The sequence below is a fragment of the Dreissena polymorpha genome, chromosome 9 (genome assembly GCF_020536995.1).
Source record: "Dreissena polymorpha isolate Duluth1 chromosome 9, UMN_Dpol_1.0, whole genome shotgun sequence".
NCBI lineage: Eukaryota > Metazoa > Mollusca > Bivalvia > Myida > Dreissenidae > Dreissena > Dreissena polymorpha.
The window spans coordinates 20,237,015-20,381,193 of NC_068363.1; the positions used below are offsets into that span (position 1 = coordinate 20,237,015).

At 35.4% G+C, this 144,179-nt stretch overlaps 4 protein-coding genes across 5 annotated transcripts; 1 reads left to right on the forward strand and 3 right to left on the reverse strand.

Moving 5' to 3' along the window:
• Positions 1 to 10,074: 10,074 nt before the first annotated feature.
• Positions 10,075 to 72,063, forward strand: LOC127846649 (uncharacterized). Its single transcript, XM_052378085.1, has 88 exons — positions 10,075 to 10,213; positions 12,394 to 12,411; positions 13,107 to 13,667; positions 13,857 to 13,898; positions 14,245 to 14,460; positions 15,068 to 15,265; positions 15,785 to 15,934; positions 16,535 to 16,564; positions 17,062 to 17,199; positions 17,609 to 17,740; positions 18,280 to 18,306; positions 18,510 to 18,627; positions 18,836 to 18,978; positions 19,230 to 19,344; positions 19,870 to 20,009; positions 20,660 to 20,788; positions 21,299 to 21,328; positions 21,934 to 22,048; positions 22,409 to 22,647; positions 22,956 to 23,070; positions 24,438 to 24,706; positions 25,220 to 25,334; positions 26,009 to 26,199; positions 28,807 to 28,921; positions 29,462 to 29,646; positions 30,433 to 30,524; positions 31,410 to 31,632; positions 32,074 to 32,188; positions 32,646 to 32,884; positions 33,873 to 33,987; positions 34,455 to 34,684; positions 35,632 to 35,746; positions 36,273 to 36,520; positions 37,156 to 37,270; positions 37,558 to 37,793; positions 38,446 to 38,560; positions 38,956 to 39,206; positions 39,586 to 39,751; positions 40,292 to 40,419; positions 40,798 to 40,923; positions 41,356 to 41,470; positions 41,820 to 42,064; positions 42,393 to 42,507; positions 43,441 to 43,673; positions 44,087 to 44,201; positions 44,534 to 44,642; positions 44,981 to 45,170; positions 45,745 to 45,859; positions 46,313 to 46,584; positions 47,359 to 47,473; positions 48,422 to 48,543; positions 49,284 to 49,346; positions 49,642 to 49,749; positions 50,127 to 50,241; positions 50,623 to 50,789; positions 51,549 to 51,663; positions 52,069 to 52,259; positions 52,424 to 52,538; positions 52,981 to 53,249; positions 53,576 to 53,690; positions 54,281 to 54,573; positions 54,778 to 54,889; positions 55,445 to 55,653; positions 56,122 to 56,236; positions 56,677 to 56,945; positions 57,467 to 57,581; positions 58,163 to 58,482; positions 58,695 to 58,809; positions 60,285 to 60,511; positions 61,109 to 61,223; positions 62,366 to 62,459; positions 62,796 to 62,997; positions 64,045 to 64,159; positions 64,621 to 64,856; positions 65,141 to 65,255; positions 66,098 to 66,351; positions 66,659 to 66,793; positions 67,073 to 67,222; positions 67,327 to 67,377; positions 67,819 to 67,994; positions 68,116 to 68,273; positions 68,436 to 68,602; positions 69,200 to 69,247; positions 69,669 to 69,710; positions 70,006 to 70,123; positions 70,769 to 70,872; positions 71,085 to 71,202; positions 71,835 to 72,063. Exons 1-88 carry the CDS (start codon positions 10,153 to 10,155, stop codon positions 71,959 to 71,961), a joined length of 13,410 nt encoding a protein of 4,469 aa, XP_052234045.1. The 5' UTR covers positions 10,075 to 10,152; the 3' UTR covers positions 71,962 to 72,063.
• Positions 72,064 to 80,665: 8,602 nt separating this feature from the next.
• LOC127844881 (protein kinase C-binding protein NELL2-like) lies at positions 80,666 to 85,362 on the reverse strand. Of its 2 annotated transcripts, none has more exons than XM_052375416.1 (7): positions 85,197 to 85,362; positions 84,772 to 84,886; positions 83,475 to 83,743; positions 82,583 to 82,700; positions 81,852 to 81,955; positions 81,522 to 81,639; positions 80,666 to 80,891 (listed from the first exon to the last, which is right to left on the reverse strand). In XM_052375416.1, exons 3-7 carry the CDS (start codon positions 83,665 to 83,667, stop codon positions 80,765 to 80,767), a joined length of 660 nt encoding a protein of 219 aa, XP_052231376.1. In that variant the 5' UTR covers positions 83,668 to 83,743; positions 84,772 to 84,886; positions 85,197 to 85,362; the 3' UTR covers positions 80,666 to 80,764. The 2 variants fall into 2 exon arrangements, with proteins under 2 accessions (XP_052231376.1, XP_052231375.1); XM_052375415.1 differs by having other exon boundaries at positions 83,460 to 83,743.
• Positions 85,363 to 91,405: 6,043 nt separating this feature from the next.
• Positions 91,406 to 98,365, reverse strand: LOC127844982 (collagen alpha-1(XII) chain-like). Its single transcript, XM_052375582.1, has 12 exons — positions 97,810 to 98,365; positions 97,579 to 97,620; positions 97,019 to 97,234; positions 96,224 to 96,421; positions 95,555 to 95,704; positions 94,484 to 94,513; positions 93,340 to 93,477; positions 92,725 to 92,856; positions 92,407 to 92,433; positions 92,086 to 92,203; positions 91,733 to 91,875; positions 91,406 to 91,482 (listed from the first exon to the last, which is right to left on the reverse strand). Exons 1-9 carry the CDS (start codon positions 98,336 to 98,338, stop codon positions 92,411 to 92,413), a joined length of 1,458 nt encoding a protein of 485 aa, XP_052231542.1. The 5' UTR covers positions 98,339 to 98,365; the 3' UTR covers positions 91,406 to 91,482; positions 91,733 to 91,875; positions 92,086 to 92,203; positions 92,407 to 92,410.
• Positions 98,366 to 98,891: 526 nt separating this feature from the next.
• On the reverse strand, positions 98,892 to 106,724 carry LOC127845899 (neurogenic locus notch homolog protein 2-like). Its single transcript, XM_052377076.1, has 10 exons — positions 106,585 to 106,724; positions 103,191 to 103,241; positions 102,384 to 102,466; positions 102,171 to 102,242; positions 101,696 to 101,813; positions 100,666 to 100,713; positions 100,283 to 100,414; positions 99,736 to 99,867; positions 99,198 to 99,263; positions 98,892 to 98,914 (listed from the first exon to the last, which is right to left on the reverse strand). Exons 1-10 carry the CDS (start codon positions 106,643 to 106,645, stop codon positions 98,892 to 98,894), a joined length of 786 nt encoding a protein of 261 aa, XP_052233036.1. The 5' UTR covers positions 106,646 to 106,724.
• Between the last annotated feature and the right edge of the window lie 37,455 nt (positions 106,725 to 144,179).

The window sequence follows — 144,179 nt, forward strand, 5'->3', positions numbered from 1 at the left end:
AAACCAAGAAAGAACTTGACACAAATCAAAATCGACTGTTTTTCACCTTCTTTTTTTCGGCCGTTTTCTATTTAAATGTAACCTTTTTTCAGTGCAATTTGTCATTTTCCACGCAGAGTTGTCGTTCCTGTCTCTTACAAAACAGTTTGCTTTATGTGTTATTTTAAATTCAAAGCATTGTGCTAAAATGTGCCATTTACAATTCGCAATGAAATTTTTAAAGACCCGCGTCATGCGAAAAAGGGTCTGAAGCCATACGCGCCAATCATATATATATAGCCCACCCAGCCTGCGCATCTCTCAGTCTGGTCAGGAGTAGTCTGTCAATAATGCAGGACTGTAAACAGTCTAGGTCAGGGGATACATAATCAAACCATATGTTCAATTGATAGATTTTATAGCGGACATCAACGCCTCTGACCAGAATGCGCAAATGCACAGGTTGGTCTTGGGCTACGCTGGCCGAAACGCCATAAGACCCATTTTCGCATGGCGCGGCTATGAAAGTGTGATTTTAATGTGTCGAAAAAAACTGCGTGTTAATCAAATATTAACATCCGAAATATTTCGATGGTGTAGAAATTAACTCATAATAAGCAATGTGAGGACACATATGATGTGTACTCTCGTTGTATATTTTTGTATCTACTTACATGTATGTGTGATTATACTATTATAACACAAACAGAATCACCAATCAATTTTCATTTTAGTCAAACACCATACGTATTGCTCTGAAATCTAAACATGACCCGGCCGTTGTTTCACATTTTATGCAGAAGTTTCATTGATATGTACAGGGTGAAATATAGACTCCAACTTCGATTTGTGAATCGTAATACTTATTACAAGCTACAGTAAAAATTTGGTAACAACTAAAAACAAACCAGCAAATGTTGGTGTAAAATAATAAACGTGACAGCAATATAAGGTGCGTAAAAGATTGACCAGGGTGATCCCATGCAGGAAGTCATAATGGAACATGTTCATTCATAAAAACGGCCGACCAATCAAAACCTAGCCATCACTTATCAGCAAAGCCTTATCGTGCGAAATCACAGTTGTCTGCACTGAATTGGGTTCTTTTTGGGCGAAATGTTGCAAGAAGAAAATGTGCATTGAAACGATACATGTTATTGTGTGCCAGTTTGGTGGCAATTGCGTTGCGGTACAGTGCTTTTAGAACACGATAATTTTAAAAATGAAAATATATGACACAGAATTTTGACAAAATGTGTCGTTTGTTAAACATTATTATTATGTTTCGTTTCTACATCTGCACAATACTGTAAAGTTTCAGCAACGATGTAATAATACATCTTTAGATCTTTGGCTTCAGGTTATCGTCGTAATTATTTGAATAATGCAAGCTCTGACTTGTGCCTTAACGTTTTAACCCTTTACCATTTAGATATGTATGTTGATGCATTTGTAGTCCCATAGAAAGTTTAATTTAATTATATTCCTTTCTTACTATATTCAAATTTTTACGACTTCATTTCCAAGCCTTAGATACTGATGAGCAGCAAGCAGCATAAAGCCTGAACAGACTGCGAGTTACAAAAGTTGCAAAAGCCATTTTTACTTTGCTTCATATGGGGGAAAGGGCTTAAGCTAACGAAATATACTCCTTTATTAACAGCCAAATAAAGAAAAAGAAAATTGTTTTAAGTCGGCACAGGCTAATCAGGGACGACACTTTCCGCCTAAATTGACTTTGCTAAGAAAAAACTTTATTAAAACGAAAAAAGTCATAATAGCAGAAAGTGTCGTGCCTGATTAGCCTGTGCGGATTGCACGGGCTAATATGGGACGAAACTTTACGCACATGCATTATGCCCAGATTTCTCAGAACACGACTCATGTTATCTCGATATGATAAATTTTTGCTGATGTTCAATGTCCGCATATATCGATATATAAATTATGTTTTAATATCTATTCTGTTTGTATTGACGTATATTGAATACAGAACGAGTGCGTTATTTTTATTAGTAATAAATGTATTTTACATTTCATGACTTTCAATGCCGCTTACTGTATATGATAAGTGCGTGTGTGTGCCTTAGCTGAAGTAGGACTATTCTAGAAGGTCGTTCTATAAATTGTTTTTCTCCCAAATTTAAAAACCTTAATTCTTATTTAAATGTGTATTTTTGGTTGCGGACCTCAATTTGCTGTATTGTGCATGACATCACATAATTATAAAGCGAGTTTGCAAGTTCTTCAAAATCAATAAGAAGATCCACACCTGAAAACTTCTATTTTGAACACATGTCATCTTTCTGCTCAGATGTTTGCACCTCTATGCGAAATCTGCCCAAAATCTGCCTCGTCTACACCAGGAAGTGTCCGAAAATTAATTGTATCTCTCGTGTTTGCCTTTATTATCTAGGCGATCAGTTGCGCGATAAGTATAAGAAAGATTAGCATCAATTTGTACATATTGTTATAACATTTATACATGCGTCATCCGTGGGTGACGAGAAGGAAATCAAATAAAAACATCAACACTTAATGTCGTGGCGCCTTCGACGCTAGTTTTTATTCCTTCAACAGCCCGAGGCTGGGTTTGGTAAAAGATAAGAAAAAAAGTATCAATAAATTAGTCAATGCCCAGAAATATTTATTGGCCCTTAAGACAATAACAATGGCATAATTTTAAAAATACATTTTGAAATTTATGTATAGCCTTACACGTGTCATACATTTTGCTAATGTTTATTTTATTAAGTTTTATTGCTACATGAAATCCTTTTCATCTATAATTCCCTCAAATTTCCGGGGTTTAATAAAAAGCAAATGCGAATATTATAAAAGAAGTAAGAGTGATAATGATAATATAAAAAATATATAACTAAACAAATGGGAGTTTCACTTTTTTATATTTAATTTCAATTATCTCTGTACTAATGTATCTGTCGATATAGGTTTTGCAAAATGAAATCTGCCACTGTACGGAAATATGCATACTTTCATAGTATAGTATAACGATTAAAATATATTATTCTTCTACAAAACCTCCACCTTCCATTTAGATATTTGTATATTCTAATACGATCAACTAAATAATTATTAAACTGATTATTTATTTATATCGTTGTTAAAATGTCTTGAAACAAAATGTGCTTGCTACATGTGCGAGTATTTTCATGTGACATAACTCCTTTTTTTATTAATAAACGAAGTCATGCTATGATAAATGTGCCTTTGAACGTAAATGGATTGTAAATAATTGTGTAAGATGAATGCATGCAGCTATATTCTATACGTGAGACAGACATAGTGCACGCCCGCAGACTGACACAAAACGACCTTCTTTAGAGATTATCGCACAAACACATGCCAAGCGCAGATGCGCAAAATCCCTTTTCACACGTAATCGTCATTACCTGTTGTCTTTCCCCACCCTTGAAGTGTTTCCCGCGCTAACGCGGCGGGAGTTAAGTTGATTTGGACACATTCCGAGCTGATTCGCTACGATTAACAGCGGTCGTAAAATGGCGCGATTTGATTGGTCTATCGCATATTGCCCAAGGGTTAGGAATTGAACGGAGAAATATGATTGGCCCATCGTTCATCATAGTAATTTAATGTAGCATAATAAAACAAGACAGAAACAGATAACTATATATTTTAACAAAATAAGCAAATAATTCAGAAGGTATATTGAAACGGATAGAAATTATCTAACTTAAAGTTGTGTATAACTAAATACGTGACAATTGATATTTATACATAGTATTATTCTCTGGCTTCATCAATACAGTGCACATCTATACAAAGGTTGTCTATCGAAATTGTTGTTAAGTTGTTCTTCTGCAAGGAGCAGAAATAAATTCACAATGTCTGATAACCTGGAGAACTTGATCGAGAAAATCGTGGACGCCGAGAGGTGCTTCCGGCGTGCGTGCAGTCAAATAGTTGTGCTGAACCGACAGCTTGCGGACCTGCAGTCTCGCTACGACATGGCGATGAAGCAGCACGCGCGCGCCTTCCGGTACTCCCTGCGCGTACGCATTGCGGTTTTGGAAGGCGTCCGAAACATGTTCTACGAATTCGCCAGCATGAAAGCGGATCTGATAGTTGAACTGCGGAAGGAGATACAGCGAGAGCAGGAGCAGTGCGACCACGACGAGTCGCTCGATGATTCGTACTACGTATACGATGACGACGAGTACGATCTGTCGGATTCTGAACTTGAATACTCCGATTTCGATTTCTCGGACATAGACGACGACGCCGACGAAGGAGCGGAATACAACATGGACGCCAGCGAGACTGGCGCTTTGAACATGAGTGTGCTAGTTGTGAACGCTAATTACACAGAGAAACGGCCCGTATCAGCACTACCGGAAAGCGTCATGACCGGAAGTGCAATAACCGTCGAAGAGAAAGTGCCTAAAGAAACGGACCTGAATGGGACGGAAATAAGCATTGACAGCGGGTATCTTGACGATAGCTTGGCGGACGAAGAAGTTTTATGATGTGTGACCACCCTGCAAAATATGCTAGGAAGGAAAACCATAAATTCGTATGCCGCAAAATCAGCAACCTGGTTTTGTTTAAGGACAGTGCCAGCATTTTTCGGCAAGCGAGATTTTGTCCTACCTGAGGACATGTTGTGCGGCATTCATAAACTGAATTCGGCATGTGGTAAAGACGGATATATAAACGATTTGTCGAAGTGTTGTTTTTGTATTCAACTTTAGACAAACCAGATTTTGAACATAATTCGCTCAGTGTTCCCATGTGTTCTTGAGAACCAGGATGATTTTGGAAATGACGTCATCAGACTCCAGTCTATAGCGTTCTTTCAACAAATTACAATTCATGGCTGTTCATAATTGCCATAGGAATTGGTGGCTTGCTAATAAAAACGGTACACGGCGAAATTGTAACGCCTAATCATATATTACGTCGTGTGCACTAAGAGATGGATTGTTAATTGCTTTACAGCATACCGTGACCAATTACTAGTATTACGTTTGTATTAACCGAAACACGGCGAAATTCTTTGTTGTTCTCTCTTCTGTTTTTATTTATATATTTATTGACATTCTCAGTGTTATCTGTTTATCTCAGCTGATCTCTTGCTTTGTTACATGTTTGTAAATAAATGTCAAAGTAATTGCAAACACAATCTTATCTCTCCATCTAATCTGCCCCCGTCGCACTGTGCAGTCTCATCTGTCAATGTCAAGGACAACCAGTGGTCAAGATATCAATGTCCACCAGTTGTCAATGCATGGTGTTCGGTTGTTATCACAGCGGCCAGTTTGAATTAATTTTCATATTTTGACGTACCAAAATTGTCACTTTAGTCGTTGTGACTGTCAATGATTATATAGCTAGGACATAGTTTTAGATATTTTGTATGCACTTGTCCAAGTTAGCAAAGTTATTTCAACAAAGGTTACATATGCACGAAATTCAAATGGTTGCAATTTCTTTCTTATAACGCAGCACACCGAAATTGTCTTGTTTTGTGTTTATGTTTTTATAACTTCCGATTACAAATGACACATCTTTATAAAAAAAATCAGAACAAGCATTTGTTTATTTCAAAAACCAAAAACGAGGGAAAACTTAATAAGTTCGTGCAGACATTCGCGCTGCTGAGGTGCGTTATTGAAACACCACATTTCATCATCGCTAGTAACTCGTATTTGTGTGTCTTGAATTTACTCTAACTTTCCTTCGAGTGTACTTTTCGAGACTAATCACCGTGTATCGTGACCAATTTCTATTTGGATCTTAACTTTTCGAGATGATAATGATAAGAAACATGTATAAAATTTACATGTTCTTCTCGAATGACGATATCTGCTGAGGACGGGCCGGGACACAGGTCTTTATATAAAAATGTGTGAAATAACAAATAAACTTTCCCTCTTAAATTTTTGCGAATTTTAAAACAACGTACTATTTCACAGATTGACAGCATACATTTTTTCACACACAAATAGATTCAAAAGCCGAATATGTATATTTAAACAATCGCAATAACACTAATGACAATGGCCATCAATTAAAAATAACTGTTAAAATTGTTTTAATAAATGTACATCGAAATATGTAAACTAATAAAGCGCTTTCAAAGCTTTGAAACATACGCGTATAACTAACATACCAATTGAGGCGCGTCATTCAAAAATGGATCTTATGCCATTAGCAGTCTGGGTAGCTCCAAACCAGCCAGCGCATGCGCGCAGCCTGGTCAGAAGCTACCTTGCCCGCTTATGATACCCACGGACTCTAGATGAGATCAATATACGCTCCGTGTGATACCACAAAAACTTGCATGACCGCATAGCGAATAGCGGACCCGGAAAATTTAATTTAGGCACTCAAAATTATTGTCTAAATAGCCCATGGACTGCGCGCTAGAGTTTGTTCTCAATAGTCCCCACACACAATCCATGCTTAAGAAATTCGACAGATTCTTTCCAATGAAAACAGTTTGTATTCATTTTTAATTGATATTACACTTATATTCGGTTATTTACTTAACAAATATATAATTCATGTGCGAACATCTCATAATCATGCTTGTTTTCATCATGAATCATGCCTGTAATACCAACTGAAATGGAATGTGTTCATCTAAAGGACATATGCTAGGAACGTAAGTTAACCAATGGTGCAATATAAGTTTAGATCTAATATTATTAATAAATTGAAGATGTATGGGTTCTAACCGAAGTTAGTTGTTGTTAACCCATTCATGTCTAGCGTCCTGAAAAAAGGGACATTGCAAACAGCGTAGACCCAGATGAGACGCCGCATAATGCGGCGTCTCATCTGGGTCTGCGCTGTTTGCTTTAATGAATTTCTTTATGAAATATTCTAAATATAGAAATAAATATACTTGACACCCCTACTTTTGGAAATAAATTGATCCAATTTACAAGGATGGGAGAGTCCACTGGGCATAAATGGGTTAAGTGAAAGTAAAGCTGAATGCCAACGTTACTCTGTTTATCATAAAAGTTTTCATAATATTGTATAATGCACGCGAGTCTTACTACATGTATATCCGTGTCGGATAAAATAGAAAAATAATACATGCCTCGATCAGAAGATTTATTCAGTATAAGACAGGTCAACCCATGTCAATGCAGTGATTTCGTGTCACGAAATAATGAAGCCTTGTGACATATTTAGATTTTAATTTTCGTGTCCAGTAACATACGTGAAAAATCTGCGTATCATGGCGGCAACTTTACAAGACGAACTAGCCATTGGCGGCCTTTTAATAAATGCTTGACGCTTAGAATAATATAGAAGTTTTAAATTTCTAACGGTTAAACGGAATTCCTCTGCATACACACTATGTATGGTATCTAACAGTAAACCGTTGAAGACTTTTCGTATTAAATTCATTACGCATGTCTCGATTTTCAAGAATAACAAATTATGTGTGTCGGTCCGTAACAAAAACACCTGTAACGGCGGCGACATCAGTATTATACTTAATTAGGTTCATATATCTGTGTCATTCTTTGCGCGTGTATGTGCATTTGTGTATATTGATAAGTCTTTCAATCATTTTGTGATATTACAATTAATATCTTTAAAAACCGTATTTTTCAGCCGTGCACAAGGGTATTATAATAGTATATTTCAATGAAATGCAACCTATTATATAACGATATATCTTGATCGTAAATCTATATCTTGATTGTCCATTGTTTATTTGATACCAGCCATAGTCGCGGAGCAGGGCACGCGCCTGGACGTATGGGTTCTACCATTACAAGTATTGACAACGACCTTGAAGAAGTTGTACTTTGCTGTAAACATATTTTATTTAAAAAGCATGACATTATTACACATTTATACATTGGCCCATACATACATAACGGAAAAAAGGGTTAGACCTAAGGTTCCACAAAATTATCGAGGGTCTTTCTCTTGGCATATATTTAGCATATTATTGTGGCGACAGACATTCATACAATAAAATGATGTCCTTAACAAAATATATAGTCATAAGCGAACACAAAACGCAATAAAAGAGGTTCTGCGATATTATAATTGGGATTTTTTCTAGACCAAGACGCTCTTTAAAACTGACATATCGTGTTATCTAACGAATGTGAATGGCTTTGAACGAAGATGCTCTTGTCTAAAATGCGCAAACGTTAAATGGAACATATGATATGTTTGCTTTAGAACATCATCGAGACCCAAATTTATAACAAAAATTATATACAACGCATTCGCAGAAATAGCAGAAAATACGAAATAAAGGGACTCGTTAAAGGATATCCGTATTTTAAAACAAAAGCCATTATACATGTATTTGCTTAAAATATGTAATAAAAGAAACATAACAACAAGAACATAACAAAATGAGTTAAATAAAAATATATTCATTCCCTGTATTCGAACCCGGGATGTAAAATCTAGCCGGTACATTTGGCCTTTTCAGGCTTTATATTTCCAATTATTCTTAAACAACGTTAAAGCGTTTTATTATTTTACCGATTCTGATTCACGAATATTCATTAATCAGCCAATATTCTTTAAAATTTCTAATCAGGAGTGTTTATTCGCTTTCTTGAATATCATGTATACACTATTTTTTGAATGTTTGACCTAAAATTAAATTTTACAAAACTGTGAACAGGTTCATTCAAAGTATTCAGCTCGCAGATTGGCAGCAAAATGATAGCAGTGGCGTTTACATGTGTATTCTTCATTATCTTTGCGTTTGATTTTATAACAGCTTATATAAGTACCGTGTCAACAAAACAGTTCAACTATACAGCAGTTTACTGCATTTCATAACAGCTTATATAAGTACCATGTCAACAAAACAGCTCAACTATACATCAGTTTGCATTGCAAAAATATAAGTAAATAGTATATTAATCGCTTAATCCTTTCGGGAATGTATTATTGTCATTATTATTCCCGTTATGTCATAACGGGAATATGTGAGATCATTTATAATTACATGAGGCTATAAAACGTCTCTGACCCTTTAAGTAGGTCAACTAGCAGAATCTTGATGCAACGAATTGTATAAAGTCTTCAAAACATTACTGTTTTAATCCGATCATCTAGCTGTTTCTTTTCTATATAGCCATTTATACAAATAATATTCACGCCCCACAGAAACCGTAATGTATATAAAAAAAGAATCAAAATAATTTTATCCGTGATTTTAATCTTCATTTAATTAAGGTTTTTTATGCCCCCGAAGGAGGGCACATAGTGATCGCACTGTCCGCCTGTCCGCCCGTCTGTCCGTCACACTTTGCGTTTAGGTTTGGAAAAATGCTTATAACTTCTATGTCGCTTCAGATGTAACATTCATATTTGGTATGCATGTGTAAATGGAGAAGGCCTTTCCGTACGCACACAAATGTTGACGCCTTTGACCTTGACCTTGACCTTAGGGTCCGCGTTTAGGTTTCGAAAAATGCTCATTACTTCTATCAAAGCCTTTATCGGGGGGAGGGGGATATGCCATCCTATGGAGACAGCTCTTGTTTTTATGTATTTTGCTTTATCTTGTTTCTTGCATCCAACATCAAAAGCCATGCAGTTTCAACCTGTGAATACCGTTACTGTTATAAAACCATACAATAAAATAGTCATATTGCTCAGTATGAAACTGAATACATAATACCGGTACGCAGATGGGCGATATTTCAAGACTGTTTGGTCAGAATTGAAACCTCCTCGAATCAGCAGCCTTGTTTGAGCCAAATCTAAGGATTTTTAAGATATAGTATAAAGATAATAAATACCGGGGGTATTTCAGGGAAGAGGTGTTATAACTCATTACAATATCCCGTTTACAATGTTACCAGGTAGTCCATATTCAAAAGATAGTTACATATTTACGAAATGACATGAGATCTCATACAGAATTAGAAAAGTAATAACATCATGTTAACACATACATTTACATGTTTATATGTATACCCAAGATGTTTGAAGAGCCTATCTCTGACTTCACTCCTCTATGGGCATGTTAAGCACGTATCTGAGTGCGGGTCATTGTGGGATTGTCTTGAGCTAAAAACGCGCCTAATCAGTGTCCCTAAATGACCGGCTCGTGACGACTGTCGCCGGGACGTATAAAACCTGTCTGCGACCACTGCAACTGCATTTCGATTTTCGACGACAAGGAAAATGAAGCTACTCTTGGTAGCTTTCCTTGCCACTCTTGCCGTTCTGGCAAGGGCTAAGTCAGGTAGGCCGTGTTATTTCAATAATAATGTGAGTGCGGGAACTTATAATTACCGGTAGTACATCAGTTTAATGTTTTGGATAACCGTACAAGGCGTTCTTTTATTTAGGCTGTAATGAATGTAAGTAGACTCTAACTTATTTTCATACTTCCAAAGGCGCATTCAGACAGTTATTTAAAATCAAACGACGACTTGCTTATACAAACTTATGCTCGCAAACATATTTACAGTAGGCATGGAATCAATTAGTTGAAGTTAATTTGATACCACGTGTCAGGCAATACAGTTTCATACTACTATTTCTACATATTGCACATTATAACTCCGGAATAAATTTATTTAAAACTATGCCATATATTTAAATGCTTAATAATAACTTGATATACCGGTAAATGGTTGAAAAGTGGATTTGCTATTTGCATGTGCCAAAACAATTGTGACGAAACAATTGTGATCGGACTTCGAAATAATATTTTGTTTTATTATTGCTTAAACATTTACACCTATGCGTACGGTTGTTTACAGAAGGTAGAAATGATTATATTTTTGCAAATTTATTAAAATAATTTATAACAATTTATTATTTAAAAATGTGGATGGTATCTGGGTAACGATAAATGCGATTCTACGAAATATGTATTTAAATAAACGTTTCATTAAATTTTATATAGTATTTTCCTTAATTGTTTTAATTACGTCAGTTTTAAATAAATATTATGAATATGAATGGCGCCTTGGTCTGAATTGTTAAGTTCCGGTTGCTTTTGATAAGGCTTTAGACGTGGGAATAATGTTAACATTGCAAAACAAGAGCATGTGACTTCGCCAACTGCGGGTCTTCTCTGAGGGGTTATCTTCGTGTCTGTCAATTTGCGTTGCTTATCTCGCCTCGTTTGTCATGATTATGACCTCAGGGTCGTGCCTTAGAAGATGTATGCGGTGTCCTGAATCTGTCCTGGCTTAAATTGGAACTCAAATCGAAACCGATGTCGTAAGGGGCTGCAATGATTTTTTTGTCGTCTCGTCTGAAGACTATTTTGTTATCACGGCGTTGTTCCGCACTGCTCCGACAGACTTTGAACTAAATAAATAGCGTGACGTAACTACGTGCAGGTTAATTACTTACGGCCGGTTTGGGACTTGAACGCAAGACACCCTAGATAATAGCCCATCAATCTACCAACTAAAAATGTTGATAGTCCATAAAAAAGCAGACATGTTAAAGAATTTAATTGTTATCAATCTATTTGAAAGGATGAAATTATAACATTTCACGTTGGAAATTGAAATTAGTTTGTCGGAAAACTTACTCAGTTCACATGAACGGGCTTGTACATACTGGTCAATTGTACATTCAACGTAATGGTGTTTTGCAGCATATATTTTAATTGGTGGAAAATAACCCTGCACATTCTTCAAATTAAAGATATTTCACAAAAATTTTCGCGTATTTTCTGTTTAGGTCATAATACATCAAATAGTTCCCTATATAATTCAATGTAAAAGCGACAACTTTGAGCGAAAATAAATGCAACATTTTGCACATAGAGACCCCCATAACCATATTTTTTCTTAAAGGCCATTCTAAGCGGAATCGATTTATGCAATAAAAAAGGTATGTCATGTACAATGCAAGAAAGAACTTGACACAAATCAAAATCGACTGTTTTTGCAACTTTTTTTTCGGCCGTTTCTTAGTGGAATGTAACCTTTTCTACTGCAATGGTTTACTATAGTCTTCAAGTGTGTCATATTTCAGGGATTCAGTAGTGAACACCTATTCATGCCCTACCATTATCTCCGCAAGATAACACCTGAATAATGGTAAAAAGTGTAAAACAGGCCTTCCTGTCAACTATGATATTTTTTTAGAGAGTACAGCATGAAGCGATCATTTAGTGTATTGTAACCTTTACACTATTGTTGATATTATACATTAAGTTTCCCTTTGAAGGCTTTGCAAAGTTACAGACTTTCATATCAGCAGGTTAGTTTAAACATGTTATTTTATATTACTTTGATTCTGATTTAACAATCGACTTTATAGACAAAAATTATTGGGTTCCAGAGGAATTAAATAACTGATTGCGTCTTGTGCTAGTTATGCGGTTACAAAATAAAGTATAGAGTGACAGTAAGCCGATCATAGCTTTTAATTATTAAATTATATTTTTAATTGTAGATAAGAGACAAAGCGGCGGTAAGTGAACAATATTTTTTTGCAGACATTGCGAACATTTGGAAATTTTCAACATTTTTAATAATGTTATCAGTGTGATTGTTTAAGCGTGATAAAACCATTTTACTGGTTGGTTTGAATACAAAATGTTAAAGTAATAATTACGGTAAAAGTAATAATAATAATTCATGTAGAAATAATGGTGTTGATGATCATGATATGACCTGTGTATTACAAAAATGGGTCTTATGACATAATATTATGTGGTCAGTGTAGCTCCGGACCAGATTGCGCAATTGCTCAGTACATGTATGCCAAGAGCTATCATGTCCGCAATGAAGCCATGGAACCTTGTAGGATTTATAGGGGATATGGTAGCTCCTAACCTTTCCCAATCTATATATGGAATAAGACCCATTTTCACATGATGCATGTCATATAGTAATGTTGAATCATTATGATAACAACAAACTGATGAGGATATTAATAATAACATTTTATAATTACAATTATTTATAATTTATTATTATAATGATAATAACACTTACAGTTAAGTTATACTTTTACTACTAATAATTATAATGGCATTGAATTATTATTATTGGGAACATGATGATGATGATGGGTATCTGTAAACAAAGGGATAGTAGATCAACAGTGATGAAGATACATGTTATTTATTGTAACCATACATAAATCTTATTATTTGTTTCCAGGAACAACATGTGTACCACAAGACATTGTGTATATGGTAGATTCCTCTAGTTATGTGGGCGTTGCAAATTTTCGGTATCAACTTGACTTTATAAAGAACAACATAAGATACTATAATCTGAGCCCACAGTGCACGCACATCAGTGTGGTGACATACAGCTCTGGTGTGTATAACCAGTTCTACTTGAACCAGTATCACACCTTACAAGAACTCAACCGCGCCATTGATGGGATCCAGTACCAAGCTGGAGGCAGCAACACTGCCGATGCCATCAACTGGGTCTACCAGAATTCCTTCACTGCAGCCCATGGTGGCCGCACAGGTGTCCCCCACTACGCAATCTGGGTTGGAGGAAGCACCAGTGCTAACCCCTCTCAGACTGTTGCAGCTGCTGAAACAGCGAGGAATAATGGCATGAGTATTTTTGCTGTTGGCGTTGGCAACGGATACAATTCCGGAGAGTTGAGAGGAATGACGAATAGCGACAAGAACATGTTCACATCCCAGAACTTCAACGCCCTCAGCACTCTTGCTGAACCTTTGGCTATAAGAGTCAATGGAGGTTTGTGTCCCCGTTTTCATTTTGAATACTTTTGTTTGAAGACATTTATAGTCAGGACATTTTATTAATTTGTGTTGTTATTTTAGCATTAAATCTTTTCACCTTTTACATCAAATGTAAATGGGCATTAATTATGCACTCCAATTCAATTTAGTGGTTACTATAATGAATGTATTTCACTGATTTCAGCTGTTACACCTTCAACCAATCAAGGGATGGGTGCACCCAACTGTAAGTCTCAAATTCATGATATACATTCATAGTCCTAGCATTTTTGTAATCAATTATCAGCATTGAAATCCCTGTCAAATAGAAGGACATAAAATGTATCTTTAGAAGTTTGCTGTATCCTTTCAATACAGTCATGTGGTAAGTTAAATTCTTGAAAAATACTTTGCAGGTGCCTAAATTTTCTAGCACTCACAATTTAATATGGTATATTAATAAGGTATATGAAAAAAGAATACTTAAGTTATTTGTTGTTTGTCTTAAATCTGTTCAACTTTAGGCAATTACAATTCTATGGTAATAACTTCATTATCTGTATCTTGAAATAATTTATTATTTTTTATTGCAGCATGTCTTCAAAGGGCTGATATTGCTTTCCTGATCGACGGTTCTGGCAGTATTGGTTCAGCCAACTTTCTTAAGCTAGAGAACTTTGTGAAAGGAATTGTGGGAAAACTTGACGTTGCCCCGGACAAGACACACGTTGGAGTTGTACAGTTCAGCAACTACCCGAAACAAGAGTTCCCCTTGAATATGTACACCTCCAGACAGGATGTTATGACAGGTTTTTACAGTCTTTTTTCACCTTTTAGGAATATGGCCTGTCTCCCTTGTTTTGTGATAAAACCAGGGTTTTATTGCATTTTTGTGGAAAAAAATGTGCATATAGCAATAGAAAAAGAAATCCTTTGGTAAAATAAGCTCTTTGTGAAAACCAAAAGTATAGAATTTTTTTTTGTTGATACCTTTTTACAGCTTGTTATAAAGAATTAAAAAAAAGGTTGTTAAGCCCATATAAGATGATAAAACATTTTAAGTACTATTAGATTTTTTTCTTTTGCATTGCAATTTTATTGTGAGATAGCTAAAATTAAAAATTTAAAAATATTAAAAAATATAATTTAACTCTTTCCGTAAAAAGAGGGACACAATTTATAATGTTTTTAAAAAGGTGTTAATATGCCTGGTTTGTTAAAAAAGCATATCAATGCTATAGAATTGCAGTTTTAGGTTAATTTGTTCCAGTGTTTGACATTCGTTTTGATTTTGTTGCTAGCCTTAAAAAACTCCCTTCCAAATCCAAAAATTTTCATTGCTCTGCCCAAATTTACAAGAACTTGTGCTTGGTTTTGGCTACTGGAAAATTATTTTTGTTCTATTTTCCTTTCTAGGAATAGACTCCATGCACTACATGGGTGGTGGCACCAACACGGCTGACGGACTCAAGTACCTGCGCGAGCACACGTTCACAAGCACTTCTGGAGCGAGACCTAATGTACCTAGAATTGCCATCGTCATCACTGATGGACAAAGCGCGAACCCATCGGCAACTGCTGCAGAGGCCGACAAGGCTAGACAAGATCATATTGGTATGATTTATTTAGATTTCATTGTACATGCTTGATTATTCTGATTCCCAAGTCACATATCAAGCCCATTATTGTTTTAAATACAGACAATTCAGTTAACCATTTTCCACTCAGTGGCAAAGTGAAAATTGCTAAGTCCAAACAGCATAAAAGGAGAACAGCCTGTGAGTAACTCGCAGTCTTTTCAGGTTTTATGCTGTTTGCTGCTCATCAGTATCTAAGAGTTGGAAATCAAACCTTTGAAACTTTAATCTAGTAAGAAAGGTCTTGAATTAAAGTTAACTTTCTAAAGGACTGCTAATGCGTAAAAATATGTTTCTAAGTGGGAAAGGCTTTTATTGTGCATAGGGTGACACAATTATATGGTTTAGGTTACATTGTTAGCGCTTTGTTACGCTTGTCTATTTACAAACGCTGACCTGTTTTTAATAACTTGTAGTTTTTTCCATAATTTATAAATATGCTTAAGTGTAAGTGAAACTTGTGATTAATCTGGTATCTGACCAATGATATTTGTAGGACTCCTTGCTGTGGGTGTTGGAAATGGTGTCAGTGTAAATGAGCTAAATGCCATTGCGGACAACCCGGATAGTGCAAACACGTTCACTGTCAACAGCTATGACCAACTGGACAGCATCGCTGCTCAGATCATTCAGCGAGCATGCACAGGTACAATGAGGATTTTCATAAGATAATGTAAGGTGGTGAGAATGAACAGGTACATTGAGGATTTTCATAAGATAATGTAAGGTTGCGAGCATGAACAGGTACATTGAGGATTTTCATAAGATAATGTAAGGTGGTGAGAATGAACAGGTACATTGAGGATTTTCATAAGATAATGTAAGGTGGTGAGAATGAACAGGTACATTGAGGATTTTCATAAAATAATGTAAGATTGCGAGCATGAACAGGTACATTGAGGATTTTCATAAGATAATGTAAGGTTGCGAGCATGAACAGGTACATTGAGGATTTTCATAAGATAATGTAAGGTTGCGAGCATGAACAGGTACATTGAGGATTTTCATAAGATAATGTAAGGTGATATAAATTGTATCATGTACAGCTCAGAATTCACTGAAAAGTTTTGGATAAAAAGCAATGACATGTTGAATAACGTACACACTTGGGTATATTAATTTTGCAATAAAATTGTTAGTAAGAGACGAAAAGATGCCTGATTCCTCAAGTGAAGTCATAATTGTGATTTCTAGTACTGGTTTGATCTTAGTCTGTAAATTCATTGTTGTTTCTTTTTGTTTATAGTGCAAGCAACAGCACCTCCCCCTACTTCAGGTAAAAACAAAAATATAAACCTTAAAATTTCAAATTTCAATGAATACATTCAAATAAATATGGAAATGAATTGAATGCTCTTTATCCCGACCTTGAAAACACTGATCTGTCAGTTGTTGGTAATATCCAATGAACAATAAACACAGCACCTGCCTAATTTAAAAATAATTTGGCCGTGCTCTGTTGAAATGGTGTTTAATGCATGTGAGTAAAGTGTTGTCCCAGATTAGCCTGTGCATTCCACACAGGCTTATCAGGGATGACACTTCGCTTTTATGTTGTTTTTTTGTTTACAGAAAGTCTGTTCTAAGCAAAAAATTCAGGTTATGTGGAAAGTGTCGTCATGATTAGTCTGGGAAGACACTAAACGCACATGAATTAAACTAACTTTTCACAGAGCACGGCTCACTATTGAAATAGTGTCTTTGTAATATGTTTTGTTCAAAATAACTTTATGTGTATTTGATTGCTTTCTAACTTAATTGCACGCAATGTAGCCTCCAGTGTGACTCACCCTCCGGAACCGTGCCAAAACAAATTAGCAGACTGTGCAAAGTACGACAAGTCTGTGTGCTCCGGTACATACTTTGGTTGGGCAAGGGACAACTGCCCTCGATACTGCGGATTCTGTGTCCGTAAGTCATTTTATGCTCTTATGCTCTGCCATGTATGGCAATGTCATAAACTTTGTCCCTGTCTTGCTGTGCCATTTCAGTATGAATGTTTTAATAATGGAGTTGTTATATCACTTAAAACTGTCAACCATGAGAGAAAAGTATAGAACATCTTAAGGCTAAGTATGTTTAAATAATAATTGTGAATCGCATACTCTCTGTCAATTTTTCAGTTTTTAATCTATATATTGAGCCCAATCTGTTTTTTTTTCTATATTAAGCTGTCTACAATGAGCCCTGCTGTTTTGTTCTATATTTAGCTCTCTTCACAGAACCCTCACACATTAAGTCAATTGATTGAAACCCCTCTGGTTTTGTTCTATATTAATCCCTTTTCACGGAACCCTCACTGACTTTGTTCTATATTAAGCACTGTACACGGAACCCCCACCGCCATGTGTTGATAGTCTCTCCAACTGCCACGAGTTTCCGCCAAGCTCCTGTGTGGGCAACTTTACGGCGTGGGCTAAAGATAACTGCCGCAAATACTGTGGATACTGCGGTAGGTTTTCACAGATTTCAGACACAGAAGCACTGAAAAAAATTGAAATACCAAATATACCAAACTATATGAAACATTCCACGAACATGCAAAAAAATAATAGATTAACTTTGTAATGGTTTGCCAATAGGTGAAATATGTGAATTAGATTAAGCACACAACTCTAATTTATTGTAAATGCATGTGTTAGTTTTTGTCTGTGCTTAACCCTTTCAGTGTGGGAACCGAATTTTAAAGGCCTTTGCAAACAGTTTGGATCCAGATGAGACGCCACAGAACGTGGTGTCTCATCTGGATCCAAACTGTTTGCTATTCTGATAATATTCTTTGAAAAAAAATCGAAGAAAATGCTAATTTTAGAAATTCAGCAGACGACATTTTAGCAGACGACGAATTTCCCAGCATGCAAAGGGTTAAAGCAATATCATATGTATGGTGTTTGTTTTTGTCTATGCTTAAAGCAATATCATATGTATGGTGTGTGTTTTTGTTTGTGTTTAAAGCAATATCATATGTATGGTGTGTTTTTTGTTTTACAGATGCATCATCACAGTCTGTTGGATTCTGTAAGTGAATGTTTCTTCTTGATTGTTATCATTAGTCCAATTAATTAACACTTCATATATAAAACACAGCAAATTAAAAAAACTTTAAGTGAAAGTATGAACAAAAGGCCATGAAAACAAAACGCTGCAATGGCAACCTGACGGTCCATTGAGAAAGAAGATTGCTTTTAATCACAGGACAATGTATGTTCTTATCTTCCAAGATGGCAAGTGTTACTACAAGAACCAGGTCTACAAACAGGGCGAAACGTGGGATGATGGCTGTGACTACCAGTGCACATGCACAGACGGAGCCACTGGCAAATACCAGTGTTATAACAAGTATGTATCATATCACAACGAAATATGGCTGGGACTTTTTAATTTGAGCATTAGTAACTTTATACCAAGTTTTATTAAAAGTAATATTTCATCATTCTATGTTAAGTTGTATTTACTTTTTTTACAACAGACATGGTGTTATTCATGAAGTATTCATTATGTTGAAATTTTTTGTTGGTCGTTTACTTTTAATTGTGATTGTCAACAGGTGCCCCGTGTATTATGAGCTTCCCTCTCAGTGCACATTGGTGAAGGACGAGTCCAACTGCTGTCTGCAGCCCGTCTGCGACTTCAATCCCAAGATCAATTCCTTCGAGACAGTGAACCCAGGAAAAACTGTAGATGGAATTTGTAGGTTTCTCATTTGATTCGGTACATTTTAGTTCTGTTGTTCATAGATGAAGCTTAAAATATTCTTTTTTGAGACACTGAGCCCAGCTAAAGCTGTAGATTGAATTGGTATGTTTTCTTTTTTCAGTTTTTTTCTTGGAGAATTTTGAAAATTAATGGTGTTTTATTGTTGTTAATAAGTTTCACTACTACAAGTTTACTTATACACAAATTAGCGTTGGTATATCTACATTTCTGTGTGTCTGTTCCAGCTGTATGCAATTACCAGGGTACCAACTATTACCAGGGTCAGACGTGGAATGATGGCTGCCAGTACACATGTCAGTGTGTTGATGGAACCACAGGCTTATATAAATGCCAGACACTGTATGTAACATATGCTACTTGATTGTAGTCTTTCTGTCAAGCCAGTGTTTTAATATTGAGGAGTTTCAGTCATTTTGCTCACTTTAGCCAAACATAAGTCTTTTGGCCAAGAAAGTGTCGATTTAACGTTTTTGGACATTGCTAATGTGCCTCATTTGGGTTAAACATAATATTTAGCCTATTGAGATGTTGATACAATAGGAATATGAAGTAAACAAAACCTGTGATTAAGGTACTTGCTGTTGTTTTTTATCAGTTATATATATAAAGAATGTTTGTACATTGAACATTATCAGTTACCGGTATTACATGTTCAACAACCACTAATGAGGACAATGATTTGTTTTACCATACATTTAACACAAAGCTGAATACTTGGATTTGTATGACGCCCAAAAAAAATCCACAACATGTTGATGGCACAACCATTGAAGTTCATTGGTAATGAATGTAAAAATAGTCTTTCTTTTTGCCAGTAAATAGAAAAGATATCTTGGTCATGCTTATGTGGCGATATGTTTTCAGTTGCCCAACCTATCAAAACGTGCCCAGCTACTGCCACCTGGTTCAGAAGCCAGGAGAATGCTGCAGTAAACCAGTCTGTGAGTTTAAGACCCAGACTGGTAGCTTCAATGGAGTGGGATCCATCAGTGGACAGGGAACAAGTACGTTCTGGAACAGTAAAGTTTCAAATACCTTTCTGAAAACAAAGAAAGGAGCACATCCAAAGTACTTTGTGATAGATTAAGGCACATTTTGATGTATAAATCTATTTAACAGACGCCCTGTTATGGCTCTACCCTTGAAACGAATGTGAAAGTGTATATTTAGTATAAGCATAAAACATTAAATGCAGTCAAACTGACATTACCCTTAGAGGCATTTTGATGCATTTGATGTCCCAAAAAAATTAAATAAAATTAAAGACATTTCTTACTAGATTCAAGTTTGAAAGGCTTCATTTCCAAAACTTAAATACTGATGAGCAGCAAACAGCACAAAACATGAACAGACTGTGAGTTACTCACAGGCTGTTCTGGTTTTATGCTGGTTGCATGTTCACTTTGCTTTTGAGAAGGAAAGGGTTAAATAAAGGCAGGTTTAAGTTAACACTTTCAGTGCTGGTACCGAATCTTGAAGGCCTTTGCAAACCGTTTGGATCCAGATCATCAGGATCCAAACTGTTTGCTATTCTGATAGTATTCTTTGAAAAAAATCGAAGAAAATGCTAATTTTACAAATTCAGCAGACAACATTTTAGCAGACAACATATTACCCAGCATGCAAAGGGTTAATGCGTGAAATTGTGTTGCAGGCATATCACCTACAGCTCCCCCAGCCTGTGTGGATGCGCTGCCAGACTGTAACAGATATGGCCAGAATGCTTGCGTGAACTTCTTACCATGGGCACGTGACAACTGCCGAAAATACTGCAACCTGTGTGGTGTGTAGCCCACCTGTTCTTTAATATTGAAGCATTATTTTTGTATTATATACATTTGAAACAGCTTCAATCTCAATAATTTGCTGAATATTTCTAACATTAATATAGATAATCAAAAATGAGGTTAAATTGAGTAATTTGTTCTTTCTTTCACCAAAACTAAAAGATAATTGTTTAAGATGTTTCTTTAACATTTATAGCACAGTTGAAACCAAATGAGCCTTGTTCTGAATAAAAACTGGGCTTAATGCATGTGCGTTAAGTGTCATCCCAGATTAGGCTTTGGAGTCCGCACAGGCTAATCAGGGACGACACTTTCCGCCTTAACTTGATTTTTTTCGGTAAGGAGGGACTTCCTTGAAACTAAAAATACCATTAAAGCGGAAAGTGTCGTCCCTGATTAGCCTGTGCGGACTGCACAGGCTAATCTGGGACGACACTTTACGCACATTCATTTAACCCCTCTTTCACAGAACACGGTCCAAATGTATTTCCGCATTTGTGTTTCAGTGGGAAATGCACCTCAGCCTCAACCTACAGGTAGGGCAGCTTTTTTTTAGATGAGCCGCGTCGTGCGAAAATCGACCTTAAGCATTATCCAAACTGGAGTTCAGATTTGCCTCTGCATCAGTATTGTCTGTTTCAGATTCATATTGTCTGCTCATGAGATTAGGAAACTTCTCTGTTAAACTACTATTTACACTGAAAGAGAAAAAAGCACCATTTTAAAATGAATTGATATTGTTGGTGGTGTTGGCACCGTAGTTTTTAAAAGATACTTGAGTACTGGATTTTCCCAGCAAACACACTCGAGAGTGCCATAATATGCGTTACTCTGTTAAAGCCAGCCATTTGACAGAAATAGGTTTCAACTTAATAAAGTAAGGTATCAATGTACCATTAAACTTTAAAAAAAAATGTTTATGAAAAAAAAGGTCTGTATTAGATAAAAGTGAAATGAAGTCTGTTTTGGGTTAATTTTCTATTAACCTTTATGACCAGATTAAAATGCATGCTTTCAACATCTTTCTTATAAATAAATATTACAATAGTTAAGCTTTTCGTAGTTGAAATAAACTTAAGACTTGTTATACATGTATAATATCCTTTAATATCATACTCGGCACAAACAATTCCCGTTGTAGATGTCTGCATGTACAATGGTCAGGCCTTCCATCAGGGTGACTCGTGGCAAATTGCCTGTGACACTCTCTGCACTTGTGAGAATGCAGTTTATGGTTACTACAGATGCGTCAGCTCGTAAGTTAAATTATTTTGACTTTCACCAATCCCTGCCTTTGCCATTTATCAACAAATGAGAATGCTAATAATTTTTTAACTTTGATTTTCATTGGTTAAATTTTTAAAATTACAACAAAGAATGGGCTTAAAATGATCGTTATTATGGGGCGTAATGATTGAATAAACATAAAGGTATATTTCTCTAACATTTTCAAGTTTAAGATGTACATTTAAAATTGATACTTATTTACATTGCTGTGCATATTAGTGCTGATGTTTGGATAAATATCCTTTTATTTTTTAATCTATATAGTTTCAGTACCCTTAATAAAATACTTCATCAACAGCATCGATGAACTTATTTATTCCAATCTCCAGGTGCCCTCAATACACAAACATTCCAAGCACCTGTCAGATCGTTAAGAAGGCCGGTGACTGCTGCTCCAAGGTGGAATGCCAGCCTGGAACCGGTACCTTCCTTTCCTCTACAGGGAACCTGCAGACCATCGGTGGCGGTGGAATGATCGAGGTGCCAGGGCAGCTTACCCCAACCTTGCCCTCCGGCGGAACCCCACCCCCAGGCACAGGTGGAACCAGTTATGTGGCCCCCTCGCTGAGTAAGTGATTAAGTTTTACTTAAAATATGTTGATCTTGAAATCTGCTTGGGGACATGAGGCTTTGTACATAAAGTTTCTTAGTTTACCAAATTGTTAAATTAAATTGTTAAAATAAACTACTTTTTGTCAAGCATTATTCCTATATAGGAGACACTGTAGTAATGTTAAATGAAGATGTTTACTTATTGAGACATAGAAAACTGCAACCATAAGGCTTGGAAATAAACAAACAATTAAAGACTAAAAACACGGAAATATAAAATAATGTCACACTGAACATTCAAATGATGCATGGTTTGTCATGCAGGGGGCTGCCTGTACAAGGGCGACATCTACATCCAGGGTCAGACATGGGAGGACGGCTGTGAGTACTCGTGTACTTGTGACAATGCTGACAGGGGACTTTACACTTGCAAACAGAGGTAGACATATTTCACTACAATTATATGTGATATTTACCTTTTTTTAGGTCTTTGTCTTTGCAAACTTTAAGTCTTGACCTAAATATTTACTCGCATGCAGAGTTTTTGTTTGTTTGTCTAGATTGGCAGCCCGATTATTTAATGGTTATTAATAATTAATCATATAGCTTTCCATTCAATCTTTATCTTTTGAAAGTCTATGAAATTGTTGGTAAAAATGGGACCAGAAGTCTATGAAATTGTTGGTAAATATGGGACCAGAAGTCTATGAAATTGTTGGTAAATATGGGACCAGAAGTCTATGCAATTGTTGGTAAATATGGGACCAGAAGTCTATGAAATTGTTGGTAAATATGGGACCAGAAGTCTATGCAATTGTTGGTAAATATGGGACCAGAAGTCTATGAAATTGTTGGTAAATATGGGACCAGAAGTCTATGAAATTGTTGGTAAATATGGGACCAGAAGTCTATGAAATTGTTGGTAAATATGGGACCAGAAGTCTATGCAATTGTTGGTAAATATGGGACCAGAAGTCTATGAAATTGTTGGTAAATATGGGACCAGAAGTCTATGCAATTGTTGGTAAATATGGGACCAGAAGTCTATAATATTGTTGGTAAATATGGGACCAGAAGTCTATGAAATTGTTGGTAAATATGGGACCAGAAGTCTATGAAATTGTTGGTAAATATGGGACCAAAAGTCTATGAAATTGTTGGTAAATATGGGACCAGAAGTCTATGAAATTGTTGGTAAATATGGGACCAGAAGTCTATGACATTGTTGGTAAATATGGGACCAGATTTCATTCATAGTAAACTTTTTGAATTAAAAATAAAGAATGCTCTTCCCTGCAAGAAAAATACTTCATTATTTGTAAATACTCATATATTCCATTGTTGAAAAAAGTATATTTCATTAACAAATTGTTAGATATGAAGAATCCTTGGAGGAAATAAATACCAAGATGGACATTTTTACAACACCTCAGTTTTGTATTTAATTCAACTTTAATTTTTATTCTGAATCTCTTATTTTTAAGTCCAAGAAATGTTTGTTAATTTTATTGGATCCCTTATATTAGCTTTGTTCTACAAAAACATAGCTAAATGCATTTGTGTAAAGTGTTGTCCCATATTAGCCTGTGAAGTCTGCACTGGCTAATCAGGAACAACACTTTGGACATAAACTCGATTTTTCTTCAGTAGAAACTTTCTTTGAACAAAAATTCCTAAAATGTGTAAAGTGTCATCCCTGATGAGCCTGTGCCGACTGGGCAGGCCATTATGAGATGACATTTTACATACATGCATCTAGCCAAGTGTTACAAGAACCCAACACATATAATGCCCCCAATCTTGCAGATGCCCAGAATTCACCAACATTCCAAGTGAGTGTCATCTGGAGACAGACCCTAGTGACCCCTGCTGCCAGATCCCTAAATGTCAGTTCACTGGGACCCCTATTCCCGTGATCCCTTCATACAAGCCGAGCATCACTGGCCACAATGTGGTGGAGCCCCCGAAACCCAACGAGCTGTATCACGGTTCTGTGACCCCTAATATTATAAGTTTCACTATTGCTGGTGGAGTGACTGCCCCTACAGCACAGACAGGTGTTACTGGTGGCATTGGTAAGCTACTTTTTGATATGTTGTATTCATCTATAGTATATGTAGCTGTGTCCGAATTCATGTGATTTTTCAAATCAAAATTTAATAATACAAAAACAGGCAATTATCACGAAACTTTGTCTTCACATTAATCTGTTGTTGTTACTGCACACAAAATCATTGACTTTTCTTAAAGCTTTGTATTTCTTTTTTGTTTTGATGGATGTATTCTAATGAATTTTAAAAAGAATTTTTTTATTGACAACTTATGGAAACTTAGCTCTACTGACATACTCATACATTTTTAAACATGGATGCTGTTTCAAAAGAAGGTTAATTCAATTGCGAGATATTTTTTATTTATTCAAATGAATGACAGAGATAAAAGAAAGACTTAAAGATGCCAGTAATTAAATGATTCTAAATTGTAGCATCTTGATGATATAAAAATTTATGTCAAACAGGCCCATGATCATTATTTTTAGTAAAGTTATGTAATTTGTTTGTTTGTTATTACGTCATGTTTGTTTTCAGGATATTGCGAGTACAAAGGTCAGCGTTATCAACAGGCGCAGCAGTGGGAAGATGGCTGCCTGTACAACTGTGTCTGTGAGGATGCCACCATTGGCTTCTACAGATGCAGGGACAAGTGCGTTGTTTGGGCATATGAAAATAAGCCTTGTTCTGGGAAAACTGGGCTAAATGCATGTGCATAAAATGTTGTCTTAGATTAGCCTGTGCAGTCCTCACAGGCTAATCAGAGACAACACTTTCTGCTTGAATAGTATTTTAGTTTGAGGGGATGTCTCTTCTGGACAACAATCCAGTGTAAGTGGAAAGTATTTTCCCTGATAAGCCTGTGTAGACTTCACAGGCTAAACTGGGACAACACTTTACGCACACACTTTAAGCCCAGATTTCCCAGAACAGGACTCATATACCGGCACATCTGTTTTATTTGGCAGATTTCATACATGTATTTAAGCTTTCTTTGTTTGTCTGGAGTGCTATAGGCAGACAGGTGCAACCTGGTATTTCATTAAGCGTATACCTCAAAAGTAGAACCTAGAATTCAAACATATTTAACCGTAAACAAAGAGCATAACAGTTGATGTGTTTGTTTTTAAATAATTGTCAGCATTTGATTGGGCGTTTCAACGTCAGAAGTCTTACTATTCTTGAAAAGAAATAAATCTAAACTGTCTGTTTAAAAACAAAAAATGTCTCAACCCAGTCTCGATCCAATATTTCAACACATTAATTCTTAAAAGAAACATGAACATAGTTAAGGCATGAGTATGTTATACCTAAAACTCCCTCCAGGTGTGCCAAGTTCCCGCCACTTCCATCCCCGTGCATCATGATCCAGGACCCAAACAACGTGTGCTGTCAGGTCCCCCAGTGCAATTTCACAGGTCAGGTGACCTCGATAACGAACGCGCCCACAAATCCATCCTTCACCAATCCACCTGCCACAACAAGGGCACCTGTTCCTTTCACAACTAAGGCTCCAAGTAATTATATTCTTATTATTATGAAATTACATTTTGAAGGTGAATGTTTTGTAATTCAGTGTATATTGTCATCAGAGATTTACACCATGTCTGTGAAACGTCTTGTTCAGTTTGCAGTAAATGCCTGGAGATTGTTTCCCTAAACGCTCATAAGTTAGTATTTTGCATAATAAAATCGCAATAATATTTTGATTAGTTATGAGTCGTACGTGGCTTACAAGGGCTAAATAAAATGGTATCCAATGTAAAAGCAGTTTAGGTCTTCATTGAGTGCTTTCAAGAATGCAAGAAATTGTTTTTTGTCCTGATAGCCATGTACTTTGTTAGTTAATTGTGCACAGTTTTATGTTTTATGTTTTATATTCAACCAATATTGAGAAATCAAATAACAATAATAAGACAGGACGCTTCAAGCAGTATCGCAACATAACACACAATTATAGTTGATACAATCAACTTTCATTATTAACCCACACGAACAATGGCAGATGCAAAAACTTAAGAGGGCCTGGTATGACAATTGACATGATGCCTTATCAGTGATCGCTCCGCCCACTTAATCACGTGGCTCAGCGGGAAGAAAACCTAGACAAGCTAACACCAAAATGGCTTCTTTGCCTATAGACTGCATATAGATTTACGCGATATTCCGGATGATTTTATGGACTTGTTTAACACCATAATACACTTGTAAAGGGGTTGATGCCATTTAATTATTCTGCAAATGCAAAAAATAAACGATTAAAGAGAACATCAGCTATTTATAAAGAGTAAATCGGTACATTAAACACGCTCTCAAACGCTTGCGTGCTTACTGAAATCGAACCTGTTATTACGTGTAATGGTGGTTTTTGCAATAAATTAACACTTCACCAGTATTTACCCGTGTTATTAACAAAATTGTTACCGAAACATGTGACCCCCTACCCGTGTATTTGACACGAAATAACGCTTTATAACTGGGAATTCGGTGAAGTTTTACGCGCTTTCTGACGCCGGGTGGGTACCTCAATCCAACATGTTATTGCGTATAAAAGTGATATTAATCATATTAAACATTGCTTATGGGACATTTATCAATCACTATAATTTAAAGCGCAAAAACAACACAGTAAGTTTGGACATTGTCGGATATAAAATTAGCGTTGTACGAAATGGAATACGGTCAGGCTATTATAAATTAATAAGGCTACCAATATCAGACGCTCGCGCAGGTACCTACTTCCCCGAAGTAACTGCATTTATTGGTTAACTAATATCAGTAATAATAACTTTTTTACAATAGCATTTATCGATACGTCTTTATTAAAATAATAACAAAATGGTTTTCACTTGTTTCTGACGCACACAGAAACGCGATTTTTAACGGGGATTTCGTAAAGTTACACGAATTGGGTACCAAAATTCTCAATTATTTTACATGCACACGTGACATAATACATACTTAATAATGCTTAGTTATTGCTTATATTACATTTCAAGTTTGTGAAATAAATTAATGTTCTATAAAGGGGATCTCGGTAATTCTTGAAGCTTCCACTCGCTCTTGTCAAGACCGCATTGCCGCGTTGGAAATGGTATAAATTTAATTCATCTAACTTATCTTTCTGGATACCAAATGTCAGAGTTGCATTAACCCTTTTTACAACGTTTTGCCATATTTCATTTCCGTTTTTTAATCCGAACAAAATAAACGAAACTCGTTTAAAAAATGAGATCTAGGCATTCGAGCTCCTATTGTGGATTAAAAGCAATTATTGGGTACACCACATGAGTGCAAATGTGTAGATACCGTTAATAAGATAATATCACATGTCACCTTCAAATAACATGTATGATGTCAATTAAGTGCATTTCTATCAGAGTAATAAAACACAGCATGAGTTAGGCTTCATGCTGGGTTTTATTTCTCTTTAAGTAATGCAGATGAACCTCGCTTCTGACCTAGTAACTGATAAAACTATTTAAAAAAAAGTTAAATATTATGTGATAATCAGATTGATAACATAAACTATTTAAATCTGCTAGTATATCCGATTAAAATATATTATAACTGTCTTTGACAGTCTTGACGTTCAGTTGTTCGTGGTGACGACCGCATGTATTTATACATCTCTTACACTTCTCAAGATGTCTTTTCGGCTTTGGAAACGATATAAATTAAATGTCACCAACTAATGTTTCAGGATATCGATTGTCCGAGTTACATAATCCCCATTGACACCGTTTAACCATTTTTAATCGTTTTTTTTAAAGAGGAAAACAAAAGAAACTCGTTGGAATAAAAGTGAACCTAAACATGTAGCTTGTCTAGAAAATGGCAGACAGGTCGTTGCTAACGAGTGCGCCCGATTAATCGATCGCTGATTGGTGGATCAATTCTAGTAGGCGGAGCGATCATAGATAAGGCGTCATGTCAATTGATTGCAACATAGATAGACAGTTTAAGCAATTTGGGACCAGGAAAATAGTTCCAAACAGAAAATACTTAAAACTGACGTTGTTTCAATAGCTGTGTTCAATGTTAACTCAGTATCCGAGGTTAATAATATATCATATGTAAGAGTACTCTAGTTAAGTTACTGCAAGTCGGTATTTCATTTTCAGAGGTGTGCACATACAAGGGTCAACAGTACAGCCAGGGACAGCAGTGGTTTGACGGTTGTGACTACAAGTGTGCCTGTGTCAATGCTGAGTTTGACTATTCACAATGCAGCCCAAGGTATGTGCAGTAAACAATTCATGGAGAACAAAATGTTATTTGGGATCAGCTTGCAACACTATATTATATATGAGCTGCGCTCTGTTTAAAATGGTTTTAATGCATGTGCATAAAGTGGCGTCCCAGGCTTATCAGGGAGGACACTTTCCACCTAAACTTAATTTTTGCTAAGAAGAGACTTTCTTGAAACGAAAAATATCATAAAAGCTGAAAGTGGTGTCCCTGATTAGACTGTGTGGACTGCACAGGCTAATCTGGGAAGACACTTTACACACATGCATTAAGCCCCTTTTTCACAGAGCAAGGCCCATATAGTTAATGTCAGACTTCGAATCATCTATTTTTATTTCAAAATTGTTATGCATATTTTTACAGTAGCTGTTATGCAAGACACTGCATTATAACAATTCATATAAAGCGAAACTGTCTACATTTTATGTGTTAACAAAATTTTGCTCTACAAAAGAATCTGTTTCCATGTTAGCATGAGTAATTTAACAGTATGCTAATAATAAATTCTGTAAATTTATTTTTATTCAGATGCCCACAGTTTTTCAACGTTCCTGCCGGTTGTACTGAGGTTCCCGACCCCAATGACCCTGGATGTTGCAAGGTCCCACAATGCATTCCTACCCCTCCCCCCGGCGGTACCATCAACCCAAATAACATCAACACCATTGCGCCTGGATCCTTTGTTGTGCAGGCAAACTCCACCACTTATGTCGGTATGAAATCACTCCTTTATTTGGTGTATATCTACAGAATGCTTATTACAATACAAACCAATTGCCCGCATTTATTTAAATGAGAAATATATTTAGGGAGCTAAAAACATCAAGGACCTCATTTGAATCGCATATATCTACACATAGATGAAGCTCAATCGACATAAATTTTATTAATGATTGACAATAATTTTCGTGGCTTAATTTAAACACTTTGATGTTATGACTTATCTCCATACAAATAATGAGGTATGTTCAGTGATATTTGTCATATTCACACTGTGTCATAGGTTAAGAATGTAGCTGTATTGCATTTGAGCCTTGCTCTGTGAAAAGGGGGTTTAATACATGTGCGTAAAGTGTCGTCCCAGATTAGCCTGTGCTGTTTGCCCAGGCTTATCAGGGACGACACTTTCCGCTTTTATGATATATTTTGTTTAAAGAGGGCCCTTTTTAACAAAAATCTAGTTTAGACGGAAAGTGTCATCCCTGATTAGCCTGTGGAGACTGCACTGGCTAATATGGGCCGACACTTTACGCACTTGCATGAAACCCAGTTCAAAGAGCACGGCCCATTTGTAATCACTTTGATACATCCTTTCCATGTGTAAGTCATTGTCTTGCTAATTGTGTAAACCTGGCAACAAAGTAAAAAGTATTGCAGTTAAAATTTTATAAGGCTTCTAAATTGTATCAAATTGCAGGTTTGCTGTTTGGAATAAAAATGTTTCATTAAATTTACTTTTGTGTTAATGTATTATGATGAGCTATTGTATGCTTTGACAGGTTATTGCGACTACAAGGGGCAACACTACCAGGGCGGTGCTAGATGGGACGATGGCTGTGCTTTCACATGCGTGTGTGAGGATGCAGCCACTGTGAGTGAATAACTGTAGAATCACGTGAGCCACGCTCTGTGAAAATGGGGCTTAATGCATGTGCATAAAGTGTTGTCAGGACAGGCATGACAGGGATGACTCTTTTTGCTTTTATGTTATTTTTCTTTTAAAGTTTTTTCTTAGCAAAAATCAAGTTAAGGCGGAATGCGTTGTCCCTGATTAGCCTGAACAGACAGCAGAATTAACCTGTGTGGACTGCACAGGCAAATCTGGGATCACACTTTACGCACACGCATTGAACCCCTTTTCACAGAGCATGGCTCATTTATATTCATTGACATGAAATTTTGCAATAAAAAAAGACTTTTTTGTTAAATTCTTAGATCAGTCAGCTCATAAAATACTAAGTACTCATTCAATGAAAGATAACTTTTCATGAGCAATAATTATTTAATAATATATGTTATAATATATGAGTAATTCAATCAATTTAGACTAAAAAATAATTCTCGCCCAGTAACATATTTCAAGAGGGAATTAATGATGCATAAAGTAATAATGATTTCTGACAAAGAAGATAGAAGTAGGAAACAGTTCTGTGAGATAAAAAGTATTTTTGTTGAGAGCTGTCCTTAATATATATTTTCACTGTATTAACTTTTTCCCACTCATAATTGATTAAAGGAATGGCAATTGCAACCAGTATAAAACCAGAACAGCCTGTGAGTAACTGGTAGCCTTTTTAGGTTTTATGCTGTTTGCTGCTCATAAGTATCTTAGGGTTGAAAATAAAGCCTCTAAAACTTGACTCCAGTGAGGAAGAAAGATCTTTAATTTATTTAATTTGATTTTCTAAGGGACTACAAACATTTCAAAATACGTATCTAAGTGGTGAAGTGTTAAACATGTTTTTATCTGATGAAGGGCCGCTACTCCTGCACTGACAAGTGCCCCAGTTATGGTGCCCTGCCCCCACAGTGTACCATGGTTGCCGACTTCACAAACCCTTGCTGCCAGAAACCGGACTGCAATTTTGTTGGATCCTTCACAGACATCACTGGCACCTTGACGCCATCTCCGGCTCCTGGTGGCCCCACTATGGCCCCTAATCCAAACCAACCACAACCCACAAATGCACCTGCTCCAGGTTTGTCATGCTGTTTGACTTATGGAATGGAATCATTATTAGTTTGTGGTTATGTTTATCCAGCCTGATTACACCAGATTACAGGGTCGATTCAAAGGAACCATTTCGTACTTTCATTAACCCCATCGCATTAAACAAATTTCCAGATAAGTAGGGATTTATCCTAAACACATTGGAAATGTACTTGAAAGTTGTAAATTAGGAAAATTTGCTTTGTGTTTATGTATTTACACCATCCTTACAACAAATTTGACAAATGTATCACTCAATATAATTGCATAATTGCACAGCCTTATAAGGTAGTCACATTTTTTATTTTATGGTAGTTTTCTTTTTAAGAAATGCTCTATTTAGCGACTATCCAGTTTAGGCTGTAAATGTTGTGTGTGTTGACTGCACAGGCTAATCTGGGACAGAACTTTACGGTTATGCATTTTTTAGGCTACTGCGTTTACAAGAGTGCTTCCTACAGTCAAGGTCAGCGCTGGAACGATGGCTGTCAGTACAGATGTCGGTGTGACGATGCAAGCAAGGGACTCTATGTCTGCGATGACAGGTACAGCTTGCACTTTTTTGTTTTATGGGCCGGAAGCCATAAAGCAATATAATTAAAGGGAATTGCTTAAATTGATAAATTTCTTAAAGTTTCTGACCTCTTTGTGTGAGGTTTGTTTGAATTAAAATGATTGTAACAAGCGAATATAGCTGAAAAGATTACCGTAATGTTCTCTCCCTTTGTTAGCATAGCTCGTTGTAATTTACATACAGATTTTTTAGGGAAAATTTCACTAAGCTAGAACTGCAGTTTCATCTCCTTAAGGAAATTTGTCAATGCTGGGCAAGGAATGGGTTATCTCATGATTTGAATGTTTATAATGCTTGTGTTTTTTCAACAACCTTTAACAAATATATTTCTTTATTTCTTTCATGCATTTTCTATTAAAAACATGTACTTAGTAAGAATGATGAGCGCATTCCTGTAAACGAAAAGCTCTTCAATCTTTCCATTTCAGATGCCCAAGCTACCCTAACGTACCATCTCAGTGTCACATGATCACAGACCCCAACGATGCCTGCTGTCTGATGCCCACTTGTGACTTCACGCCAAACATCGGAGGCATTACTGGCTCGGGTCCTACTCCGGCCCCTAATATGATTCCTACCAAGGTCCCTGGCGTGATCACAGGACAGGCCAACACCCCGGCCCCTACCCCCGGACTCAACGGAGTGACCCAAGCCCCTAAGCCACTAAGTGAGTTCTGGGCCTATATTCACAAACACAGTCTTAGACTTAAGAATAAATAATAGACTAAGAACCATGAAAAATGATTCCAGCGTTTGAATGTAAGCAGACTTCCACTTGTGATATGTCATTTACAAAATGTTCTACAGAAAGAATGATGCAGAAAGAGGTGGTTAGTACCAAGTCGGACCGAAAATTAAAACTATTGATTAACATCCAAATTTACAGAATATCCTTTATTCCTAGATTTTATCCTACGACTTGGATACGTTTTTTGACGCATTTGTAGTCCCTTAGAAAGTTTTATTCAATTTAAGACCTTTCTTACTAGATTCAAGTTTTAAAGGCTTCATTTCCAACCCTTAGATACTGATGAGCAGTAATCAGCATTAAACCTGAACAGTCTGAGAGTTACTCGCTGGCTGTACTGGTTTTATTCTGTTTGCGCATAGAAGTTTTCACTTTGCTTCTAAGTTTGAAAGGGTTAAGTGTTATAATTGTTTGGTGAATATAATGAACATTATACTTAGATTGGCTTCAAAAGGCTTCTTTTCAAAAAGTTGTTGATAGTTGTTACTGAATGCTTAAAAATTTAAATATGTTGACATTATCAAACCTGTATTGGTTTAACTTTTAATCATTTTATTGAAAGCTGTTTCATTATTTTCCATTTTCTTCATACCATTCTGAATTCTGATTGTATGTTTGCTAAGAAGAACACTTAAATTAATAGTTTGTTTGATATCATAATTTGCTTGAAGCCTATGTCTGTATAAATTAAAATTAATTCGATTTCAACATTTTTTTAGAGTAAAGATTATTTTTATTAACCCACATTTGCTGTAACAAACATTTTCATGTAAAAACTTATTTCAAAATATTCTATAGGAAATTTTATTGGAAATCATGACTAAGCACTTTAAAAAAACACATCTTTGTTCATAAGATCTTTCTTATGATGGTTATGACAACAAGCCCCTGTGTGGTCATCTTGCAGATTACTGTGAGTACAAGGGATCCCAGTACCCCCAGGGTGCCACCTGGGATGATGCCTGCGACTACACATGCACGTGTGTTGATGCCACCATGGGAAAATACCAGTGCAACGAGAAGTATGAAACATTTTATTTACAAATGTTTTTGTTGTTTGGCTCTTTTTTGTTTTTGATTTTGTACATATTTATATTTACAAAAATTTATATATTTTTTAACAATTATAATACATGACTGTTTTACAAAAGCGTTATAAGTCTACCCGCTCATATGTCGTGGGGTTATATAATGGTTTGAACATTGCCCATTGTGTTTATGGTCTCTTTACAAGTTGGGTCAACATTTCATGTCAATTTCACTTATTACCAAAGTGTTAGGAGTCTACCCGCTCATAAGTCGTGGGGGGGGGGGTATATAATGGTATGAACATTGGCAATTTTGTTTATGGTCACTTTACAAGTTGGGTCGAAATTTTATGTCAACAGGAAATTTTAAATCTGTGAACATCTCTTATTCATTGTCAGATTCTAAATTAACAGTTTTTTTTCATTCAAATGTATCATATTTTATTTGAATATCTTCCCAGGTGTCCCAAATATGGCAGCATACCGGCTCAGTGCCACATGGTGAAGGATGCCGCCAGTCCTTGCTGCTTCAAGCCTGTCTGTGACTTTGTGGGCATAACAACTGAGATCACTGGTCAGCTAACAACGCCCGCTCCAAACCCATCAAACACGCAGGCACCAAACCCTTTCAACACCCCAGCACCAAACCCCAACCCGAACGTTAATCCAACTCCAGCCCCTCTGCCCAAAGGTTTGTTTTTCTAATGCTGCAATGATTTAAGAAATGTTTTGTGTGTGACAATTATAAAATTGTGTGTCATTACTATAGAAACAAATTGAAAAGAATCATGCTTCACAAAATTGTGGTTATTTTTAAACGTTGTCTGTTTTTTAACTCTTTCAGTGCTGGAACCGAATTTTGAAGGCCTTTGCAAACAGTTTGGATCCAGATGAGACGCCACAGAATGTGGCGTCACATCAGGATCCAAACTGTTTGCTATTCTGATAGTATTCTATGAAAATTAATCGAAGAAAATGCTAATTTTAGGAATTCAACGGACAACATTTTAGCGGACGAATAATTTCCCAACATGCAAAGGGTTAAATTATTTATCCCTTTTGTGCACATAACTCAACCATGGTCTAGTGTGACCAGCAAGATGTTATTTTAAAAGACAGAATAATTGAACTGTATTACTGTATAACTACTTTATGTTTCATGTTTTACAATATATAAGGTATACAACTTGAATCAGACCATAACATATCTAATAAACGGGACAATAGTTGAAAATATGGCTGATTCAGTGTAATCAAACACTTTAGATAATTGAATATTCTGACATGACAATCTGGCTGTTAAACCCTTTCCCACTTAGAGATGAAAATGGCTATGTTTAAAGAGCATAAAACCAGAACAGCCTGCGAGTTACTCGCAGTCTGTTCAGGTTTTATGCTGTTTAATTGCTGCACATCAGTATCTAATGTTTGGAGATGAAGCCTTAAAAACTTGAATCTAGTAAGAAAAGTCTAAAATTAATATAACTTTTTAAAGGACTTCATATGCATGAACATACATATCTAAGTGGTAAAGGGTTAAGCGAAATCAAATGCATTGTTATATAAGCAGATTAAGAGATGGCTCTTTTGCATTTCAATCATAGTTCTTCTGACTGACGACAGCTGTGTATATTTCAGAGGTTTGTGTGTACAGGACAGATCAGTACACCCAGGGACAGCAGTGGTACGATGGCTGCAACTTCAAGTGTACTTGTGAGAACGCCAAGACTGGTACATACAGATGTAACGAAAGGTGCAAGATTTATTTTATGAAGAAAAATAATGTGTTGTTATTTTATTTCTTATGATTTTTTAAATATTCATGATTTAGCTGAAGAAAATACGGAAAATTTGTCAGTTAAGTTGAATAATTGTAGTTTGTACACACGAACATCATAAAATCATGTCTACTGCCATTCCCCCTCTACCTCTGATTCAAGAATGCCGGAAGTGTGTTATTGGTATAAGTATTTGTATGAAGTACTGGTTAAATAGCTTTTGCAAGAAAAGTTTGAATGTGCTGAGTTCTGTGTTATGTCTGAAAAACTGTTTAAAATGGTGAAAAAATCAACACAAACAAACACTGATTTTCTGTTATTATTTGAAGAAATTGGATAGACTTGTAAAATTTCTTTAATATCTAGTTGTTTTAAATCTCTACAGTGTTCAATTGAGAAACCAGCCCTTAGACCATATTTTATTGATGTTAACTTGTTTGTTAACTCTTGAAAGATGTGAATCGTTAAAAAGTTGATTAATTTCAAATTTCGGGTCTGCAGATGCGCCAGCTACCAGGTTCCCTCAGGCTGCTCCCTGGTGGCCGATCCTGCTGACCCACTCTGCTGCAAGGTCCCATACTGTGCCCCACGGGCAAACTCCACACAGCCTATACCCACAGCCCCACCCGGTGTGGTCACGGGAGGCAGTGTAACCAAGGCACCAACACCCATGCCCACCCCTGCCCCGATTCCCGGGCAGGTACCCAACCCGGACGCCACACCCGCACCAACACCCGCACCAGGACCTGGTAATGTGATGACTCTGACGTTTTGAGATTATTAGATTTTCCCAAAATTTCTTTCTTGATGCCATTTACATTTTTTAATCCACATTTTAATATCGTTTATTCACAATCTGCAATTGGATGTTAATATAATTTCAATTATAAAATTTAGTTCCTTTCACGATGTACAAATCTTTGCACAAAGTAACAAGTTTAAATGAATAGCGTTTTGAAAAAAACTGGGCATAATGCATGTGTGTAAAGTGTTGTCCCAGATTAGCCTTTGCAGTCTGCACAGGCTAATCAGGAATGACACTTTCCGCTTTTATGACATTCTTCCTTTAAATGAAGTCTCTTCTTAGCAAAAATCCAATTCAGGCGTAAAGTGTTGTCCCTGATTTAGCCTGTGCGGACTGCACAGGTTAATCTGGGACAACACTTTACGCATATGCAGTATGCCCAGTTTTCAAAGAACACGACTCAAATGTTAATTTTCTTTAATTTACAATTGCTTTTAACATAATCAAAATGAAACCATCATTATTTTTGTTATGGCATAGTTTACGAACAGCTTATACACTGTTTTCATTATGTAACTGGATATTGTTTTCATTATGTAACTGGACTAAATAATCACTCCAATGTTTTTGTTCATCCAGCTGTGTGTGTGTACAAGGGCAAGTCCTACAGCCAAGGTCAGCAGTGGCAAGATGGATGTGATTACAATTGTGAATGTGTTAACGCTATGACTGGCCAGTACAGATGTACCGAAATGTAAGCCTTAAGTAAATAATTTCTTGCTTAGGGAATGTGGATTGTATGGTCAATAGGGTTTTTGACACAATTTATTTTTTGAATGTATGTTTTCTAGTGTCAGTAAATATAAAATGATTGACTTATAAACCAATTACTATGAAATTATCATAAAAGCGGAAAGTGTGGCTGCTGATAAGCTGTGCAAACTGCATAGGCTAATCTGGGAAGACACTTTACGCACATGAATTAATCACTCTTTTCACAGAGTGAGACTCATTTTATTCCAATGCCCTTGTATTTTCCAGCTGTGCTAAATACCCCAGCCTTCCTACTCAGTGTAGACTGGTCCAGGACTTCAACCAGCCGTGTTGCCAGGTACCCCAGTGTAACTTCACACCCTCCACAGGGGAGATAACTGGCCAGCAGACAACTCAGGCCCCACACCTGGGCCCTACTCTGGCCCCTAGCCCAGGATACAACCCCACGCCTGCCCCAACATACAAACCCTCGATTGACCCAACCCCTGCTCCAACACCCAAGAGTATGTGACCCACTGGTGTGACAATTTGATTTAGAGTTTTGTCAAAAACAGTGCTACTTGTCATACATACCAAAAACCGATTTTCCAGTAATTTGAATATATAAAAATGTTATAATTGTACTCTATGACTAAGATTGGTGGTTATATTCTGATTGATTTCATAATGTACCTATTCATACTAATGTTCTTGCATAAAGTTTTATCAGTTATTACATTACTTTGACATACAATATATATAGGATATGGCACGAGTTGTCATATCATACCATATTTTATTAAACGAGTTTATGAATTTTGTTAGTAAGCGAGCCTTTGGCAAGCTTACTTACGAATTTCCTGGACGAGTTTAATAAAATATGGTATGATATGACAACGAGTGTCAGATCTTTTTATCACATGATTTAAAATGAGCAAATTAGATAAATATTTACGCAAACATAATGATAAGTCCCGAATGTTGTTTACATTTTGTGACCCCATTTCAGCAAATTAACAAAATGCGATTGGTCAATAAACGAAAACTACGCCAATGAAAACAGATAAAAATGTTGTATTACACATGTGTAATATAAAAAATATGTAATGGTTGTATTACATGGGAAACAGGGTATAGCATGTGATTAAAAGTGTTAGTTACTTGCCCCTGTTTCAGAGCTCTGCGAGTACAATGGCGTGAAATTCTCCCAGGGTCAGAGATGGGACGATGGCTGTGACCTCAAGTGTGTGTGTGAGAATGACATGACCGGCTACTACAGATGTGACCAGAGGTAAGATTATCAAGTGTTCAGACAACTTCATACTGCAGTAATCAGCTCAGGGCGCTTTTTAAGTGTGGGTTATGATTTACGTTGACTGCATTATATTAAGCATATTACAATGTATAATCAAAAATCACTATCATTGTCCATGTGAAAACAAAAATATATTTAGAGTTATAAATATTCCTGATAAGGCATAGGATTTTAGTTACAACACATATACTGTGAAAGTTATGTACCGGTACATACGAATGTATCCTACATTTAGCAAATGAAAATGTAGCTCAAGTTATGTTAAGATCAATACTTTTTGCAATGCTCAGTTGATAAAAAATGAAGTTTGTAAGTTCAGAAAACATTCATAGTAGATAAAACTTTGTTCATTTGACATTCACATTCCACAGGTGTGGTGTGTACCAGAATCTGCCCGTGGGCTGCACCCTCGGCACTGACCCCAACGACCCTTGCTGTAGAGTCCCGGTCTGCACAAACATGCCCACCCCGGCCCCCAACCCCACACCTGCGCCAAATCCGAACCCCACAGGACCCGTGCCAACACCCGGTATCGGCCAGACGTTTGCACCGACCTTCCCGCCCAACCAGCCAACTCCTGCACCACCAGTCACATTGGCTCCAGCGATCATCAACGGTCAAGGTCAGTGACTTTTTTTTTCAGTATAAACTTTTGGCATGTTAACCCTAAAAGTAATTTCAAAACATTTAAAGTCTATCATTTCCAACCCTAAGTTACTGGTGAGCAGTAAAAGCAAAAAACCCTAAGCAGACTGCAAGTCACACGCTGGCTGTTCTGTTTTTTACGCTGGTTGCATAAAGCCTTTTTGTTTCAGGAAAGGGTTGAAAAAAGTACACATATTTTCTTTAAAAAAAATATAATAGATTTATATTTTTTCAAACCTTTTCATATTTGTTGATATTTATAAAAGTAGTTTCAAGCATACAATTTTTCTTATTCAATGGTTCAAGAAGTCTCATATAGTGCGACACTGATGTTCATGGCATTTGCTTGTATTCAGGCGTGACGCCAGCACCACCTCTTGGTGTAACGACTATAGTACCGCCTACACCGATGTGTGTCTACAACGGCAAGTCCTACATGCAAGGTCAGACATGGCAAGATGGCTGCCAATACAACTGTGAGTGTGTCGATGCCATGACTGGACAGTACAAGTGCACCCAGAGGTAAATGAACAGATATTGGTATATTGGTTTTGAATAAGCATAGCATGTCCTAGTCACAATGGAACTCAATTTTACTTGATGGAAATTGAATTTAGTGACATCTATATCAACATTGAAAAGTATTTTATGTGGCACTGAAAATTAATGTTATATCACTTGGCAATAATATGGATTGCAATTAATATGCAAAAAAGGGGTGTTTGTAGATTAAAAAAATATTTTCAATGGCAGTTTAAACTGATTTTCTTTGTGAACCCAAGCTCTAAAATTGTCTGTCTGCTGAAATTGAAAATCAATGCAAGACAGTTTTGTGAACAATGGACCTGGAACTTTTTGAAGGCTATTGACTGTTAATGAAGAAGTAGTCGTTTTTATGCATTGATATATTTTTAAGAAATTTATATAGTAATTATAGTAGTTTCGATATTTATGTTACAAACACTATCTCAATATTTAGCAGCACAATAAATGTGTATATTTGGTACAATCTCATTTCTTGTTAAGAATACCTCTCATGTTAATTTTGTTGCCGTTTTTCAGGTGCCCCATGTACGCCCAGGTACCGTCTAACTGCAGACTGGTTACATCCCAGTCCGATCCGTGCTGCAAGGAACCAGTCTGCTCTCAGCCCACACCATCTCCCGCCATTACACCAGCACCCCAACCAAGTAACTAGCATGAAAATGTGCTCAATAAGTGAATGTGTAATTATTAAAATTTATTTAAATTGCCACAATGTTTTCAGTTTTGTTAGCAAAATTAGGCGCCCGCAAAATTACAAATGGGAACACAAATTATATTCCAACAAGTCTGTTCTTTTATTTAAATACTACATGAAATGTTTTAAAACTATGAAGATTGTTTTGCCATAGTGTTGAAAATGTTCAGTTAAGTGTGTGTTGACACAAATAATGTTCCTGTGATCATGTGACAATTTTGAAAGAAAGTTTTATTCCAGTCTTAAGAAGCATTCTTATGAAGGTGAAAGTTCATGATGAGTATTTCAAGACATGATGTTTAAGATTTTCCATTTTCTGCTTTGTTAGATCCACAGAACACTCAGGCCCCCAATGTCGGCCCAACTCTTGCACCCAATCCCAACCAGACACCAGCCCCTACACCAGGCCCAGTACCCAATCCAAACCCAGGCTACCCAACACCGGCACCAACACGTAAGTCAGTCGTATTGTAAAAAATGTGCTGTCCTGAGCTGATGTATGTTATTTTTTACTTTCATTAAATGGCTGTATTCATTTTTTTGTGATTTTATTTTTGTTATTATTTTATAGATTTATAAAGTTTTTATTGGATTTGCCTCCTTGTAATTGCAAGGGTCAATCTAATTATTGTTAGCAAAATGCTGCCCACAGTATGCAAGTAGTATTGACTTTTTTGATCTTATGGTCTTAATGTTGATTTTAATAATGTCTTCTCTCATAAAGCCACTGGAGTGTCATCTTTTTCGACATTTAAAGTTACAAGTATCATGTTGTTGTTTTTATGCTGTCTTTCAGCAAATAAACCCTAACAGTCAAAGATATTTCTTTTGATTATTCATAACTGAGAACAAATTAATTGCTATAATATATCTTCTGCTTGCCCAGCGGTTTGCATCATGAGTGGAAAGTCCTACACTCAGGGTCAACAATGGAATGAGGGATGCGATAAGGTCTGCGTCTGTGACAATGCTATGACTGGGCACTACATCTGCAACGATAGGTGGGTACCCTTACATGGAATTTGAAAACATTTATTCAGTGTTAATGAGGTCTCTATAAGTTTGTGTATTCTTTTCTATTTTGCTTTAAAAAAAAATTAGGAATTAATTACAGTCAGTTATTTAGTATTAATAACCAGACTCATTGTTTTTTGAGAAGTTCAGGAAGCATATGGAATAGAAATATTCAGCTGGTTCAAAACAATTTAAATTATAGCATTCTTAAGAAGGTAGGCAGCCTTTGTCCCAGACGTGACCACAGGCGAAGATTAAATGAGATGATTCTTCATGAGGACTTTGTCTTAACAGCCTCACAGACAATGTAGATCTACAATTTATTTACTCTTTTAGATGCAAGATGTTCCCGAACGTTCCTCCAGAGTGCAGGATGGTTCCTGACCCCAACGACCCCATTTGCTGTCAGGTCCCACAATGCATCAGTGTTCCACCAACACCCGGACCATCAGGTGTGCCTCCAACGATGTACACCAACTTCCCATCGGCTGTCGTCACAGGAACGGGTACTCCACCCACCATGGGACCCACTTTGGCTCCCCAGCCAGGGCAGACAACTGTGATTCCAACTCCTGCTCCAAGTAAGAGTTGTCTCCCTTGATTTAAAAAAAAATACTTTGTTAAAGACTAGATAGAAATAACATCCACAAAACTTCAACTTAAAAAAACTATTTTTACTGATTGTTTGCTATTTGTTATTTTGTTTAAAAAATATATAATCGTAATCATGAACACATTCTTGAAATTATATGTTTAATTTTGTTTGGCTTCCTCAAGATAAGAACATTCATCATGTCTGTATTGGAACAAATGCTCAACTATTGTGGATGTTTTTGAACATTCAGCTTTGAACCCTGTAAGCATCATATTACTATATAACTTACATGTTGTGTACACGATGTTCTGTAGAGGTGTGTGTGTACAAGAGCCAGCAGTACTTCCAAGGTCAGAGGTGGCAGGATGGATGTGACTTCAACTGTGTTTGCGACGATGGAATGACCGGCAAATACACATGCACTGCCAGGTAAAAAAGGTTCCCTGTTATGGGGACACTATTATTGTGGCTAATTAAGAAATAATTTTTGATATTGTTAATTATAGTTTACTATTGTTAATTTGCCAATAAAAAATTATGTGGAGTTATGATTTGTTTGAATTAAACTATTAGGGAAAATGGCTTAATAGCCTCCCACTAGACTGAGAAAGAGTAGATAACTGACTGATAAACAATAATACATATGATGCCAATACATTGAAGATTATATGACCTGACAAGAGTTTTTGCAAATTGTAATGGGAACTACATTTTAATATGCTAAAGTTTTGGACCTCTTTTAGTATTGTTTACTAAATAGTTAAACTATGATCATTTTCCAATTTTTCTATAGCAAATTCTGCGATTATTATGTTACTCCAATATAAAAAAGAACATGACGTATAAATCCTTTTTCAAGGCAACATGATAAGTGTTCAATGTATAGCAAAATATTCTTCATCTAATGACATGAACATCAATTATATGATTTAAATTCAAAACACGTCTGTACAATTTCAAGTGCTTGGAGCATTGTGGCAAAATTTAAATAACATTTAATAATGTACATACTTAAATGAGACTAAAGGCTGTTATAAAATTAAATAAATTATCATTATCAGCCTTGCGCTGGAAAAAAAGGTTTAATGCATGTGCTTAAAGTGTTTTCCCAGATTAGCCTGTGCAGTATGCACAGGCTAATCAGCGGCAACACTTTCTGCCAGAACTGGAATTTTCCTAAAAAGAGACTTATGTTAAACACAAAATACAATAAAAGTGGTAAGTGTCATTCCTGATAAGCCTGTGCATACTGCACAGGCTAATCTGGTACAACACTTTAGGCACATGCATTAAACCCCCTTTTCTCAGAGCAAGGCTTCATTTTATGTAGAGGATGTAAACCATAAAATGGTTCCTTTATAGATGTGGATCCTTCCCTAACCTTCCACGTCAGTGCCAGCTGCAGAGGAACCCTAATGACTACTGCTGCTACGTGCCAGTCTGCGATTGGTCACAGCCGACCCCTAACCCGTATCAGACACCTAACCCAATGACCACAGTGGCCCCACATGTGGGCCCTACCCAGGCCCCTATTCCAGGCCAGCCGACCACACAGGCCCCTACTCCTGGACCTCAACCTCAGCCGCAACCAAGATGTGAGTTCGCTACAATTGTTGTAATGTTTTGATATTAACAAACACGGAATGACGCCATGTTATCTCCAAAAACAAAGAAATGCACAAATTAAGTCTATATTTTTTAGCTAGATGGTATCATTCACGAATTTATTGCAATTGGTTTAAAATTCAATATTTCGTTTTAAATTTCAGCCAATAGATTTTTGGAAATATCACAATATATTCATATTCATATACATGCTATCAAGTTTAGACATTGGAGTTGCCCAAGTAAAATCACATCTCTGATTTCAGAAAACTATCAGAGCTTTTGTGTTGTAATTTGTGATGTATTTATTGTCAGTAACCATATGGACCAACAATCATTTCTTTTGGAAGTTACCATTGAAACTATGGAACAAACATTATTTCCTTACATTGTAATGTTTCAGCTTTCTGCGTGTACAATGGTGTGACCTTCGGTCAAGGTCAGGTGATCGATGATGGCTGTAGCCAGCGATGCCGATGTGATGACGCCTCCATGAACTATTACAACTGTTATGACAGGTTACACTCTACTATTATGTTTTAATTGTGTAATTTAAATGAAATCTTTACAGATAGTTAGACACTTTTATAGATATTCTTCATCATTAGATGAAAGCAAATTTAAATTTATTTACATGAAATAATTTATAAGAGAGTTAAAAAAATCAGACCCTTATTTGACTTTTAAAGCAAACTGTGTATCATACATAAGTAGCAACAGGGAAAAAGTATTACTGAGAATATGTCATGTTCAAATGCATATTTTCATGCATTGGAGATATTGTAGATTGTTACACGACAAGTAAGCAGCATTTAAAGATTAGGTTGTATGCTAAAACTGTGTTTTTCAGGTGCACAAACTACCCAAGTGTTCCTGCAGGCTGTATCATGGTAACAGATCCTAATGACGCCTGTTGTCAGATCCCACAATGCAACCTTGCTCCAACTCCAGCACCAAATGTACGAGGCATTCCTGATTCATCCACCCTCTCTATTTATTTTCTTTATTTAAGATCTCCATGCTTTTGTTAAACATATAGTGACCTCAATCATGTTGTTTCTATAGTGCTGTTTTTGTATGTATTGCAGTTAAATTGTTTTAACTTAAATTGTATTCATTATATACTCATACTCTTCTTTGAATAACTTTTGATGGTTAAATTTACAAGGTATTTATATTATATATACATGTTATTCTATTATAACAGTTTTACTATCAACCATTAAAACAGAATAAAATGATTGTGTACATGAGTACAAGGGTAATATTCTGCATATGTTACTTCCACTTATTTCAGCAAACACCAGCACCTAACCCACTCAACACACCTGTTCCAAATCCAAATGGTCCAACTCCGGCTCCTGGTCAACCAAACCCTAACCCCACGCCTGCCCCTGTCCCCTACACAACCTTGGCCCCGATTCCGACGGCCGTGACAGGTGTTGTCATTAACAACCCAGATCCAACCAGACCCACCAGTCAGAAAGGTTTGTGCCAATGAGTCAGTTTTTCAGCATGCATCCTTTTATGAGTTCAAGCGAGGGAATATATAGAAAATACTTATTTGTTTCTATAGATCATCGGTTTTAATTTATAAATTATCTGAGAAATTAATTATTTCAAGCAATAATAACCAACAAATTTGGCTCTTACGGAATTAATGTGCAGAAATCCACTTTAATTCCAAAAATGCAAATGCATTAACATCAATATATCAGCGCTGCAAAGAAAAGATGGAATCTTCAGCACTGCAATAAACGTATTGAAGGCAAACACTTAATTTATCATTTCAGTATAAGACCTTAGAGCTAATGAGAAATGTATTGAAGTTTTTTGTTATGCCAAAATAATGCAAAATAATGCAATGGGATCACATTTAATACTGTGACAGACATTTTAATAAAATTGGTATAAGCTGAAAATGGCTTAATATGACATAATAACACATTGACATTGCCAGTTTTTATTCATGTGTATGCACTTATCAGTTCTCAATTTAACTTGACTATAAATGAATGTATGAATACACAAAATGAATACAAATATAAAACTTTGTGCCAGGTTTCTGTGTGTACTCTGGCGCCAGGTATACGACTGGCCAGACCTGGGATGATGGCTGCAACTTCCGCTGTGTGTGTCTTGATGACATGAGTGGCCAGTACAAGTGCACTGAAAGGTAGTAGTATGAACAGCAAAAACCTCCACCCCACCCCCCACAAACAAACTAAATAAGGAAAGAAAAAAGGAAAAACAAAACTACAACACACACAGTGAACTCTTTGTGATAGGAAGTATCCAAAATTCCATGGAAAATACATGAATGTTCAGGACATACTGGCTTATGTAATAAACTGATAAAACCTTGATGATTAATTTAGGTTTTATATCTGAAAGACTGTGTAGAAATGTAAATGATTGGCTGAAATTTGTAACATCTCAGTGCATTCACTGTTCACATGTTGAGTTTCATAAGATAATTTATTAACTTCAGTTTACAGTTTTTAATGAATTCATTATTTATTTAACTTCATTTTAAAGCAATGGTCATTCTACTTAATGGGTGTGAATTAATAGCAATGGAGACATGATGAAGGTAAAAGCAATAAGTAATGAAATCTTACCCTTCCAGATGCGCCCGCTACACCAACATTCCGACCTACTGCGTCCTGGTGAACGATCCCAATGACCAGTGCTGCAAGGTTCCCTACTGCACAAATGTGGTTCCCACACCTGCACCAGTTGTGACGCCTGCTCCAAACCCGCTCCAAACGCCGGCACCCTACACGGGAGTGCCCACATTTGCTCCACCACTTGGCACCACACAGGCGCCTAATCCAAACCCTAATCCAAACCCTAATCCAAACCCTGTTATGACCCCTGCTCCACAGCCTTTGCCTAAAGGTTTGTATTATTTCTTTATTTGTTTTTCACCATTATATGTGCTTTTTCACATCTTCCTAAGGTGTGCAGTGCTTTTTTAAAGATATGTTCAATGAGCATGAATTGTGTAAATGTTTGTAAATTTAGGTTTTTTAGTTAATGAAAATCATCCTTACTCTGTTTGTACTTTCTAAAATTGTTGAGAACCACAGTTTTGTGTACAGACAGTTAACTTACGAGAACGTTGTATTCCAAATAGATTCACACCCAAAGAGAAATTGCACAATTGAAAGTGCCCACAAACGGTTAGGGGTTGGGATAGGGGTAGGGTTGATTAGAGGTTGATTGATGTGTAATATCTATTTGTTATCTGTTTTTTGTGTCGTATCTATCTGGAAAACAAGTCACCTGTTAACTTACACATGAGCATAATCATCAAGCAGTCTGTTGTTATTTGTAGAATTATATGTAAACCTTTTTTATTATAACCAATTTATTTGATTATATCAGCATATTTGTACATAAAAAATGTATATCATATCAGCATATTTTGAAAAAAAGTGATATAAACTGGGCAAATGCAGCAGACATATTATTCAAAATTGTTACTACTCTAAAACTTGTTATAGAATTACAATAAATTAAGTTAAGTATTGTTTTAAATGTCCTTTTTTAACCTTTTGTTTATTACTTAGTTTGTTATTGCTTTTTTAACCTTTTGTTTATACCTAGTTTGTGATTGCTTTTTTAACCTTTTGTTTATTACTTAGTAATGTTTGTGATTGTCATTGGCAGATGTGTGTGTGATGAACGGCAAGGCATACACGCAGGGACAGACGTGGTACGATGGCTGCAAACAGACCTGCATGTGTGATGATGTTTCCACTGGCCACTACACGTGCAATCAGAGGTAGATACTTGGTTTTGATTCTCCTCCCTCAGAAGCTTCTTTATTTGAGCTGCGCTCTGTGATAAGGGAGTTTAATGCATGTGTGTAAATTATCATCCCAGATTAGCCTGTGCAGTTCACACAGGCTTATCAGGGATGACACTTTCCTCCTTAACTGAATTTTTGTGTAGTAGAGTCTTCATTGAAATGAAATATTCAAGTAAAGTGGAAAGTGTTGTCCATGATTAGCCTGTGGGGACTGCGCAGGCTAATCTGGGAGGACACATTACACACATTCATTAAACCCCATTTTCACAGAGCTTAGCGCATTATTATTTTTACAATATATAAACATGTTTTCAACTACAGTTACTTCTTTTAGTGTACTTTCTAGTGTTAATACTCTGATTTGGCATAAATTTACACAAGGTTTTAGAATACATGTATTAATAATTGATTTGCAAAAGAATTGATATTAAGAGACACGCTTTTTTATACATTAATTGTTGCTTTTCATGATGACTCTTGTAGATTGGTGTTTTAACTGTCTTTTAATGTTAAAATTTACCAAAAGAAAACAAATCTGGGGAGATTATGGTTATCCAAAATTGTGTTGTTATATTATGGGCATATTACAAAAGTCATTTGTAAAACTTAGAGGGGCTTTTGAATATTAGTTACTCAATAAGGTACCTGAACACATTGATAATTTTTATATGGTTAAGTTTCAAATAGAAAAATAAAGATTTTGTTACAGGATTTTTAACTTTTTGAGTAAACAATGTGTGAAAGTACTTTATATGACATCAACCACTTCTTTCAATCCTTTCAAAAACAAACAGATTGAGATATTACAATCAAGAATTGCAGTGACCTTTAGTGCAACATTTCAATTTCTCAATTCATTAACAAAATTGATTCCAGGTTGACTTACTGTTATATCAAGCCATTAAAAATGTTTAATTACAGGTGCGCCACTTACACGAATGTACAAGCAAACTGTGTGATGGTACCTGACTCTCAAGATCCAGTCTGCTGTCAGATCCCATATTGCACTCAGCCAAACAGCTCTGTACCCATTCCACAGACTGGTAATTGGCTTTGAGATTTATCAGGTTTTTTAACCATCGACAGGTTTGCCATACCAAATGCAGACACTGGTTTTCTTTGAGATTTTTCAGTTTTTAGTCCCCTACCGGTTTCACCTTAGGGGACTTATGGTTTTGTCTCCGTCCGTCCGTCACACTTTTCTGGATCCTGCGATAACTTTTAAAGTTCTTAATATTTTTTCATGAAACTTGGAACATGGATAGATGGCAATATGGACATTATGCACGTCATTTCATTTCGTTCCGACGTCAAAAATTCTGGTTGCTATGGCAACAAATAGACTAGAAATACTGCTGAAATGGTGGTTTTCTGGATCCTGCGAAAACTTTTAAAGTTCTTAATATTTTTTCATGAAACTTGAAACATGGAAAAATGGCAATATAGACATTATGCACGTCATTTCATTTTGTTCCTAAATAAAAAAAATTTGGTTGCTATGGCAACAAATATATATATAAAAAAATCTGGAATTTCTGACAATGGTGGATCCGGAAGGGGACTTATATTGCTTGACAATAGTCTTGTTTTTTCTATATATTTATGAGTGACCTTCACTGTTGATGCTTATGATGAATGTAGATTTGCAACAATTGCATAGACTGGGTCTACTTTTTTTATTTTTCCGCGTTACCTTTATAATGCATAAGAGTTTCCTTCACTGTCGTTTTTAATGATGATTTTAGATTTGCCTGCGATTATTGTGTTTTTCTGCCTATCTTAGGCACTGTCACTGGAGCCCCTGCGCCCACCCCTAGACCACCAACAACACCAGCACCTATGCCAGGTAGCCCAACATTTTTCGTCTGTCTTAGCATTTGTTTTAGAAAAAAAAATCAATTAAATGAGTTATTTTTGCTTTGCAGCATTATGTACTGTGAAGTTAGGCTAATATTTAACCATGTTTCCAGTTTCTCTAATATGACTTTACTAATAAAATATATCTGAATAAATTAAATTGATACTCCAAATTTCTATAACTGTTTTTTTTTATATCTATCTTTTTTTTTATGACTAATTATGATACCCATCTTATGTCACCACCTAGTACATTGCTCACTAGTTTGCCATGTATTACGCAGGCTTCCCCACACCTGCGCCAGGACAACCCACATTGGTACCACCGTTTGGAACGACAGTTGCGCCCAACCCCAATGTGAACCCTACCCCAGCCCCTAACCCTGTTCCACGTAAGGCACAAACTGTTGAGCCTCACTCTTGGAAAATGGGGCTTAATGCATTAAGCACCGTTTTCTTAAAGTGTGGCTCGATTTTAGTTTCCGATCACATGACCAAGGAAATAAGGGGTTTAAGGAAGAGATGTTTTCATCTATTTTATTGGAATGCTGGTGGATTTAAAGATTCTCCCATGAAATAAATACAAAAAATATCAAAATGATCATGGCCATTTTATCGATGTCAAAGTTATAACAATATTCATAAGTGACCATATTTTTGTAGACTTGCTAAAAATGATAAAAAATAAAACCTTACAAGTTAAAATGTGTTAAATGATCAAAATAAATCTGAATTTACAACTATTTTCCTACCTTGTTTTGGTTGACAGAGGTTTGTGTGTACAAGGGAAGCACGTACAGCCAGGGCCAGACTTGGAGAGACGGCTGCCTCTACGACTGCACCTGTGACGATGCAATGCACGGGAAATACACTTGCACTGACATGTATGTCTCTATTTGGTGTAGAAAAGTACATTTCCCTAAAATATTTAAGGTAATATTGGGGAATATTTTACATAATTAGTTAAGGTTGTCAAGATACTTAACATTTTGAAAAATTATAGATACTTTTTATAAGACTATTCAATGTGTTCATATAAAAAAGTCGCCCTTAAACTTAATTGATTTACTTATATATAAAATATACTAATATGATGAATTGGAATATAAACTAGCATCGTGTAAGTATGAGCAATTATATAACCATTCATTTCCTCAACTTTTTTTATCAAACGATTTTTCAAAATTAAATGACAAATTCACAACTGTTGTTAAAAAATGATCAAGTTTTACAACATAACACATTTTATGATGTTTCACTTTCAGTTGCCCGAAGTACCCACAGCTGCCAGTGTTCTGTAGGATGGTTCGTGACCCCATGAACCCCTGTTGCCAGAAGCCTGATTGCTCCACCCCTGCCCCGTCCCCTGTCAATACTGTAGCCCCAGTACCTGGCCAAGTAACCCCTGCACCAACACCCTCTCCCAGAATCAGTGAGTTCCTTGTCAGACACATTTTTAGTTTGAACCCGTTTATTTTACCTCAATTGCAGTGAACTCCCTTTTCATATAAAGACACTCTTGAGACCATTACCTGGGGAGAATAAATACTTGGGATCATTAAAAAGGTCTTGACAACACTCCTTAATTGGGGGTCAAACCCCCAACTTCCCGGTTTCAAGACTTTATTGATTTAGATAGTTCACCTGCCATAGTCTCCTGTCAACTTATTGCAGTTATTACTGTCCTGCTCTGTGTTATTATTTTAAATGGCTACTTCTTAATGAATGCAGTTTGTGCATGTTCAAGGATGTTCAGACATGTAATTCTGTTCATACATGTGTACATGTTTGCAGAGTTCAGCATGTACAAGGGCATTTAGCTTTATGACACAGTTTTGTTTATGTATGTGTACTGTTTTGCAGATTTCTGTGTGTAACAAGGACTTTTGCACTTTGGCAAATGAGATGTGTTCTGAGAAAATAGGGCTTAATGAATATGTGTTAAGTATTTCCCAGATTAGCCTGTGCAGGACAAACAAACTAATCAGGGAGACAACTTTGTGATTTTCTGGACTTTTATTTAATAGGAAGTCTCTTTGAAACAAAAATCAAGTTTAGGTCGAAAGTGTTTTCCTTTATTATACTGCAATGACTGCACTGGCTAATGTGCGACAACACTTAATGCATGAGCCCAGTTTTCTCAGAATGAGGCTTGAATAGTTCTGTTTATGCATGTGTACATGTGTTTCAGATTTCTGCGTGTACAAGGGTGTTCCCCTGCAGCAAGGACAGGTGTTCAAGGACGGCTGTGACAAGGTGTGCCGCTGTGAGGACACCATGAGCAACAGTGTTGTCTGCGATGACAGGTATATGGTTGTGATTGGCTGAATGGTTGATATGGTAATCTTAATATAGGCAATCAGTGCATGTGTTTGTTCATTCGTTTTTTTGTAGAGGGTGATGATGTAATTTTGAATTGCCGGCAATATGGCTTCATAAAAAATAAAAATAACAGAGGCTTTTCTCAATCCGTTAAATCTTAGGCCTATAGCAAAATCATTAACACTATACTGCCATTAAGCAATATCAATCAATATGGAATTTCTATTTATTTTCAGAAATTATGTATACAATATTATTGCAAATGCATGATTTATATGGAGTACATTTTATTTAAATATTAAATAAAAAATTATTTATAAATATGTTATTTCTATACCATATTAAATGATATTAATGCTATTAATGCAAATGCATGATATCCCGTACAGGTGCCCCACGTATCCAGCCCTGCAGCCTGGCTGCACCATGGTGACAGACCCTAATGACCAGTGCTGCCAGACTCCACAGTGCAGCCCCGTGAACCCAACCAACAACTCCACCGTGATCCCTGGCGTGCCTGGCGCAACCATCACTGGATCAACCCAACCAAACCCCAACACACCGCTGTCTGGAAAGAGAGGTGAGAAAGTATTCAAAATATTGTTTAACATTTTAGTGAGAAAAAAATACTGTAGTTATCACTCATGCATGCTTGCCAGTTTTCTTCCACTTCTATTCTTGTTGTTTGTATCGATCAGCTTTTTGGGCAATTTTTTGCATAATTCTGTTGTTTGTGTTTTTCAGATGTGTGCCTGTACCAAGGCAAAGCATACACCACGGGACAGACGTGGGACGATGGATGCACATACCACTGTGTCTGCGTTGATGGCATGACCGGCCAGTACAGATGTACTGAGAAGTATGGGTTGAAAATATCTTTTAAGTTAAAATGGTTGAAACTTATACATGTTTTAATGTTTGCTTTAACAGTATGATATTCTGTTGGTCAAAAGTCTGAAAATTGAATAACAGTAGGTTGCAGTTTACAGATAATCACAGCAAAAGCAATATTGCTTGAACAATAAAAACTCCTTCATTTAAAACAGTTGTAATAGTGTGTGATTTTGCGTGAAATATCTATTCAATTTTATATGCATGCTAAATTAACCATAGAGATGAAATTGAAAAAAAATGTGATTGTCAAAAGATATTCAAATAGGAAATAAAAAAGCGACATGTAAATCAGCAATAAGAATGAGGCAAAAGGCATCTGTTGCATTTTTGTGTGTTAGTTATGACATGTGAATCAGCAATAAACGCAAGGACAAAAGGCCAATATTGCAATTCATGTTTTTTTGCAGATGCCCACGTTACCCCAACGTTCCCCCATCATGTAGCATGATCCAGGACCCCATGGACCAGTGCTGCCAGAAGCCTTACTGCCAGAGTTATGTGGCCCCCACACCTGTACCAAACCCAACACCAGCACCAAACCCGAACCAAACACCTGCACCAAACCCGAATGTAAACCCAACACCTGCACCAAACCCCAACCCGGGAACCACATTGGCTCCATTACCAGGGCAACCAACACCTGCTCCAGTTCCAACACAGGCTCCAGTTCCTAGAAGTGAGATTCCAATTTGTGATTAAAACTTTTCTGACACTTACTGTTACAGAAAAATACTTTTTTGACAGATCAAGGATTAAGTGCGAAAGTCTTGTATCTGCTTTACATTTCTAAATGACACACAATTATTTTATGGCTAACACTTGAAATGTAGTCATTTTTGTGATGTAACACTTTACACTTTAATACAAAAATCTTTCCATGTACTTAAAATTAAAACTTGTATCATTTAATACTATCAGTATTTATTAAATCAAACGAAAAACAACAGAAACAGTGTATTGAACTCTGGTTGTCACATTTATGCTGTTTGTTCTACAATATAGCTGGGTGCATGTACAACGGCCAGATGTACCGACAGGACCAGGTCTGGTATGATGCCTGCAACAAGATCTGCAAGTGTGAGGACGAGTCTACTGGCTACTACAGATGTCAAGAACGGTAGCAGCACATAATTTGTTATAAAGTAGTCATTAATGTAATATTGAACTTACCTCCATATGTAATATTGAACTTACCTCCATATATTATCAAGTAGTCATTATGTGAATACAATATATCACATGCATTGCATTGTTTTCTATGTAATATAAATCTTATGAATATTTTATGCTAGACATGGGTAAATTAGTTTTTCAGTATTTTAATTGGCTGATTTTTGTTTGACTGACCAATCAAATAAAACTATTTTGCGGAATATCCTTGCATTGTTAAATGGCGTCATGCTTTTTAAACAATGTGCCGGTTTTATCAGGATATTTATGCAAACATACATTTTCTTTGCTGATTTAAAAGCATGTGCTTAAAGAGATCTGGAACTATTTGTAATTTCATAACATGATTAATTAATTTATTAAAAAGGCCGCCTAAGGCTTGCTTACTAACAATTCCTAAAGTTGTTAAACAAATCATGGTATGAACTTGCATCTTGTGACAGATCCTTAGCATTTGTTTATGAAATTACCAATTTTATCATTCAGTCATTAAGTGGTGCATAGTCTGAATACATGTACAGATTGTTATACCCCCAGATGTGCCAAGTACCCGACAGTTCCGGCTGGCTGCACATTGATCCCCGACCCCAAGGACCCCAGCTGCTGCAAGGTGGCTTCCTGCCCACTGGCCCCAACAGCCCAGCCGAACCCAACACCTGGTTTTGTTCAGCCGAACCCTAACACTCCCGCGCCACCCATGGTGACAGGTGTGGCCCCTGTACCGACCCCCAGCGGACCGAACCCCTTCCCACAACCAACACCAGGACCAGGCCAGACCTTGGCACCAAATCCAAATCCCAACGTTACACCGGCACCTCAACCAAGAACTGGTTTGTCTACTAAAATACTCAATGAACATCTATGTTAGAACAACAACTTAGGAATTTATGTTGAATTAAATGAATGTCTGTAATATTTACATGATTCACAATACAGCAATACTATGAATGTATTTTTGCAATTTATTTTATACATGTGTACATTTCTATTTCTTCTATTGTTGTTTAGAATAAATATACTATTTTAATTTTTAGGCTGCTACTTTAATGGCAAAGTTTATCAAAAGGGAGAGAAGTTTGATGATGGCTGTAACTACCACTGTGTATGCATGGATGATATGACTGGACAGTACAGCTGCACTAAACGGTATGTCCCTGTCCATTCTTTGGATGACTCTGAAAGACTTGCAGTTTACGTGTTGTTTGTTTTAAATAATGTGTCTGTTTATTGTTTTTGTAAATACATGCATAAAATATATATTATTTTCAATAAATTACAAACTCAATGTAAGCCTATTAAAAAAAAAAATTCTTTAAAATCACAAGACTACATAGTTGTGCGAATTTATGACTGAGAATCATGTTACTTTAATGACCACTGGGATATCATAGCGATGCGGGAATGGCTACAGAAACATTGTACATGCACTTCATCTAGAGTTGAAATTCATTGGTAGCTGCAAAATAATTTAAGTCTTAAATAATAATGCCAACAGCTAAATTGGGGGCAAATAAAGGGCTCAATTAGTTTTTAATAAATGATGTACATTTTTAAAGTTGCTTATAATAATTTTTAAACTGCAATTTTCTTTTGTGCCAATCAACTTTTTATAAAACTCAACTAAATTACGTGTTTATCCTGTTTATTAGCTGATAACCAAATACACACTGTGACATAATTTTTTACATTACTCCATTACAGTTGCGCAGACTGGCCCCAGCCCCTGCCGACCCAGTGTGTTCTGCTCCAGGACCCAGCTGACATCTGCTGCCAGAAGCCGTACTGCGACTTTCTGAACCCCACTCCATTCCCGAATGGCGTCCCCACGCCCGCACCCAACCCCAACCTGACCCCTGCACCAGGCCAGGTCACACCAGCACCCAACCCTAATCCAACAATGGCCCCACCAGGTTTGTGATGTTGTAATGCACAGTTAAGTATAAATACATTGGCAAGGGCCAGAAATGGCCTCACACTGTATAGTGTTTTCTATAAAACCTTCAACACACGGAAATACAAAAGCCATCAGGCAGTTTGTTTACTATATCTGTATTTATAGACTCAAGAAAAATATATGCCAGCCACAGTACATGTATAACATTGATTTGGCAAGTCCGAATATTTGATTAGCAAGAGTATTCACACAAATGTCCTATTCACAACTATTTCACCGTTAATGTGACATATATTGGTCTTATTTCTTGAAATAGTGCATAATATTTGCATTAATACTACTACTTGTATTTTATTTGATGTTTTAATTAAAAACATACAGTTTGGTTTACCACAGTACTCTGGAGCCTTATAAGCAATACTTGCATTTGATACAATTTTTACATAGCAAAGGTCACAGTTGACATGAATGTTTTTCTTGCCAGGCTACTGCGTGTACAAGGGTGTTTACTACACCCAGGGTCAGACCTGGGATGATGGCTGCGATAAGAAGTGTCGCTGTGAGGACGTACAGACTGGTTACTACTCCTGCAACCAGAGGTTTGTAGTCAAAGAATATTGTCAATAAACAAGTTAAATACATTTTGGTTTTCAAATGTAGAAATCTAATTGATTGCTTGTATAAAAGTCATGGTAGATCTTTTTTTAAATAACACAACGTTTAATGTGTCGTGCATGTACTTGCAAGAAGAGGGCCCGTATTGTCCAACCCACCAAGAGATTTAAGGATAAAAGATAGACATAGAGAGTTCAAAGTTTGACCATTAGTAGATTTCAGCAAAATGTTCAAAACGAAGAATACTGTAATTTGAGATGTTCAGTGCCAAATAAGGCTTGACATGACAGTACTTTTGGTATATATCAGTGTTAAAAATATTCTTATTTTTTGCTCTTAAGTTTAAGAATTTGTTGTTGAAATCAGGCCCGCGTACTTCAAATTTTGAAGGAATGGCTGGATCTTTAATGATTCAAATTTTCAGATGCCCAGCCTACAACAATCAGCCAGCTTCCTGTAGACTGGTTACCGACCCATCAGACAACTGCTGTTTGGTTCCTGACTGCAACACATTCACCACTCCAACACCAATGGTCCTCCAGCCGGGTACCTTCCCGCCAGTGTCTGGTGGAAACCAGCCCACTACCACACCACAGCCTATAATCATGATCCCCAGCCCACTCCCACCTGCCATCATTACAGGAACCAGCAGTAATAACCCTGGACAGCCGGGAACCAACACTGGTGGAACCAGTAAGGCTGGCATAATTATTTCTTTGCAGATATATTTGGCGTTTCTGTATTATAGTATTTCAGTTTGCAGAAATGTATAACCTTATATGATCTTATTATTATATTGGCACCAGTGCATCTGAAAATATAAAGTTGTGCTGTTTTTAGTTAAATTTTATTTTGTCTATATTTATCTTAAAGCCCTTTTGATTACATGATGTTTGGAACATTCAGAGTGAAGTAATCAATTTTAGCCCATTTATTCCTAGTGGACTCTCCCATCCTTCTAAATTGGATCAATTTATTTCCAAAATTAGGGATTTCTAGTATATTTATTTCTATATTTAGAATATTTCTTACAGAAATTTCTTTAAGCAAACAGCTTAGACCCTGATGAGACGCTGCATCAGGTCAAGACCTTTTTTCTAGACGCTAGATATAAATGGGTTAATTAAACAAAATCATTTTAAAATAAAAATAAAAACTTGCACACATGTATGGTAAGAAACTTGAAATGCTCTATGCGTTTTTTGGTGTTACAGATTATTGCGTGTACAAGAGCAGCATCTACACCCAGGGACAGAAGTGGGATGATGGCTGCTCCTACGAGTGTGAGTGCTTTGACCAGATGAGAGGCCAGTACAGATGCACTGAGAAGTGAGCACTTATGATTTTAAAAAGATAATAAGTTTTTGTTCCTCTCCTAATATATTTGGACGCTTTGAATGTGTTTGGGGACACACCTGAATTAATGTTTAAATTTGGTAGGTTAGTCATTTGTGCTAAATTAGTATATTTTGATGTGGTTATGCGTCGTCTAGGGTTTTTTCTTATTGCTCTAACACACGTTTAATGTATTGGTTATATTAAGATGTGATCTGATATTGAGATGTAAGTGGGGGAATTTTTTTTTAGTATATATATATACTAATTTCAGTTGTGTTTTAAAAAAGTGTATTTATTGTCATTTTGCAGAAGGAAATAACATGTCAATGTGTAAACATTTAATTTGTTTGTTTAAATGCAAAACTGGAAAGAGATTACTTAAAAAAATTATAACTTTCCTCTTTAAACTGTCACTTGTAAGCATTCTTTTCAGTTGTGTATTGGTTTGTTTTCAATAATAAAGTATTGTTGCAAAATTGGTCATCTAAAACTGTATCTTATTTGTCTCCATGTCAATACGATGCATAAAGTATTATGAAAAATAGTAGGATACCAGTATTTTGATTTTTTAGGTGTCCACGCTATGTGAATCTTCCTCCATACTGTACATACAAGCAGGACCCAGCAAAGCCATGTTGCAAGGTTGCAACATGTGACCTCTCTCAGATCCCTACCCCAGCCCCACCCACCCCAGCTCCCATCACAATTCAGCCTGGAACCAACCTACCATACACAGGAACCAATCCAATGACTGTTCAGCCTGGAACCAACCCACCATACACAGGATCCAATCCTCAAATAACTATACAACCTGGAACTAATCAGCCATACACAGGAACCAATCCAATGACTGTTCAGCCTGGAACCAACCCACCAAATACTGGAACCAGAGGTTCTGACTGAAATTAATATGAATATTATGTATTTATAAATATACTATTATATTGTCACACTAAAAATTCAAAATTAATACAAAATTCGGTACATTTTAACCGATAGAACAGCAATTAATAGATGAAATTTAAAGGACTTTTTTTCAAACTACGCCAAAGGCTCTATAAGTGAAACATTTCTCTTTGACCATTTTTTGCCAATGACTTTCAGTAAACTGTGTATACAAGGACATGACTCAGCACCCTATGGGCTCCACATGGCAAGACGGCTGTGAGACGTGTGTGTGTGAGGATCCGTCCATGAACTCATACAAGTGTAACAGCAGGTAAACCACCCTTTATTACTTTCATGTTGTTAACTGACCCATATGGAGTGTTTGTTTAAGATCAGATTGATTAGTTCTGTTATTATTTGTTAATTCTGTTGGGTCAACAGGCACATGATATAGCTTCAACTTCACATTATTTTAAATGCATGATTCAAATTCTGGACCCCAGATTCTGAACCACAAAATCTTAAACAAGACCTTAATTGATGTATACAAGGTATTTATCTAAAATAAGTCGCAGACAGGATGAAGACTATATACTGTTGCTAATAGATTTTAAAAATGCTTTTGACTCTTTTTAATGGGCATTTATTTATTGGACGCTATCATGGTTTAATTTTGGTCCTGGTATTATAAAATTGTTTCATGTATTGTACAAAAACGAAGTATAGGTGGTCTAGCAATTTGGGGTTTTATCAGATTTTTTTTCTTGTTCATCATGGTTGCAGACAAGGGATCTGCTGAGTTGCTATATTTTCATACTTTGCGCTGAAAACTTTTAAATTAGAAAAAAGTTTAAATCCTAAGATTAACGAAATCAAAATAAAAGACATAGAATACACACTATCTCAAGTCGCTTAAGGCACTTCTATTTTCCTCTATGAATAATGCCTTAGGTGTATTATCCCACATAACCTACAACTCAGGGTTAAAAGCAAATTTTGCCAAAACTTAAGTAGTCTAGATGGGTAAAAATAAGTATAGCGAAATAATTTTAGATGACTTTTTTTGTATGACATGGGAAACTAATTTAATATGGTTTCAATACGGCATTGAAAATAGAATCATAGGCAAAAAACTATTTTATTAAAAATTGGACATCCCTTTTCAGCCAACTGTACCTTCTGTCTAACTGAATGTGAAAATACTCGCCATATATTTTTTTGAATGTGAGCATGTTACCAAGCTTAGAACAGAATTGTTTCTGAATGTTATCATTTTTTCGAACTTCCGTTAAACTTTGACATGCAAGTGCAAATAAACTATTAAATGTGATATCTTTGTTGATCAAAATGTTTGTTATTGTGAAATAAACAATACTAGACTTACTCTTAAAGCAGCAAAATCGTATCTGCCGCTGCATAGCCATTTATTAAAGGAATTGAACAATTTTAATAATTTGTGCAAAAGTAAAGAATTGGAATTACTGTAACCTCTTTTCCAGTAGATGTGGATTGGATTTTATAGTATTGAATTTACTTTTATTTCTTTAAAAAGTACTGTTTTATTGTAATATAAAAGCTGTTGATGGTAAAATGTATAACATGTGTTTTAATATGAATTATAATATTAATATATTGCCTGTTAACTCTGTACAGTGTATTTTTATGAAAATAAAATATATTTAAAGAAAAAAGTAACGGGCCATTTTTAGGTTATACCTCTAATATTCACTGCCTTTATCCATGCATTACACAGTTTGACAGTCTTATTTGAAGGCATATTTACTGAGTGGCTCTGACCTCTTTCAGATGCCCGGTCTACTCTGACATTCCAACATCCTGCTACTTGGTCCAAGACCCGAAGAACGCCTGCTGCATGCAGCCAATGTGCTCTGGAACACTCAACCCCATAGTTTCCGGTAGTAACCAGCCTGGACCGTCTGGAACCAACCCGGTACCAATTGGCAGTCACACCTCATTCTCAGGATCCGGGCGCCCAGATTATTTGCCTGGACAAACAACCAGTGGTCTTAGATGTAGGTTTAGCAATCGTATTTCATAATTATTTTTGGTCTTATTGTTATTAGTGAGCTGATAGGCATTATTAATTTATGGTAATTAAATCATTTTGGAGTAAGCTATTCTGAAGTGTTTTTGTTCGTCATTTAATATTAAGTTAATGACTGTTATTGTGACTTTTTTCCTGACAAAGTTTCCCTGAAATATAATGGTGTAAAGGTAACTAAAATTTACATCTTAGACCAAGCACAAACCTTGTTGTAATTATATTGTCTTACTTTCTTTCAGTTTGGTGGTATCTTTTCCTTAAGTCTATAACAAGCCTAAAAAGCTGTTTTATTATGCCACCACTTTCAGAGGGGGGGGGGGGGGTCATATTAATTTGCCATTCTGCGTCAGTTTGCACGTCCATCCATCAGTATGTCAGATATTTGTGTTCAATATAATTTTAAAGTGTTGCAGCTTGAGTGATTGATGTTTACAAAAGTGTTAACTAGCAAGTGAGCTTGCGCAGCTGGGCATGTTTGTTCATTTTTCGAATTAAGTTTTGAGACAAAGGCGTAATTTTTTGCATAAGATTATAAAACTAACCTTTTGGTGTGACCTTGTTATAGCCATGTGCGTGTACAAAGGAACCGCCCACAATCAAGGCGAGTCCTGGGACGACGGCTGTGACTTCACGTGTACTTGCGCAGATGGCGTGAAAGGACTGTACACCTGCACTTCTAAGTGAGTCCACTGTCCCTTTGATTTATCCACCACTTCTACTGAGGATTGAGCCATGTCCTCTTGTAATTAATTCACTTGTATTTCAAAGTGAGTGTTTATACTGTTACTCATGCACGTGTGCACATGATTTGGGGCTTTTCAACAATTACTTTACAGAACAGCTTAAGGCCATTATTATTGTTTTAACCTGAAATCTTTGCGCATGGCAATTCTCGGTGTATGAATGATTTTTGGGGAAATAAACAGGTAAACTAATATTTCTGGAAAAAAACGACACACACTTTGCGTGTGTTGGACACAGGGTTTCCGCTGGCGTTTGCCAAATTCAATAACTGTTTCATTAATGACTTATCTAAAAGACCGTTAAGATTCAATTATGTAACAACTTGTTACTGTCGCGTTAACATTAAAGTTTGGAAGTACCGTGTGTTTGTGATAACACACTTAATTATGTTCTCTGAAAATTTATCAAAATATTAACATTTGTGTAAAATGTATACCTTGAATTGGTTTATTGCTTCACTTGTGGAAATGCCTGTTAAAATATGCATCAAATGCACAATTTCAAAGAGAATTACACCTGCTTGCCATCATCAGTCTCTTTGGTATATGGCCACAATTTTATCGTGGAGGAGACCACCTTAGGGAGCAATTAGAGTGGCTGTATAACAAAGCCAACAAACTTCCACAAAGAAATTATCGACTGATAGCGACACTGGGTTATTTACGCATGACTGATTGACAACTGTTCCCATCTTAAGTGAAAAGGGGCCATGTTTCGGGAAAATCGTCAAGTAGAATGGTATAATAAAAAAATCAATCTGAAGACTAATTTTGTCTTGAGTTTTTCAGTCCAATCAAATTCAAATCCAAGTCTTAAAGCACAAAGCTGAGTCTTAATTTCGAAGAAGATAGTGTCAATGGATCAGTATAAAACTATGTCTAAGGCTAACAGAAATATATTTTGGCTATATGACATAGTTTTGCTCTGAGCAATAGACCGATTTGTATTTGCAAGTAATACCATAAGGTAAAATAAAAGAACTAGCCTACTGACTCTGAGTTGTTTTCGCATCTAGTGTCTCAGAGGATTTTGCTAGTATCAACCATGAAATGGTATCAGCTGACCCTGTTTGTTTCAGATGCCCAACATACCCGACCAACCTCCCATCGTACTGCAAGATGACCTTGGTGCCCGGCATGTGCTGCAAGAGTCTCTCTTGCAACATCCCACAGGTACCAGCCCCCTGCTTCAGCTTGACTTGAAATGCAGAGGAGTAGAGGATATCAACAATTATTTTTACATTTTTTATGCCCTTACTTTATAAGGTATGGGGGGCATATACCGTAGATTCGACCTTGCCCTAACGTAATTCTTTCCTGCCTTCCCCTTTTTTGTGTCAAGAATTACTCGAAAAGTATTGATGCTTAAGGGATGTAACTTTGCATTAAAGCTATTAGTTGTATATACATAAATATTTACTGCAGGCTTTTAAATTTTGTATTCTTCATCATTCCATGATATATACACAGTTTTAAATTTCTATTAAATAATGTTATTGTTTGAAATAGGTTGGCATGTACCAACCGGTACCAGGTTTGGTCCCCACACCTGCCCCAACACCAGGCCCGGGACTGACTCCAACACCAGGAAGCGGCAACCCTCAGTCTGTTATCTACCCATCCGGTACCCAGCCTGTCATTGGTGGAACCAGTCAGTATCCAGGAAGTGGCTATGCTCTTCCACCTGGCGTCATTGCCAGCAGCATAAGAAGTGAGTCGGGACTTGTTTTCCAGAAATATCTGGAATATTGTGTTATTGGCATACTGGCAATTTGGTTTTGAGCTTACTTGCGTATTCAAACTGCTTGGTCACACGATCAAGTGGCCAGAGCAATCGCTTTCCAAGTGACATTGTTAAAAGGCCAATTAGATAGATGTTCTTGATGAAACAATTTGCCATTTAGCAAGTCAGTTATGTTTGTATAGGACACATTTGAATGTAAGTTGTTGTAAATTCAGAACTGATCTGTCTGTTGCATTTCTGCTTTATAATTTTTGAAGATGAGTATGATGTTTCTGAAATCATCCTTATATTACAGAATCAATAAAAACTGTGCTTGGTACTGGGTCGTATATATGTCATAATGTGTGTGTCTGTAGAAGCTCACATACATATACATTTATTTTCGGCTTGCTATCGATTCTTAAAGTGATATTATTGGCATCTAACTGTTTATATGTGTTTATCGCAACCGTGGTTTATTTTTGGTGTTTTCACTTCATATACATATATATTTTGTAAATGCAGCATCAACATACTAAAACAATATCCCGGAAAGAGAAAAATAATGCATTTGATTATCATCCGTGCGTTCGTTTGACAACTGATCATGCATGTATGATGTGAACCTAAATTTAGTTTAAGTGCAGACTTGTTCATACGACACAAAGACACAATTTTGTTTTACGGATCATTTCGGCTTACAGGACTGGGTGAGTCATGTAAGATATTGAATATAACATATATTTTTTATAAACAACTGGTAGCAAGATGAGTTGCAGATATTTGGTCAGTAACCACATTTTAACTAACTCTTTTGACCTGTTAATTCAGCTCAATTCAACGGTGAAAAATGTCCATAATATCACTTAAACAATTTAATTTCATAAAAATAATGGTTTATTTGATTCTCCTGAATAGTTTATAGAAATAGACATGCACGATAAACAGGCTTTGAAATTGCTGTTTGCATAAACGACAGAATGAAAAATATTTTAACAATATTCTCCGTGTTCAAGCATATGCCCTTGTTTTCAGACCAGTGCGTGTACAAGCAGAAGCTGTACAACCAGGGAGAGACATGGGACGATGGCTGCGACTATCGCTGCGAGTGCAAGGATGCCACCACCGGATACTACGAGTGCAAACCACAGTATGTGTTTTATTAACCAAATCAATAAAGCAGTAGCCACTCGTCAGTTTGGTGTTTTGAATATGTCTAATTCCGTTCAATATTGCTGTTGTAAATGGAAGTATTTTGTTGCATTTTTAAATGTATTTATTGTAATCGTTTGGACAAATTATGAGGGACCAGCAGAAATGTGGAGCAAACAGGTATGGTAAGAGACATATGCAACAAAGCACTGAGGTAAAGTCTATGATGTTTTATGGAATTATTTAAAATATCGAATCAACTCATAACAATACAACATAATCCGATAAGTGTAGTATTATGTTATACTGGAATAGATTGTATGTTTGCCATATAACATAACTTTGGATTATTATCAGATTATATTTTTACAGGTCTGAGAATATTGATCACACTTTGTTTAAACGAAATCCTGTTATTCGGTGCACAAATCACATGCATCATTTGTCATTTACTTGCAGGTGTGCCAGATACACGCTGCCTTCTGGCTGCTACACAGTCAAAGCCGCCGGGCAGTGCTGTGAGCAACCAGTCTGCCAAAAACCAGACGGAACAGATTTCAACCCGCTCACTAACCCGTCTCCACTCTATCCAGTATACGGATCTTACATGCCTGGAACCGGCGGTTTCCGTCCCGGATACAATCCAAGCACTGGAACTGTGACAGGAACCGGCGGTGGCATGACAGGCCAAAGCAGTGAGTTACAAACTTGTGTACTTCGTGTTTTTGGTAAATTAATTGATATTTCCTTGATTAAGAAATTGTCATATTGTCTTTGATGTCTTATATATTGTCATTTGTCTTTAAAAATATTCGGTTAACCTGAATGAGGCTGCTTTGATGTTTTATTTTTTTTTCTATAAAACAGTATAAGGATATCCAAATTATAATTGTATTGTACTTTGTCTTATTTCTTATTCTTTGCATACTTATTTTTGCTTCTACTCATTGCATCACGATTTCAATTGTGTCTTCTACAGCTTCGTGTGTGTACAAGGGCAGAATTTACAACCAAGGACAGAGGTGGGATGATGGATGCGAATACACTTGCCAGTGTACAGATGCTTCTCATGGAATGTACACATGCAACCCACAGTACGTGAACCTATTATTTGCTATTCATTTTTTCATCAAGTTTGGATTTGAGATGAAAGACAAGTAGGCTGAATCAGAAAGTTTATGATAAAAAAGTTTTTTTTGTTCAGGTTAATGTATTATTTCTTTGTATTTTTGATTTATGTATGTTTATTTATAACTCCATGCGAACCCAGTATTCTTGATATATTTGACTCGCTTGGCCAGCTGCAAAACGTGTGTGTTAGTTTTGATATGATGTTTGCAGGAACTCATTTTTGCTACTTATTCAAGAAGAACAGTGTTGTATGTTACATGTATGTTCACTTACTACTAGCAACCTCTTAGAAAAGCAAAGCGTGTCGATGGCAGGGTTTTGGTTAAAGTTGGAACACCAATACGATCTTGGTCATGAAATGTTGGATTTTTTATGCTCCCCGAAAATATGTAAATTTACTGTCTTAACTATCATCATTTTTATATTCACCAAATTTCCACTTTATTTATAGTCACTACATGGATGCAAACAGATATTACAATGCCTTTAAGAAATAAAACTAGCCCCGGCAATTGATTCCTATGTAAGAAATGTAGGCCTAAGCGCAGAAAATAAGATGTTGGCGTGTGACATCTATGAAATTCTTTTGAAAAAGTTTGAAAGGGTGTAAACAGAGACGTTAGAACAGTTAATTTCGTTTTTGTTCATTCCTATTTAGGTACTAAAATATGTTTTGGTTATTGATAATCCAACTTCACGGTCATTTTATACTGACATATAATTAAATATACAGCTCCAAATCCAAAAAACAGACTAACTTAAAAATGACAAAACAAACAAACAATTCTTTCTTTATTGAAATTAGGTGTCCGACCTACACTAACCTGCCTAGCAACTGCCAAATGGTCACCCTGCCTGGTCAGTGTTGCCAGGAGCCTCGCTGCAACGTGCCCTCTACTACGACCATCCCAACACCTCAAATCCACAACACCCCTGCCCCGATGCCAGGTGGCTGTGCTGACGCCATCCAAAACTGCGCTTCTTACGGTGTTACAAGCTGTAATGCTCCATATGTGGAATGGGCAAGACAGAACTGCAATGCTTACTGTGGTTTCTGCAGTAAGAATTTTTAATACTTGTTACTAATTACTTTTATATTATTTTTCTGTTCTTTTTTTATCTATGTTATGTGTTATATACTCTTTTGAAATTATGAATGCACGCTTGTTGTGTTTTAATATTGTGCAGTATATTAATTTATTAAAAAGATTGACCCAGTGTATGGGCACATGATCGTTTTTGTCTTTGCTGATTATAATTTGTACTGGGTATCGATTTTTTGGATTCATTTTCATTTCTAATACATTGGCATTTAAAGATTTTGCGAAATTTGTGTAATGAAAAATGTAAATGTCGTTGATTTCAGACACAACAACTAGCCAAACTCAGACGGATTGCATTGATAAACTAACCAACTGCGCCGCCTTTGATGCCTCTTCATGCACAGGAATTTATGAGCCATGGGCGCGCGACAACTGCAGGAAGACCTGCAATCTTTGCGGTAAGCATACCAGATATATTTCAATATATTTTGTATCTTTAAAACAAAAGAATCCATTCAAAATCATGGTGTTAAATTGTTATATGAATTTCTCTTTTACATGCAACTTGCTATTACATTAAATATAATTATAATCAACAATATGGTTCATGATACAAAACATAAGTTAATGTAACTAAATAAATTTGAATGCAATAGAACGTATACCTTTATATAGTATATATACCTTTTTAAGTCTCGTCAACAAAATTGTCTATGAGAATATTCCCCTTGTTGCAGTTACCACTTCTGCACCATTTGTGACTCAACCAACCAATCCATGCTTCGATAAACTCTCCACCTGCAGTCAATATGACCTAGCTCAGGCATGTACTGGCCAATACCGCACATGGGCCTTGGAAAATTGCCAGAAGACCTGCAACCTCTGCAGTAAGATTTTGATCTAAAATTGATCAATTTACTAGGCATAATCGAATGATTCAAACCGCCACCTTGTTTTGGAATGTATTTAACATGTTTCTTCTGTCATTTAGGTGCAACTGCTAACTTTGGAACAACAGTGAGTGGATCCTCACCTGACCGAAGTATGTAGAACTTCATACGTTTGTTATAATATCTATAAGACCTTGGTATTTTCTTTATTTTCGTTTTGTTGCATTTTATTAAGGGTGAAGGCTATATACATAATTGAGTTGTGCTCTGTGAAATAGGTGCTTAATGCATGTGCGTAAAGTGTTTTCCTATATTAGCCTGGGCAGTCCCCACTGGCTAATCAGGGATGCCACTATCCACTTTTATGATATATTTTGTTTCAAGAAAGTCTCTTCTTAGCAAAAATCAATTTTTGGCAGAAAGTGTCATCTCTGATAAGCCTGTGTGAACTGCACAGGCTAATTTGTGACGACGCTTTACGCACATGCATTAAACCCCCTTTTCACAGAGCATGGCTCATATATATGTGTTCATGATATTTGAATTGTTGCTGTCTCTCACACTAGATGAACGCGTTTGTTTTTGTTGTTTAGACTGGATGATCCTGATGAAGGGTGTGGCCGGCGTTCCAGGTGACCTCTATAACCTGTGGAGCACCAGTCGCACGGAGAACCAAAATGTTCCCGAGGCTATGTACCTGACAAGCACTTACCCAGGCCACTACAAACCCGATCTTTCTAACTACTGGAGCAGTCTTTGTATCGACAAGGTGGGCTACTCGGTCATCCTTCTATAATTTATTTTAAACCTCCATGTATTTTAGTTTTTTCCTTGAGTGCTTTTGAAGCCATGAGCTTTTACTAAAACTGTTTTATTTATTCCCTGTTCAGGTCAAAGTAGCAGTGTTTAATGGCGGAATAGAGCGTGCCAACATCATCTTTGATGCCACTGGCGCTGACAAGATGAGCTGGTTTGATCCAAGCAGAATCATCTCGTCTACCTGGACAGACATTAAATACGCTCCCAAGAACTTATTCAGCCTTCTCGGGTAGGTCTATTAAACATGATATCAAGTCTAAAGGCTGATATGTTAGGTGTTGAAAACTTAGAGATCTACCAACAATAGTTGTCTTCACATAATGTTTCTTATTGTTCCCCTTCACAATAGTATTAGCAAATAAAAAGTAACCCATTCTTGTTATTCGTCCAGGGACCCAAGCTCCGGTCATCAGTTCTTTGCCAACAGTCAGGGCACTGGTTGCAACAATCAGGGCTGGATCATGGTTTCTACACAGGGCAACTGTCCGTACGAATCTGGCACTCAGAAACCTGCTTTCTACTTTGCTCCTGGTCAGACATCCGTTAACTTTGGCCAGAGTAAGTATTTGAAACTACCTGGTTAAGTTTAATTAATTTACTTAGCCCATAGATGCAGCCATGAAGACGCCCCGGGACCTGTAAATAAACTTAGAAAATAGCATAATGGCAGTGTATAATGGTTTGTTTCTAATCCAAGAGAGCTTCATTCTACTATGTCGTTGAGCACACAACTTTGTCATTGAAAGAATATGACATTCCTGATTCCTATTACATTGCTGTTAATATTATCTATTGCAATGTTAATTTAAATAACAACCACAGTTGTTCGTCTTGCCATTAGCTGGATTTCTTATTGAGTAGGGGAAATCTACGCATTTACTGTTGCAGAAAAAATGAGTCAGCTACACGTTCGAACAGAAGGTGTCCATAAGCAAAATGTCTAAGATTATAACATGACAACATTGAACAACCATACAAATCCTAATGTTATCACGATGAAAATCATTTCCAAATATGTGTTTGATTGAGATCTTGTTAAAATGAAATGATTTAGTGTATGTTTTGTCTTTATATTGGCATAATTTTTTCACTTACTTCAAATTTATTTTCCAACCCACTATGGATATTGAAAACCACTGCTCACATTTCTTTTAGCCGCCCCAGCTTCAGGAGACGTGTTTGCCATTCTTGCTCATCCAAACTGTAAGTAACATTTAGTAATATTCCATATAAGGAGTATTCTGATTTTTCTGAGAATTGTTGATTGCATTTATATAATTCCTGGACACTTGCATAATTTTCCCAAATCGTTATATATATATATATATATATATATATATATATATATATATATATATATATATCTGGTTTGCTTTTGCAGGATTGATTGTCTGGTCAAATGATTGAATGCCCTCATCTTTTAGGTCTAACATGTCAGAATTCAGATATCATAATAAGCTCTGTAATTTTATAAGATTTTTGTTAAACTCTTAGTATATCAGTTTTACTGTAATGATTAAAAGGAATTCAACGATCTCTTGACTTGTTTTGAAAGTTGGAATATTTTCCAATATTCGTATATTACCCGGTATTCGATTTCTGACAGTAATATTTAACTTTTTAGGCGCTGGTCCAACTCAACCAGTACAAACAACCATAGGGACGTGTAAGTGTTTTGTTCAATCCTTATGTACGCCTCCTTGTCTGTGTGAATTTCCAACGCTTATTACAATTAAAATAGACAGGATTACATGGCAAAACTGACCCCATTTTAATCATACGGTTAAATAGAATAATATGCAAAAGTATGTAAGCATTACACAAAAAGTTCAAGTTATATAAGTTATTCAGTCACTAGTTAAAGCAAGAGATGAGATATTACTTGTTTTAATTTTTTTGTATACCTGTTTGGTCTTTAAATAAATACAGTTAATTTGTGACTGGTTCCAATATTTTTCCAGCCGAGTTCTGCATCTACAAAGGCCAAATCTACCAACAAGGTCAGCAATGGATGGACGGTTGCCAGTACAATTGTACCTGCGAGGATGCCAAGACTGGATTCTACAGATGCAATGACATGTAAGTGAAAACTTTACTTTCTGAACAAAATCATGTAGTTTCGTTAATTAATATGCATATATTTGAGCACATTAAATTGTTGTTTTAATGCTCTTTTTTGTTTAATAGAAAAATTGTTTATTTTTATTTTTAGTTAGCATTTTCATTTTTCCCATACTTTCTTTTATTCAATGCTTTAATGCTGCTTATATGGATTTATCAGTGCCTTTAAAACGATAATGCACTTTTTAAATAAAAAAAAATATGTTTCACTCTTTTAATGTGAAATGACTTTTTTTACGCCATAATGCTATTGGATCTGAAAATGTGTCCTGTTTGACTCTTTTAAATGTAAATACATGTAAATAAACTAATTGCAAAGTATTATATGATTGAAAATGTGTTTGTTTTTGGTTGATTTACGATTTTTTTACACTCGTGATAGTAGACATTAAATATTAATTTTTCTGATCATCTTGAATTTAAATCGATTACTAGTATCCAGATAAACTTACAAATATCCTCTATTTATTTTGATAAAGAGGTAATACTTAAGTAGAGGAGATAATATCCTGTTTATTGTACTGATATAAGTAGAATAAGTCGATATATTTACATGCTTTAACTTGATGGTCGATCACAGAATATGATACTTCAACATTTCAGGTGCCCGGTCTGGAACAATCTGCCGAACACCTGCACACTTCAGAAAGCAGCGGGAGAGTGCTGTTCTCAACCAGTCTGCCAGAATGGACAAGTTCTCAATCAGAGTAAGTAAATTGGTTCTGGTATTGTCTTTGTGTGAAGAAACTTTGTAGACAGGTATTTATATTTGTTCTTTAAAACTGCGGTATAGCACATCAAGGCATCTGCCAATAAATGACGGAATGGAAACGAACATCACGAATCCTAATTAAATATGTACGCATGTATGCAATAAAAATAATTCACCAAATTGGCATGAGATCATTTTTTATTTCAGCAAACACGTGTTTCTACGGAGGCAACTACTACAGAGAGGGCGAGCAGTGGCAAGATGGCTGCAAGTACAACTGCCAATGCAAGGACGGAAGACAGGGTTACTATGAATGCCAGACACTGTACGTAGAACAAAATCTGGTTTCTTTTATATCAATATAAAAGTTGGTTAGGTATAACACAAACTTTCCATGTGAACAAAATTATAATCTTTACTCTCATCAAAAGCAGTCTACGTTTTACAAGTGTAGCCATACAATATTCTTTCATTACTGTGTATTAACTAAAAACAATCATGTGACTGTTTGTTAAAGAAAGTCTTTAAACAGTATAAGATACTTGAAATGTATTTTATCCTTTGATTCATGTTCATAACCATATAACAAACCTATTACTGTATGTATGGCAAATTACTTTGATGTAGAATAAATATACACATTTTATCCTTGAATTCATACCATTGCATTATTAACAAAGGTACAAGAAAACATATTTATACTTAATTCATGATTATGAAAATATATGAGCTTTTTATAGTTACGGCTTCATTATTGATCTTATTAACTAACTAATAAATATTATCAAACTAAATACTTTGTTATTGGATTTGATATTTATAAATGTCCAGTAGTGACTGAAACATAATTTGTGTTTGTTGTTTTACTTTTAAGTTATTATTTGGTTATTTGATTTGCGAATTGCATTTTACAGCATGTCGCTGATTGATTAGTTTGGAATGATTGGTGTATTGCAGTTGTCTCAATTGGAACCTGCCCCCCTCCTGTCATCTTGATCCGGCCCCTTCAGGCAAATGCTGCGAGGTCCCCGTGTGCCCATCAAACATTCAGCTGCAGTACCCGCCTGGTTATGTCCAGCATTAACGTGCACATGACCATCGGACTTTTTATGTGATTTCATTCGTAATAATGTGTGATGCAATTACTGTTTCATATTGTACACAAATAAATTAATAGTATCAATTATTGTGTCGTTTGTTTGTTTGCATTAATGGGCACATCATTACAATAAGATATTAGAAGCACTCAACCAGTTCACTCAACAATACCAAGTAGTTACCTAAAAGATGAGGGCATTAAATCTTTTGACCACACACTAGAAGGACATAAATGGAAGTGGTTGTTTCCGTGTTTGAAATATCCGCCATGATATGCTTTTTGTTTGCTATATGAGTTTGTCACAATATTGGTGAAAGAAAAGTGCAGTTACTGTTAACCACTTATTTGAAAGGTATTGATGATGAGCAAAACGTCAGAAGTTAGACTGATTTTGATCATTTAATAAATTCTGTAATGCTGAGAGCACATGTTTTGGAAAGCTTAATAGTAAGTGTTTGAGGTAAAACGAATTTGATTGAATGGAAGCGTTTATATTTATTTCATTATCCGCGGGGAATGAGTGGAAAATAGCAGTGAATGATGTCTCCTCTTTATAATAAAATATATGCTTTGTGCATGTCTATCTGCCGGTCAATAGGTTGGTCCGTAGACCATTCGTTTCCGTCAGATAGCGCTTATACCAAAACTCGAATTGTAAAGATTGACAGGAAAGAAAGACGATTATCAATCTTGAAGTCAATCGGTAAACAGTATATGTATAAGGGGCTCGTTACATGAAACTGAATTTTAAGGAGAATACAGGTAATACGGTTAATATCAATGTATAACATCCTTTAAACGATACCATCTGGACATTCCCTAATGGTTGATTATGTTATGTAACTGGCGGCTGTAAAAGCTTCCAAGCATTTAATGCTGACTTACATGGTGTTTAACAAAGACCTGGCTCTTCCATATTTATAGCCGTATGCTGATTTGTATATCTTGCGGGTGTCTTCACCTAATAAAGGTAGGAGCGCAATTTTCTCGACAAATTATTCACCAATGAAAAGTAGAAAAAATAAATTCCTTTCTTGAATACGGTTGAAATAAACTTATAAATTACAGTTTGTGGATGTATGGATTTAGTCGACTAAATCATTTAGCCATGTGAAATGCGAAACAACTAGACAATGAACCCATTATTGGCCGACGCAATCCTTGATTTAAAGTACCTACTGACCAACAACGTAAGGCAATCAATAGAGGATATTTGTTAATTACAGTGTAAGATCGTTTGTTATTTCACGAGTGATCACATAAAATATAGTTTATAAAAAGTTTATGAACCTATTGCAATAAAATGACTATTATTTAACATTTCAAACAAAAAAGTAAAAATGCAGTTGTGATTAAAAATAAGATTTTAAACAGACAGACTGACATACAGACATACATCATACATCGTTTTCATACTAAAATATACAAATTATTTTCTGTCACGTGAATACGAATAACAACATAGTATTGTGTAACATAAAAGTTATATAAAAGATTACAAATACAAAAAAAATATATATGAAATATGGATATTATTATTTAGGATCGTATTTCTTATAACTAAAGGTTCTTTTATGTATTAACATACAGTTGAAATTACTAATCTATCACATGAAGTTAACAACTTGTGGAATTTGTACACAGATCGGTTAATATAAAATATACGGCTAATACATTTTTGTTTTAAATCAGTGTAATAGCGGCAAATACATATGAAATGGTATTCGTCTTCTAAATCAACGGAAGTACAACATGAACAATAACGTTCATTTCGTGGAATGTTATTCAATGCATATCTGCCAGTTTGAATTCTCGACGGATGTGCAGGGACTCTTAATCTAACAAACCAAACACGCAAACGTCTAGGAAGTAAGTCTTAATATTCTTCTTATAACCGAATCCATAATTTATTTTGTAACATGTTCTTAACATTTGTGACACAATTTTAATAACCTTTATCAAAATCGTTTAAAGCTTGTTTGCAAACAGTTTGCATGATAATAAATTCATTGTATAGAGTTTAAAGCCGAAACTTTATAATTTTAACATACCTGTTTACATACAACGGATATCTACGTAATTCTCCATAAACACCAACATTACATGTATTTGTTTTAACCTGAAGCAATCGTTTGCAAAATTTTAAATGTATGCGCTCAATGTCATCTTACTTTGTGAAAACCAATACTTCTGAAGCATTATTTATTATAGAACCAACACAGGAGTCAAACAACTGACATAATATATTTGATTTTATATAAAAGTCATGGCATTTTATCAATACTGTATTTAATGCTTTAAATACAACCAAATGTTCTTGGCTTAATTAAAAACTTCCAGTTTTATTCAACACCGTGCCTAAATAGTTATCAACAACTTCAATATCATTACCATTGTTTGACCATTTTTCATTTTCTTTTAATGCTCCTCTTTTCCGAAAACAACATTATTTTAGTTTTTGAAGTGTTAACATTAAGCCCCAAGCATTGCAGCATACATATAATTTATCTACATGTGATTGAACTTCAACAGGTGACTTGCATAAAATGGCCATGTCCTCAGCAAAAACTAATCAAATCAACATAATGCCATTTATACTTAAACCATAGTTATTGTTATCTTGTAGGTAAAGTTCAAGATCTTCAACAAATAAAGAAAACAAAATCGGCGACATTACCTCCCCTTGCCTCAATCCAACTGCATGACTAAAATAATCTGAATAAGATGAACATGATTTTACACGTGACTTAATGTGTTAATATTCGCATACATATCCTTGTCTATTCTAAGTAATTTACCCTGTATACCGGATTTGAATAATTTCAAACACAATGTATTGGGGTTTATAGTATCAAACTATTTTAACATATCGACGTATATAACATACAAACGTTTATTTTCAGTTACATAATTGTGTACAATCGACATCAATATATAAATGGTTTTAACTTTCACATTTGAGTAGTTAAAATGTGTAGATGATCTTTAGGAATAAATTTTAAGCTGCATTTGGCAGAAATATAGCCCTTTGACCATTTGTCCACTATTTGAAATATATTGGATTTCTCTGTGTTTAAATGCATACGTGTATGTGATCCAATTCTAGTTTTTCTTTTGATGTATATTGATTAAGATACTTTCCACAATTCATAGAGTCGTGTTTTTGTCGTTTTTAATAACGGCGGTTCCAGATTGGTTAATGGCTTAACTTTACAACTTTATTTTGAAGTAGTAGTGGCTTTTTATTTTCTGTGTTTCTTGCTGCTGTTTGCATAATGCATAAAGATCAGTATCATATAAATGTACGATTTGAATTGAGAATATTATATAAACAATGATATTTGACAATATGGCCTTTTACAATATATTTGTAAAATTATTTCCATATAGGCACAGTTACGGTACATTTTAGTTTAATATTTGTGTTTGCATTTATGTTCGCTGCAATGTCTGCTTAAACATCTTCATATACTTGTGAAATTGACTTTGTAATTTGCTATTTGATATTTGACAGTTTTTTAGCATTCTGTGCTATTCTTAAATTTTATGGGACGTGCTCACACTCACGATTCTGGCATTTATATTCACGAGCATGCATTCCGTATTATTAAAAACTTTTCTCATGAACAAAAGTACTTGAATTGTGAATTGTAGTGGAAAATTTTGCTTAAATAAATAACTTATAATTTATGTGTACGTTTCTGAAACATTATTTTTGATTGATTTCTTTGTGTTTTACTTGAAACAAATTATCTCACAATGGACCCAATAACTTTAACTACACTGCTTACATGAAAACTTTTATGGTGCCAAGTTGTCATTCAATTTTACATATATGGAATTTACAATTAAAAAACTTGATAAATACCACAACTTATCAAATGCGTTTCCAGTGTGTTTGGAATGTAAATGAAAATTGCGCTTAAACGAGAAAGAGTTTGTAGTGTGTTCTTCCGTATGTTTGTTTGTAACTTGAAGGGTCTTTATCTTTTTTGGAATGAATTTTAATTTGATTTACATGTGTAAAATGTCTACATATTGTTAATGGTAGAGTTGGTGATAGCTGTAAGCCAACTTTGAATTCATATAACGGTACTAGTGTTATTGCTTAATTATTGACAAACGAATAAAACTTTTCATCTATAGCATATTTAACCATGCACGATTTAAGCGTATTTAGTGATCATGCCCCGTTACAGTTTACCTTATTATGTATCCATTCAGCGACTCAGTTTCAGTCTTACACCGATGTCGAATATAAGTGGAATGATAAGTTATGTGGGCAATTTCGTTCGGGCATTATATGTATGCTACCTGTTTTTGACATTATTGTACAACATATTGATTACTCAAGTAGAATGTCAATTTATAAAGTGTTGGTTAGATTTACTGAAACTATTCGCAGTGTTATTTCCAAAATCATGTGTTTATTAAACAGATCCTAGTTTTCATGTAAATAGCTGTATAAAGAATGCAAAATGGTTTGATCACGAGTGCGATGATGCACACAATTTGTACCACGACGCTTTTCGTATTTTAACTCTAGTAAAACAGTTATAAACTGAGAACATTTATGTACGCGTTTAAAGTATTATAAGGACTTAATCCGCAAGAAGAAAGCATGTTGCAATAGGAAAAAAAAGCTTAAGATTGAAAATTTAAGAAAACACGAACCAAGAGACTGTTGGCAATTTTTCAAATCTATAAATAATTCTTTAACAAATGAAATATCCTTAGAAGAATTTGCAATGTATTTTTCAAAACCTCAGTAGCGATATGTGTGATGTTTGAAATAATGAAGCAGAAGAATTTTGTTCAAATAATGATTTTACTTTAAAAATTTCTACATTCCCAGAACTTGACTTTCCTTTATCTGTTGAAGAAGTTCGCAATGCAATTGAGCATTTAAAACGAAATAAATCATCGGGATGTGATTGTATATTGAATTAATATTTTCTTAAATCTAGTAATATTTTGTCTTCACATTTGTGCGATGTGTTTAACGGTATTTTTGTATCGGGCTTCTTTCCTAATAAATGGACAGCATGGGTTATAATCCCTTTGCATGAAAAGGTGCTGTTAATAATGTTACTGATTATAAAGGGATTACCTTAGTAAGTTGCTTTTCGAAACTATTTACCACGATTTTAAACAAGCGCATTGCATGTTTTTGCAATGAAAAAAATATTATTTCGGATGCGCAGTTCGGATTTAGGAAAGGTTATTCAACTAGTGATGCTTTTTATATATTGATGTCGATTGTACAAAATTATGTAAATGAAAATAAACGTCTGTATGTTATATACGTCGATATGTTAAAATGTTTTGATAGTATACAGCGCAATACATTATGTTTGCAATTATTTAAATCTGGTATAAAGGGTAAATTACTTAGAATAGTGAATGATATGTATGCGAATGTTACGTCACGTGTAAAATCATGTTCATTTTATTAAGATTATTTTAGTCATGCGGTTGGATTAAGGCAAGGAGAGGTAATGTCGCCGATTTTGTTTTCTTTATTTGTTGAAAATCTTTAACTTTTCCTGCAAGAAAACATTAACTATGGTTTGAGTATAAATGGCATTATGTTGATTTGATTAGTTTTTGCTGAGGACATGGCTATTTTAGACAAGTCACCTGCTGAAGTCTAATCACATGTAGATAAATTATATTTATTCTGCAATGCGTGGGGGCTTAATGGTACCGCTGCAAAAACTAAAATTATGTGTTTTTCTGGAAAAGGGGAGGATTAAAAGAAAATGCAAAACGGTCATGCAATGGTCATGATATTGAAGTTGTTGATAGCTTTAACTATTTAGGCACGGTGTTTAATTATACTGGAAGTTTTTAATTAAACCAAGAACAGTTGGTTGTATTTAAAGCATTAAATCCATTATTGATGCAATGTCATGACTTTGATATAAAATCCAATATATTATGTCAGGTGTTTGACTCCTTTGTTGGTTCTATATTAAATAATGCTTCAGAAGTATTGGTTTTTAAAAAGTCAGATGACATTGAACGCATTCATTAAAAATTTTGCAAACGATTGCTTCAAGTTAAAACAAATACATGTAATGTTGGTGTTTATGGAGAATTAGGTAGACATCCATTGTATTTAAACAGGTATGTTCAAATTATAAAGTTTTGGCTTAAAATTCTATACAATGAATATATTGTCATGCAAACTGTTTGCAAACAAGCTTTAAACGATTGTGATAAAGGTTATATAAATTGTGTCACAAATGTAAAGAACAAGTTTAATAAGTATGGATTCGGTTATGTATTTGAAATCCAAACGTTGTGCAAGAAAATCGTTGTGTTAGAGAGTTCCAATGTAGACTTGTGGATAATCTTAAACAAGAGAGGTATGGTAAAATGAATAGAAATTTGTACTAGATATCGTCGCTGTCGTTCTCAAACCTTGTAGCTACAGAATGCCAACTTTTCAGGAGTGAGAAAAAACCGTCACATTTTTTATTACGATTTTTTAGAAATTGAAATTCTATATAAAAAAACCAAACAAATGAAGCTGCAAAATACGGTATAAGCCGTAGACGCGTAAGTCATACTGTTAAGTCATACTAATATTCAGGAATGGTAGCTACGATCTTTTGTCACCACATTTTTGTCATTTTTATGAGGTACGACAGTTCGTCCTGATAGGAAACCTCGTAGCTGCAAATATAAAAACGTTTTTGTCAAATTTGTCCAAACGAAATGACGTACCTATGACTTTTCGCCGACTTAAAGCTACAGCATTTCGTCACTTGGCTTTTTCAAGGGCTCTGATTGGCGTAGAGCTACAAGTTTTAGCACAAAACACGCGCCAGACTTCATATATTCAGAAAAGACGAGGTTTGAGAACGACAGCGACGATATGTATAAAGTTTATAAATCTTCTTTGGAATACGAAGAATATTAAGACTTACTTCCTAGACGTTTGCGTTTATATTTTGTTAGATTAAGAGTCTCTGCACATCCTTCGAGAATCCAAACTGGCAGATATGCTTTGAACAACATTGCACTAAATGAACGTTATTGTTATGTTGTACTTCCGTTGATTTAGAAGACGAATACCATTTCATATGTATTTGCCGCTATTACACTGATTTAATAACAAAAATGTATTATAGCCGTTTATTTTATATTAACCCATCTGTGTACAAATTCCACAAGTTGTTAACTTCATGTGATAGATTAGTAATTTCAACTGTATGTTAATACATAAAAGAAGCTTTAGTTATAAGAAATACTAAATAATAATATTAAATATATTACATCACCCCTGGATGTTCTTCCGTATATTTTTTGTATTTGCAATTTTTTATATAACTTTTATGTTACATAGTGTTATGTTATTATTCGTATTCACGTGACAGAAAATAATTTGTATATTTTAGTATAAAAACGATGTACGATGTATGTCTGTCTGTCAGTCTGTCTGTTTCAAATCTTATTTTTAATCACAACTGCATTTTTACTTTTTTGTTTGAAATGTTAAATAATATTCATTTTGTTGCAGTAGATTTTTAAACTTTTTAGAGACTATATTTTCTATGATCTAAACTAACAAACGATCTTACACCGACATGAACAAATACCCTCTATTTATTGCCTTACGTTGTTGGTCAGTAGGTACTTTAAATCTAGGATTGCGTCGGCCAATAATGGGTTCATTGTCTAGTTGTTTCGCATTTCACATGGCTAAATAATTTAGTCGACTAAATCCATACATCCACAAACTGTAATTTATAAGTTTATTTCAACCGTATTCAAGAAATGAAATTATTTTTCTGCTTTTCATCGGTGAATAATTTGTCGTGATAATTGCTCTCCTTCATTGATTAGGCGTAGACACCCGCAAGATATACAAATCAGCATGTGGCTATGAATAGGGATTGGTCAGGTCTTTGATAAACACCATGTGAGTCAGTATTAAATGCTTGGACGCTTGTATAGCTGTCAGTTACATAACATAACCAACAATTAGGGAATGTCCCGATGGTATCGTTTAAGGGATGAAATTAAGTGGTATAAACCGTATTCTACTTTACTAAAAATTCAGTTTCATGTAACGAGCCCCTTATACATATACCGTTTACCGATTTACCTCAACATTGATAATCGTCTTTCTTACCTGCCAATCTTATCAATTTGATTGTTGGTATAAGCGTTCACTGACGGAAACGAATGGTCTACACACCAACCTACTGACCGGCAGTCGATCGGACATGCACAAAGCATATATTTTATTATTATGAAGATGAGATATCATTCACTGCTATTTTCCACTCATTCCCCGCGAACCATGAAATACACATTAATGCTTCCATTCAATCGAGTTCGTTTGACCTCAAAAGTTAAGCTTTACACAACGTTTGTTCTCGGCATCACAGAACATATGAAGTCATCAAAATCAGTCTAACTTCTGATATTGTACTCATCATCAATACCTTTCAAATAAATGGTTAATATTAACTGCAATTTTCTTTCACCAATGTTGTGACAAATGCAAACAATACGCAAACATAGCGGACATTTCAAGCAGGGAAACAACCACTTCCATTTATGTCCTTCTAGTGTGTGATAACTACTTGGTATTGTTGAGTGAACTGGTTGAGTGCTTCTATTATGTTATCGTAATGATGTGCTCATTAATGCAGACAAACAAACAACACAATAATTGATACTATTAATTTATTTGTGTACAATGTGAAACAGTAATTGCATCACACATTATTACAAATGAAATCACATCAAAAGTCCGATTGTCATGTGCACGTTAATGCTGGACAAATCCAGGAGGGTACTGCAGCTGAATGTTTGCTGGGCACACGGGAACCTGGCAGCATTTGCCTGAAGGGGGCGGGTCTAGATGACAGGAGGGGGGCAAGTTCCAAGTGAGACAACTGCAATACACGAATCAATTCAAACTAATCAATCAGAGACATGCTGTAAAATGCAATTCCCAAATCAAATAACCAAATAATAATTTGAAGGTAAAACAAAAAACGAAAATTATGCGTCAGTCGTTACTGGACATTTATAGATATCAGATCCAATAGCAAAGTATTTAGTTTGATAATATTTAGTAGTAAGTTAATAAGATCAATAATGAAGCAGTAACTATAAAAAGCTCATATATTTTCATAAACATGAATTTAGAAATTATGTTTTCTAATACGTTTGTTAATAATTCAATGGTATGAATTCAATGATATAATTTGTATATTTGTTCTACATCAAAGTAATTTGTCATACATACAATCATAAGTTTGTTATATGGTCATGAATATGAATCAAATGATAAAATACATTTCAAGTATCTTATACTGTTTAAAGACTTTCTTAAACAAACAGTCACGTGATTGTTTTTAGTTAATGCACAGGAATGAAAGAATATTGTATGTCTATACTTGTAAAACGTAGACTGCTTTTGATGAGTGTAAAGGTTATACTTTCGTTCACATGGAAAGTTTGTGTTATACCTAACCAACTTTTATATTGATATAAATGAAACCAGTGTTTGTTCTACATACAGTTTCTGGCATTCATAGTAACCCTGTCTTCCGTCCATGCATTGGCAGTTGTACTTGCAGCCATCTTGCCACTGCTCGCCCTCTCTGTAGAAGTTGCCTCCGTAGAAGCACGTGTTTGCTGAAATAAAACATGATCTCATGCTAATTCGGTGAATTATTTTTATTGCATACATTCATACATATTTAACTAGGATTCGTGATGTTCGTTCCCATTCCGTCATTTATTGGCAGATGCCTTGATGTGCTTTAGCGCAGTTTTAAAGAACAAACATAAATACCTGTTTACAAAGTTTCTTCACACAAAGACAATAACAGAACCAATTTACTTACTCTGATTGAGAACTTGTCCATTCTGGCAGACTGGTTGAGAACAGCACTCTCCCGCTGCTTTCTGAAGTGTGCAGGTGTTCGGCAGATTGTTCCAGACAGGGCACCTGAAATGTTGATGTATCACTTATGTGGTGACCAAGTTAAAGCATGTAAATATATCGACTTATTCTACTTATATCAGTACAATAAACAGGATATCATCTCCTCTACTAAAGTATTACCTCTTTATCAAAATAAATAGAGGATATTTGTTGGTTTAGCTGGATAATCGATTTAAATTCAAGAGTGATCAGAGAAATTAATATTTAATGTCTACTATCACGAGTGTAAAAGAAAATCGTAAATCAACCAAAAACCAACACATTTTCAATCATTTACTACTGTGTACATATTCTATTTACATTTAGAAGAGTTAAACTGGACACTTTTGCAGATCCAATGGCATCATGACGTAAAAAAAGTCATTTCACAGTAAAAGAGTAAAACTTATTTTTAACTGTTCGAAAAGGTGATTTATCGTTTTCAAAGCACTGATAAATCCATATAAGCAGCAATAAAGCATTGACTAAAAGATAGTATGGGAAAAATGAAAATGCTAACAAAATAAAAACAAACAACATTTTATATTAAACAAAAAAGGGCATTAAAACTACAATTTGATGTGCTCAAATACGTGCATATTAATTAACGAAACTACATGAGTTTGTTCAGAAAGTAAAGTTTTCACTTACATGTCATTGCATCTGTAGAATCCAGTCTTAGCATCCTCGCAGGTACAATTGTACTGGCAACCGTCAATCCAGTGCTGACCTTGCTGGTAGATTTGGCCTTTGTAGATGCAGAACTCGGCTGACAAAATAATGAACCATTCACAAAAAAACTGTATTATTTTAAAAAACGAGAATGTATACACAAATATTAAAAGTCAAATCTCATCTCTTGCTTAAACTAGTGACTGAATTACTTGTATTACTTGAACTATTCGTGTTTTGCTTGCATACTTTAACAAAGTATTTTATTTAATCCTGTCTTTTTTAATTGTAATAAGCGTTGGAAATTCACACAGACAAACAAGGCATATGCAAACAGACACAGTGATCTTTGTACTCAGAATATCCTGCAAACAAACATGACCGTGGCCTTGGTACTCGCATTATCCTACAAACATGCATGCCCACAGTGGTGATGATCATGGATATCACCAGAGGTATAATCGACTTGGGCTTATGGGGATTTATTTTACAAGAAAAAAATTAACGAACGTATTCATAAGCCTGACTTCAAGATATTGATTGTGGGCAAGTGAAGATGCTAGGATTTAGAATTACTAGCATCCTCAGTCGTTCTTTTATCTTTTGCCTTCATTTGTTATTATATGCAATAAATTGCAATTGTAATAACCTTCTTTTGAGATTTCACAAATCTAAGGAATTGTTTGATTGTCAGCAAAGCTTTGTTTAAATACGTTGTCAATATTGATAATACGGTATAAACTTCATTACAATACAAGGACTATACCAAGCTAGAAATACAAAGCTTTGAAATTTGAAACAATATTTTAGTCTGCTCTACTCTTTCTCTCTCTATGTATAATTATGAACTGCATACCAACAAACAGCCTACCATTTCCACCTGTTACACCTGTCTGTGCCGTAGTTGCAGTAACTCGACCAGGGACAGTCAAACTGATCACGTTAAGGGTCACAGAGCCGTGGTAAAGTTCGTTGGGCTTCGGGGGCTCCACCTTGCTTTGTCCGATGATGTTGGGTTTGTATGAAGGGATTACGGGGATAGGGGACCCGATGAACCGACACATAGGAATCTTGCAGCAAGGGTCATTATAGTCTGTCTCCAGGCGACACTCCTTGGGAATGTTGCTGAATTCTGGGCATCTGCAAGATAAGGGATATTATATAGGGTCACATAAAATAAACAATAATTTCTTGGACTTTCTTTCTTTACAAAACTGATATGTTGTAAAAAGGCCCCATCATTGTATTTAATACCTCCCATTATGCTGATAATAAAATATACTTTTTGTAAACAATGAAATATAAAAAATGACGTATTGGTCTTGCCTAAGTCAAAGAATTGGTTGATGAATACGTTTAAATTATGGTCCCATTGTCACCAACACATTCATAGACTTACAAACGATGATGCATAATTTGGAAAGAAGTATGATAAATAATAAATTACCCACAAAAAGGTGGTCAGCCAACCTAGACAAACAAATTAAATCTCTGCATATGAGTTGATTTCAAGTCAAAATTGTATTTTGCGAAATCAAAGACCTTAAAAACTGTAAATGAAAGGGTGTCAAATCGTAATTTAATACATTAAATGGGCCTTTTCACAGATTTTGGCATATTTTGAAGTTTGTCATTAAATGCTTTATATTGATAAATGTAAACATTGGATCTTAAAAGCTCCAGTAAAAAATCAAGAATAAAATTAAAAAAGGAAAAAAAGTAGCCGGTACCAGGGCTCGAACCAATGACCTCCGGAGTCCTGGAGTTAGTCTGAAGTAAAAACGCATTAGCCCTCTCGGCTATTCCGCCGGGTATACACAGAACAGGTATTTTATACCTTATATAAGCAATCTCCGTAGTTTCGTAAATTTAAACGACAACAACAGAACTCTCCAAATTATTCCAACGTTTCGCGTTGCAACGCTTTATAATTTTTAGGTTTTCAAATCGTCAAAAAATACATATAATGGCTATATTGGACTATGGTAAATGTTCAGTAATACTGTTTATTCACGAATATCATAACTAAAACGAAAATTTGCGAATCTGAAACAACTTTTTTCAATTTTGTCAATTTACCTAACCGTGAAAAGATCCCTTTAATTCTACATGGCTAAACATGTCACACACTGTGCTAAACTTGTCACATTGTAATGAAAAGTGTTTACCTTTGTCGGCAAGTGTATAGTCCATTGCCAGCATTGTCACAAGTACAAGAGTACTCACAGCCATCCACCCATGTCTGACCTTGGATTTAGTTGTTGCCCTTGAACAGACAGCCCCCTGTATGACATATAACTCATCACTTTGATGTTCAGCGCGACATAATTTTATATTTTAATTTTTCCGTAATGTACAGTCTTTTATTTCTCGTTGTTCTCAGTCGTTTTGTTAAGGTTTTCTAAGCATTCAAAAATAAACATCTTAATTTAACATAGCATAGTGTCCACTTTTAATACAAATGCATAGGATAACGTTGTTGTTGTTTAATATAATGTCAAAATTAGGTAACTAAACAGCTTCATGTACAAAGACCTATGTCCCCAAACAGATTTAACGATCAAGATATCTTAAGTAAAATTTAATCACTTACTCAGCGAGGGGGCAACATAACTAGTTCCACCCGTGCCTGGGGATGGGGTCCCGCCGGAGGGTAAGGTCGAGGTGAGCTGCCCGGTCACCTCGATCATTCCACCACCACCAATCGTCTGCAGGTTCCCAGTAGAGGAAAGGAAGGTTCCGGTTCCAGGCTGGCATTCAACCTTGGAGCAGCAGTCGCCGGCCTTCTTAACGATCTGACAGGTGCTTGAAATGTTTGTGTATTGAGGGCACCTGGAAAATGGAATGAATACGTTCATCGATGCTGTTGATGAAATATTTTATTATAACGAAAGGATTCGAAGTTGAAATAGATGCTTTGCGTATTTTCACTGTTACAGTATAATTACCTCCCTTAGTTTTAAATTTGCCAGGTAAACAATATGAAAGTGTAACTTGTTCTTCATAAAGTAAGTTAATTGTATGGCTAAAAATAATGTATAAAGCATTTAAAGAGTATTTGATATTTAAGGAATGCTTCTAGTAAAATCCTGCGTATATATACGGCTAGTTTCTGTGTAAGTGAAGGAGAAATGCTAATCGGTAATCTCCGTAGAGTGCGGAGGGAATTCGGAGACGTCGGTAGTTTCCGGATCGTGCCTTTCCGTTGGCTGGTGGCGCTCTGTTCGCCAGTATATAAAAGCTTGCAAATAGACAAGTAAGGCAGTTCTCCGTTGTATGCGAGCGGATCAACATCTGAAGAAAAGGGACGTTACTCTAAAAGAACAGTATTCTGGAGCAGTTGGGTATTTACGTTAGCTGCAAGCTTTTAAACGGTGCTGCCCGGGCTGCAGAGTTCCTGTTTCTTGGAGAGGGTTTTCAGAGTGTTGGATACTACGGACGTCGTCCAAGGCAGTGACGGAAGCTTCTTCTAAGGCCTTGGGGTGACGGGAGCCAGTGTCTTCGCGGAAGCCAGTAGCCTCACGGAGGCGGTAGCTAGTAGCTTCACGGAAGCCGGAGGAATCGTTGAAGGCATCGATCCCTTCTCTTTGGTCGCATTGTATATATCTGAAGCGACTCGATTATTTTAAGTTTATAATCAGAAGGCAGGTAGCCTAAGGAAAATTATAATTACATTGTTATTTTGTAATTGGCCTTCCGAGGTTTTCGGAAGGAACATCGGCATTGTGAGGCCGCACACATAGCGCTCGGTGGCGGTCTCAGGAAGTCGGCGGTTCGCGCTACATATTTGGTGGCAGGGGGATAGGGTACTGAAACCTATCGACAGTTCTAACCTGTCAACCCCAAGACTCAAAATGGCTCAAGTAGGTGGTGCAAGTCTTTGCGAAGAATTGGAGGCTTTGAGGCGGAAAAAATGAAGCCCTCGCCGAAAAATGTGACACATTGGCTTTGGAAAGGCATTTGGAGTTATTTAAGCGTGATAACATGCGGGCTGGCTTGTGTACTCCTGTTCCTGTAAGAGAGACGCCTGTGCCTCAATCAAAGCCAAATGATTTTGAAGGAAACGTCACATTGAAGAAGACTCCATTGAAACCTTTGAGTATTGTGAAGGCAGCTACGTATGATGGTCAATCATCGTGGCGAGATTATAGAGCGCACTTTGAGACGTGCGCTGTGATTAATCAATGGGAATACAGCGACAAGGCATTGCATTTGGCAGTGTCGTTGCGTGGCCAAGCGCAAGGGGTATTGGGAAACCTTGCGCACAATTCCAGAGATTATGACTCACTGTTGCAAGCCTTGGAAGAACGTTTTGAGCCTCCTAACCAGACGATACTGTACAGAGTGCAGTTACGCGATCGCAGACAAAAAGCATCGGAGACGTTGGGAGGCATGGCAAGCCTCGGTGACATTATCACTGGGTATGATAATGGTCGCTTTGTGTTTTCGGTGCAGTATGAACCACGTTAAGTAGTGAGTAGTTTTTTTTTGGCACTGATGTTGATACATTTATAATCTCAGGAAGAGATTCGTTATTGCATTGTTTTAATTAGCTCTTGTCGAAGTTTGCTTGTGTACAATTTTTGGGAAGCGGAAAACTACAACGGGCGAGGCATGGTATGGTATTGCGCAAGGGGGGGTTAGAGGGTTAGGGTTAGGGTTTGGGTTAGTGTTAGGGGTCGGGTTAGGGTTTGGGTAAGCCTAAACCCAACCCTAACCCTTACCCGACCCCTAACCCTAACCCTTACCCTAACCCTTTTTTGGGGTTATCACCCCTGACCATGCCTCGCCCGTTGTAGTTTTCCGCCTCCCACAATTTTTGGATGAGTGGTAATGTTTGATTGTATTAGTTTTGGATATTGGAATCATGAGGGGACTCATGTCAAATCGGAGGCGTGGGAAATATAACGAAAGGATTCGTAGTCGAAATAGATGCTTTGCGTATTTTCACTGCTACAGTATAATTACCTCCCTTAGTTTTAAATTTGCCAGGTAAACAATATGAAAGTGTAACTTGTTCTGCATAAAGTAAGTTGATTGTATGGCTAAAAATAATGTATTAAGCATTTAAAGAGTATTTGATATTTAAGGAATGCTTCTAGTAAAATCCTGCGTATATATACGTCTAGTTTCTTTGTAAGTGAAGGAGAAATGCTGATCGGTAATCTCCGTAGAGTGCGGAGGGAATTCGGAGACGTCGGTAGTTTCCGGATCGTGCCTTTCCGTTGGCTAGGTGGCGCTCTGTTCGCCAGTATATAAAGGCTTGCAAATAGACAAGTTAGGCAGTTCTCCGGTGTATGCGAGCGGATCAACATCTGAAGAAAAGGGACGTTACTCTAAAAGAACAGTATTCTGGAGCAGTTGGGTATTTACGTTAGCTGCAAGCTTTAAACGGTGCTGCCCGGACTGCAGAGTTCCTGTTTCTTGGAGAGGGTTATCAGAGTGTTGGATACTACGGACGTCGTACAAGGCAGTGACGGAAGCTTCTTCTAAGGCCTTGGGGTGACGTGAGCCAGTCTCTTCGCGGAAGCCAGTAGCCTCACGGAGGCGGTAGCTAGTAGCTTCACGGAAGCCGGAGGATTCGTTGAAGGCATCGATCCCTTCTCTTTGGTCGCATTGTATATATCTGAAGCGACTCGATTATTTTAAGTTTATAATCAGAAGGCAGGTAGCCTAAGGAAAATTATAATAACATTGTTATTTTGTAATTGGCCTTTCGAGGGTTTCGGAAGGAACATCGGCATTGTGAGGCCGCGCACATATAAGCGCTCGGTGGCGGTCCCAGGTAGTCGGCGGCTCGCGCTACATTATTAAGCGTACTGGAACTATATAGATTAAAAAATAAATGGATACTTATTCAATGATCGGCATCAACATACACAGGAATGTAAATTAGTTTAAATTTAAAATTTACAACTAAAATTGGAAAAGTGAGACAAACATGATCTTATATTTATTCAATCTATACGCCCCTCTTATGACGGCCAGTTCAAGCCCATTTTTAGTCGTAATTAAAAAAAAATCAACCACTGAAAATCAAAGTTAAAGCATTATTAGCATTCTTATAGATTGATCACTGGCGAAGGCAGTGATTGGTAAAAGTCATATTAATTTAACTTACGAGCTAACGCATCTGTAGTAACCATAAACTGCGTTCTCACAAGTGCAGAGAGTGTCACAGGCGATTTGCCACGTGTCACCCTGATGGAAGGCCTGACCATTGTACATGCAGATATCTACAACAGGAATTGACTGTGCTGTGTATGATATTAACGGATAATATATAACAACTCAAAGGTTTATTTAAACTACCAAATGATAAACGATAATGATATTTATTTATAACAAAGACATTTAAAACATGCAATTTAATATGTTCATAAAGGTCAGAAAATTAATCCAAGACAGACTTAATTTAACTTTTATCTTATACAGACCATTTTTCGGTACATATTTGTAAAGAAAGGTATCAAAGTAACATTATTTGGTTGACATCTATTTACTTCTCTTGCTTGCTTTAACATAGTTATGTATATAGAGGCACTCTCGAGTGTGTTTGCTGGGCACATCCAGTACTCAAGTATTTTTGGAAAACTACGGTGCCTATACCACCAACAATACCAGTTAATATAAAAAATTGTGCTTTTTTGTCCTTCGTGATAAAGTAGTTGTTTAACCAAGAAGTTTCCTAATCTCATAGCGGACATTATGACTCCAAATCAGACAATGCTGATGCAGAGGCAATTCTGAACTCCAGTTTGGATATTCCTAAGGTCCATTTTCGCAAGACGCTCATCTAAAACAAGCTGCCCTACCCGTAGGTTGAGGCTGAGGTGCATTTCCCACTGAAATACAAATGTGAAAATACATTTAGTTTCAACTGTGCCATACATGGAAAATAAACATATGGAACAATTATCTTTCAGTTTTGTTGAAAATAAGAACAAATTACTAAATGTAAACCTCATTTTTGATTACCTATATTAAAGTTAGAAATATTCAGCAAATTATTGAGATTGAAGCTGTTTCAAATGTATATAATACATTAATAATTGCTCAATATTAAAAAAACAGGTGGGCTACACACCACACAGGTTGCAGTATTTTCTGCAGTTTTCACGCGCCTATGGTACGAAGTTCACGCAAGCATTCTTTCATATCTGTCACAGTCTGGCAGCGCATCCACACAGGCTGGTGGAGCTGTAGGTGATATGTCTGCAACACGCGAGCACACATAAACTTAAACCTACCAGTATTGAACCTTTTCCTGTGCAAGAGCAAAGCAAACATGCAACCAGCATAAAACCAGAACACGCTGCGAGTATCTCTCAGTCAATTCCGATTGTTTATGATGTTTGTTGCTCATCAGTATCTTAGTTTTTGGAAATGAAGCCGTTCAAACTTAAATCAAGTAAGAAAAGTCTTTCATTTTATTTGATTTGTAAGGACTTCAAACGCATCAAATTCGTCTAAGGGCTATGTCAGTTTAATGGCATTGAATGTTTTATGCATATACTAAAAATACACGTTCAGGTTTGTTTCAAGGGAAGAGCCATTACAGGGTGTCTATTAAGAGGTTTCCTGTACACTCACTGTTTAAGTTTGAAACCTGGACCAGACAGGTTTCAAATGGGACAACCAATAACTACACACTGGCAAAGTGATCGCGCTTGCACAAAGGTTAACCCTTTCCCGTTTAGGAGCGAAATGAAAATGGCAAAGAGCATACAGCAGAACAGCCTGCGAGTTACTCACAGTCTGTTTTCGTTTTTTATACTGTTTGCCGCTCATCATGTATCTTTGAGTTTGACATATAGCCTATAAAACTTGAATTTAGTAAGAAAGGTATTTAATTAAATTAAACTTTCTAAGGGACTACACATGCGTCAAAATACGTATCTAAGTGGTAAAGGGTGAATTCAATGTCTATATCATTTTAATGAATGCTTCCATCAATACATATTTACTATTCAAAAACTATATTTAAGAAAACATAAATAGATCTAAATATCGAAATGTGCCTTAATATATCGCCAAAACACATTGGATATGCTCTTTTCTTTTTTTCAGAAAGGTATATGAAACTTGACTGTTCCAGAACGTACTTGTTCCCTGTCCACTGATGGATCCCACTCCGTTGAAGCTACCAGTCTGGGTCTTAAACTCACAGGCTGGTTTGCTGCAGCATTCTCCTGATTTCTGAACCAGGTGGCAGACGCTGGGCACGTTTTGATATATTGGGCAACTGAAATCGAAATCGCAACATAAGCATGACCAAGATCTTTTTCTATATACTGGCAAAAAGGAAACACTATTTCTACATTCATTATCCATGAACTTCAATTTTTGGGCCATCAACATGTGGTGGATTTTTTGGGGCGTCATACAAATCTAAGTATTCAGCTTTGTGTTTTATGTATGGTATAACAAAGTATTGTCCTCATTAGTAGTTGTTGAGCATGTCATACCGGTATCTGATAATATTCAATGTACAAACATTTTTATAACTGATTAAAAATAACAGCAAGTACCTGTATCACATGTTTTGTTTACTTCATATTCCCTTTTTTATCAACATCTCAATAGGCAAAATATTATATTCAGCCCAAATGAGGCAAATTAGCAATGACCAAAAACGTTAAATCTACACTTTATTGGCCAAAAGACTTATGTTTGGCTAAAGTGAGGACAATGACTGAAACTCCTCAATATTAAAACACTGGCTTGACAGAAAGGCTACAATCAAATAGCATATGTTACATACAGTGTCTGGCATTTATAAAAGCCTGTGGTTCCATCAACACACTGACATGTGTACTGGCAGCCATCATTCCACGTCTGACCCTGGTAATAGTTGGTACCCTGGTAATCGCATACAGCTGGAACAGACACACAGAAATGTAGATATACCAACGCTAATTTGTGTATAAGTAAACTTGTAGTAGTGAAACTAATTAACAAGAAGATAACACCATTAATTTTCAAAATTCTCTAAGAAAAAAACTGAAAAAAGAAAACATACCAATTCAATCTACAGCTTTGGCTGGACTCAGTTTAAAAAAAATAATATTTTAAGCTTCATCTATGAACAACAGAACTAAAATGTACCGAATCAAATGAAAAACCTACAAATTCCATCTACAGTTTTTCCTGGGTGCACTGTTTCGAAGGAATTGATCTTGGGATTGAAGTCGCAGACGGGCTGCAGACAGCAGTTGGACTCGTCCTTCACCAGTGTGCACTGAGAGGGCAGCTCATAATACACGGGGCACCTGTTGACAGTCACAACTAAAAGTAAACGACCAACATAAAATTTCAACATGATGAATACTTCATGAATAGCACCATGTCTGTTGTAAAAAAGTAAATAAAACTTTACATAGAATGATGAAATATTACTTCTAATAAAACTTGGTATAAAGTCACTTATGCTCAAATTAAAAAGTCCCAGCCATATTGCGATGTTGTGATATGATACATACTTGTTATAACACTGGTATTTGCCAGTGGCTCCGTCTGTGCATGTGCACTGGTAGTCACAGCCATCGTCCCACGTTGCGCCCTGTTTGTAGACCTGGTTCTTGTAGTAACACTTGCCATCTGGGAAGATAAGAACATACATTGTTCTGTGAGTAAAAGCAATCTTCTTTCTCAATGGACGGTCAGGTTGCCCTTGCAGCGTTTTGTTTTCATGGCATTTTGATCATACTTTCACTTAAAGTTTTTTTAATTTGCTGTGTTTTATTTATGAAGTGTTAATTTATTGGACAAATGATAACAATCAAGAAGAAACATGCACTTACAGAATCAAACAGACTGTGATGATGCATCTGTAAAACACAAAACACACACCATACATATGATATTGCTTTAAACACAGACAAAAACACACACCATACATATGATATTGCTTTAAACACAGACAAAAAACACACAAATGCATTTACAATAAATTTGAGTTCTGTGTCTAATCCGATTCACATATTTCACATATTGGCAAACCATTACAAAGTCAATCCATTATTTTCTTGCATGTTGGTGGAATGTTTCATATAGTTTGGTACATTTGGTATTTCAACTTTTTTTCGGTGCTTCTGTGTCTGAAATCTGTGAAAACCTACCGCAGTATCCACAGTATTTGCGGCAGTTATCTTTAGCCCACGCCGTAAAGTTGCCCACACAGGAGCTTGGCGGAAACAAGTGGCAGTTGGAGAGACTATCAACACACGGCGGTGGGGGTTCCGTGTACAGTGCTTAATATAGAACAAAGTCAGTGAGGGTTCCGTGAAAAGGGATTAATATAGAACAAAACCAGAGGGGGTCCATGAAGAGAACTTTATATTTGAGGCTTCTGTGTAGAGAGCTAAATATAGAACAAAATAAGTGGGAGTTCCGTGTATAAATTTAAATATAGAACCAAAGCAACAGGGCTCCATGTAGACAGCTTAATATAGAAAAAACAGTTCGGGCTCAATATACAGATTGAAAACTGAAAACTTGACAGAGAGTATGCGATTCACAATGATTATTTAAACATACTTAGCCTTAAGATGTTCTATACTTTTCTCTCATGGTTGACAGTTTTAAGTGATATAATAACTCCATTATAAAAACATCCATACTGAAATGGCACAGTAAGACAGGGACAAAGTTAATGACATTGTCATACATGGCAGAGCATAAGAATCACAATCAGACTGAACGGGCATTAGAACATTGATTCTAAAATGACTTACGGACACAGAATCCGCAGTATCGAGGGCAGTTGTCCCTTGCCCAACCAAAGTATGTACCGGAGCACACAGACTTGTCGTACTTCGCACAGTCTGGTAATTTGTTTTGGCACGGGTCCGGAGGGTGAGTAACACTGGAGGCTACATTGCATGCAATTAAGTTAGAAAGCAATCAAACACACATCGACTAATTTTGAAAATACATGTATTAAAATTACAAAATTTCAATTAGTTCAATTGGGCAGTTGCTTTGTTAATTTAACATGAGATTGTACCAACAACTAAGATATATTTTCAAATCAAACTACATGTAAAGGGCATTAAATATATTTCCAAATTTATTTGAACGTATTATTTGAAGTTTCAAATTGTCAAATTAATCTCGGTTTTACCTGAAGTAGGGGGAGTAGCTTTTGCTTGGAATGTTAACTAAAAGGAATGAATTTGAAAAATCACAATAGAACTATAAATCTAAATTTTTACTTATTTTTATAAATAATTATTGCTGGCATTTTTTTGTGGAATTGGTTCCTGTAGGTGCAGAACTCGGTATTGAAAACTAATGTCACTAGGCTGAGTGGATGGTAATGAATAAATTCTACAGTAGGGAGACAACCTCTTCATCTATTCCCTTATAGTGCGTGATAACTAATTGGTAATGTTGAATTAACTGTTTGAGTGATTGATTGATAGTCTTGTGTAATTGTTACGTGCTGATTTATGATAATAAATGCAAACAAACAACAACTCATTTACTGATACAAGTTATTTATTTATGTGCAGTATGAATTAGTTATTTAATTATTTACCATTTAGTACAGATATACAGGTGAATAAATATAAAGAAAGGTCCAGGTATCATGTGCGTGTTAATGCTGGACAAAGCCTGGCGGGTACTGCTGCTAAATGTAAGCTGGGCACACAGAGATCTGACAACCATTGTCATTAGGGTACACGCACCATTGGAAATAAGTGAAAACACGAATCAGATTATTCAATGGTATGCCATAAAATGACGAAAATATGTAAAAATAAGATCTAAATTTATCGACAGTTTATGTATTAAGTTGAACATACGAAAGCTATAATAAGATACTAAAGAGGAGATATAATGCACGAATGTTTATATTTATATTTTTGTTTTTACCTGAAGTAGGGGGAGGTGCTGTTGCTTGCACTATAAACAAAAAGAAACAACAATAAATTTACAGACTAAGATCAAACCAGTACTAGAAATCACAATTATGACTTTACTTGAGGAATCAGGCATCTTTTCGTCTGTTACTTACAATTTTATTGCAAAATTAATATACCCAATTGTGTACGTTATTCAACATGTCATTGCTTTTTATCCAAAACTTTTCAGTGAATTCTGAGCTGCAGATGATACAATTTATATCACCTTACATTATCTTATGAAAATCCTGAATGTACCTGTTCATTCTCACCACCTTACATTATCTTATGAAAATCCTCAATGTACCTGTTCATGCTCACAACCTTACATCATCTTATGAAAATCCTCAATGTACCTGTTCATTCTCACCACCTTACATTATCTTATGAAAATCCTCAATGTACCTGTTCATTCTCACCACCTTACATTATCTTACGAAAATCCTCAATGTACCTGTTCATTCTCACCACCTTACATTATCTTATGAAAATCCTCAATGTACCTGTTCATTCTCACCACCTTACATTATCTTATGAAAATCCTCAATGTACCTGTTCATTCTCACCACCTTACATTATCTTATGAAAATCCTGAATGTACCTGTTCATGCTCGCAACCTTACATTATCTTATGAAAATCCTCAATGTACCTGTTCATGCTCGCAACCTTACATTATCTAATGAAAATCCTCAATGTACCTGTTCATGCTCGCAACCTTACATTATCTTATGAAAATCCTCAATGCACCTGTTCATTCTCACCACCTTACATTATTTTATGAAAATCCTCAATGTACCTGTTCATTCTCACCACCTTACATTATCTTATGAAAATCCTCAATGTACCTGTTCATTCTCACCACCTTACATTATCTTATGAAAATCCTGAATGTACCTGTTCATTCTCACCACCTTACATTATCTTATGAAAATCCTCAATGTACCTGTTCATTATCACCACCTTACATTATCTTATGAAAATCCTCAATGTACCTGTTCATTCTCACCACCTTACATTATCTTATGAAAATCCTCAATGTACCTGTGCATGCTCGCTGAATGATCTGAGCAGCGATGCTGTCCAGTTGGTCATAGCTGTTGACGGTGAACGTGTTTGCACTATCCGGGTTGTCCGCAATGGCATTTAGCTCATTTAAACTGACACCATTTCCAACACCCACAGCAAGGAGTCCTACAAATATCATTGGTCAGATACCAGATTAATCACAAGTTTCACTTACACTTAAGCATATTTATAAATTATGGAAAAAACAACAAGTTATTAAAAACAGGTCAGCGTTTGTAAATAGACAAGCGTAACAAAGGGCTAACAATGTAACCTAAACCATATAATTGTGTCACCCTATGCACAATAAAAGCCTTTCCCACTTAGAAACATATTTTTACGCATTTGCAGTCCTTTAGAAAGTAAACTGTAATGCAAGACCTTTCTTACTAGATTAAAGTTTCAAAGGTTTGATTTCCAACTCTAAGATACTGATGAGCAAAAAATGGCATAAAACCTACAAAGACTGCGAGTTACTCACAGGCTGTTCTCCTTTTATGCTGTTTGGACATAGCCATTTTCACTTTGCCACTGAGTGGAAAATGGTTAACTGAATTGTCTGTATTTAAGACAATAATGGGCTTGTTATGTGACTTGGGAATCAGATTAATCAAGCATGTACAATGAAATCTAAATAAATCATACCAATATGATCTTGTCTAGCCTTGTCGGCCTCTGCAGCAGTTGCCGTCGGGTTTGCGCTTTGTCCATCAGTGATGACGATGGCAATTCTAGGTACATTAGGACTCGCTCCAGCAGTGCTTGTGATCGTGTGCTCGCGCAGGTACTTGAGTCCGTCAGCCGTGTTGGTGCCACCACCCATGTAGTGCATGGAGTCTATTCCTAGAAAGGAAAATAGAACAAAAATAATTTTACAGTAGCCAAAACCAAGCACAAGTTCTTGTAAATTTGGGCAGAGCATTGAAAAAAATTGGATTTGGAAGGGAGTTTTTTAAGGCTAGCAACAAAATTAAAACGAATGTCAAACACTGGAACAAATTAACCTAAAACTGCAATTCTATAGCATTGATATGCTTTTTTAACAAACCAGGCATATTAACACCTTTTTAAAAAGTTATAAATTGTGTCCCTTTTTTTACGGAAAGAGTTAAATCATATTTTTTAATATTTTTAATTTTAGCTATCTCACAATAAAATTGCAATGCAAAAGAAAAATATCTAATAGTACTTAAAATGTTTTATCATCTTATATGGGCTTAACAACCTTGTTTTTAATTCTTTATAACAAGCTGTTATAAGGTATCAACAAAAAAAAATTCTATACTTTTGGTTTTCACAAAGAGCTTATTTTACCAAAGGATTTCTTTTTCTATTGCTATATGCACATTTTTTCCACAAAAATGCAATAAAACCCTGGTTTTATCACAAAACAAGGGAAACAGGCCATATTCCTAAAAGGTGAAAAAAGACTGTAAAAACCTGTCATAACATCCTGTCTGGAGGTGTACATATTCAAGGGGAACTCTTGTTTCGGGTAGTTGCTGAACTGTACAACTCCAACGTGTGTCTTGTCCGGGGCAACGTCAAGTTTTCCCACAATTCCTTTCACAAAGTTCTCTAACTTAAGGAAGTTGGCTGAACCAATACTGCCAGAACCATCGATCAGGAAAGCAATATCAGCCCTTTGAAGACATGCTGCAATAAAAAATAATAAATTATTTCAAGATACAGATAATGAAGTTATTACCATAGAATTGAAATGGCCTAAAGTTGAACAGATTTAAGACAAACAACAAATAACTTAAGTATTCTTTTTTCATATACCTTATTAATATACCATATTAAATTGTGAGTGCTAGAAAATTTAGGCACCTGCAAAGTATTGCAAGAATTAAACTTACCACATGACTGTATTGAAAGGATACAGCAAACTTCTTAATATACATTTTATGTTCTTCTATTTGACAGGGATTTCAATGCTGATAATTGATTACAAAAATGCTAGGACTATGAATGTATATCATGAATTTGAGACTTACAGTTGGGTGCACCCATCCCTTGATTGGTTGAAGGTGTTACAGCTGAAATCAGTGAAATACATTCATTATAGTAACCACTAAATTGAATCGGAGTGCATAATTAATGCCCCTTTACATTTGATGTAAAAGGTGAAAAGATTAAATGCTAAAATAACAACACAAATTAATAAAATGTCCTGACTATAAATGTCTTCAAACAAAAGTATTCAAAATGAAAACGGGGACACAAACCTCCATTGACTCTTATAGCCAAAGGTTCAGCAAGAGTGCTGAGGGCGTTGAAGTTCTGGGATGTGAACATGTTCTTGTCGCTATTCGTCATTCCTCTCAACTCTCCGGAATTGTATCCGTTGCCAACGCCAACAGCAAAAATACTCATGCCATTATTCCTCGCTGTTTCAGCAGCTGTAACAGTCTGAGAGGGGTTAGCACTGGTGCTTCCTCCAACCCAGATTGCGTAGTGGGGGGCACCCGTGCGGCCACCATGGGCTGCAGTGAAGGAATTCTGGTAGACCCAGTTGATGGCATCGGCAGTGTTGCTGCCTCCAGCTTGGTACTGGATCCCATCAATGGCGCGGTTGAGTTCTTGTAAGGTGTGATACTGGTTCAAGTAGAACTGGTTATACACACCAGAGCTGTATGTCACCACACTGATGTGCGTGCACTGTGGGCTCAGATTATAGTATCTTATGTTGTTCTTTATAAAGTTAAGTTGATACCGAAAATTTGCAACGCCCACATAACTAGAGGAATCTACCATATACACAATGTCTTGTGGTACACATGTTGTTCCTGGAAACAAATAATAAGATTTATGTATGGTTACAATAAATAACATGTATCTTCATCACTGTTGATATACTATTCTTCGTTTACAGATACCTATCATCATCATCATGTTCCCAATAATAATAATTCAATGCCATTATAATTATTAGTAGTAAAAGTATAATTTAACTGTAACTGTTATTATCATTATAATAATAAAATATAAATAATTGTAATTATAAAATGTTATTATTAATATCATCATCAGTGTGTTGTTATCATAATCATTCAACATTACTATATGACATGCATCATGAAAATGGGTCTTATTCCATATATGCCAGAATTGCTTATAATGCTTATAATGCTCCAAAGTACTGTGGTAAACTGCATGTAAGTAATAAAATCATCAACTAGAATAAAATTATTACTTCGAATACAAATAATATAGACTTTTGCATGCAAGAAGATAATATCTTTCGTATGGCCAGTTAATAGAGAAGAGGACTTAGCCCTATTATATGAATATTTTTTCTGAAGGCAGTCTACTTGTTTAAATTGACCTTCCCTGGTCATATAGATGAATTTGCAGTGAAACAATCAAACCTAAGACAATGATAATTTAGTTTAAATTTACTCAATTTTAATGTAATGTTCATTTTACCACCGATAAGAATAGAGCAGACATATCATGCGGGTTGTTTTAACCATGACTGACATTTATCATGCATGGTAGTACTTTGTTAATATTCTGTCTAACAAAATATTTCAAGATAAATTTACATTTTCTTTCTTCGTAGTTTGCGTATGTGGTAAATTCACTAACTTATAAACTAAAACCTAAAACATACCTGCTGTTGTTGGTGGTGGTGATTTTGTTGTTGTGTATGTAATCGTTGAAATAGTGGTCGTAGTAACTAAAATATTAGGTACATGTACTTGATAACTCCTTAAATTTTAAACACGAGCAAAGGTCAATAGATATATTTGTTGGTGTAAACATGTTCAATACGCTGGCGAACTTCACGAAACAGACATAAACTTGACTAGATGGCTTTAAAATCGTAATACTTGTAAAAAGCGATTTGAATTTAGATTTTTTGGGGGCTTTTACGCAACTTTTCCTATATGTAGTATTTATTATTGCAAAGACATTTAAAAATTAACATTAACGGTATTCGTTACATTGTCTATTATTATAGTTAAGTAAGTTTGGTTACTCTGCATGTGTTCATGCATACATTTAGAAGCATATATCAGCATTTCTTTCAAATTTATACAAAAATGTGTCTCTGCTTTAACGTGTTTGTATCTTCCAAAAATAATTGCTCATGTACATATCCTTCTTTTTTAATATACCACCTGGATGTCCCTTTCATATTTACACACATTTTTCACAACGGACTCCCTCGAAGCCATTCGGGCACATGCAGAAGAATGTGAGAGAGTTTGCGCTGCTTATAAAGCACGATCCATGAACACAGGGGCTAGGGGAACACGGATTGACAGGGTTCGTATGTGCTGAAATATTTATCACTTATCATTGTATTATACTTCGAAAAAAAATCAGGGTTTTCTTCTAGAAAGAAAAACCCAATTGAATTCAATCTGTATAGTGCAACCCTTAATTGTGTTACAATCTCTATGGCAAACACTATACACAAACATTAGTCAAATACGACGTAGAAACATTTCCCACAAACGTAAATAGGTGTTTTTTTTAAATAAGATCGTACCAATGCTTTGTGAGTAAAAACATAACTAAACCTTTAGTCTATAAAGGTCGGCTGGATATATCGGCATTTTTTTCAAATTTATATAATATATATTTATATCCATCTCTGTTTCATCTTAATGTATCTTCCTATATAAATTACACAATTTCATTCATTTATTTTAAATGGACTACATGAATATCCATTTTATAATTACTCACATTTTTCACAATGGACTCCCTCGAAGCCATTTGGGCACACGCAGAAAAATGTGAGAAGGTTTGCGCTGCTTATAAAGCACGATCCATGAACACAGGGGCTTGGGGAACACGGATTTTGAAGGGCTGTAGGTGCTGAAACATGTTTCAATATACATTGAATTATTTGAAGCAAAAAATCCGCTTTATCTCTAAGAAAGAGAAACACAATGGAATGTGTATCTGTTAATAGAATTATCAATTGTATTATAATCTTTAAAGCAAACACTGAACAGAAAATTCGACGAATAAGAAGAAAACTTTTCCTACAAATATAAAAAATATGTATTTCTAATTTTTAGATCAATTCGAGGCTTTGTGAGTAAATATATCGTATTTAACTAAACCTGCGGTCGTTAAAATAGCGGAGAAAGGTGATGTTGTTGAAGTTGTCGCTGAAAAACAAAACACAAAACATTGAAATCATTTTGTTCTTATGACAGTTTCGTCAATTAATTGTCCATTTGTGTAATACATCAGATTATATCATGAAAGGTCAAAATATTTTTTTTATTAATCTAATAATAATTTAGAAATCGTTTGTGCTCGAAACTTGGTCGAGCATCAGTTAAACGAAACATATATTATACCAATGCAATTAAAATAAAGAAGCAATTATGTTTGGCCTTTTAATACAGATTTTGACATATATTATGCATCTGGAGAATTGTATACCCAAAACGCACATTTTTTAATTCAGTTAAATACCAAGTTACACACATGGTTTAATGAACACAAATGACTGTTTCATACACGTGGGATATCAATTTTTATAAGTATTTACAAATCTTGTTACAGCAAAGTTGTTCATTCATTTTTTACAAAACGCTCACTTAAAATATAATTATGAAGCATACGAGTTATTGTTAATCATTTCAAAAATGTTGTTTTCATTCACATGATTAAATTACTGTTTTATTCAGCCTTCAGAAGCGATATATACATAGCAATTTCCATTCTCTATTCACTGGACTAATGTAAATGAAAGCATGTTAATGTCCGTTGATCTGGCTTCATGGCCTCCATTCGATATTGTTCATTAAATAGAATAATTATATTGAAAAAAACAATATGTTTATGTTATTATATTTGTAGTGCGGTTGATTTTATTTTTATAGAGTCTTGCTATACGGATAAAACGTTATCTACATTACTTTAAATGCCATTTAAGTAGTAGAAATAACCTATTTGCATAACTATTTTTAAGTGACGTATTTTAGTTTACACAAATATTTACACGTGTTATTGTTGTTGTTGCTCATCTGAGCACGAAGTATTTATAATGAGTAGTAGTAATTGTCGAAGGTGGCCCTCCGGCGTTCGTTTATATATTGATATATTAATATAACAATTATTAAAGTTTACTACCGATAAAACCTGTACAAAGTGTGCCTTGATTACACATATCTCGTTGGCAACATTTATAGCACAGTTCTCTATCGCCAGTTGCACTCTTGCCAATTAAAGCATGGGTACCCATCTGGCCGGGGCAAGTCTGTGATATATAAATGATTAAGGTAAGTGAGATATAATATGGCATTCAACATAAAACAATGATTGTACCTGTAGACCACATTAAAAAGTAGAAACATTAAACGCAATCCACACAATGAGGACTTAATAGCAAAATGACCACTAATTTCAACTATCATATGGTACAATACTATAACGCGTTACAAATGATAGGATGCTTTAATTAAATGTGTCTATAAAAAGACCGTACTTAGGCCATTACAATCCTACATGTTAATAATATCCTGCTTGTTTGAATCTTTGCACCAATGACATACATATAAACAGGACGGAAAATTAAATCTGCAAATTGTATCATAAAGTCTTATGTGATACCTACCTGACTATTGTGACAACCGAATTCGTACATTACCGTTCCATCAGGCTTCAACACGTATTTAGCATAGCATTCCTGAAAATAAGATGGAATTCAAAGTTATAGTCCCGAATTTGTTTGTTCAAAATAATTTATTATCCTTTATATAAATTTGAAAATACAACACTTTACAATTATGAGCAATGATTATGTAATATATTCAGATACAATACGTACTTGACCGCTTGGACAGTTTGTGGTTGTAAAACATGGGACACTACTAGGCATTGTTGCACAACTTAAGCATCGTGTCGCTGTTGCTGCGGTTAAATAATTATATTTTGATGCATAGAGTCCCATAACAGTTTGTAAGACAAAGACAGAAACATTTCACGGTATTGTAATATTTTAATAAGAGCTTATGGAAATTTGACCCAATTGATAAGTATATAATCCTGTAAAGTGATATCGAGTTTTGACCTTAAAACATGTGTGTCTGAAAAAGAAATGTTATAAAAAAAGTAAATCAACGTTTTATAATTTCTATATCGATTTATTTGTATTTATAAAGGCAGATAAACAGTTTGCATCAAAAAGTTAATCGATCTATTAACTTGTTGATGCTTGATATAAAAATGCTTTCTCTGTGCCGTTCTTAATCACTTTTGTTTCGCCTTAAATGTAATAAGATCGTTATGAATTTTGATTATCTAGAGTCATAAATCTCACATTTTGTCAGAGCTTAAGTTTCGGTACTGACAAACACGAATGCATACATATCAAAACGTAAGTTCGGCAGCTGAAAAATGGAATAATATGTAAGCTATGTATATAAATAGTGAACTAAGATCATCTGTCTGCCTAACCAGAAAAAAGACATGCAGTAATATTGCATCGCGTCAATCAAAGAATGAGTTCAGACAAATATGGCAATACATAATTGTTAAGAGAGATGATCGCATGATTCAATGAATGAAAGTTAATGAACGACCATGGAATATCCGAAGATCGGAGCAAACTATGGTGTTAGTACGTGTGAATTACCTGATTCGATGCGAAGAAACAACCAACAAACGAAAACAGCAAGATTCATTTCTGAAATATAAGTGCGTGGCTTACTGCATACATTAGTGTATGCTAGTTTATGGAAACATACATATGAAAATGATATGACTATCAGTTTAAATATAAATATTGTGATTTGAAAAAAACAACAACACAATGTCGTTGCTTATCTTATCTTATAAGTAAATAATATCTGGTGTTGTTGATGGCCTCACAAAAAGAATTGACATCTTGGAAAGTGAAAACAAAAAACTCCGTAATGAGAATAGCATGCTGCGTGATCGTGTGGTGGAGATTGAAAACTTGCTGGATACCGGTGAACAATACAGCAGACGCAATAGCTTGCGAATATTCGGCAAATAAAGGAAATGAAGCTCGTGAGAATACGGACACTCTAGTTCTTAATTTGTGCAAATCATTAGGAGCTGATGTTGCCATAGGAGAAATTGATCGCTCGCACAGGACTGAGAAACCTGAAATTCGCAAAACACGACCAATCATAGTTTAGTTCACCAGCTATCGTGCCCGGCAAAAAATGTACTCTCTTCGACGGAACCTCAAATCGAACGATGAATATGATCGCGTGTTCATCAATGAAGACTTAACGCAACGCCGTTCACAGCTGCTGTTTATTGCTCGCGGTCTTGCAAAATCAAAGAAAATCGAAAGTGCTTGGTCTGCCGATGGAAACATTCTAATAAGGGTCACAGAAAACGGCGTGTCACGAATAAGGCGCATCAACTGTGAATCGGAATAGGACAAGTACAAATCATAAAATTCGACAGGAATCGCTCCCCTCTTCTTTTTTTATCAGTGTACATTTTATCCAGCGCAGGTGGTTTGTGTTTCACGAGGATCTTGTGACCTTGATCATTCTTTGCATGAGATAAATCTAAACAAATGAATAAGCAAACGAAATTGATTTACATCTCTACATATCGATGTGCGAACTCTGTTCATGATATATTTGTATATATACTTCATCATTACCTACTTCCTAAACACATAATAAAAATAGTAAACCGTGCTAACACTAAATACAATAACATCACTAACATATTTTACACTCTGTCTATTTAAAATGACAATGGTAAGTTATTGTTCGAGATAAACCCGTCTCATTTTCGTGCGTGCGCTACTCCTACATATGCAATATCTTGCACGACGGTTACATTACATTCACCTCTGTGTTGGGCTCGGAACGGACATTCTATACATAAATGGTGACGTCACTACGTTATTATCACAGTAAGACCGGTGTGACACAATGCGGAACGGACTATTGTTATGAAAGCGTCTCATTTATGTCATGATCATTCCAAGCGTTCATCATTGAGGTTACAGAATACTAAACAATCTCTTGCACGACGGTTACATTGCATTCACTGCATTAAAGAAAACCATCTCATACCATGATATCTTATATCAGTCTTAATTCATTATTATAAAATTGATATGTTTTTTTTTATGTTAAGAAACCAACATACATACACACGTCGAAGCAATTCCTAACGTCACTAAAAAAAAATATGTTAAATTGTTTACATTTGTGAAGTGCGTGGAATCATTCCATCTGCGTTAATGGGCAGTAAATTAGTTCCAAAGAGTTGCATTAAAACTCGCAAGTTTTTGCACGATATATCGTACATTTAAAAGTCATATTTCTTAATTTAATGCATGCGATCTTAAATATCCAATCAAATATACGTTGAATGCGTGTGTTCGGTTTTATCTATTTTATAGACAAAATGGAGGGCTGAGCCTTTCGCAGAGTTGTATGTGAGAGCAAGGAACGACAACTCTGCGTGGAGATTGTTACATATGGCGAAACGTGCTGCAGCGTACATCATAATCATTTCGCTGTTAAATTGTTTGTAAGGATATATAACCCTTTGTAGCTTTGTTTATTTTAAGTAGTTGCTGCGCAATTCATAATTCATTTCACATGGTCATGTCACCATGCGAATTTCATGATACCTTCGCGCTATGTCAAGCATATCTGTTGTAGAGCATGATGATTGAAACTTGTAAACAGAAAATACGCGAAAATTTTGGTGAAATATCTTTAAATTGACGAATGTGCAGGGTTATTTTCCACCAATTAAAATATATTCTGCAAAACACCATTACGTCGAATGTACAATTGACCAGTGTACAAGCCCGTTCATGTGAAATGAGTAAGTTTTCCGTCGAGCGTTTGGGTACCATGACAAACTAATTTCAATTTCCAACGTGAAATGTTATAATTTCATCCTTTCAAATAGATTGATACCAATTAAATTTTTTAACATGTCTGCTTTTTTATGGACTAACAACATTTTTAGTTGGTAGATTGATGAGCTATTATCTAGGGTGTCTTGCGTTCAAGTCCCAAACCGGCCGTAAGTAATTGACATGCACGTAGTTATGTCAAGCTATTTATTTAGTTCAAAGTCTGTCGGAGCAGTGCGGAACAACGCCGTGATAACAAAATAGTCTTCAGACGAGACGACATTAAAATCATTGCAGCCCCTTACGACATCGGTTTCGATTTGAGTTCCAATTTAAGCCAGAACAGATTCAGGACACTGCATACATCTTCTAAGGCACGACCCTGAGGTCATAATCATGACAAACGAGGCGAGATAAGCAACGCAAATTGACAGACACGAAGATAATCCCTCAGAGAAGACCCGCAGTTGGCGAAGTCACATGCTCTTGTTTTGCAATGTTAACATTATTCCCACGTCTAAAGCCTTATCAAAAGCAACCGGAACTAAACCATTCAGACCAAGGCGTCATTCATATTCATAATATTTATTCAAAACTGACGTAATTAAAACAATTAAGAAAAATAATCATTTCTACCTTCTGTAAACAACCGTACGCATAGGTGTAAATTTTTAAGCAATCATACAACAAAATATTATTTCGAAGTCCGATCACAATTGTTTCGTCACAATTGTTTTGGCACATGCAAACAGCAAATCCACTTTTCAACCATTTACCGGTATATCAAGTTATTATAAAGCATTTAAATATATGGCATAGCTTTAATAAATTTTATTCCGGAGTAATAATGTGCAATATGTAAAAATAGTAGTATGCAACTGTATTGCCTGACACGTGGTATCAAATTAACTTCAACTAATTGATTCCATGCCTACTGTAAATATGTTTGTGAGCATAATTTTGTATAAGCAAGTCGTCGTTTGATTTTAAATTACTGTCTGAATGCACCATTGGAAGTATGAAAATAAGTTAGAGTCTACTTACATTCATTACAGCCTAAACAAAAGAACGCCTTGTACGGTTATCCAAAACATTAAACTGATGTACTACCGGTAATTATAAGTTCCCGCACGCACATAATTATTGAAATAACACGGCCTACCTGACTTAGCCCTTGCCAGAACGGCAAGAGTGGCAAGGAATGTTACCAAGAGTAGATTCATTTTCCTTGTCGTCGAAAATCGAAATGCGGTTGCAGTGGTCGCAGACAGGTCTTTTACGTCCCGGCGACAGTCGTCACGAGCCGGTCATTTAGGGACACTGATTAGGCGCGTTTTTAGCTCAAGACTATCACACAATGACCCGCACTCAGACACGTGCTAAACATGCCCATAGAGGAGTGAAGTCAGAGATAGGCTCTTCAAACATCTTTCTAGTAATAACATAATTATATTTTAACTATTGCACAAACATTGCACTTCCTTCATCATATTCATTAGGAAGCTAAACCAAGCCTTATTCTTTCCCGGAGTCAAACATTACTATAACTTATTTATAAGTATTTAGATTGTTTGTGTCACCTTTACTTCACTTACTTTTTATTAGAAACAAGATTCATGACTCTGGGTATACAGATAAACATGTAAATGTATGTGTTAACATGATGTTAATACTATTCTAATTCTGTAAGAGATCTCGTGTCATTTCGTAAATATGTAATTATCTTTTGAATATGGACTACCTGGTAACATTGTAAACGGGATATTGTAATGAGTTACTACACCTCTTCCCTGAAATACCCCCGGTATTTATTATCTTAATAATCTATCTTAAAAATCCTTAGATTTTGCTCGAACAAGGCTACTGATTCGAGGAGGTTTCAATTCTGACCAAACAGTCTTGAAATATCGCCCATCTGCGTACCGGTATTATGTATTCAGATTCATACTGAGAAATATGACAATTTTATTGTATGGTTTTATAACAGTAACGGTATTCACAGGTTGAAACTGCATGGCTTTTGATGTTGGATGCAAGAAACAAGATAAAGCAAAATACATAAAAACAAGAGCTGTCTCCATAGGATGACATATCCCCCTCCCCCGATAAAGGCTTTGATAGAAGTTATGAGTATTTTTCGAAACCTAAACGCATTTTTCGAAACCTAAACGCGGACCCTAAGGTCAAGGTCAAGATCAAAGGGGTCAACATTTGTGTGCGTACGGAAAGGCCTTCTCCATATACACATGCATACCAAATATGAATGTTTTATCTGAAGCGACATAGAAGTTATAAGCATTTTTCAAAACCTAAACGCAAAGTGTGACGGACAGACGGGCGGACAGTGCGATCACTATGTGCCCTCCTTCAGGGGCATAAAAACCGTTAAATTAAGATTAAAATCACGGATAAATTTATTTTGATTCTTTTTTGACGATGCTGGAACAGCATCGTCTAAGGTATGATAACCATCAAAAAAATCTTCACAATGGCGACCTATGTAAAAGACCGAGCCAGTACGATTGAGATAACTCGATTTTTCAGTTACTTCCCTTTAGCATTCGCCACTGCGTAGGAGATTGCTCGTTGATTTTCATTGATAACATTCTCGTAGCAGAGTTGTCTTTCGTATTTCAACATTCAACAATGGCCGCCCCCAATGAGAGTCTCGATTCAAAACTTTCTTACTGCATAAACAATGGATGGAATTCGAAGAATATATTCGATGTGAATGGATTACTTTCTACAACAATAGCTTCGCCCATGAGAGACTTGATAACACTCGTGTCAAAACTTTCTTACAGCTTAAATCGGCTTGTTTCGCTATTAAGTAATGCAACAATAAATGGAATTCGAAGGATATATTCAATGTGAAATGAAGCACTTTCTGGATCTCGACAGATTGACAAGGCAAAACTGGCATACTGATGATACTGGTATTTTTAGTTATCAATTTAAGTCACATTTTGCTTTATAAATTTTGTTCGACCATTTTGCGACTTATTGAATGGCTATGAAACCCGATATCAACAGCTCATATGGGATTTGCATATCACCAAGCTGTCCTGAAATACAACATTGATTACAAACTCTTTACTCAAATTACTGGTTTGTATGAATTCTTTCTTCTTTCTATTTAAGTAGTTGATATCATAGTCCAAATAATTAGACGAAATTTACGTTTAGTCCATGTATATCGACCTCATATTTATAGGAGTAGATATTATGTTAAAGGGGCTTTTTCACAGATTTTAACCTGTGTTGTAGTTAGTCATTAAATGCTTTATATTGATAAATGTAAACATTGGATCTTAAAAGCTCCAGTTAAAAATCCAGAATAAAATTCTTTTTAAAAAAGTAGTCCGCCGCAGGGCTTGAACCAGTGACCCCCTTAGTCCTGGAGTACAAACGCATTAGCCTGCTCGACTTTTCTGCCAAGTATAAATGGTTGACATATTTTATACCTTATATAAGCAATCTTCGTAGTTTCACACAATTAAACAACAACAACATAACTCTCCAAATTATTCAATCGTTTCGCTTTGCAACGCTTTATAATTTTTTAATAGTTAAAAGATGCATATAATGACTATATTAGACCATGGTAAATGTTCAGTAATATGTTTCCTAAAAATAACATATCTTGAACGAAAATTTGCGAATCCGATACATTTTTTTCCAATTTTTGTCAATTTACCAAAACGTGAAAAGATCCCTTTAAAGTTAAATGAACTGTATCCCAGTAAAAGAAACATAAAGGCGATTGTGGCCAGTTTAGATCCAGTTCAGCCTGCAGTTGCCTGAAAGCTGTTTGCTTAAGAGCGGTTTTCTGACAATGGCAAATAGTTTAATTGGATACTGATTAGATTGCTCTTTTCCTGTGACCTGGCTAATTAAATTCAGAAGCCTGGTAACAGTTTAACGTTAATGTTACCAATGTGTCGGACCAGGGCCTGGATTTTGAAATCTAGGACATGCATGGTCAGAAGATGTCATTTAAGATTATACATTTTTTCAAACATATACAAATGCATACAAATATTAATAGTAAAATGCACTAAGTCAGAAGGCATTTGACTTCGGCTGGTGCCTTGGCACACCAGGTGTTTCGGTTGCAATAGTTTGATGGACTCACTACTTGGATGTGTAGTTACATTATTTACAGTATATCAAACAGTATTTAGCATGAACCAATGATTTTTTCAAACATAAATAATTATTGATGTAAAATGCTTGAAGGAATAATATTTAAGTTTTAAGAAGGCATTTTCTTTTATTTTAAAGGATATCTTTGAAAATTATATTTTTTATGAATTTTTTGGCAACAAGGGGTAACGCATTTAAAAAAATGTAATTAATTTTCGACAAACTACTGGTACCATGAGAAGCATGAAACAATTTTTTTAAACATTTGTAATTGATGAAAAATGATTGCAAAAATAATATCTAGGGTCTAATAAAGCATTTTTTATTTTATTTTAATAGGTTACTCTGAAAATTCTATTTTTCATGATTTTTATATTGCAACAAGGGGTTATGAAATTTTAAAAATGTTACTGGATTTTTAGACCAAAACTGGTACTATAATAATACTATAATGCACTTCGCCAAAACATTTATAATTATATTGTTTATTCTTGAAAATGTATTTCCTCTATTTACTAAAAATAACACTTTGATCAGAAAATTCATATATAATGATGTTTACTTTTATTTTCAAGAAGCATAATCCCTCTATAGTCGTATTCAGCCACAAGTTCTTGTCAGCCACTTAAGGGTTATATGTTGCCTTTCTTTTACTAAATGCAAAATAATTCTACGCTTTGAGACATTCATAAATATTTTATGTCTTTACAACACCGACAGGCTAATAAATTTATATATCAAGTACTTCCATACTAACAGGACCATTCTAGGCGGGCAACCTAGCAACCTTGATTTGTTCATATCTTCCTATCAATCTGTTATATGTGTTATAAATCATTTGTTCGAAGTACATTTAATGTTTGTTATAACTTTTAAATAATTCAATGTTCAAGGTGATATTGTTATTGACCGATAAACCAACGTACTGATTAAAAGGGAATATTTTATTAATTATTTGCATTTTATCTTATATGAGAAATATTTACCTAAATGTTTTTCAAACTATAGAGAAATCTATATACAATTAATAATTGACGACGTTTATCAAAAAAAAAACATTTATGAAATGGAAGTTTAAAGATAAAAATAAATAATGCAAGTTTTTGTCAGATATTCGTAATAATTTCCATTATAATTGAGTGTCTGAGCAATGTGGATGAATGAATATATATCGGATTAAACGAACACTTGTCTACACTTGAATTATGATTTATTTTTCAATATTGTATGCACTTAAGTTTAGCCTTTATGCTTTTTTTAGCATTTATAGACAGTGTCACTCCCCAAAATCAAGGAATTATTACTTGTCATTCATTTGTGTAATGGTATACAATAATTTTGTGGTAGAATATTTGAGAAAAACATTAGAAACGAAACTTGTCAGTGATGAAATTTTCCATATGGTTATGGAAATAATCGTTCGTCGGTTTCCGAAAAACAATACGTCACGGTTTCCAATAATATGATGGTTGTGTCCAAAGATTTTGATGTTAATGAATATTACTGGTTTATATTTTAATAATTTTGATTCTCACTTGATGAATAGGTAATTTCAAGGCTGATAAACTTGAAATATGCAAGCTTTTCTTTCGTTTTGGATATGTCTGTCGATACAACTGTACAATCTGTAATTTCCGTAACCAGCAGACACAAGTTTAAATAAAAAAAAAATGTTTTACACTAATATTCTACCTCTTTCTTGCTAAAAAATAATGCATGAATGATTTAAAAGTAATATTGCATCGTTTTCAGCGAGGAACACTGTCTATGACCGCGAAAAAAAACATAACAAACTTTTTGATTTACGATATTTACTTTATAAATAGCTTGCATGCGGCATGGCATAAATATAAATATCTCGACTTTATTTATTGGATGATTTCGGACTGTTTCATCCAATCAGAAAATAGGTTTGAAACATAATTGAGACCCATGTTTGGCGAGATAATTAAGTACCACTTTTAATACACTGCCGAATTGTGACATAACAAGTTGCCTCCCTTGTTGGTTCATTCTGTATTATTATGCCACCCTTCGAAGTAGAGAGGGTATATAAAATATTGTTTTGCACATGTCGGTCCGTATGTCCGTCCACCAGATGGTTTCCGGATGATAACTCAAGAATGCTTATGCCTAGGATCATGAAACTTTATAGGTACATTGATCATGACTCGCAGATGACCCATATTGATTTTGAGGTCACTAGGTCAAAGAGCAATGTTAAGGGAACCCGCAATAGTAAAATGGTTTCCTGATGATAACTCAAGAACGCTTATGCCTAGGATCATGAAACTTCATGTGTACATTGATCATGACTCGCAGATGACCACATTTGATTTTGAGGTCACTAAGTCAAAGGTCAAGATAACGGTGACCCGAAATAGTAAAACAGTTTCCGTATGATAACTCAAGAACGCTTATGCCTAGGATCATGAAACTTCATAGGTTCATTGATCATGACTCGCAGATGAACCTTATTAATTTTTAAGGTCACTAGGTCAGAGGTCAAGGTCACGGTGACCCGAAATAGTAAAATGGTTTCCGGATGATAACTCAAGAATGCTTATACCTAGGATCATGAAACTTCATAGATACATTGATCATGACTCTCAGATGACCCCTTTTGAGGTCACTAGTTCAAAGGTCAAGATCACGGTGACCCGAAACAGTAAAATGGTTTCCGGATGATAACTCAAGAACGTTTATGCCTAGGATCATGAAACTTCATAGATACATTGTTCATGACTCGCAGATGATCCCTTCTGAATTTCAGGTTACTTGGTCAAAGGTCAAGGTCACGGTGACCCGAAATAGTAAATGGTTTCTGGATGATAACTCAAAAAAATGTATTCCTAGGATCATGAAACTTCATAGGTACATTGATCATGACTCGCAGATGACCCCTAATGATTTCAGGTCACTAGGTCAAAGGTCAAGGTCACGGTGACCTAAAGCAGTAAAATGGTTTCCGTATGATAACTCAAAAATGCTTATGCTTAGGATCATGAAACTTTATAGATACATTGATCATGACTCGCAGATAACCCCTATTGATTTTCAGGTCACTAGGTCAAAGGTCAATGTCACGATGACCCGAAATAGTAAAATGGTTTCCGGATGACAACTCAAGAACGCTTAGGCCTAGGATCATGAAAATTTATAGGTAAATTGAGCATAACTCGTAGATAAACCCTATCGATTTTCAGGTCACTAGGTCAAAGGTCAATGTCACGATGACCCGAAATAGTAAAATGGTTTCAGGATGATAACTCAAGAAAGCTTAGGCCTAGGATCATAAAACTTTATAGGTACATTGATCATGACTCGTAGATGACCCTTATTGATTTTCAGATCACTAGGTCAAAGGTCAAGGTCAAGGTGACCCGAAATAATAAAATGGTTTCCGGATGATAACTCAAGAACGTTTATGCCTAGGATCATGAAACTTCATAGATACATTGATCATGCCTCGCAGATGATCCCTACTGAATTTCAGGTTACTAGGTCAAAGGTCAATGTCACGGTAACCCGAAACAGTAAATGGTTTCCGGATGATAACTCAAGAACGCTTATGCCTAGGATCATGAAGCTTCATAGATACATTGATCATGACTCGCAGATGATCCCTACTGAATTTCAGGTTACTTGGTCAAAGATCAAGGTCACGGTGACCCGAAATAGTAAATGGTTTCCGGATGATAACTCAATAACGTGTATGCTTAGGATCATCAAACTTCATAGGTACATTGATCATGACTCGCAGATGACACCTTAGATTTTCAGGTCACTATGTCAAAGATCAAGGTCACGTCGACCTAAAGAAGTAAAATGGTTTCCGGATGATAACTCAAGAATGCTTATGCCTAGGATCATGAAACTTTATAGATATAGATATATAGATATTATGGTAGATGAACCCTATTGATTTTCATGTCACTAGATAAAAGGGTAAGGTCACAGTAACTAGAATGCATAGGCCTAGGATCATGAAACTTCATAGGTACATTGATCATGACTGGCATATGACCCCTATTGATGTTCAGGTCATTAGGTCAAAGGTCAAGGTCACAGTGAGTCAAAACAGTTTAATGATTTCCGGATGATAACACAAGAATGCCTACGTCTAGGATCATGAAACTTCATAGGTACATTGATCATGACTTGCGATCACCCCTATTGATGTTTAGGTCACTAGGTAAAGGTCAAGGTCAAAGTGACTCAAAACAGTAAAATAGTATCCGGATGATAACTCAAAAATGCTTACGCCTAGGACCATTAAACTTCATAGGTACATTGATTATGACTGGTATATAACCCTTATTGATTTTTAGGTCACTTGGTCAAAGGTCAAGGTCACGGTGACTCATAACAGTAAAAAGGTTTCCTGATGATAACTCAAGAATAGTAAGGCCTAGGATTATGAAACTTCATAGGTAAATAGATCATGACTAACAGATGATCCCTATTGATTTTCAGGTCACTAGGTCAAAGGTCAAGGTCACAGTGACAAATAAATGTATTCACACAATGGCTACCACTGGAACTGACAGCGCATATGGGGGCATGCATGTTTTACAAACAGCCCTTGTTTTTCTTATGTCGGTAAATGTTCATCTAGGTTAATTCTAGGTTAAATGTGAAAGTAGGTCATATGTGGTCCAAACTAGGTCAACAAACCAAATCACAGAAAAGGTTAGTGAACACTCCACAGGTCACATTTTCCTCAAAATCTTCATGAAAATTAGACAGAATGTTATCTCGATGAAATAAAGTTTCAGTTTGAAAGTTGGTGATTTGTCAAAACTAGGTCATTACGTCAAAATATAGAAAACTTCCTTTACCTTTCGACAGTTCACATTATCTTCCTGATTTTCATGAAAATTGCTTACAATGTCCATCTTAATCAAATCAAAAGCTGAATTTGCAAGTTGGTCATGTGCAGGCTAAAGCTAGGTTACAACTTAGTCAAATCATACACACGTTTTTGACACTATAGAAGGAGTTTTGGGTGAGCGATACAGGGCTATCTTGTTTTAGAACAGCCTGTAGTAAGAACGGGAAGGTATTGTATTTGTTTCAAAAGTAACATTTTATTGTTATTGGAAGTAACTGAGCAATTATATGATGTCATAGTTTTGGTTATTTTGCTCATTTTTTATGATGTGACAAGATGAGCTTTTGTTATCACTCTTTGTCTGTTGTATTTTATCCAAAGTTTATTGTGAACACATAAGATATAATTTTACAATGTTTAAATTTGGGTGTCACCTCTTTGCCAGATTCTTATGAAACTAGTCACCTCCTTTGTCATTTTGGGTTTCATATTCTATATAAAAAAAGGCACTATGTCAAATATAAGAAAAGGTCTGTTAATACTTTAGTGGTCACATTCTCTCTTTGATCCACTTGTAAATTGGTTAAAACATTATTTTAAATGATTTCAAAGTCAAGCTTAAAAGTAGCATATTCAACATTTAGGTCACAAGGTCTAGTCTCATTGATTAACAGGTCACGTTCCAAATTGGGTGATGTGCTTCCAAGCATTTGATCAATAACTCAAATCATTAAAGTCTATGTTTACACTTACATGTATTACCTGATCTTCATGGCAGTTGATCAGAATGTTCAAATAAATAAAAGTAGGAACTCGGTTACAAGGCTCAACTAGATCGGATAGAGGCAAATAGTTTGTTCATACTCACAATGCCTTTTTTCTAGATCTTCATGAAAAATTAAATAACACCACTAGGAAACAATCAGTTTCAGGTGAGCCACATTGTGCTGTTAAAGCTATCTATGTATAGTATAGATTGTTACAAAACCTTGTTTATCAATAAAAAATAAATGAAAACAATGGCTTCCTAAAAGTTGTAGTCTTGGATGATATATTCCTCAACGTATAATCTACGACAATCTTTTGAGAAGAAAAACAAAATTTGACTATTATTATACCCCAACGTACTGTGATTGGGGGCTAGCACAGGAATTCTAAATTATGTTCCTCGAAAAATAAGGGGTTAGCATATTGTTGCTGTTTTATCCAGTTGTCTGGACCATTACTCCCAAAAGAATTGTAAGTTCAAATATGAGATATTTAGGTAAATAAATCTCATTGAAGGGAGTGCAGTGTCCAAGAATGAAAATGATTGCACCACAACCATTAACTATTTCAGCTGCGGATAAATGACAAGCAATAAAAATTACAAAACTTGGGTGATGTAGATTAACTTAAATGGATGCTTATTTATTTTATGCTTTCCGGTGATTTATAAAGAAATATCAGTGAAATAAACTGGTATTTCACTGTTTTAAACAGTGAAAAATAACAGTGAAAATATCGATATTTATCACTGTTTTTCTGGGAAAATCGATATTCCACCCTATCCAACAAATATCCTCTATATATCTATCCTCTTCAAAAGCATCGTCAAACCAGTACTTTCAGTACTTTGATTTATAAACATTACGGTTTCTTTGGGGCGTGGATATTATTTGTATAAATGGCTATATAAAAAAGAAACAGCTAGATGATCGGATAAAAACATTAATGTTTGAAGACTTTATAAAATTCGTTGCATCAAGACTCTGCTAGTTAACCTACTTAAAGGGTCAGAGACGTTTTTATAGCCTCATGTAATTATAAATGACCTCACATATTCTCGTTATGACATAACGGGAATAATAATGACAATAATACATTCCCGAAAGGATTAAGCGATTAATATACTATTTACTTATATATTTGCAATAGTAAACTGCTGTATAGTTGAACTGTTTTGTTGACAAGGTACTTATATAAGCTGTTATAAAATCAAACGCGAAGATAATGAAGAATACACATGTAAACGCCACTGCTATCATTTTGCTGCCAGTCTGCGAGCTTTATACTTTGAATGGACCTGTTCACAGTTTTGTAAAATTTAATTTAAGGTCAAACATTCAAAAAAGAGTGTATACATGATATTCAAGGAAGCGAATAAACACTCCTGAATAAGAAAATTTTAAAGAATATTGGTTGATTAATGGATATTCATGTATCAGAATCGATAAAATTATAAAACGCTTTAACGTTGTTCAAGAAAAATTGGAAATATAAAGCCTGAAAAGGCCAAATGTACTGGCTAGATTTTACATCCCGGGTTCGAATACAGGGAATGAATATATTTTTTATTTAACTCATTTTGTTATGTTCTTGTTGTTATGTTCCTTTTATTACATATTTTAAGCAAATACATGTAATGGCTTTTGTTTTAAAATACGGATATCCTTTAACGAGTCCCTTTATTTCGTATTTTCTGCTATTTCCGCGAATGCGTTGTATATTATTTTTGTTATAAATTTGGGTCTCGATGATGTTCTAAAGCAAATGCATCATATTTTCCATTTAACGTTTGCGCATTTTAGACAAGAGCATCTTCGTTCAAAGCCATTCACATTAGTTAGATAACACGATATGTCAGTTTTAAAGAGCGTCTTGGTCTAGAAAAAATCCCAATTATAATATCGCAAAACCTCTTTTATTCCGTTTTGTTTTCGCTTAGGACTATATATTTTGTAAAGGACATCATTTTATTGTATGAATGTCTGTCGCCACAATAATATGTTAAATATATGCCAAGAGAAAGACCCTCGATAATGTTGTGGAACTTTAGGTCTAACCCTTTTTTCCGTTATGTATGTATGGGCCAATGTATAAATGTGTAATAATGTCATGCTTTTTAAATAAAATATGTTTACAGCAAAGTACAACTTCTTCAAGGTCGTTGTCAATACTTGTAATTGTAGAACCCATACGTCCAGGTGCGTGCCCTGCTCCGCGACTATGGTTGGTATCAAATAAACAATGGACAATCAAGATATAGATTTACGATCAAGAAATATCGTTATATAATAGGTTGCATTTCATTAAAATATACCATTATATTACCCATGTGCACGGCTGAAAAATAAGGTTCAGGGTCGAAAATGGCCCTATGGAATTCATAAACAAACATTACCTAAAATAATAATTAAATGTGTGTAGTTTCGAAAAACATGTATTAAAACCGTAACAACATATATGGTATGGTTGCCATGGTAACACATTAACACATACCCATTTTTACATAATAAGATAATAATGATACACGTATCAATTATTTAAGTATTTAAACTAGCAATATTAAGAACAATACATATTATTGTCAATACAAATATCAAATGTGAATTGTTAGCATAGTAATTTATATTCTAAAACCTCCGTTTCCATGGTAACATTTTTTTTGCTGAGACAAATACATATTAATTGAGTTGTCGATACTTAACATTTATCAATTGACAATTTTCAAGCGCAGTCTTTATACTCTCATGAATATATCAATAAATATGGATGTTGCTGCAGCAACTGTTTATATTTAATATAATAACTTTAATAACCAGTAGTGCGCTTATAAACGACATTGTTAATGTGCAGTAACACGACAAGTTACAAACTCAAAACTGTACCAACCCTGGGGCGCCCCGCTCATAATTGGCCACACCCACCCAAAATTGTCTTTTACTATTATTTCTTCATTTCTACACCGATTCACTTCTAATTGATACTGAACTTCTCTTATGACAATACGGTCAATCTCAACTATGCACGGACCCATTACCAACCATGGGGCGCCCCTGGGTCAAACATGCGGCGTGGGGATACGCGTCGGCCTCTGCCGCGCCATTTCTAGTTAAAATATTGTGCTTAACAAACACTTTTGTTCTTAGCTGTTGTGGCACAACGATAAGTTTTGGCCCAGGCTTCTTACAAATGAAGCAGTACGCGTGGCTTTTCGAGGCTGTCTGAACTCGAAGTCGTACAGACGGCGGCCTTCCCGCACAGCACGTACTTTCTTGTCCACCATTTTGTAGACTGGCCGGATGTAATACCGGAGATGGAGCTTGTCGGTACGCAGGTCGCGAACATTTGCCACAAATGAAGTCAGACTCGCTGCTTTCAATCAAGAAAGTTTTTCTAAGATACTTTCTTAGATGCTTGTTTACAGGCCGTCTCTGACTTTAAGTTTGCATTTGCAAACTATGCACTTGGACTGATGCATCCTGCAATAAAACATATTTCAAATATAAAAAATACACCCCTAATAGTTAGTTCGACCCTATCAGTATTTATCATAAAAGCAACTGTACTAATTGTTTTATGAAATGACCTAATAAACCTGCAATAAAACTTATTTCAAATATTAACGATACACCCCTATTAGTTAGTTCGACCCTATCAGTATTTATCATAAAAGGAACTGTAATAATTGTTTTATGAAATGACATAATAAATGTAATATAACATGAAATGAATTTACAAATCTCTTGTTTTTTTCAAACTGCATGAGTAGTTTAATAAACTAAGAAAGTTAACACTTAATTGACAATTAATAATTGTGTTTTTTTACGACTTTATGTTTTTTGTGCGACTTAAAAATGCGAGTAAATGTCAAATAAAATTGGACAAAAGACCTACCGGAGCGGGGAATTAATCCACGCTTGCCTGCGTGGTGCGCCACTGAGTATACCTCAACGCCATGGTCTCTGTTACACTTCAGAGGAAATATAACGCTACATCATTTCATGCGGTGAATATGCTTACAAGTAAAACACAAAACAATAGTTTAACTTTTGTTTAATTGTATTTAATTATTTAGAAAAGTTAATTGCTAACTTTATTTAAAAGTCAGCGTATACGCCGACTACATTTTTAAAAGAAATTTATTGTTATAAATATATTTAATATAATATATTTAGTTGTTTTCGGTTTTAGCGATTATAAAGCATTTTCGAGGTTGCCTATAGTATGCCTGTAGTAATTGATGAACTCATATCCAACTGTCTATGTATTGAGAACTGTGAATATAAACAAGCTAAGCCTTCTACTAACCTTCTACTATTGCGTTGCTAGCACCCGTAAATACAAAAGATCGCCGCTATCTGTTGAAAACCAAATAACGTTTTCCAGAAATACCCGCTGTAGCAGCATGAACGAGGTTATGAAACAGGTCATTCGTATTATTATTATAAATTGTTTGTTATATTCGGGTTTAGCGATTATGAAACTTTTGTTTTGTTTTTGTCAATCGTATCGCTGAAGTTATTGTTGAACTTATGTTCAACGTTTTATAAATTGAGAATATAAATAAGCGTCAACTTTTTCCCAAATCTCTCAATTTACGACCTGTACTACGTCATTGAGTTGTATGTGAGAGCGTTACCTATTGCGTTGTTATCGCCCGTAAACTTTCCTTTGTTTATCGACAGGCGAATCTATTAAAAGCCTCATATCATGAATGCCCAAACACCCGCGAAAAAGAGAAACGTGACCAAATAGGACGCTAAACGCAAATACCATGCGACTACGACTTTTTATTATGTAAGAACGCTCCGCAATTCCTTTGAAGCCGGGGCCTTGTGATTGCTATAACGTAAAGAATTGACCTCTAACTGAAGTAAACAAAGGAAACGCAGCACCTAATTGACCCATTCCTTCTATGTGCGAAGGCAGATTGAATTTTACTAATGTATGGTTTGCCTATTATAACACACATTATAATGCGGTAAATATGCGACTTAAAAGTAAAAAAACACTATAATTAAACTTTTGTTTTGAATTAAGTTATTTAGAAACCAAAATTCCAAACCTTATTTCAAAACAGCAAGACTACATTTTTTAGAGAATATTCTTGTTATATTTAAATGTTTTTTTAACAGTTTCAGCAATAATGAAACATTTTTTATGTTGTCTATCGTATCCCTTTAATAATTGTTGAACTCGTGGTCAACGTATTATTAATTGAGACCTGTGAATATAAACAAGCGTAACCTTATACTAGTGCGTTATTCTCACCCGGACTCCCCTTTGTTTATCGCCAGCCTCAAAGTTATGAATGAGATGAGCGAAAATACTACGTCACGCAGACGCAGCAGAAAGTGGACTATTTTAATCATTCATAAACAATCTCCTCCGCGACACGTACAATACAATCATTGTTTTTATATTCTTTTCTATAAAACACCATTCGATTATATTGCATTTAACACGATATTAATATAATGATTCCATTTGTGAATAAACATAATTGAAGAACTCAAACCTCTTGCATAAATTATACAACTCTTTCTTCGCGCGTAGTAAGCGGGGATTGGGCTAATCATACCTAGGCCGTACCGACCTGAATTTTACACTAAGCACTTTAGACAGTCGCTAAAGCGACCATCTAACAAGAGCACCGCCTTGCGGGTGCAGACCGCTCATCTATTTTCTTTTTAAAGGTGAAGGGACTCTCATTTTCAATCACAAAGGAGGGAGGAGTGGAGTGAAGAGGGGTGTATAGTGTGGGGTTGTGGACATTTATTACATTATCTTCCAAAAAAGCGAAAAAAAAAAAAAAAATAAATAAAAATCGGGGGGGGGGGTATAGTGTGAGGGTGTGGTGATAATTTGTGAGATGATCTTAAAAAAAAATAAACAAAAAAAAAATAAAAATAAAAATTTGGGGGGGGGTGGGGGGGGTGGGGTGGGGGTATAGTGTGAGGGTGTGGTGGTCATTTGTGAGATGATCTTACAAAAAAAAAAAAAAAAAAAAAAAAAAAAAAAATTAGGGGGGGGGGGGGAGGGGGGGAGGGGGGGGGGAGGGCACGGGGGATGGTTTGGGTGAAGTCTATTGTGGTATGTCAGGTAAGAGTAGTTTCATCAAAGTATCAATCAAATCTAATCATAAATAAAGAAGTTATGGCAATTTTAGCAAAATTTAATAATTTGACCTTGAGAGTCAAGGTCATTCAAAGGTCAAAGTAAAATTCAAGTTGCCAGGTACAGTAACCTCATGATAGCATGTAAGTATTTGAAGTTTGAAAGCAATAGCCTTGATACTTCGAGTGGATCGAAACACAAAATTTTACCATATATTAAAAGTTACTAAGTCAAAAAAGGGCCATAATTCCGTAACAATGACAACCAGAGTTATGCAACTTGTCCTTTTACTGTACCCTTATGATAGTTTGTGAGTGTTCCAAGTATGAAAGCAATATCTATGATACTTTAGGGGTAAAGTGACCAAAACATAAATCTTAACCAAATTTTCAATTTTCTAAGTATAAAGGGCCCATAATTCCGTCCAAATGCCAGTCAGAGTTACATAACTTTGCCTGCACCGTCCCCTTATGATAGTTCATAAATCTTGCAAGTATGAAAGCAATAGCTTTGATACTGTAGGAATAAAGTGGACCTAAACACAAAACTTAATCAAATTTTCAATTTTCTAAGTATAAAAAGGGCACATAATTCTGTCAAAATGCCAGTCAGAGTTGCATTACTTTGCCTGCACAGTCCCCTTATGATAGTTAGTAAGTGTTGCAAGTATGAAAGCAATAGCTTTGATGCTCAAGGAATAAAATGGACCTAAACACAAAACTTAACCAAAATTGTCAATTTTCTAAGTATAAAAAGGGCACATAATTCTGTCAAAATGCATGCCAGAGTTATCTAACTTTGCCTGCCTAGTCCCCTCATGATAGTAAGTAAGTGTACCAAGTTTGAATGCAATAGCATTGATACTTACTGAGAAAAGTGGAACTAAACGCAAAACTTAACCAAAATTTGCAATTTTTTAAGTATAAAAAGGGCACATAATTCTGTCAAAATGCACGCCAGAGTTATCTAACTTTGCCTGCCTAGTCCCCTCATGATAGTAAGTAAGTGTACCAAGTTTGAATGCAATAGCATTGATACTTTCTGAGAAAAGTGGACCTAAACGCAAAACTTAACCGGACGCCGACGCCAACGCCAACGCCGACGCCAACGCCGACGCCGACGCCAAGGTGATGACAATAGCTCATAATTTTTTTTCAAAAAATAGATGAGCTAAAAATCAGTGACCAAAATAAACATGTGTCGATTAGACTCAATTTTGTTTGGAAAAGAAAACATTGATACTAATGGTTAGTGCAAATATAAATTGGTAATAATTCTTTTTTACGCCTGAAGCGGTGGATTTTAAAACATGATAAGCAGTGACAATTTTCAAATGTTGTAAATATGTTCCGCCAATTGCGACACCTTCAAACTGAACCCACTTAAAGAAGTGACATTATAGGTTAAATGAACGAAATATCTTGATGTCGCATTTGGCGGAACACATTTTGTTGAGCCTTAACATGTAGCATTTTTGCTAAAAAAAACGTTTTTTTTTTGGCATTTTGCCAAAAATCAATTATGTTCATATTGGTGAAAAGACGACGAACACAAACAGTTTCTGTATTTATTGTATAAACGAATGTTAGACAACATAAAAACAGTATCAAATAAAGCATTTCATTGCATTTGATTTTTCCGAAAATACAGGGCCAAATAGGCACTTTCGTGAACCTAGTCCTTTGGAACATTGCACACAAACTTAAGTCGTCTGAGCTCTGTGCTAAGAACTGGTGGAAAACATTGCGCACTTTCATGTCTACAAACACAAATAAATCGATTCCACCCCTATACGATGAACACTCAGACACATTTGAGGCCAATGACACATGCAAAGCTGAAATCATTAATAAATATGTTTCAAATCAATCCTCAATCGATGTAACAAATCATGATCTTTCAACTCATCATACCGCCAACAATAACATCTTAAATTCAATTGATATCACTCAAGAAGAAGTCATACATGCAATTAAATGTCTAAAGGAAGGGAAAGCTTCCGGACCTGATGGAATTGATAATCGTTTCCTCAGGGAGGCAATGTTTCAACTTAGTTCTCCTCTATGTGAACTGTTTAAATCCTGTCTCTATGCTCGTAAAATGCCTTCACGTTGGAAAATTGCAAATGTGTGTCCTGTATTCAAAAAGGGTGATTCTGCTCTTGTTTCTTATTATCGTCCTATATCTTTGCTTAATACTGTGGAAAAGGTATTTGAACGAATAATTCACAATTTTTTTTTTAATTTCCTCCGTCTTAACTCATTCTTCACACAGTCTCAATCTGGCTTTATGCCTGGTGACTCGACAGTTAATCAGTTAATCTATATTTATGATACATTTTGTAAAGCTCTTGATAATGGTCTCGAAGTCAGAGTAGTATTTTTTTATATTAGTAATGCCTTTGACAAAGTATAACATGATGGTCTTTTGTACAAACTTAAAGCAGCAGGTATTCGGGGAGATTTATAAGCATTTCTTTCAAATTATCTTGCTAACCGTAAAACAAAAAGTAATTCTACCTGGCGCAGAATCATCTCTTGTAGAAATCATCGCTGGTGTTCCCCAGGGGTCTATATTAGGCCCTTTTCTCTTTCTTGTTTACATAAATGATATAGTAGCTGACATACAAGCCAAAATAAACCTTTTTGCCGATGATACAAGCCTTTTTATGGTTGTGAACTCACCCAATGAAAATGCAACTGTTTTGCAATCTGATATAGATAAAATTTCACGATGGGCTGATCAATGGCTCGTACACTTCAATCCCTCCAAATCAGAACCAATGCTTATATCTCGTAAAACAAATAAACCACACCACCCTCCACTCTCAATCGGTGGCGTTGATATACCTCTAGTACATATTCACAAACACTTAGGAGTATATTTGGCAAATGACTGTACTTGGCATGAACACATTACTTTTATTAAAGAGAAAGCTTGGAAGCTGATTAACATAATGCGACGTCTAAAATCAATGCTTGATAGAAAATCTCTCGAAACTATTTATTTTGCATTCATACGACCAATACTCGAGTATTCAAATGTCAGTTTTGACAACTGTACCCAATATGAAAAAGAAGAATTAGAGAAAATTCAAACAGAGGCAGCTCGTATTAAATCAGGTTGTACTCGATAAGTCTCTCTAGATGATCTTTATAATGAGATAGGCTGGGAAAGTCTCAGTCAAAGACGACGTAAACACAAGTTAATATTAATGTACAAAATGAATTTTAGAGAAGCACCTTACTACTTACAGTCACTCCTACCTAACACAGTCGGAGTATCAAGCCAATACTCGCTTAGAAATGCATCACATTTACAATCCATTTATGCCCGAACTGCATCTTACTCAAATTCATTTCTACCATCTACATTAACCGATTGGAATCGTCTTCCAGAAGAATTAAGAAATGCGGACTCGATTCATTCTTTTAAAAAACAAATCAATAGTGACCAATTCAAAACCCATTGTTTTCTTATGGAGAGAGGCGTCCTCAAATTTTACACACACGCATTAGAACCAATTGTAGTGCGCTTAATGAACATCTCTTCATGCCTAATGTAGTCGCATCACCTCTATGCCGATGCGGACTAATGGAGTCACCTTCTCACTATTTCCTTGAGTGTCAGCTCTATATTAATATCCGTGCAGGACTCCTGAACACCATATCAATGTATTCCGTCCCCTCTGTCCAAACGATCTCATATGGAGATAGCATTCTGGACTATCAAACTAATACCAAAATTGCTGATGCAGTAGACACATATATTATCAATAGCAAACGATTTGAAACATAGTTTTGCCTCAGAACGTCTCTATAACTCACTTTCTCTAACTTCTCTTTATCTACTCTACTATTTTCTCCTCTTATCACACTTATTCCATTTTTATTCGACTTATTAGTTAACTTATTATGTTCGCTTAAAACATGCAACTAAAATAACCTTTATGGAGAAGAACTCTATAAGACGTAGTCTTCCGTTCTTATCCAAATCAAACTTGTTTGTAAACAATTGTTGTATGTTTCGTATATATGTATATGCATTCTCGTTTGAATAAAATATGTTTAAACTATCTTATCTTGTATTGTACAGTTTATGGGGTCCTCCCGGGCCAGACGCCACTAACTCACGAAAGTTGAGACGAATTTTGGAATTATAGCTGCAATGGACAAGGGACGTTAAGGGCCGTAATTTGTCTTTATGCAAATTATTTTCAACCTAATATCTACGTTAAGTGCAGAGAGTCATCTTTTAAAAACATCATCAATGCACGCATTTGTTGACAAGACCTTATCTCCAACCCGAGATAAAGAAGCTCACTGTTTTTTAATTTTGACGTCGTTGAACATTGCTTTTTACGGCAACGTCACAACTCAGAATTACATTGACGCGGATTGCCGCGCTTATTATTCAATAAGCATTAAAACGATCAAAAATGTGATAATTTATTTAAATCTCTTTGAGCAATCAAATTAACAAATTACATGCCATATAATATCAACAATATAATGCATATAAAAATATCTTGGTGATTCAAATCGCCGAATGTTTACGAAAGCAATCACACATTGTTTTTTTTTTTGTTTTTGAATCGCATCAGAAAAAACTATTACAATCTTAAAAGTTACTCACGTAAATATTTATAAAACAACAACAAATACGGTTTCATAAATTACCTATTGTATTCACCTATTCAGTATGTACATTCGGATCACGTAACGACATATTATATATTACTTATACCGTCTAGTTCAGATGCGGGTATTTTTTATCAGAAACATTTTTTTGTGCCGACAGAAAGTGATAATTTAAAAATTAATTTACTAACATTTATTTATATTTAAAAAAAGCATTGTTAAATATTCTATGCAGAAAACTATATTTTATTTACGATTTAAATCTGTATATAATAAGTACGAAGTAACATAAACACAGATGCCGACACTTTTTTATATGTCGGGTAGAAACTGATAAGATGTTTAACACTCTTAATTTATAATACAAATACGTTTTAAAATAATCTAGTTCGCATCATTTTTCAACTAACGCAACAAGCTAATTCAGGCTATGAATTCTACTCGTCAGCAGCATCTGAAATGTCTGCAGCCCAATTGCTCGGACCATCAGGATCGAATTGGTGGCGCCGGAAACAAAGATACCAAAGCGCGCTTGTAACATGCGCGCATGTTTCAACAACACGTGCGGCTACGAAGCAGCTGCAATACCAAGCATCAACTGAACCCTCCTTGAAACGTATGTATGAATTATATTTTCTTTTGTGGCACTTGTCGACTTTGAAAATTTAAGCATAGCAAGTTCATTTAATGCACATAACCATGCATTGAGTAAATTCCGTCGCTTGACAAGCGCTCTTGTGTATAGGAAGCTACAAGCTTGATCTGATATACACCCAAGATAAGGCATCTAAGTTCATCTTCTGTCATGATTGGACAGACAATTTCTTATTGTTCCACTGGTTTCCATAATGACTTTGTCATTTTTTCTATGTTATTGTCAGAGATGTATTGCTGTAACTTGTTGTTCTGTCCTGATAAATACAGTATCCTCTCTGCATTTAGTTTGTCGTTTCCAAATTCACCGCGTAGTCTTGGCGCTACTTAGAGCTGGTCTAAATCGGTTGCAATATGGCTCCAACTATTCGCACATAGTCACCTTAAATAAATATCATATGTAATCTCATTAATGTTTTAGGAAATTTTATAATATTAATAAATATGTATAGGCTTGTATTACGTGTAGCTTTTACTCTCTTTACTCCATGTTTCAGCAAGTATGTTCAAACTATCTTCAGAGACGTAGAAATCTATGTCTCTGCTATCTTGTAAAATGATTATGATCGTAAAACAAAGTGTACCAATAAACTGAACGTGGGTGTTAGGCACTGTCTTATCTAAAAATGTCCACGTTTTCATTCTTCCATTGGTTGACTCAACAACCCATCGTATCTGTATAAACATTACTCTTATACACATTGACCGTTGAAACTAGTGCGCTTTTAAGCATGCTATCAAATAATCTAATGATTGACGAATGAAAGGTTTAGCGAGTAAATGTGAAAACTGTGCATAATGACACAAAAGGTATAACATCATATTCAATATATTATATTGTGATCAAATCATACATCATTTATCAATTTTGAGGAACATGTGCGCCGATATTTACCTTCGTGACAAGTCTTGACTTGTTACACTCTTCGCTCGTGTGCTGTGTAGATCCCTTTCGCATGAAAGATGGCATCTGCATAGTTACAAGTTCTTCAAGAACGGTTGACGCATCTCGGAACCTCTGTCAACAATGAGGACATCACCTTCTTGAATCCAGCTCTGAAGCGTTTGGTTAACGGGCATGAATGTATGTGTTTGTTCGTATATATTTGTTATTGGCTGTATTATTTGTATTATCATTATCATACTCATCCATTATCATCATTATTATTATTATTATTATTATTATTATATTTATTATTATTATTATTATTATTATTATTATTATTATTATTATTATTATTATTATTATTATCATCATCATCATCATCATCATCATCATCATCATCATCATCATCATCATCATCATCATCATCATCATCATCATCATCATCATCATCATCATCATCATCATCATCATCATAATCATCATCATCATCATTATCCCCATCATTAACATAATCATAATCTACATCATCGTTATGAATACCAACACCATAATCGTTAAAAGCATCATCTTCTTCTTCTTTTTCTTCTTCTTCTTCTTCTTCTTCTTCTTTTTCTTCTTCTTCTTCTTCTTCTTCATCATCATCATAATCATCATCATTATCACCATCATCTTGCAGAAAGTTTCATTGATTTTTTTTAACGTTACATAAACACACCTTAAAATCCTCAGTATTTTGATTGATAATGTGTTTCAGTATATTTGCGTCTGAGTCTTCCGTCTGCCAAGTACGGTTCCAAAATGGAGATAATGTAGACAGTGGTGGACACAACAACCATTTGTTTAACGAGTGGTCTGTGCTTGTGCAATGAGTACGACCGACGTGCGAAAGAAAAGTTTGAACTTTTTGTATACATGTATATATATTGTTTAATTACTTACGATTTTAACAATGAAAAAACAAGATTGCAGGTGCTTGAGCGAGGCTAAAAGATTGCAAAAAGAAACGTTCGGTGATTACTGTTACAAATACTGAAACAACATCCGACGTAGAACTAAGTGATGCAATTCACACGACATTACACAGCCGCAGTATATATTTGCAGATGTATTTCAATAAACGGACTCGGTATATACCTATGTAATGTTGCTCGAATGTTTTAGTTAACATGGACACAATAGAAATTTGATTGGCGGTAAACAGTTAAGTGCACAAACATGACAAAGTAAACATATTAGTGATCCTTAAAACATGCTGAACTAAAGATACTGACTGTGGCTGAACGGCAAATATATTTGATAAATAGATCTCCAGTTTGTAAAGCTTAAATAATCTTTCAACAGATCGTTACATCTACATTTGAGTGAAATAATAATCACTAATGTAATAACAGCCATGGTTTGTAGTTTATAAAAAGTACTACATTTAAGGATAAACGTTGCATAAACAAAGCGTTAAATGCGCTCGTTCAATTATGAAGAACAACATATGTGTATACTGCGCTCATTCCTCGGTCTGTACAAAATAGATAATGGAACTCGTTATTCATAGTTTGGAAAAATTCTTTGAAATATTACATGATCAATTTGGTGTGGCCAAACAGAAAGATTTTTGTAACACTAATGTTAAGGATTCAAAGTGCGTTTTAGAGGTTTATAGTTATATTAAATAACAAATTCCGAAACTAATGAAAACCTTCTGGCGTTGAATGGTGTCTGATATTTCTTAGTTTCACATGGACACACATCCTACCGTTCAGCTCATCAGTTAAAATTTAGTGCGGATGACGTATGCCTTTATCATGACTATGATGATGTTTAAAGGGATAGTAACCGACTTGACAAAAAAATGGCCGCTTCATATGTTTTTTGTTTTAAAGTTAATAATCGACATATTTTTTAAATATAATACTAATATTTACATTTTCGGCGAAATGCCTACTGATCTTTATAAAACACGAATTATTTGACCCCACTGTTCATTATTTATTTAGACTTTTGTAGATATTACTATATTTTTAGACATGTACACACTATGATATATGATCTATACGGACATCCTACTCCTATTTTATTTAAAAAAAAAACACAAAAAACAACAAATTACAATACAAGTAGAAAATGTAAATTTTATTCATGATATCATTGCTAAAATGGTATATAATAAAACATGTATAAGTAAGGCCATGAAACGGTTTTTAAATAATAATAAAAATAATAACCGTAACTGATGAAGTACTTCTTAAACGAGTAACACACATTTTTATATTTTTACGATCTTGTCATCAGCAGTTTGTGTTTGCTAAAATGGGTAAATCAGGGAAGGAGGACGGGCATGCCCGGACCTATTTTGAGTAAACCCCCTTACTAGAGGGGTTCGAATGTATGGTCCACTGTAAAAATTCCCTTTGAACGTTTTAAATTCATTTTAGTAGGGTAAACATAACAGACGACGTACTTTTGGTACTCAAACGTGAAACCATGTCGAGCCAATGGCAAATATCAAAAGGAGTTTTCGTCATTTGATGTATTTATATATCGATATAAGGTAAAATGCCCAGTTGGATTTAGGATGTTCCATCGTTAGCGAATAACGAGCAAAGGGCAACTTGAACTTCTAAGTTTGGTTTCGGGTTTGGAGCGAATATCTTGCAAATGACAAATGTTAAATTTGGTATCAGGTACTCTAATGTTAGCGAATATCGAGAAAAGAACGAATTTCCAAGTTTGAATTAAAGGAAACATCAAGCCGAGGTCGAGTACCAAGCTGGCTATTGGCCTTTGAACTAGCTGACATATTAAGCTAAGGTTGAATGTTCATCTGATCTTTTTAAACTTTTTTAACGTAATCAAATATCAGGTCAACGTAATGAATATATAAACTTTTGCAAAAATCAAGCCCAGGTCGATCACGAAGCTGGGTGGCTGCTTTTTGAACTATTTAAATATCGAGTCACGTCTAATACCAAGATGTGTATTGGGTATCTATACTATTGCAAGTAATTAGTTTAGGTAGACAACCAGCTACGAAATATTTTATTATTAACTCTTAACTATTTATTATTAACTATTGCAAATGTATAACCAATATCGCATGACCGGACGCATTCTGTGTATTTGAATATCGTCAATGCAAATAATCGCGAATGTTCAGCAAATGATAAAGTCAAAGCTAATGATTGGACGCTAAATGGTAGCGAATATCAGACCAGGTACAAATGCCAAGCTGGGTATCATATAATTAATATAGGGATAATACACGTTTTCGATGGCATGATCATTTGCGGACGATCTAAAAAATCCGTTCCTGCCTGAGTGCGCAGCACGAGCGCCCGAAGATGATCATTACTGAGAAAATGTGGGAACGTGGGAAGGTACTGATTTTGAGAGCGCCCGAAGATGATAATGTCCGAGAAAATGTATATTTTTGCTATTATTTCATAAACAAATCACACATACCAAAATAAATTTAAAAAACATTGAAAACAATATGTCTTGTTCATTCGACAAAATAATCGATTGTTTCATACGACGTCATACTCTTCAAGGTTGTGTTTTACATATGCCTCACTTGGTCATCATCAGGAATGACGAGGCTTTACCTTCGGCTAGGCCGTTTTCGATTTAAAATGTGTTTAAACAGTGGATTAATGCAAATTTAAAATGCAGCCGCGCAAAGTAAGAAATTAGGAATTATTTTGGAGTTTACTGATCTTGACGAATAAATATATCGTCAGAATAAGTCATTGCTTTCATAGATGTTTCTTTCGTACAGGTCTATCTTACTTCGGTCCAACTAAATTTTCTAAAAATTAATACTGCCAACATATTGTCACTGAAGTAGTTCAAGCATACAGCAGAAACTTTGGAGGTACATAAACACTTACATTTGCAGCATAGTCTTTTGAAAGTGTTGAGTAAATAACCTTATCTTTATTGACGTTGCCAATGAATAAAGCTGTTGTCAAGAGAGTGCAGATGGTATAATTTGAAAATTGGAATGAAATATTCATTGCTTTTATCCCTGATGCACGAGGAAACTGGTGCTTATTAAGTTCCCCTTTTATGCTTGGAAAGTCGTCGAAGGCTGGAGTTATAAACAAAGTTCATAATAACTTCATTGAATCCAACGAAAAATGGGAAGTAACTGCTCGTGGAACAGTTAATGGATATAAAAAACACATAACAGGGCTTGAACGGCACGTGAATCGCCTTGTTAATACACGATGTTCCCGTTCAAGCCCTCCTTTTGCCAATTTTGCACCCCGCCAGAGGGCATTATAGATAGAGTTTATGCAATAATAAATGAACAATATAATACCCCATTAACCAAGACTTGTTTACTTCACAGAATTGCTTGAGGGTGCATTTATTTGAGCCAGTTCGTCCCTTAAGATCGGCAATATACCTGCTTATTTGACAGTCAACTTGCTTCTGTATTCAATAGGCAAACTTTATGTCCATAAGTAAAGGTTTATGTCTATTATAAGTGTTTTAGTTCCAAACGTTCTTAAAATGTAAATATGAGATTGCACAAATAAATTCGTCCGCTAAGATCGACAATACACCTGATTAGTGGACGGTGAATTGACTTTTGTATTCTTTGGTCCAACATTATGTCAATAAGTAAAGATACAAGTCTATTATAATCAATTGTTTGGTTTCAAAGGGTCTTATAAGGTAAATAAAACATTTCGCAAATAAAATAAGATTAAAACAGCGGTAGCCATATGGTGCTTACTTTGTCACGGGTATAATGTTTTATGCCGATCTCTGGTGACTATTTCCCGACGAGTTTGTTAAAGTGTTATGTGATTTTTCTTTTAATGATGAAGTTGTGATACTGATAGGTCGATAGCATGGCGTACCGTGGTCGAAATAACGCAGGAAATGTTTTCTTATAAAATTTAATCGAGTTAAACACCATATGCCCGAGTTTAATTGAATTCAATATTTACCTAAAGACTTCACATATTTGACAAGAAGTCGGCATTAAACGTGACACGGCTGGAAACCTGTGATGAGAGACGTAAGACATTTGAGACCTTCACAGTTAGACCTGTTTGTTAGATGTTAGAAAGAGTTTAAAAATGCTCAGATGTGGAGGATCGGATATCGCGAAGAAGATTGTTATATTTTTTGCAGTGACTACAATTGGTGGGTAATTGTATTTATCCTTAACGGTCATATTTCGGTCATAAATTTGAAGTGTGTCCGTATGATTCTTAGAACATAAAAGACTTAATTTTTTTAATGTAAAACTGGAATATTGTAGTAACCAATTTAAAACTAATTTGCACATTGACTATGTATATGCAAACGCGAAAACGCAAGAATACACTAATCAACCATCCAAAGAGGAAAGACAATATAAATTTCTCTTCGACGAATTGTTTAATTGCACTGGCCCGATAGCAACTTATCAAAGGAAAACAATGTGGCAAAATACCTTTATCAGAAATAGTCTAACAGTGGATTATTGTTCACCACAACTCGTTCTTTTGCAATAGTTACATATGAAATTTAAATGTAGTAAAATTCATTACATCATATTTCACAACCTTCGGAAAGATGTTTGCCTCGTTCCTAGCAGAGCTCTATTAAATTTCTGCCGCTATGCCTACCTCGTTATTATTGCCCATTCAACAATAATGGTCAGTTATATATTATTTATACCTGTATTATTTATTTTCCTTTCAAATATCAAAAGCAAACTAGAAATCAGTTTATGTATGGAAGGTATTTATATGTTATTTAATTTGGTAAGCGTTAATCCATAAAGTGAGGTAACCACACTTTGACAACTGTATGCTAAGCGCACCGCAGATGCCGACACGTTTGATCGTCCTTGTTGATTAGGAAAAATATTGGTCAAAGTGTCGCACAAACACTTTTGCACAAAATATTGGGTATTTCCAGATAATGGTGATATCCAAGATTATGTTAATGAGTAAATGAGTAATTTGTAAATAACTGACGTAACCTTGTTGTTGTAGCAAGATATATAAAGAAGAAAATGCCTGTCATTAACAACGCAAAACTCGTAGAACATTTTTCGAAAAATGCAATGTGTCTGGTTCAATAAATTTAATTATGTTGCGTGATAATCATTTATAGAAACACATCATTTTAAAGTGAATATTGCGTTTTTCTGAATACGACTAGTTTAATTCTTAGTACCTTTTGTATGCCTCCGTAGGGTGGCATTTAGCAGTCGGACTGTCCGTCCGCCCGTCTGTCTGTCTTTTTGTCCGTCTATCCGTCCTGCATTCAATGTGCAGGTTTTTTTCCCAAAACGCTTTTAGATATTGACCTGATATGGTGTGTGTTAACCTTATTGACTTACAGATGAAGTGTTAGTTTCGTTCCGGTATTATTGACTTTTGGCGAAGTAATGGGCATTGGATTTAGAAATTTTCTCTAACATGAATGTTTTTTTTTTCGAAGGTTTTTGAACGAAACGCTTTTAGATATGTAGCTCATTTGTTGGTATTTGAGTCTACCTACATGGTTTACAGCCAAAGAGTAAGTTTCGTTCCGGTCCGTTGAGTTTTGAAGAAGTTATTAGCCTTGGACTAAGACATTTCCTCTATAATAACCGTAATAATAATAATAAAGGGGTATAACTATTATTATTTTTAATTTATAAGGATGTTGTATTGCTAAGATGAGCTGTCTAACATGAATTGACGTCTACATTTCTTCCACTATTTTAAACAGTGGCAATATTTATTGTCACTCTTTTTGGAAAAAACTGTAAAAATTATCATACTTTGGCCTTAATTTCCTTTGTTTTTGTTATAATCAGATTATAATGTGCGACCATTAAATGTAATATGTCTTGTGGTCAATGCCATCGTGGCGCAAATAACAATGCCGATGCTGACAGACAAGTACAAGTCGGTCATAACGTGTTTTTGCCGAATGAGGGCAAGTTGCGTCTGAGTAGTATTTGTTTGTTGTACAATGTATGATGTTGTGTTCTGAAAAGTACATACCATTATGTACTTTATTTCTGTCGTTATTAATAAAAATTCGAAATTATGTTTGCAGCTTGGTGCGGAGAGCTTCTTTATATATCGGATTCCTTCGACAGCAACTCGGCCATACAGCAGTGCTTAAATGCAGGGTTTCATCATCTTGCTGTCATCGACTCGCAGTCCGAATATGACCGAATGCTTGCATACTTCGAAGGAATACAGTAAGTTATATGTGAACAGATGCTGTCCAGATCTCCACATTTTTAATCATTATTAAAAGACTGTATATTATTGCAGATGATTATTGTGAATACGGTATGTGATTTTTTTTTCAAACGATTTTTAACAGGTCACCAACGTCCGAAGTTAGAGAGACGTTTACCAAAAATTCACAATATATCCTATGATTGTTGCTCTTAAATAACATATCATACTTTCTTTATACATTAAAAAAATGTTGTGATGGTTTACCTTAACAAAAGAACTTTTTTTGATGCGTTCATTGTAGACTTTACATTAAACAAAATATTCAATATTTACGGCGGTGCTCTCTAACCTGATAAAGTAGAATTACTTAGCGCTCGGGTAACATTCGTAGTTACTAGTACTGCTTAATGTAAATTGTTAAGCAACTTAAATCGTTATTTTTTTTTAGATATAACAAAAGTGAAACTTCAGCTGTGCCGACATTATATGAATCTTACTATTAGCACGAGATTCTTTATTTATGACATGTGACCAATCGCTCATTCAGACGCAGCTCAAAAACTTTCAACACCAAACAGACAACACACAACAGCGATTTGTCGCTTATTGGAGACGCATTTCAGCGAATAAGTTTTAACGATTCGGAAATCAGTCAGGTGTAAATATATGAGATCGTTCGCTCTATTGAAAATACACTAGTGCTGGCATGACTATTTGAACATCTAAAACACCCAAGCAAATAACACACATTTTAAAACGCATTCAGCTATATAGTTTAATAATAAGTGTAAAACTGCTAGAATAATAAGTGCAAACGTAAGTACAGTTATGTAAAAACACTGAGGCTAAAACTGAGTACATCATAAAACGGATGTGAACACCGATACCTTTTTCGATTTGTTTATCTGAAAACAAGTAACGAAATTGCTAACGAACATGTTGATACCGATTTTCCAAATGTATTTGTTCATCATAGCCTTAATATCGAAATTACTATATATGCATTTTAATAATGTTTAAATAAATTGAAACCATGAGCTGCTTGTACTCAAGATAATCTTACAAATGAACACACATTGAACCATCAAGCGACATGTTCATACCTCTGTATAATAAATTGTTAAATACAGTATTTAATATTGAATTCTTCCCAAACTCCTGGCTTGTCGGCGCAATTGTACCCTTTTTTAACAAAGGGGTAAAAGATGATCCACACAATCATAGGCCTATAACAGCATTAAGCGCTGTGTTCCAAGAAACTAATAATTTGTTTAACCCTGACAAACCTGGTTTTCGAACAAATCATTCCACCATGAACCATATTTTTGTTTTGAACACACTATCTGCTATTTGTAGACGTTGAAATAAGAAGTTATTTTGTTGATTTATAAATTACGAAAAAGCTTTGTCCTCTGAATGGAGTGTGGGTCTCTGTGGTAAGTTAGTGCGATATGATATTGATTAAAACTTTCTCAAAACCATACAAAATATTGTATAATGTCATACAATCATTAATTTTGTAAACAATCAGTATGCTTACTTCCTCTGCGAAAGACGCTTGAGCCAGGGTGAAAATCTTTAATCGATTGCTTGGTCTCTCTTCATGCACGACTAAAACATTACATGATAGAGCATTTTAATGTAAGTGTTAACATCTCACATGAACACCTCGATGTGTATTTAAAAGTAATTTTCTACTGTACGCAGATGGTACTATTGTGTTTTTTTTAACTCAGAAGAATATCTCTTATTGGTATGACGTGCGTTTGAATATGACTGCACATTGTGAAAATAAGACATACATTTTGATAAAACTAAGTTCATGGGATTTGGAAATCGATAATGTTATTCAATGATGTATAAAGCTATGTATCTTGACTATTTGACTGTTCCTAAAACGTGAGAGAATATAACTGGTTGCGCTATGTAATGTCTAGCCTTGATGAATGCGGTTTAAACCAGGATTATTTGTACTCTAGGGAATCACTTTTACTTAAGATAGCAACATGTCTTATAGACCAGTATTTGGCAAAGCAGTATATTTTAATCCAACAAATGTCTCAATAATCGCATATACAAAACCGAACTTAAATACGAGTATTACATTGATGTCCTACCTCCTCGCCTTTTACAAACCATTGTTAATTGTAGAAACTTTACAACCAACTTTTAAATGAAAAACTTAGATAGTCCAACATTAGAACCTTGAAATAGGCTCTAAATCACGCTCTCGAAGTTGTTGACGAATATCATTGTCTTTTTAAATGTGCTGTAATTAACAAATTATGAAATGTATTCACCAAACATATATAAAAAAAAACGTAAATGCGTAAGTTTTGACGCCTTAATGAACATTAAGAATAAACGCACACTATTTCACTAGGCAAGTTCTTAAATGCAGTTTCTGAACAGAATACATTAGCCATCCGGCCTACAACAAGTTATTGCCTTTGTTTTGTCAATATTTATGTTTGCAGTACGATTGCACTTGATAAAACCTTATATATTAATGTGCTTGTGTATTTAAGTATGCCTATAAATATACACACACATCAAAATAAGTGTGTATACCAACCGCTTGTCCGGTATCTGTTCTTGTATTATTATGCCTCATATCACATTTGGTAATGTGCTGAGTGTAATAATAATAACCCTTCCCCAAGGTTATGGCACTATAGCATTTCACGAGCTGTAATAAATACTTACCTAGCACATATGTGTCAAGCAGACATCACATGCGTCACTATGTTCCCTTACGTATTTTATATTTGAGACAGCGTGTACAATCTACGGAACCAATTTCATGCTCTGGTAGGATATAATAGATCAAGAAATCATGTCGAACGTCAATAGAGTGTCAAGTCTGTGAGAAAAATGAAAATACTATCATATATTGTGTAATTGGTACTGACCCTTTGACCTTTTTATACATACACCTACTGCAACTAAAATAGTAATGACTGCATTCACCAGAACATTTTATTACCTGCACATCGGACATCATAGCTATAAAACTGCATACGTGTACAAAACAGGGTGCTTTGTATTATGTAATTAAATAAACCAGAAACATGATAACAATGCCGCGAAACCAGGATTTTGTCATTTTACCAACTACATTACTTACATTTTGCAATCCTAAACACTTTGTGAACAAATTGACAATCCTAAACACTTTGTCAACAAATTGACAATCCAAACTTAAATTTATCAGTGGAAACAGGAAAGTGAAAATAGATGTTTTCTTTGAAGTATGCACTCTACATATGTTATTAATATAAAATATATTATCTTATTAATTGTTAAAAAATGAATATCGACTTTTTCTGCATGATCAATGGTGTTTTTGTTTTTTGTTTTCAAAATATTTTCAGCAAATTGTCATCTTTGCGGAAATATAGTTATGTCATGTTATTATGTGAGTTCATGTCTGATATATTGAACGAAACTTTTGACGTTTCTTTTCGAAAAATATGTACGCCTAGCTTTTGTATAGACTATTTAAGGGACATTTTCACAAATTGTGTCATGTATTTAAGTGTGTTATTAAATTGTTTATATTGATAAATGTAAATATGTGCTAAATAGCTCCGGTACAAAACAAAAATAAAATGAAAGAAATAAGAAAAGTATTATCCGAAACGGTGCTTGAAGCACTGACGCTTGTGGTAAAAGCCTTACACTTTAACCACTTGGTCATCTGTGCTCATGCAATGATAAGTGTATTTAACAAAGACTAGGTCTAAAAGCAATCCACGTTATGTCCCTTTAATGTCGATCAATATCTTTGACACTCATAACAATTTCAGTGGATCGTCCCCCAATATACTTGAGTTCTGGATAGGGTGTTTTTGGTTTGACTTCGGAAACGGATATGAAGCATACTGGACCACAGATGAACAAATGTATCCCCTTACGTGGGCGAAATGGGATTCTGGTGAACCAAACGATATAGGCACAGACCTTTGCACACGCGTCTACCAGTTTTATTTCCGGACCATCTATTGTGAAAATACGTACGGAGTATTATGCGAAAAGCATGGTAATGTACATATCGTTCTGCATGTTTGACAATGTGCATGAGAAATAGGTAAAACATTATGTGTCATTATAGCATCACAATGATTTTCAATCTGAATTTTTTTTAAATGATACTATTTGCACATGTTACACATGGACACATGATAGAGATTTTTAATCATATGGAATGAAGAGTTCATTTGATTTTATTAATATTTGGTAGACAAAAACACTTCTTAGCCATTTCCGACGATAAACCAGGTAACCAAATTTATTTCAATTCTATTTCAACTGAATGAGTGGTGTATATGCATATATAATACTTCTTGGAGAATGGTTAACAATTACGAAGAATGAAACAAATCGACGCTTATGTTCCTTCAGACCCCTGTCCAAACTTGGCGAACGGATCTTTGTTCACTGTCAGTTTGTCGAAGGGGCAGGAATTGGGTTCTATTGCTGAGTACACCTGTCTACCAGGATACCATACTAATGGCGAATTTACGAGGTAAGTCACTTTCGAAAACAACCAGTCTTCTGGAAGATACATTTTAACAGGTTTAGAAAAGAATCTTAAACCTGAATCATTTGTTTTAACAAATCATTTGACGAACAGTAAAGAGGAAGGAAAAGGCGCGAATTTATAGTCTAGTTAAAATACTAGACTCATATTTAACCTACTTTAACATGATCCCCCGGATCACTGCGATATAAGAAGTCCGTTTACATTCGGCGCAGTATGCAGCCACGGTACATTGGCTTATTTCCCTCACATACAAACATTAAAACATGTACCCATTTTATACTCCCGGATGCAGAGGACCAAGCGTAGGATTGATTTTTTTTGCTAATTACAATTCCGTGATCTGAGCGGGATTAGACCCAGGAACATTCCAATTACTAGATTAGACCCTACCACTACACTACGGTTCCAACAATTGAACATAAATACATTATTACTATTGTTATGGCAAACATTTGCATCAAAAACAAATTATATAAAACATTACATTTCAAAGCGCGGAACAAGCTTTAAAATGTCAAGATGCACATTGCTGTATTTAACAGTAACACTATACGTGTAAAAATGACGACAATGTTTGACGCGTTCATTACATAAGCATGAACAAAGTAGATAATTCATCTGATTAATGCCACAGGCTATGCTAATAATTCAATTTGACAACCGATTAGGAGCGATTTGGCATTGTTCATTTAAGATTAAGAGCAAGACATCATCAAAATGGGCTCTTTGTGGACCCATTAAAAGTTGACATTAACCGTTCCTAGACCCTGGATTTGATCATTTGTATGCTTGTTATTGTGTTGCCGTACAGATAGAACTGCCGGAAAGACGTTCTTTTTTGGCATTGTTTATAATGTATATTGTGTCTAGCATCAAAACAAACAAAACAAAGAAGGGGAATGTTGGAAGAATGTTTCGGCGTTTGCAATAACAATTGAAGATTATGATATCGTTGTGGAAAAAAAACAAAAGCAAATCATGACCACGACATTTCAAACCAAGACTTTCTAAAAGTAAAATGTTAATATCGTTATTATGTAAATAATTTAGCATGCTACGACATTATAGATAGTAAAGCTTGCGTTTGTTTTTCACGTTTGGTTTATATTTATGTCATAGTGTGTTTACAAGATGAGTTACAAATATCTTAAATTTATAGGATTTGAACGTTTGCTTAGCTAGTAGGGTTCCTTTTCTCGGTAATATATTTACAAATGCTTTTCACTTTTGGAACAGATCTTGTCAGATGAATGGAAGTGTCGCGAGCTGGTCCGGAATGGAAGTCGAATGCATATTAGGTGAGGGTGATTCTAACACGAACTACAAAAATACTTGTAGAAGTATTAACTTTCTTCATAAATAATGAAAAATATATAATACTTCTTAGAGAATGGTTAACAATTACGAACAATGAAACAAATCATCGCTTATGTTCCTTCAGACCCCTGTCCAAACTTGGCGAACGGATCTTTGTTCACTGTCAGTTTGTCGAATGGGCAGGAATTGGGTTCTATTGCTGAGTACACCTGTCTACCGGGATACCATACCAATGGCGAATTGACGAGGTAAGTCACTTTCGAAAACAACCAGTCTTCTGGAAGAGACATTTTAACACGATTAGAAAATAATTTTAAACCTGTTTCATTTGTTTTAACAAATCATTTGACGTACAGTAAAGAGAAGAAAAAGGGCGTGAATTTATAGTCTAGTGAAAATACAACCAACTTTTACCTGAACCCCCGGATCACTGCGATATAAGAAGTCCGTTTACATTCGGCGCAGTATGCAGCCACGGTACATTGGCTTATTTCCCTCACATACAACCATAAAAACACTTACGCTTTTTATACTCATGGATACAGAGGAGCAGGCGTAGGATTAATTTTTTTGCTCATGAAAATTCCGTTGGTTGAGCGAAATTTGACCCAGGAACATTCCAATTACTAGATAAGACACCCTTCCACTACACTACGGTTCCAACAATTGAACATAAATACATTATTACTATTGTTATGGCAAACATTTGCAACCAAAACAAATTAAATAATAAAACATTTCATTTCAAAGCGCGGAACAAGCTTTAAAAATGTCATCAAGATGCACATTACTGTATTTAACAGTAACAGTATACGTGTAAAAATGACGACAATGTTTGACGCGCTCATTACATAAGCATGAACAAAGTAGATTATTCATCTGATTAATGCCACAGGCTATGCTAATAATTCAATTTGACAACCGATTAGGAGCGATTTGGCATTGTTCATTTAAGATTAAGAGCAAGACATCATCAAAATGGGCTCTTTGTGGACCCATTAAAAGTTGACATTAACCGTTCCTAGACCCTGGGTTTGATCATTTGTATGCTTGTTATTGTGTTGCCGTACAGATAGAACTGCCGGAAAGACGTTCTTTTTTGGCATTGTTTATAATGTATATTGTGTCTAGCATCAAAACAAACAAAACAAAGAAGGGGAATGTTGGAAGAATGTTTCGGCGTTTGCAATAACAATTGAAGATTATGATATCGTTGTGGAAAAAACAAAAGCAAATCATGACCACGACATTTCAAACCAAGACTTTCTAAAAGTAAAATGTTAATATCGTTATTATGTAAATCGTGTAGCATGCTATGACATTGTAGCAAGTTAAGCTTACGTTTGGTTTATATTTATTCCATAGTGTGTTTACAAGATGAGTTACAAACATCTTAAGTTTATAGGATTGGAACGTTTGCTTAGCTAGTAGGGTTCCTTTTCTCGGTAATATATTTACAAATGCTTTTCACTTTTGGAAAAGATCTTGTCAGATGAATGGAAATGTCGCGAGCTGGTCCGGAATGGAAGTCGAATGCACATTAGGTAAGGATGATTCTAACCACAAACTACAAACAATACTTGTAAAAGCTCTAAATTTATTCATAAATAATTAAACATATATAGCAATCATGATGACAAATATAACTCAAACAAGATTATCGATATACCTCTAGGTACCGCCGAAATTTCAGGTGCAGACGATCCCATTAGCACAGCTGCTGTCCCACTTTTCCTGATGCCGTGTCTGTGTTACCCGAACAAGACTTTTACCGGTATGACAGAAGAGGCAATCATCGCTCTGCTTGTTAGGGATACAGCCATCCGAACAAATGAAACAACTGCCGCTATTTTCAAGAAGAAATGTCGCGAAGACGCGAGGTTTTCTTCAAAGGTCATCGGTCTCATAAGCTCGTCTGTGATTATCAGCATGTTGCTGGTGGTCGTTTTGTCGGACTGTTGCAAACTCAGACAGGATTGGTTACGCAATCACGGCTGACAGTTTATATTTAATGTATATCCCCCCACTAGAACTTTTCATTATAATTTTACAATAACTTCATGGCGTGTAATGGTGCATAACAAACATAGTTGAAACATGCATTGACAAAATGTTTTAAATACATATAGATAGAAATTTTAAACGTGTTTATGCAGAAAAATAAACTTTTATTTCAAACCTTAGTGTCTTAGATTCGTCTTTTCTAAGCTTAGACTACAAAACCCTAGTTGTTTTACCTTCCTCACTGGTGTGTTATTTCTTTTCAACCGTTTTCACCGAAGGATACTATATGTATCGCTCTGTCCGTCATGCCGCTCAAATTTACTCTTCCGGAAGTCTGTATGTTCATCTTTCAGTCCGTCAGTCCGCGAAAAAACGCTGAGGAGATTTCTCATGTATAATGCTTCTATAAAACTCGGTATACTTATAAAGGGTAGGGCCTAATGTCAGAATTATGCTGGACCTTTTTAACAGACTGAGGAAAGATAGTAGAGAATAAGTAATAAAAGCTGCGCCATGAGCGCATGATACGCCCGTCGTTCGCCAATGAAGTAGTAAGGTAATAAATAACCCTTTGAATCATTTTTTTACTTCAGTTTATTTGTATTTGAATACATGGTTTATTTTATAAGTACATGAGCATGGAAATAACGAAATTTTGACGAACAAAGTCCCATAACTCTGGAACGACAATTCAGAATTCCGTCAAAAACGAAAGGGGATCAGGGTTTATCAATATTAAGATTGTGTTGAAATTTGAAAAAAATCCATCGAAGGATATTTGAGCTACAGTAGGACATTCAATGAAATCACGAAATTTTGACGAACAAAGTCCCATAACTCTGGAACGACAATTCAGAATTCCGTCAAAAACGAAAGGGGATCAGGGTTTATCAATATTAAGATTGTGTTAAAATTTGAAGAAAATCTGTCAAAGGATATTTGACGTAGCGTACGACATTAACAGACGGACGGACGGACGGACAGACGGACGCGGGGTATACCATAATACGTCCCGTCATAGACGGGCGTATAAAAAATCCATCGGGGGATATTTGAGCTACGGTAGGATACATGAACAACAATAACATTTAAGGTCACAGTGACCTTGACCTTAGAATGAATGACCTTGAAATGACCAGTGGTCATCTAAGTGTGCTTGCAAACCTTCATGTCAAGTTTGAAGACTCTATGTCCAAGCATACCAAAGTTATAACAATTTTAACATTTTAACATTTAAGGTCACAGTGACCTTGACCTTCAAATGAATGACATTGAAATGACCAGTGGTCATCTTCTAGTACTGGCCAATCTTTATTTCAAGTTTGAAGACTCTAGGTACAAGCATACCAAAGTTATAACATGAAATAAGAACTTTAACATTTTTACATTCAAGGTCACAGTGACCTTGACCTTCAAATGAATGACCTTGAAATGTCCAGGGGTTACTTACTAGTTCTGGCCAACCTTCATGTCAAGTTTCAAGACTCTAGGTCCAAGCATACCAAAGTTATAACAACTTTAACATTTTTACATTCAAGGTCACAGTGACCTTGACCTTCAAATGAATGACCTTGAAATGTCCAGTGGTTACTTACTAGTTCTGGCCAACCTTCATGTCAAGTTTCAAGACTCTAGGTCCAAGCATACCAAAGTTATAACAACTT

Coding starts and splice junctions, on each gene's coding strand:
- LOC127846649 (XM_052378085.1), top strand. CDS start 10,153: ATGAAGCTACTCTTGGTAGCTTTCCTTGCCACTCTTGCCGTTCTGGCA. Junction 22,049..22,408: donor TACTACAGATGCGTCAGCTC/GTAAGTTAAATT, acceptor TCCAATCTCCAG/GTGCCCTCAATACACAAACA. Junction 70,124..70,768: donor TTCTACAGATGCAATGACAT/GTAAGTGAAAAC, acceptor TCAACATTTCAG/GTGCCCGGTCTGGAACAATC.
- LOC127844982 (XM_052375582.1), bottom strand. CDS start 98,338: ATGGTAGATTCCTCTAGTTATGTGGGCGTTGCAAATTTTCGGTATCAA. Junction 97,621..97,809: donor GGCTATAAGAGTCAATGGAG/GTTTGTGTCCCC, acceptor CACTGATTTCAG/CTGTAACACCTTCAACCAAT. Junction 92,434..92,724: donor CAAATACTGTGGATACTGCG/GTAGGTTTTCAC, acceptor TGTGTTTTACAG/ATGCATCATCACAGTCTGTT.
- LOC127845899 (XM_052377076.1), bottom strand. CDS start 106,645: ATGAATCTACTCTTGGTAACATTCCTTGCCACTCTTGCCGTTCTGGCA. Junction 101,814..102,170: donor TCGGTTGTCACAATAGTCAG/GTAGGTATCACA, acceptor TATATATCACAG/ACTTGCCCCGGCCAGATGGG. Junction 100,415..100,665: donor CGCTATTTTAACGACCGCAG/GTTTAGTTAAAT, acceptor AACATGTTTCAG/CACCTACAGCCCTTCAAAAT.
- LOC127844881 (XM_052375415.1), bottom strand. CDS start 83,667: ATGTGTCGGTTCATCGGGTCCCCTATCCCCGTAATCCCTTCATACAAA. Junction 81,640..81,851: donor TGGACAAGTTCTCAATCAGA/GTAAGTAAATTG, acceptor GTTTTATTTCAG/CAAACACGTGCTTCTACGGA. Junction 80,892..81,521: donor TACTATGAATGCCAGAAACT/GTATGTAGAACA, acceptor CGTGTATTGCAG/TTGTCTCACTTGGAACTTGC.